Here is a 124,286-nt window from a genome sequence, read left to right as displayed (position 1 = left end):
AAAGGAACGTCTGTTGCTACATCACCAGTAAGCTGATTTATAATATTCTGCCTAATACCGCCAAGGAAAATAATGTCTTTGGCTCCAAATGCTTCTATGAACTTAAAAATAAGGAAGAGCCACACATCACGGTGAAGACAGATGTTGATGAGATGCCAAACCAAAAAAGTAAATATGAACCAGCTTCAGAAGAAGATGACTTTACGAGTACAGAGTCTATGCACAAGAAAATGTTACGGACATTTGGACACCAAGTTAATGCAATTGTCCGGCAATACTTTAAATCTTTCACGAGTTGGAATAATGACACGACCTACGGAGTGTACAGAAAACATACCTAAGTGGTTCCTCGGTGCTAAAGAAATAGATTTATTTCCAGGAAATATCATATGTGTAGAAGAGTACAAAACATACTGGACTCCAGGTCTGTACTAATTGCTGTTTTGCAGGGAACCTGAAGGCTATTCCCACGAATATTTGCAAGCGTACAATAAACTTTTAGAACTAACTCATGCACATTTTCGCGATAATGATCCAGAAAGTGGCTTATATAAAGACGGAGATCATGCAAATAAAACTACATACTCGCCAATCTTTCAGCTAAATAACAGTACATGATGAAGGTTTAAAAAAGCTAAAAAGTGGTCAGGAATTTGAATATGTGTATTGAGAAGACCCAAAATAATTGTTTAAAAGGTTAAGACTTTTACTTGCTTCGTTTAGCGGCCGTGGCAGACATTTTGCTTGATGGGCGGGTACCGTCACACCTGCAAAAGGATCTCAGCAAATCATTCTATAATGCGACAAGGCTCTGATGAAGAAGTTTGGCATCAAACACTACTCTACATTTATTAATGTCAAAGCCTCTTGTTAAAAGGTTTAACAGAACTTTGCGCACTAAAATGTGGCGACAGTTGACGGCTAACGAAAATTACAAGTGGCTGGATATATTGTCGAAACTAAAAAGAGAATACAATTAATTACTCAGTGTATTCTACCACGATAATGAAGCATTAGGACGTAAAAGATAATCACCTCCTTCAAACTGTGTGTTCCAACACGAAGAAGGAAAATACACGAAAGCGTGAAGCCAAGGTCGGTAACATTGTGAGGATCTCCAAGCAGTAAGGCGTCTTCGAGAAAGGTTTCACTGAGAATTGGAGCCCCGAACTTTTCCGTGTGACCCACGTTCGCGAATCTGAGCCTAGGACTTACTACCTTAAAGATTTGGAACACAAGCCGATTCGTGGCGGCTTCTATGTCGAAGAGATTTAGCCTACGATGTATCTCGACATGTATTTGGTGGAGAATCTCAAACGAAGAAATAGACGATCCTATGTCAAGTGGTGGGGCTTCCTACCTCGCTTTAATTCGTGTGTAACAGATGCAGAAATCGAGAACGCTAGTAATTTGTTTGATTTTTGTACTTGAAGATTTTACATAATACATAATTTTTTTACTTTTATTGTTTTTATTTCTCGAACCTGTAATTTATTAGTGATTTTTGTGTCAATATAGGACCAAACTGAGACGATGGAATCAATGATTATTTTAAAAAGTTATTTTTTTTATGAATGTTTGGATTTTTTCCTAATTATTGACTTAACGATTACAGAATTTCAAGATGGCGGTTAAGATGGTAGGGTCTCTGACAATAAATGAATACTTCACTTTAGCGGGTAAAATTGAAATTAATATGGCAGCAGCACCATCTAGCAGACGAAAACAATATGTTGGCAGTAGCCTCTAGCAGATGCAAACAAGATGGCCACCATGACGTCATACTAACTTACGTAATATCCACCTTGACATTAGTGGTGGGAGATCAGTCTGCTAGTGGCTTCCGTGGAGGGAGGATCCCTCGCCATTTGTATTTTGCCCTCATCAGGTTCGAACCAAGGACTCCATGGTGTAAGTATGTTTTTATTATAATTAATCAATGGAATATTTTTATTAATTTTAAAATTTTTTGGTTGAAAAATATGGCAACCATAACAAAATTTGAAACTCTAGAGATTGGGGTGTTAGATGGCCGAAATACTAGAATTCAAAATGGCGAAAAAATGATGGAATATTCTAGAAACTAATATGACGGATCCAAAATGTCTGGAAAACAAAATGGCGGATACAATATGGCCGCCGGGGTCAAGGTCAAGTTCAAATGTTAAGTTCAAAGTCATTCAAGATGGCTGCCGTGGTGTCACAATACAATATGGTGATTGGTGCTTCTCTCATCAGCCAGAAGCTAGAGCTCGGACATTCATTTATATACTAATAAATAAATTTGTAAATCTAGGTACTTTTAAACCATATACTTAGTGATTATACTGAATATTGGTACACATAGTTAAAAACATTTATTTATTGTAGATATTAGTGTTATAAATTGTGTTTATAAACCTTAAGTATATTTTCAAGTATAATTAAACAAGTGAGATTAAGTTCCTGTATGTATAATTTATTTGCATTATTAATTATAAATTATTAGATTCCTATTAAATTAATAATTAATATTAATATTATTAGATGAACATTTAGCATATTTAATTATTTTCATGAATAATTAAATTTTAGCTCTATTATTATTTTACTAATTGAAATAATCAATTGTATACACGTGTTTATATTAATACTGAAGAGTGAGTATTCATTTAAATGTTTTGATTTGATTGAATTTATAATATACCAACGGTATATATAATATCACTCCCGTAATTTTATTTATTTGTTTCTGTTAATTATTTGAATGCAAAAAATTAAAGTTAAATGTTTTACTACGTCAAGAAATTGTAACTTGTAGCGCGCGTTGGAACGTACACACAGCGGGAGTGTGTTGTGAACTCGCCGAGACTGCAAGCAGCGCGCGCCAGGCCGTGTGCGCGGCTCGGGTGTCCCATTGTCCCGCGGGCGGGCGATACGCGGATTCCCCCGGCCCCGCGCCAAGGGGCACGCGCGGCGACGCGGCGGCGGGAAGATGCGCTCAATTAGGGGCAGGAACGCGCGTCATTGTTGCGCCACCGTCCCCGGGGGCAGGCGAGCCAGCGGCGCGACAAGAGACCGGCGAGTCGCGGAGATGGGCGGCCGGGAGTGGGTGCTGACCGCGGTGCTGGCGCTGTCGGCGGCCTCGCGCTGCCGCGCCTTCGACGAGCTGGCCTTCCTCGGCCGGCTGCAGCTGGTGCACGCGGTGAGTGCCTCCGTTCCCTCACCCGTGGTCCGTCCCGGTTCCGACAGTAGACCTATATTATAATAGCTCAATTCTGACCATTTGAAACAAATCACACGCAAAATTAAAGGTAAACTAATGTAGTTTTTCTAAAAAAATAAGAATCAATATTTGCTCCTTTAGTTACACGGCAACACTTCCAGTTCTTCCAACACTTTGGTCGATACGTCCAGAGTAATGGAAGCAATAGCCAGTGCAACTTTTGGCAAATCATTAGTTAGCGGGGGAACGTAGACACGTTCTTTTTATAGAGCCCCAAAGGAAAAAAAAAATCGCATGGCGAACGCGGAGGCCAGCAAAAAAGAGCTGTGTCTTTCAGGGGCGCAACAACTAAATTTCCAAAGGGGGGAGGCAATATACCTTTTTATAAAGAATCATCATTCCCCCCCCCCCCCCTATTGAAGCGGGTGGTCCGGGGGTCCTCCCCCGGGAAAATTTGTATTTCAAGGTGGAAAATGGTGCTATTTAAGCAGTTTTATTATCTAAAAATTGATTACACTGCACTTTCTTTGCCCCCGTTTGCCCCCATTTCAAGGTTTCGGAAGGGGGGGGGGGCAAAACACCCTTGCCCCCCCTGTTGTTGCGCCCCTGGTGTCTTTTCGACCAACGGTCAGGCACTTCGCCGTTCAACCACTCTCGTACATAGAGATTCCGATGGGGAGGGCTGAAATTACAGATTCACTCTTAGCAAACTGCAGAACACAAAACGCTTTACACTCAGGAGTCGCCATTTTGCGTAGGTGGCGCTGCAAATGAGAAAACAACCAAGCAGTTCTCGCGCATGCGCTTATTAAAAACTGTCTGAGTTATTCTCTGATTGCGACCTTCTACCAAAACTCTAAAACACTTACAGTCGATACTATTAAAACTCATAACTGGGACATTATTTTATGGACATACTGTACTTTGTATCTAATACCGAATATGTCATATTTTTATGCATTATCTAAATAATTTCATAATGTAAGCTCATTTAATAAAAGGCTTTTTCCACTAAACAAATTATCTTTATTTAGTAGATTTATGGACTTAAGAGCTCATTCTTGAATCAGTCCTAGCATGAAATGAAACAATGAAATCATGCGGTTTACAGTTATGGGTTAACCATTAGTGTGAATTCATTCATAGATGAATAAAAATCAACTTTTCCCAAAAACCATATAAACCTGAGATTTTTTTCCAGGCTTTTGGGAAAACATAATTTTGCTACGACCTATGTGGGACGAACTGGGCCCAATTAGGTTTTTTCTGAGTTTTATTAATTACTTATATTCACATTAACAATAAATAATTGTACTTAAATCACTTGGCAGTTTAAAATGTTTATTCTCAAGTCACTCAATGTCTGCCAAGTTTGGCAATTCGCACTCCTCACTGGAGCTAGGCTCAACAGTGGTTCGCCCTTTACCTGGTGCCTGTCCACACACACACAGTCTCCTGCCACTCAGTCGCCGCACTCTCACGATCCAGCCAAACTACACGTCGCGCCAGTCTCAACGGTGAATAGGGGGGTCTCTCACCCTCTTCGCCAATGTCGCACTTCCCTTCGCTCGGGATCCGCTCGGAACTCGGCACTCACGCGGCGCTCGCCGCGGAACTCTCGCGGAGGACGGCGTCACTGCTAAGTTCTGTGCCGCCCTTCTCGAAACCGACGAGAGCGGCTGAAGACGGGTCGCGTCTTCCCGGGCCGCCACGACGCCCGAACAGTCCAGAAGTGTGGCGTCAATTCACGCTGCTCCGTGCGGCGCCCAAGGACGCTCAGTGGTAGATAACAGCGCCGAGGCAGGACGATGCGCGGGGAGAGGGTGTAGCGATGAGCCTTGTAATCCGGACAGGCGCGCGTGATGACACGGCGCATGACGCCAGTGGCCTGGTAGGGCCGCCAGCCAGCTCCGAACCTGGTCTCTCGCGTTCGCAACAGTATTTATTGAATTCATGAAGAAATACTAAATATAAAGATTTTTAATACGATGGCTACATTCGAAAGGTTAATCCAAAAATGATTTCATTCTTTCAGTACATTCTCGGACTGTCATAGAACATTTTTGAATCAAAGTCAAAGGATATTCGCGGAATCTAGGTGCGGGTTCATCTTTAACAAGAGCCAGCTGTGAACCTATCAATAGAAACAATCCAAGAGTGTAAATCTCCGTTAAGGCTTTGATAAACTAATACGATATTAAAGTATAAACATATATTTATCTTTATTAAAGACATAGCAATAGGCTCTCTTGAAATGAGATAGATAAAATTATCTGTTCCCATAAAAATATACAATAAATTTCTCTTACTAGAATAGTCAACAAAAACTCATTACAAAATATGGATTATTTGATTTATTTTTGCTCTGTCCTCGTAAATGAAAACAAAAATTAATATAGAAAAGCTCAGGGACTATTGATCAGTTTAGAGATCGAATTCACAAAAATCCAAATTATACTGAAACTATTTACGCCATATATACTGGCTTCTAAAGCCCCCTTTGTCGTATTCGCCTAGTTTCCTTTCAGTCTCAGGTAGCAAGAGGTTAAGTTATAACATAGAAGTTAATAAAATCCGTTAAATAAAGATTTTTGAAGTTATACTTCTTTAGGCGCGTTATAAAAAAATTATGAGAGTGAAATTTTAAGATGCGTGCGCATCACTGTAACACAAAATTAACAGGTTGAACCTGCCCGCTTAAGCGCTCATTAAGTATCGAAAAAAAAATTCCAACAAAATATAAATAGAACCTCTATTAGTCGCGCATGTTGGTACGCTCGTCGCCTCTGATCTCTGTTTTCATATTTATAATATTTATCCACATGCTTATATTTTCTACATTCACAACACGTGTTTTAGTTTCATACAAGTGCGAATTATATATGTGCTAATAAATTATATTCAGAAGTGATTTCAATGGAATATTTTGATTAATATTATGTACTATTCGTAAATATTATTAAAAAAATGGTACTTATATACTTTTTCAAGTTTTCCAATATAATTGAGGTTAACTATCCGTATGTATTATTTATTGATATAAATTAAAATATTATTATTTACTATAATTAATACTAAATATTATTAAATTATTAATGTTAGATATTTATTATTGGTTATTTAATATTTACAAAATAAAGAAATAAATTTAATAAAAAAAATGTGTTAAAAAATAATATCGAAAATCAAATTAAAATATTTATTTTAATATTTATTATTTAATTGAATAAATAATAAATATTTATAAAAATAAATAAACAAATTTAATGAAAACGTTTTGATAAAAATGAAAATTGAATATTAAATTAAGAAAATAATAAATATTTAAACAATGAATAAACTTAAATTAATTTTTAAAAATTTATTATTAAGTTTATTTATTTTCTTTTAAAACATTAAATAATCAATAGTAAATATTTAAAATTAAGAATCTTATATTTAGTACAAATTATGTCATATATATATTTATTATTCTCTAAATTTTATTCATTTAATTTTTCAAATTTAAACTGAACTTTATTGACTGTGTTGACTATCTTTTTCCAGCCCTTTTATTATTTTATTGTAATTAATTATTTGCATGCAATTAACAACTATTTTTTAATGATGCCAAAGAAGTATAACTTCTCACGCGTGTACATAAGTACACGCACCCATTTTTTAAATTAGAAATTATATTTTACAAACAATTAAGAATGGTTTTTAATATAAAATAAATTTATTGATAATGTCCAAAAAATACGGAACATAAACTACAAAATTACCACGTCAAGTCTCGCCGACATCGGGGACATCAGGTATCGATGAGAAACTACGAGATGAGGATCGAGCACTGACGGAATGAATGGGTGGAGAAACGAGAGTACCCGGAGAAAACCAACCGCTCCCGGCAACGTATGCCACGTTTCCTCGGACTGACCACACTGACATCTCAGCCGCCGTAACCGCTCGTACATAAAAAAAGAAACACTTTATAGCATTAAGTAAGAATAAAATCAAATTTTAATTTTTAAATTAATCTCAAAAGAATATAATTTATAGTTGACTTGGTGTCACATACCAGATTTTGTGTTTGTATATAAATGTGTACAAAAAGTAAAATTCCATAAATTGATTTAAGTAACTTAATTTAAATGTAATGAATTGAGAGAAAATATATTTAGAGCCAAAATCAAAAATTAAGAAAAACGAACGTAAAATTATAATCAGAATTATTCATTAGGTTTATATGCTGTTCTGCTTTCGTGATAATATATTTTAAAATAGTAAATAAACTAGTATTTCGTTATTTATGATAATTAATTTGTGTGTGATTGAAGGAGGGAAGAGCAGCAAGGTTTTGAAAACATATAAATATAACGTATTGTTACGACCGCTAGAGACCAGACCGCGGCGCGTGCCAGGTTCGGAGCTGGCTGGCAGCCCTGCATGGCCACAGGCGCAATGCTCGTATCACATGGCCGCCACTCGTGCCTGGCCGGATTACAATGGTCGTTGCTACCCTCCTCCCCCCAACCCCGTTCCTCGCACATCGTCACACCTCGGCGCCGTTATCTATCGCTGAGCGGCCTTTTAGGAATTCACGCGAGCGAGCGACGCTCATCTCGACGCTTCGGGTGTCGGGTTCGGCCAGGGATGACGCGACTCGTCATGGCTGCTCTAGTCTGTCCGAGAAGGGCGCCACACACTACCTAAGCAGAGACGCCAGTCTCGCGATAAAAACTGACGCAGTGTCGAGGGTGCGGCGTGAGTTCGTCGACCGATTTTATGAGGCGACAGAGTCTAGCGAAGGTGAGGACCGGTGAGTGCCGCGGGTGCGGCGAGAGTTTGGCGACAGAGTCCCGCGACGGATCCCGCGGTGAGTTCGGTGACAGGTTTTTGGCGACAGAGTTCCTCAGGGTGTGCCACGTGAGTTCTGTGACGAGTTCCGCGAGGAGTGCGGTACAGCGAGGAGTGCGGACTGTGCAACTTGACAGCCACTGACTTGAGAATAAGCATTTTAAAGTGTGAGTAATTGGTGATTAGTCATTTTAAAGTAAGATTATTTACTAGTGATGTAAATATTAGTAATCAAAAATGTGTAATAAAACTTAATTGGGCTATTCCTTAAGAACCCAGTTCTCCCCACAACATTATTAAATCGTAACATTATTTTAAATTCAGAATAACCATGATGTATTTATTTTCTCTCTAACTGTACATATTATTTATGTACACTAAAGTTTACATTGCATGCATAAAATATAAATGAACGAACTGGATTTATGTGCAGGTATTTCGAAATGGAGCCAGGGCACCCATAGTGACCTACCCCGAAGATAACTTCACAGAAGACAAGTGGGGTACCAAGTGGGGCCATCTAACCCAGGTGAGTACTTTCACACTTGTCAAGTGCCTAGACACTCAGAAATATATCGCCATGCCAGCAAAAATTGCTCCAGCAAGGGACCAGTTTTCTGTAAAATATTATTAATTAATTTGGTCTCGTCACCAGAAGGTTAAAAAAAGGTAACACACTACGAAGTACTGAGATACTGGGAAATAAAAAGCTATGTCCTTTTGAGTAAAACCTTTACCATCACTTGTATGAAGTGATTTCGCTCATCAGTGGAAACCAAAAAAACATTTTTTTTCAGGACAGAAATTGTAATCCAGATACTCTTAAATATAAAAGAGACTTTGAGCATACATTGAATCCCTCTGCCATGGATTTACTGGACCTTCCTTCTTGGGTATAAATAGTGTTTAGTACCTAGCTGACTGCATCGTAAAAACGAAGTTAGAACCTACAGTAACGATTAACAAAAAAAGTTTTTGGTACACTACGTTATTAAAAACATGTATGCGCTTATTTCTCCAGCGCCATTGATAAGTCAATACCGCACCTTTTTTAACTTCTGTCTGTGATGTTCTATCAAGATCCCAAATTCGGATGTATCTGTGATCGCACTAATTCACTCAAACCACTGTTACGAGGATGACTAGTGTGAGTGTTTGTATCTAGAACAGGAGCAATAGTAGGCCTACTACCTTGTGTCTACCTGCGTATGTGAACGTCGACTTCTTGCCACTATGGTACGATGTTGATGGATAGCATGTGTGTTGGTACCTGTACCAGGAGCAGCAGTACTACCAGGTGTCTACCTGCGGACGTGCTTCGCCTCCTTCCTGCCGCTAGGGTACGACGTTGTTGGATGGCGTGTGTGTTGGTACCTGTACTAGGAGCAGCAGTACTACCAGGTGTCTACCTGCGGACGTGCTTCGCCACCTTCCTGCCGCTAGGGTACGACGTTGTTGGATAGCGTGTGTGTTGGTACCTGTACTAGGAGCAGCAGTACTACCAGGTGTCTACCTGCGGACGTGCTTCGTCTCCTTCCTGCCGCTAGGGTACGACGTTGTTGGATAGCGTGTGTGTTGGTACCTGTACCAGGAGCAGCAGTACTACCAGGTGTCTACCTGCGGACGTGCTTCGCCTCCTTCCTGCCGCTAGGGTACGACGTTGTTGGATAGTGTGTGTGTTGGTACCTGTACCAGGAGCAGCAGTACTACCAGGTGTCTACCTGCGGACGTGCTTCGCCACCTTCCTGCCGCTAGGGTACGACGTTGTTGGATAGCGTGTGTGTTGGTACCTGTACCAGGAGCAGCAGTACTACCAGGTGTCTAACTGCGGACGTGCTTCGCCACCTTCCTGCCGCTAGGGTACGACGTTGTTGGATAGCGTGTGTGTTGGTACCTGTACTAGGAGCAGCAGTACTACCAGGTGTCTACCTGCGGACGTGCTTCGCCACCTTCCTGCCGCTAGGGTACGACGTTGTTGGATGGCGTGTGTGTTGGTACCTGTACCAGGAGCAGCAGTACTACCAGGTGTCTACCTGCGGACGTGCTTCGCCACCTTCCTGCCGCTAGGGTACGACGTTGTTGGATAGCGTGTGTGTTAGTACCTGTGCTAGGAGCAGCAGTACTACCAGGTGTCTACCTGCGGACGTGCTTCGCCACCTTCCTGCCGCTAGGGTACGACGTTGTTGGATAGCGTGTGTGTTGGTACCTGTACCAGGAGCAGCAGTACTACCAGGTGTCTACCTGCGGACGTGCTTCGCAGCCTTCCTGCCGCTAGGGTACGACGTTGTTGGATAGCGTGTGTATTGGTACCTGTACCAGGAGCAGCAGTACTACCAGGTGTCTACCTGCGGACGTGCTTCGCCACCTTCCTGCCGCTAGGGTACGACGTTGTTGGATAGCGTGTGTGTTGGTACCTGTACTAGGAGCAGCAGTACTACCAGGTGTCTACCTGCGGACGTGCTTCGCCACCTTCCTGCCGCTAGGGTACGACGTTGTTGGATGGCGTGTGTGTTGGTACCTGTACCAGGAGCAGCAGTACTACCAGGTGTCTACCTGCGGACGTGCTTCGCCACCTTCCTGCCGCTAGGGTACGACGTTGTTGGATAGCGTGTGTGTTGGTACCTGTACCAGGAGCAGCAGTACTACCAGGTGTCTACCTGCGGACGTGCTTCGCAGCCTTCCTGCCGCTAGGGTACGACGTGTATGTTGGTACCTGTATCTGGGTGCCTACCTGAGGAATGCTTTGTCGACATTCTGGCAAGGGTACAACGAGGATGATTGATGTGTGCGTCTGTTGGCAGCTAGGAAGAGAGCAGCAATATGACCTGGGATGCTACCTGCGGAAGCGCTACGCCGACTTCCTGCCGCTGGTGTACAAGGACGACGACGTGCTGGTTCGGAGCTGCGACTCCGACCGCGTGCTCGATAGTGCCTCTCTGGTGATGAGAGGACTGTACACGCCACAGCTGGCGGATGGGGAGTTTATACACGTGTTTTGGCAGAGTGTGCCTGTGCATACGGTGCCCGAGGAGATTGACCTGGTAAAGCCCATTGACTATTTCTTTTAGACATTCGCTTGTGTGAACAATGCGTTTTAACATATACGTATATGTGTGACACTAACACTAACCGACCAAATTAATACTATTATTGTCGACATAGGTTTTGGTAGTTAATTGATGTTATATATTCTCCCTTCACATTGCACATCTATATTTTAAATTTAGTTATTATACATTATGTATTTTTCCTATTAAATATATACTGTGCGACTTGTAATTATTAATTTTAAGGAAAGTGTGTATGTTAAGTCATTAAATGCAAATAATCACACATGCTTTTGTTTGCAACTGTTGATTTTGGCAGTTTTACTGATATTGTTTCTCCATGATCAGTAGACAGGAATCGGTAATTATTTATATAACTTTAAGGAGATGACTCCATTAAAGTTAGCTTAAAAAATTTTAATTTCATAGAAAGTTTAACCAAATCTAAATAAGTAGACAATGAGGACGTTAGAATGTATTCTTAAGGGAAATGAAACTACCCTGAGAAAACCAATCGTATTAACGAGAGTAACAATATGATATTAGAAAATTACTATTTCGATAATCTTTGATCCAATATCTTTTTGAAAAAAATAGTGTCATTAAATAGGAAAATAGTTGCACAATGAATTGTGAGAATGTAAATATGATCATTTAAAAAAAAAGTTAAAGACTTAGTTATTTTAAATACTCCAGAAGTGTAATTTCAACTAGCTGTAGAAACAACTGAAACTAACCTTTTGTGAGTGAGCATTGCACTAATTGTAAAAAATCTTAATGATTGTATTTGACGGATTTTTTTACGAATAGCAGAAAATGCGGATTATATTTAGTGAAAAAATTAACATGTAACTAGACATTCTTTTATATAAACATATCCGTACAAATTGCTATAATATAGATATAAAACTTGGAAATCCAACAAAACCACACTTTACAACCAAGCCACTATGTCCAGACGTGAGACGCAAATACACCTACAGGTTTTTTTAAACTGTTAAAAATTTCTTCTTAAATTTACGAAGGCGGTGGTTACTTTTTATCCAGGGATCCTCGCCAATGTATCGTTATCTTCGTAAATTTATGAGTACTAATTTAATTTACTTTGAACATTAATCCACAAGAATAATCTTGGTTCATAAGCAAAGCAACAAAAACTAGTTTACACTACTGCAGAAACACTTATTTCTTCAACAAGTGTGTTTACCGTTTTTAAACAGAATAACAGAACTCGAGAGTTGAAAAACGAACCAGTCCATACGAAGACTTAGTTATGCGAAATAACGAAGAACCATTCGTTTATTTGAGGTGAATTGTTCGATGAAAAGTCCGTACATTTAATGTGATTTCCGACAGTGTTCTAAGGAGAGTACACGTGGCTGTGTTTCAGTTGCTTCCCAAGTTTGTTTCGCCATGTCCCGCCTTCCAGGCGGAACTGGACAAGCTCAACAAGTCCACGGAGTACCAGAGCTTCAGAAACCTGATGACATACCTGGACGAGTTCTCCAAGAGCATCAGTGGACTTTCCGCCCTCGATCTGCACGACGTCCTCAAGTGCAAGGTACTTGATTGTCATTGCACGTGCTTACTCCTTAATACCTGTCGCTATATCCTAAATAAATTTTTTTGGGCTGTATGATATTAAATGATTTAAGTCCTTATAGCATACGAAGCAAATCAATATAATACTTTTTTTTTTTTACAGTAGTAGGTAATTTTCCTTCCCGCAGACTTCAAAACGTTAGTATTCAGGAACACTGATGCTTGAAACTCATTATTTATGACAACACATTTAAACTAACAGGCTTGCATTCTACACTTAAGTTTGCAATACGGTTATATTTTTTCTTTTCTAAGGCTGTCAAAAATTAGGACGGTGTGCATCTTATCATTATTTTAATTAGTTCTGATGGTTAATTTAAAGAGAAAATAATTTATTCCTTCTCTTTGAGTGCAATATGTTTGCAAATAGTTGCTTCAAGCATTTAATGTAACTAATGAATTATTTTCGTCTCTGGATTTTCTAGCCTGTGACTGGGTGTTGAAAAATAAGAAGGGCATTCGGGAAATATTTCTGTTAATGCGTCATCTCATAATCTTGAATGTCAACGAAGCAATAAAATGTTTTTGTTTCATAATCGTAACATATCGTTTCCTTCAATACGTAGTCTGACTTAAAATGCAAATCGCAGACTTTAAAATAGAGAAAATAATTGTTTAAAAAAACTATTTTATTCGAGCAAGGCCAGTTGTACAATTACAAAATTATTTTGTACTGTTAAGTGTTATAATTTCTTGACAGACGTTAGGCCATTATTAAGATTGCTGGGGTGTCAACTGCGTTTACTTAGCAAATATCATTAGTTAGGAATCAGTGATTATCCTATGCTAAGTAGAATGATCCTCAGTAAAGGTTTTCCTGCTGATAGAAGTCCTTAAGTATGTTATTTTCTGAAGTTTAAATAGTGCTTTATGAAAGTGTTATTATTAAAAAAATATTCTACGAGCAATGTCTGGGAGACGTAAGTTTAAATTAATACAAATCTTTTAAATTTTAACTTTGAGTCACATGATAATGTTGCTGATTAAACGTGATCGTACATTATTAGAATCTGTGAGGAAATAAGTTAAAACTGACAAATTAATGGATCGTTTAAACACGTTCAACATTATGAATTTAATATTTATTAGAAACTTACGTAATCATCGTGTAACATATTTATATAATGGACATCACAAAATGTAAGAATTGAGAAATAGTTGAAAAGATGAACAGTAATTTTTATCGAGTAACATTTTTTGCCAATGGATTATCCAACTGGCCCCACATCGTAAATTTATATTCGTAAGACTAAAATTCTACAATAGGTTGCTTGGCTTCTGTATTATAGCCGCGTCGAAGGCAAACAGTTCAGTCGGCATTGCAGTTGCCATCTTCAGGTAACAGTCTTATAGTACATTAACGTAGTTCATGAATTAAGAAAGTAATTGTCAAATATATATTTTTAATGTAATGAGCTCTGAATAAAAAAAAAATATTACTTTTTTTTTCAGAGTAAGAACGATGTAATTTTTGGAAGCTATTTATACAAACCTGTATTTACGTTGATAAGTTAACAATAAAAAAATAGCGTTATTGCATCATGCTTTATATTTCCTACATACTTATATTTATTAAAAGGCCAACAGACAATATATTATATATTTATTGCTAAAATAAATTTGGCATAACAAGTATGTAATTGGCATTTGGTCTTTATTAGTTTGATTTTTAATTTATTTCTTCACGAATATTTTTTTTCCCCCAGTCTAAACACTATTTTTTTTTCTCAAAGCAATATTTTGTTATTTCTGTAATTATTTATTTTTAAAACATAATAATGATGAACTTAAAACAATGGGAATTAAATAGGTTTATATCATATACTTTAACTTTGAATAATTATTGCAGTATTAATTTTGAATGATTAAAATATTATTTACTGTATGATTTAATTAATTTGTTTAGTTTGGCTAGTAAATGTTTCCGCTTTTATCCTTGTAAACTAATTGAAAAGTAGCGTAGCTTAGTTTCTCGAGAAAAAAAAGGGCTTCTTATGCGCCACAACGAAGCAACCAGTGGAGCAAAAAATGCATAGGTGAAAAATCTCCAGTTTGAAGTAACAGATAATCTTTTTACACAACAGTGAAATGAAAAACGTGCATTTCAAAGCCGACAGAAATTTGGTTTACTATATACGACGATAACAGGATAAATAATGGTATTGATCATAGTCTACGCTAAATCTATAACTATGGCCATTTTCATTTTACAAAAATTAACTCAACTTGGAATAATTTGATGGGCTTGATTTGGCTCGAGGAATTTTTGTTTCAACCATAGTCTCTTCCGTCTTGGGTTTTAGTAAACCCGAATACACGCACTCTAGGTGCATGATCATATTTTCCGTTACAACCCGTAACAAACCAGCGACAGCGTGTTCACTTACCGCTCAGTCAGAAATCACGACGAAAGCTGACACCTGGCAAGCTACAGTCGGAAAGAAACACGTGCGCGTGCTTGGCACGATCCTTGCCGGCCGGGGGAGGCTAGCAGCACTCCTGCTGACGTCACACGCCTCCCTCCGTCCCTGAGTTCAGCCATCAGGCCATGTTTGTCGAGGGGGTGTTGGTCCATTTCGGTGCTCATAAAGGAACTAAGGTCTCGGTTGTGCAAGTAGTTCATGTTGATGCCGGCAGATGACACCTCATTCCACAAACGTGCTATATAGACCTGTGGTCCAATTTAGGGGTTGGGCCAATGTGGGCGACTTTCCCCTGTTAAATAAATAATATATAATATATAATTATGTATAAATTAATTGTGCTGTAAAATCTCTTAAACGTTATAAAACAAAATTTTCATAATTTATGTAAATATTAATTAAAAAATATTTTGAAGTATAACTTCTGGAACGCGTTCATAAGTACACGTAAACGTTTCACTACCTTACACTGCAATTTTTAGTTGTTATTTAAAAGCGACATGTACTCTTCATACAGTGACTCGCCTCTGCTCGCAGCAATACCACGGCGTGCCGCTGCCTGGCTGGAGCCGAGAAGTGTTCCCGGAGCCCTCGTCCAGCAACTACGACTGGCACGTGTTCTTCTCGGTCGGCAGCACCGCTCCCATTCGCAGGATGATCACGGGTTAGTTCTGACCACTTCTTGGGCGCTCTTCGTTGTGGGGAAGTAGCTTTCCCACCTTGACCGCGCTTGCAACTAGGAGTTCATGTGTTAGCACCATTAGCTCCATCACCATCAAGCTTTCCACTTACAACCGTACACACTAGTGAAACCATATAAAAGAGTACCAGGCTTCTTTAAGAGAAGTAAGAAATATACAGTGTACACTCTTTTGGTGAGCTACAGTCACGTGTTCAGATCACTTACATCAAGGCGATCCGTGGTCAATTATTACCTTGACCGCGCTTGCAACTAGGAGGCATCATGTTCATGTGTTAGTACCATTAGCTCCATCACCATCAAGCTTTCCACTTACAACCGTATACACTAGTGAAACCATATAAAAGAGTACCAGGCTACTTTAAGAGAAGTAAGAAATATACAGTGGTGAGCTACAGTCACGTGATCAGATCACTTACTTCAAGGCGATCCGTGGTCAATTCTTAACGGGGATAAAAACGTTTTTTTTTTGCAAGTGGGAAACATGACAGACGTTTCCGTGATTTTGTGAGAATTCTGAAGGCTAGGAAGTTTTTGGGGTACGGTTATTGACGTGGGGGGAAGGGGGGAAGAAACACTCTTTACTTCTCATCATTGCATCCAGTAGTTGTTTCATCTCACAGTTTCTCCAATAGCATAATGTTATGGACCAAATATTTAGAGTCTTGTATGCTTAGCGTCAACGTTCGTTACCGTTCTATTCTGAAATAAAATTGAGAACATCAGCTCATACTGGCTTAGTATTTGCATAAATAAATGTCACAATAAGGAAATGTAAATAATGGCAATTCTGTATGTTTAAAAACAAAACTCCGACATAATTATGTATTTTTAAAATTAATAGTTGTAAAGTGGCACGTGTTTTGACCAAGTTCGTGTTATTTTAGTTACATTGTCGTAGAATAACAAACACGGCATTAACATTCAAGCGTGCAAAATGTCATACGATATTTTTATTACCTCGTAAAAAGCATTACATGCACCCGCCGTAACACATGTTTTCAAAAAATTCATCTGGAAAATAAGCCGTTCAATGTTGATATACGACCTGTCACTGTCACAACCTGTCTCATCATTGTTGTGAGGTTGTGGTTTCGCATTTCGTCCGTCTCCGGAGGTCTCGATGTCCGCGGGACGTAAAATTCACGTTCTGATCTGTGACTTCAGGTCGGCTGGTGGAAGACATACTGGAGCACATGGACATGAAGATAAACGGGAACTCGGAGTCCTGCAAGAAGTTGTACGCGTACAGCGCACACGACTACAACCTGGTGGCTCTTCTGTCGGCGCTGAACGTGTGGGAGGGCAAAGAGCCATGTTTTTCTTCCTGCGTGCTGATCGAGCTGCGGCTCAACAACTACAATGAACACGTCGTCACTGTAAGTTACTCCCCCACTCCTTGTTGCAGTTGTAGTAATGCTCCGGCGCTTGGAGATCCTTCAGGCCCCAGCCTACCCGGACACACATACGGCGTGTACAGCATCAGAAGAGCGGTGTCTGCTTACGAAAAGCATTTAAGAAACGGAGAGGGCGGCTGAGTAGCTCTTTTTCCGTATTTCGTATTTAAACTGCATTTTCAGGAGAGTGGGAATGGCTTCATTGCATGGTTCAAGAATAATAAATTTAAGCGTGAAACACCCAGTATTTTTTTCTTTGAAAGCATTCAAAGGACTTGCACTAAAACTTTATCTTCATTCCTTAGTCATAAAATGTAATGGTCCTCACTCAAATCTCACAGTTGCCCCATGCACGACGAGAAGACTGCGCGCCAGTTCAGAGCTTTGCGCTTAGAGGTGACACCGCGTTATAAGCACCAGCGTGCGTCGCACTTATCATCCCGCCCCACTAACACAAATACATACCTGGCTAGGCCGGCCCCTTGAGCAAGTTGCAGTTTGCATAGAAAATATGAAACAATTTTCTGTATGCAACAGAAATAGATCCCTCAGCATTTTTTCTAATGTTTATGCAGCTCCTGACCAACTTTTTCCACGTCGATCATGGAATCAGTTGTTTCTCTGTTAGCCATTCAGGTTTACGATGTTGAATAATTCATATTTTGCTGAATATCTTGACAAAGATTTGAGCGCACACGTTATAACTAATCCAGATTTGAATATAAAGCATCAAATATAAATAACGAAATTACAATTTAGTTACAACACGTTATCATGTTTTCAACTTTGCAACATTTTATGCATTTTATTTGTTTTAGTATAGATGTCATTATAAAGACAAATGACAAACAAAATCTAAACTATTATACCACAATCATCATTTTGTTGCAGACAAAATTAAATCACATTAAACTTTAATGCTTATTGTTAAAATAAATAATCGTAACAGGTTTTATTTCCTAATACACTATGCACAAAAATATAAAACTGTCTAAAACTACAACTTTGCGTTTTTTCTACTGCATATTTTCTATGATTTTGGCTAGCTCATCGTTTGTGCTATTGTTTTATTTATCATAAATTATTTTTAACAGTACTTAATTACTGAGTTTAAAAAGTAAAACAATGATGATTATAAGGCTAATTCAATTGAATAAACTATACAGACTATGATAAAATATGTAATATTCACAGCTAAATAAAAAATATCTAAAATATTATCCCAAATTATGTAACCTAAATATGTATTAAAATTTCCCCATGCTATGCATGAGTGATTTACAAATGTTTTATTTTAAAGCTAATCTATTTTTGAAGTTATACTTCTTTAGGCGCGTTATGAAAAAATGATGAGAGTGAAATTTTAAGATGCTCGCGCATCACTATAACACAAAATTAACAGGTTGAAGCTGCCCGCTAAACCGCTCATTAAGTCTCGAAAAAAAGCTACCAACAAAATAGAAATAGAACCTCTATTAGTCGCGCATGTTGGCACGCTCGTCGCCTCTGATCACTGTTTTCGTATTTATAATATTTATCCACATGTTTCTAGTTTCTACATTCACAACACGTGTTTTAGTTTCATACAAGTGCGAATTATATATGTGCTAATAAATTATATTTAGTAGTGATATTAATTGAATATTTTGATTAATATTATGTACTATTCGTAAATATTATTAAAAAAATGGTACTTATATACTTTTTCAAGTGTTCCAATATAATTGAGGTTAACTATCCGTATGTATTTTTTATTGATATAAATTAAAATATTATTATTTAGTATATTTAATACTAAATATTGTTAATATATTAATGTTAAATTTTTATTATTGGTTATTTAATATTTACAAAATAAATAAATAAATTCAATAAAATATTTAATAAAAAAATTTTGATAAAAATTACAATCGAACATCAAATTAAAATATTAATTGTTAATATTTATTATTAAATTGAATAAATAATAAATATTTATAAAAATAAATGAACAAATTTAATGAAAACTTTTAGATAAAAATGAAAAGTGATTATTAAATTAAGAAAATAATAAATATTTAAAAAATGAATAAACTTAAATTAAATTTTTGAATTTATTATTAAATTTATTTATTTCTTTTAAAATATTAAATAATCAATAACAAATATTTAAAAATAAGAATCTTAAAATATTTAGTACAAATTATGTCATATTTATTATCCTCTGAATTTTATTTATTTAATTTATCAAATTTAAACTGAACTTTATTGACTGTGTTGACTATCTTTTTCCAGCCCTTTTATTATTTTATTTGTAATTAATTATGTGCATGCAATTTAAAACTATTTTGTTAATGATGCCAAAGAAGTATAACTTCTCACGCGCGTACATAAGTACACGCACCCATTTTCTTTTAAATATCTGTTTATATCATGTCTTGTTTGATTTTAGAGGGGTAGCAGTCATTCCTACTTCAACAGCTATATAGATCCCATAGATGTATCCGTTTTCCACCAGCCAATCAGGAATTGGAGTTGTACATTCGAACAGTTTGACACTTGAACATTTGTACATCTCGAACAGCTGGACTTTCGAACCTTTAGCCACTCAAAAATTTGAACATTTGAATAGTTGGATAATCATACATTTTGTTTTTCACTCGAACAGTGAGTCTTCACTTAAAGGGGGTGGCTGATGGAAGGCGAATATGAGGGATCCAATATTATTGCAGTGTGCCAAAACGTAAGCACTAATTAATTTTCATTGGTTTACTTACAAACTTTATTTGTTGAAATTAAAAAAAAAATACTATTTTATGTTTCCTGATGTATTGTGCTTAGACACTATAAACAGTGACTATAGACATATCAAACTCTATGTCAACTAGAGGGCAGTTTGATCTCATTAGCGGAGACCCCTCAGGGACAATTGCATAACTCAACTTATTTACGTTATGAAGTTTTGTTATAAACAAAAACTATGATAAAAGTTGTGATTTTTGAAACAATGAAGGCTGATCCACTTTCTCGTTATTGTTGACTTGTGTATGTGTGTCTGTTGCATCGGGCGACTAGACGTCAGCGCAGCAGCGCACCAATAGGCAGCCGTCTTTTGAATATGAAATATTTTTAAACTGTCGTAAGTTAAAAACTTTCTTCTATGCTACTATGACAACGACGGAATTGAAAAACGTTGCAGATAATTTGTGGAATACGATTAAATAGTTAGCACCAATCATTATTATGATTCTTAGGGAAAGCAAATGTGTGTTGAGAAAGATAGGTAAATAGGGCAGCACATAACTGTGTTGTGTAAGGGCGTGATACGGCATAAATTGAAGCCGCCGTAAGTCCATATCCCTTCATATATACCCCCATTGACTAAAAGATGGTTACATGACTATTCAACAAATTCATGTGAAACTAACGTAATTAAATACGTGAACTCTCTCTTGTTTGAACACAACAATTTTTAATTTGGTTTTTTAAATACTAATTAAAGTAAAATTAAAGACTGACACTCTAAAACTCAGTGGTCTTGTGAGCAAGATCTTAGGCTCGCAACTGACTTTTATAGCCGGAGCTATTTTACTAAATCAATGACAACTATCCGTGATGGACAGTAAAAACTTAATTAACACATTTTAAAAATTGCGAAGGACTTTTGTAGTCATATGTGAACGTCGTAACTTCCTTTACTTTATCAAGTTATGTTTGACATAGTAATTTTATCTTGTTTAATGTCTTATTGTTCCTGTAAGATTATAAGTAATAATACTGAGATAGCCTATTGTCAAAATACATAACGTATATACCAAGACATGTTACGTATGTATGTGTCCGTACAAAGTGTACTAGTAGTATGTAAATGGGGCTCCTGCGCCTGGGTTCTGGGTGAGGAGTGAGTGTACGGCGGCCATATTGGATTTGTGACGTCACGGCGGCCATCTTGGATGACCTTGACCTTGAACTTTGACCTTGAACTTTGACCTTGAACTTTGACCTTGAACTTGAACTTTGACATTCAAAATTAGCCAAAATTAAGCCAAAAATCACAAAATTTAGCCAAAAAAGCCAAAATGAACCAATATTTCCATTTTTGTTTTGGAAAAAAATCCCGCCAAAAATTCTCAAAAAAGTCCACACTTCAAAAATTAGGATTTCGAAAAATCTCAAAATAATTTTTGCCTTAGAAAGAACACAATGTCCTAAAAGAGTCTTAAGCATCCATGTCTAAAGCCTCTGATAAGCCTCTGACGTCATATAGGATTATTACCGCCATATTATATTATGACGTCACAGTTGCAATTTCCGTTATGGTCGCCATCTTGAAAATCCGTAATTTTTATGTTAGAAAATAGGAAAAAATTATTCAATCGAATTTAATAATACAAATTTAATAAAAAATTATTTTAAAAAAATTATAAAAATGTACCTACTCTTACATCATGGAGCTCGGAGTCCTCGGTTCGAACCCGGCGATGTCAAAAACATAATGGCGACAGGTCCTTTCTCCACGGAGGTCACCAGCCGACTGACCTCCCACCACTTATGTCAAGATATATATATCGTCAGCTAGTATGACGTCATTTCCGCCATCTTGTAAATCTATATTTATGATCCGATTTTAATGAAGAAAGTTTTAAAATTTATATAAAAAAATTTTTAATAAAAAATCTTAGAAAAAACCGTTGAATGTTGAATGTTTCGTTACGACCGCCATCTTGAAAATCCGTTATTTCAATGGTCTCCGTGGAGAAAGGACCTGTCGCCATCTTTTTTTTGACATCGCCGTGTTCGAACCGAGGACTCCGAGCTCTATGATGTAAGTGTACATTTTTTCTAATTTTTTTAAAATAATTGTTTATTAAATTAGTATTATTAAATTCGATTGAATATTTTTTTTATAAATTTTAAAAATTTTCCCGAACTTTTAACATAAAAATTACGGATTTTCAAAATGACGACCATAACGGAAATTGCAACGGTGACGTCATAATACAATATGGCGGTCATAATCCTAGATGACGTCAGATGCTTATCAGAGGCTTTAGACATGGATGCTTAAGCCTCTTTCAGGACATTGTGTTCTTTCTAAGACAAAAATTATTTTGAGGTTTTTGGAAATCCTAATTTTTGAAGTGTGGAATTTTTTGAGAATTTTTGGCGGGAATTTTTCCAAAAAAAATTGAAATTTGGGCTAATTTTGGCGATTTTTGGCTAATTTAGAAGGTTAAAGGTCAAGTTCAAGGTTAAAGTTTAAGGTCAAGGTTATCCAAGATGGCCGCCGTGAGGTCACAATTCCAAGATGGCCGCTGTACACTCACTCCTCACCCAGAACCCAAGCGCAGTAGACCCATTTACATACTACTTGTACTGACCCCTGTGCTATTACTTCAAACAACAGTAGGTATATAAATATCTTTAATTTAATCTGTGTTCAATTATACTTCATTCTTATGTTAAACAAACTGTCAGGTGTTAGTAACCCATGCTATTTTATGTTTTTGAAGTTAAAGTTGACTGCACAAACTTTCCAACTGGATGTGTTTATGTGAAGTGAGAGGGAGAGAAATTAATAGTGCTTTAATCTCACATATGTATATATGTGGTTTATACTCACTGTACTTTCTGCTATTGCCTTTTATAACGAACAGTAGCAAATATCATGACCCGTTACACACCAGTCAAATTATTCTTAAAAAATTGAAACAATACTTTTTTGTATATAATTTATAGTAACAATAAACTAATTAATTTAATATGTACTAATTATTTATGAATTAAAACATTTTTGTTATTAATATTATACTAATTAAGTATACAAAAAAATAATGAACCAAAAACATTTATTCTTATTTTGGGAAATTTTTTTTAGTCAGATATGTATATTTGTAAGAAAACTTTGGAATTGTTAAATAGTTGGTACTAAGTTAACTGGCCTTCACCTTAAAATAGTCAGACTCGTGTTCGAAAAACAAGTTTGTATTTGAAGCAATGTTCCAACAGAACCAAATGAACAAGAAAATAACTACTGAGGTATAAGGTACTTGTGCGCAAAAAAAAATTCCTAAAACTACCTTTGTAGTCGACTTCTATAAACAATAGCCAAAAAATATTGTCTACCACGCGGTCACGGTAGCAGTGGTTAGATCACTTAAAATTGCCCCGCCCCCTCCCCGCCGGCCAACCGAAAATTTACGGTTCGTCACTGATAGAGTTATAAGGTTGAACAGCCCACTAAATGACGCTTAAAAGCAACTGGCAACCGAAAAGAGGGTAGATAATATTTTGTATTGTGTAATGGTTTGTTAAAGAATTATTTCTCAGCATTTATTTCCTTAGACTTTTATCAAAAAATAAACAACCATAGCTAGTTTAGTATTTATTCAGAGTGTACTATGCAATCGATTAATTTAAAACGCCATGAGCGTAAAAGGGAAACTTCGCCGATGAGAGGGATAGAAAATATTTAAGATACTCTAATATAGGAAACACTCGTAAACATGCGTTGAAAATTGTCTTTTATTTACTAATGTCTGTCCATATCTTCAATGGAATCTAAGAATGAGTTAATGCCTTATGATAGCCAATTAATAACACACAACCATATTGGAAATTTCTATACAAATTGTCACAATTCTAACGCCAACACCGAATCCATTCTCAGAGTTTAGAGTGTAGAGCTGTTACGAGTTGCGAATGTACTTAAAAGTAGGCAAAAGTAAGCAAAATTATACCAAATAATACTAACGTAAGCAAAGCTATGAGAAAATATATATCAACGTCTACTGAAGTAATTAAAAATCATGTGTTGCTTCTGCCATCAGTAACCGGTTTATAAAGATGTTTCAATTCAAAACGTTTTTTTTTTTAAACGCCAGGACACCGTCCAATATTCGTTACATACGTTACCTAAGTTATCTTCTTCACTTCCGTTACCCCGTTATTCTGATATTGCCCTTCCGTATGTTAAAAGTTGCAATTCAATAAATTCCGAATATAAATGAAGAAACAATTGCAAGGTGTAAATAAAACAGGCAAACAAATTGCAATCTGATTCTTAATCGACAGATAATCTGGTTTACATAAAACACAAAATATCGCTTTCACAACCTATTTCCTGCACGTTTTGCACGTTTTTGTGTTCTTTAAAACCGAGGACATTTTGCTAGTTTGTTAGGCTCCAATAAGAGTACATGATGTCCGGGTGAAAGAGGACGTCTGGTTACCCTGCTCACTGCCACAGCCCAGTGTTTCAACCCCCTCATTCGTCTTCAGCAGTCTTGATGTCGACGATGCCCCTAGCGCTCCCAGTGGAAGTGTCGCTAAATAACCACACGCATCGAAATTCAGTGTCGTTACTCTTTCCTTGTGTGTCATTTCCTAACAAGCTCATATCACAATCATTGCCACTAATTTCTTACTTCCTGTGCTAACTAGATTCAGACTCAGTGCTACGAAGGCCGATGTCGTGTCTTTATTAATTTCTTGTGCATTTTCATTTCAGTTTTATTTATTTTTATTATTGCACATATTATCTTAATTTAAGCAATCAGGGTTTTTTGTACCAACTTTCCTTACGTTTTTACAGCTTCCGATTGAACTGAAAAATCATGACAATCCGTTACAGTGGAAGAAACAGTAAGGTTCGGCACTCTGTACTGCGTGTGTGTTATCTTGTGCGTTATGTCATGCCGTTACTACCTTATGGAACAAAACTTTGTACCAGTGATATATAAAGAGATTCCCAAACCAAGCTGGTCCCTTGATTCACCGACTCGTTCTGCTCGCAGGTGTCCTACAAGAACAGCACGTCGGAGCCGCCCCAAGTGCTGCAAGTGCCTGGCTGCCGCTCAATCGCCTGCCCTTACCACGAGTTCGTGGCGGCCCTGTCCTCGGAGATGTACGGCGAGAGCGAGTGCTACGGCATGCCCGAAGTTCCGCAACACCCGACCTTCCCGCACCCCAACATAAGATTCGGCCCCTCTCTCTAAGGGACTCGATCGCGTCGTACAACTGACTGTCAGTGCAGAAACGGACTTTGGATAACTCGGGTGGCATTTAAAACGATGCATCAGCTCCAGTCAGATGGGATGGCATCAAGGCCACGTTTCATAGCAAATAACTATATTAATTCCAACGTACTGCGACCTGATCACTGTACACTTACTTAAGTAGCATTTCAGGGTTCAAAGCTTTGAAGAGAAAAACACGAGCAATGAGGTTCCTGATAAAAGTGAACTACAGTCGTGCTACGGTTTCCAGCTCTGGGCTTGTAAAGGATGGGCAGTGAAATAGGTAGATATCGAGTCATACCTGTTGATGTTTTTCGCAAAATACGCACCAAATACTAGAAAATGCTTATTCAGTCACTGTGTGCATCAGCAATCTTGTTTAGAATATTTGAAATTACTAATTGTACATTATGTATTTCCGACAGTACCAAGCGAACTGCGTTTGCATCTAACACTGTACACCTTGGTGACTGCTAATAAATTAGGGAATAAACAGTCAAAACCAGTCATGTGTGGAGTCCGATTAGATTTCATACATTCACACAACAATTTTTTTTTGTAAATTCCAAGATTAAATTAAAACCTTACACATGTAGACATTTGCATCTCTATTAGAAATTAGAGTATCAGATCCACGCCAAACAAAGCACACATTAATGGTAATATGTTTGCTTCCAGATGGAAAGTGCTGATTTCAAGTTATTTTCACTCGCTGATATTTCACCTACATTAACAGGCTGAAATTTTAGGCACCTATTTACACCTGACATGAATTAGTTGTTAGCTTGTGTTTATTTCTATGTTTTAGCTATTCACTTTTAATATTTATGTTATTTTGAGTGGAAAAACAGTTTAAAATGATATCCCGATTAGTTAACTACTGTTTTTATTAATTACTATTTAAGCTATTAAATTAATTGTAACACTTTAAATGTATGTCCACAAATTGATCACTATTTTATTTAGTCCATATTTTAACTACCCACTAAAGTTCTACTCGACAGTGGCCCTTCCTACTGCTCGTATCTTAACGCACACATTGGTCCCAACATACCGCCTCGCACTACTCACTCGTCCGTCGCATCCAACACAATCCAGGATGTTTCGTTCCCTGATGCACAGTCTCCGCACACGAAGTCCGCTGCTCGTTATCCGCTTTCTTTCACCAAGGGGTCACACACCATATCTTCTTCACTGCACTCGCATGCCAGTCTCTCCGTTTATATACCTGCTATGTCCTGCTCTAGAAAGGTCTTGCAGCCCTCCGAAGTTCTGCGTCATCAGAATCCCCTACTTAACACTTGAAGTTGCAAGAACAATGGCATCCTAATTATGCCACTTCATGCAGGCGGGGTCCCGGGAATTGGCTGTACTTTTCATAGCCGTAGAGAGTTCTCCAGCCTGAATAGAAAGTGCTGGGGGAAAATTGGTTAGCAAAGGCGCCGCTGCCTCATCCGCGGGCTAATGGGCAATCTGGCAGGCGCGCCGGGCCTGCTGGCCTGCTTCGTTGAATAGCTTCTAGTATACTCATAATACTGCTCCCTACTTGAGTCTGTTCGCCCCAAACAGGCAGCACATTTCTTTTGGTGTATTCTCTCCATCGGTCAAAATGCACTACTTTCATTCGTCCTCTCTTTCCTGTATGGATGCGGTATACCATATCATTTAGTAGTTTCAACTCTTCATATAGGCCATCAAACTCCGCTTGAGGGTAAGGGCACTTGCTCTTCATTCGTTGTGGGTTGTATAGGAAAACTAAATCGCCTTCCTGAAAACCAGTACACTTAGCTTTCATGTTGTACCTTGATTTCATCCTTTAATTTGCTAATTAAAGTTTTTTAAGGGCCTCATCATGTATGAGTGTTATATGCTCTTCGAGATGATAAACAGTCAGTGGTGCTGGTTGGCTCTTGACATGGATGGCCGAACTTGATGTCACAGGTTAGCTTTAACTCCTGCCAAAACACCATACTTGCAGAATCCAGTCCAGTCGAGTCATAAATGGCTGCCCTATATGCCATCAGGATTAATTGGATGTGTTGATCCCAATGTTGTTGATGGCATGCCACAACCTGGGCAAGGTGCTCTTCTAGGTACCTGTTGAACCTTTCCACCCCATCAGGTTGGGGATGTAAAGCTGTAGTCCTGGTTTTTATTATTTCCAGTAACCAACACACCTCCTAGAATATTGTTGATTCTAATTTGTGGCCTTGTTACCAGTGTGAAGCTCCAACAATACCCCAAATCTGCAGATGAGGTTGTTGACGGGTGCATACACCTCCACCACAGTGGTGTCATCCTGGTTAGGATGAGCAAAAGCCTCTGGATACTTACTGAAGTAATAAATTTCCACCAGAATATAATGATACCATCTCTCGTCCTTGGAAATGGCTTGGCAATGTCAATGGCTACTGTCTCAAATGGGGCTCCAACATTGTAGGGTATCATTTTCCCACAATTACTGTACTGTGGCCCTTCTCTGGTTGAATATGTGTTACATTGTTTACAGCAAGCCTCTAAATCCTGATCGATCCTTAACCAGTAGTAGCACTGACGAATCATGGCCTGATATTATTTACTCTAATATGGCTAACCAAAGCTCATCGTGCATTTTTTCAGCACATTTGGCACTAGACTCTTCTAGAAGAGTAGCTGCATGGTGACCACTTTCCCATGTGGACTCACTTATGACCTTTTCAATAACCCATCTACCAACCTCAAGTAATCCCATTGTGCTAAATAATCTTCACAGCCCTTTGGTTAATGGATATCTCATACCATGGTGGACACTCTATTTCTCTTTCTAACCAGCTTATAATGGGCCCTAGGTCAGAGTTTTCTCGCTTTGCCACTTTTAGTGAGCATGGTCTCATTTATTCTCGTTGTTAACGAAAATAGTACATCGGATGTCTTCGATTCCTTTGTTCTTACCTGCCCTTTTGAAGTGATTGCAGTTTACATTGCATGCTAACCGAGAGAGAGCGCCAGAATTACTGTGAGTTCGGCCTTTCCTGTGTTCGATATGGCTATCATATGCTGTATCAGTTCAATCCCCCTAAAGTGATATCTCTCTGGGTTCTGAAACAGCCACTCTAGTGAAAATGGTTAGTGTATACAAGGATTTTTGTCCATGTGGTACTTGTAAAAACGCGGCAGGCCTAACTGCAACCAGAATTCTCTTCTTATAATGTAATAGGTACATTCGGGCTTAGCTAGACCTTTGATGTAGTACCCGATTACTTATTAGCTTCCATCCTGAACCTGGGAAAGTAAAGCAACAAGCCCATCTTAGCTTGGATCGGTGTTAAGGATATACTTTCCATGCTGATGTGATAGGCAAGTATTTGGCTAGAACACAGTACATTCTTAAGGTTCTGAAAAGCACCCTCACACCCCAAAGTTCACAAAAACTGTCTCGTTTACCTAGTCAGCTGATTAATTGGTCTGGCAATAGCTGAAAATCCGGGTATGAAGCACCTACAGTAGGTACAAAGTCCTAGGATACTCCTTATCTCATATTTATTTTTAGGTTGAGACATCTCCTTGATAGACTAGGTCCTCTGTTGTACTCTGTTCTGCAATACCACATGACCCAGAAATGTTACCTCATGTCGGACCAAACAGCTCTTCTTAGGGCTTAACTTAAGCTGTGCATGTTAAAATCTTCTTGGGATTTTGTAGATGCTCCTTCAGACATGACAATAATGTGTTCCAATACGCCATACATGTTTTTCATGAAAACCAATGCAACACAAGTTCCACAATTCTTTTAAAAGTTCCAGGAGCATTACACAATCAAAACGTGAGCACAGTGAAATGAAACAATCCACTTCCTTAAAGAAAGTTGTCTTTTCCTTGTCCTTTGGATAAAGCTCTAATTGCCAGTAACTATTTTTCAAGTCCACTGTCGAGAACCACTTAGTATCAGTAAGTTTGTCGAAAGTATAATCGATACATGGAAGGGGGTAGCTATTCTTTTTTGTTGATATCAATGAGATTCCAGTAGTCCACACAAAACCTCAGTTTGTCATACATCTTTGATACAGGAACGAATGGGGATGCCCAAGGACATGCTAATGGCTCTATTAATTCACCTTTTACCTTATTTCATCTTGTTATGCTATGGTAGCCTAAGTTGTTTTTTCCGAGGTCAGTATCCCTCAAGGAGAAAACAGGCTGGTTGCTTCTTAGAACAGCAGTAACTCCTTATACTTCTTCAGAGGCAAGGTTACCTGAGACTGCTTGAATAACTGCTCTAGTTCAGGGCTCACTGTAGCAGAGTGTCTTATGAGGTGGAGTAGCTTCACACTGGGTTACTCAACGAACTGGTTCACAGTTAGCTATTAGTTTGCTCTGCTTCAAAACCTTCATTTTTAAATCAAGGCTGGCCACCCTTACTGGCTCAATCTTCGTATCATTGGCTATGTTACAGGTAGACAGGTTTCTCTCCAGAACTAGTGTCACGTCTGGCTCGATGATATATGCAATGTTGCCCCTAGGGTCTCCTTGTATTCGGGCTGCTATTATCTGCACATGATTGGCTGGAATTGAAAACGTTTTAATGACTACTACCTGCATAATGGCACTTGTAATTTATTAGGAGTGAATAATGCTATACCTTACCCTCTGATTCACGATGCCTGGCCTATCATGTCAAAAACAAATTCATATAGATTCATGAGGTCCATTCCCACGATTATCTCATCATTAATATGGCAAGAAGAAATTTTCACAAAAATGTCCAAGTCCCTATATTTTCTTCCAAATTTAGCTGTCCATGCGTAAGTGACATATCTTCATTTTCTGTTTTCAGTTTGTATAGGAGTGGTGTCCTCAGCTTTTTCTTATTAAAAATGTCTGTACAAAATATATGCTGAGGCTTCAGGGTTGACAGTAAGTAAGTACATTCTGTTGTTGACCCATCCATTCAGTAACAGAATGTCATTTCCTCTACCGAAAGTAATGCAGGGAACACCCTAGGGGCTAATGTTTCCCGAAAAGCTGGCATGCACTGCTTCACAACAGCCACTGAAAGTTTCCCTGTTGCTCTTTTTGCTATGAGTTTTTTCTTGCATGTCTGGAAGTTCCACTAAATATGCCCTAGTTCTTACCAGGCGAAGCACTATGTATGACTTCCTGTCCTCAGGAACTGGGAACTCTAAGTACTATTCAGAAGCTTATTTAGAGCCCTGGTGATATCTACTTAGTTGGTGGGGGCATTAGCGTTTTCCTCGTAATATGGTTCTAATAATGTTCTTCTTGCCTTGATGTTGGTGTTCCTGGATGTATCGCGAGCGTATTCTATCTTTAGGGCATGAGCCAGGGCATCGTAACTCTTCTTGTGGCTGACCAAACGAGGGGTTGCTGGACCTCTGAATCCCTGAGTCCATTTATAAATGCAATAGTAGCTATCTGCTGTCGAAACTCTGCAGGAGCATCTGGGTAGTCAAATTGCACAAGCCTCTCAATGTCACCCTCAAAATCCTAAAAGGTTTCTGACCCATCTGTCAGTCACCATACCTTTGTTCTAGGGCTTCAATTAACACTGAATATATCCTCTGGTCTGGACATGGTATGATCTGCATTTGCTCAAGTGGAAATCCTTTCAGGGCCAAGACGAGTGATGTAGCCTTATCTTTCTCGCTCCTGCTATTTACTTCCGCAAATGCCTCCAACTGTCGCCTGTACAATGCTCACAAATATTGGCTATCGTAGGTAGGTGGCTGGAATTAGGATTGGCCGTTGAAAATGACCTATACCTACACATCCCAGGAGATATTCTTCTGGCTTGCAGCAGCTCTGGCTTCTTTAATCATGCAAATTCAGTCCTCGATTACAGCTTCTACATGCTGTTAGGTTGCCTGTTCGAGCTGAATAACCTGTTGTGTGACTTGCTGTTCATTTTCGGCTAGATGTTGCTCTAAGCACCGCACCTTACGTTTGAGTTGAATGCTGGTATCTTTCATCATCTTCATTTCGTCTTGAGCAGCTACTAGTTCACTATGCATATCCTTTTTTTCTTTCTTTATTTCGCCAATTTCACCCTTCACTGCAATTTTTCACTTCTGCTTATTACTCTCCATTTTATTTTTTTTCTATTCTAGCTAAACTTCATTTATTCCTGGCTACTCATTAGTCCACTAATTTCATTCTTAATTTCTTCATGACCACTCATAATTTCAGCCAAGAAAGCAATTTTGTGTCTAAGTTTATGGGCAGTCATCTTCCTTATCTAAACGCACTATCACTGTAACAGTCTCGTAAATTTAACCTAAATGCACTTACTACTCGAAACTAAAACTAAATTTATTACACTCATATCTAACTATAGTTCCTAAAACTAATATTATTCTAGAAAATCCAAATTCTTCTTTTTAATGATATTTTTATTTAATTAACTTAAAAAAACTGAAAACTAAATATATTACTTAGAGCTATCTGTACTTCTAGCGAGTGGGGAAGCAGGTTTCAAAAATTATAGCCCAATTAGTTCTCAACTGTTTTAATCAATAACTAATATTTACAACATTAATTATTTAAAACAACACTTAAAATGTCTGTCCACAAAATAATAATTCTTGATTCAGTCCACAGTTTACTCTCGCCTTACTGAAGCTAAACTCAAAAGTGGCTTTCCCTACTGCTCGTCTCTTACCACTCACCTCTGTCCCAACACATTGCCTAGCACTACTCACCATGGGCATCGCAAGGATATATTTTTTTTGTTGGTGGGGGGGGGGGGGTGTCTTCAATATATTTAGTTGTTGAGGAATATCCATCCCCTGGAAAAAAGCGGGGGTCCGGGGGTCCTCCCCCAGGAAAATTTGGGGTTTGAAGGTGCAAAAAGGTGGTTTTTGGGCATTTTTCTTTCCTAAATATTCTAATTATAATTGGTTGCAATATATTATTTATTTTTAAAAAAAAATATTTTCAGAGAACAATTTTTTAAAAACACAGTTAACATATCTGTATTCGGTATCGGACATGATTTTGTTTTTACACGAAGATCGAATTAAAAAGTGCTCACATTACCACGATTGGACTAAATGCATCATGCGCAAAATATGGGTTATATCACAGAAATAATATTTTTAATATAACTACGAAACTAAATATATTATTGGAGGGGACGAAATTGAAGATTTTATTATTGGGGGGGGGGGGGGGGGACGTGTCCCCCCCCGCCCCCCCCCCCCCCCGGTTGCGACGCCCATGCTACTCACAAGTGCACAACACAAAAAACAGTCCCGTATGTTTCGGTCCCCGATGCACAATCTCGCCACACGAAGCGCCGTCACTCGCCGTCCACTTTCGCTCACCAAAGGTTCACCCTACCTCATCACTTCGCTGCCATTGCAGACCATTCTCTCAGTTAAACCTACCATGTCCTGCTCTGGCTAGGTCTCGCAGCCATCCGAAGCGCCACGTCATCAGATACCCGACTTAACACTTGAAAGTGCGAGGACAATTGCGTTATAGTTATATAATTTTATGCAGGTGGGGCTTTGGGTAAGTGCTGAACACTCCAGAGCCACAGAGAGTTACAAGGGCTGGATGAGAAAGTATTTTTGGGGAGGGATAGGGGTAGCGAAGGCAAGGATGCTAATCGGATTAGGCGTGTAGTGATAATGGACTGCGCCCCACCCGCGGGCTAGTGGGCCATGTAACCGCGGCGCCGGGCTAAGTGGCCTGCCTCGCTGCCTCACCTCTAGCATACTCGTAACAATATTTTAAAAAAAAATTAACTTTGCCAGTCACATTTTATTTGTTTCCAAAACCACTATAGTTAGTTAAAAAAAAAAAAGATTTCTAGATGAACCTACATAATAATGTGTGTACATTTTAAAACATATGTTTTATCAGTTGCGCAATTACTTATAGTTTTTGTTTAAAATCATTTACCAAGGTAGATATTGTACGGCAAAAATAATTGCTCATTATTATCAAAAGTTGTAAATATTAATAAGTTTTATTTGTCTAACTTAAGAAAAAAATATTGTAAATAACATCAGTGTTAACTTATCGAATAGCTATTGTATAGTATGTATTCATGCATGTATTATCATATTCTGCTACCCAGTCCATCCATCTCCATTTTGGATTTCCATGGCTTCCCTAAATCAATCCAAGCGAATGCAAAAATGGTTTTTTAATGTTAAGCCATGATCAATTTATCTACAAATGTGTACTATTTCTGTTGTGTGTTGCCGGTTAACGATCACCTTTTTGAGATATAGTCCAAACAAAAAAACTTTATGGAATAAAATGTTTACTAAATTAGTTGAGGAAAACTCAATTTGGCACATTAATTTTGTTACAATTTTAAAGTTTATTCTTTGTACGAATTATAGAATTATAATAACATGAATAAATATTGTGTGCTACTTCTATAAACATGTTTTATTTTGTCATATCTCCATTATATAAATTAAGTGGAAAATTGATATATATGATTGTTATTTTTAAATACAAAGTATTCAGAATGATATAAAAAATTACAGGGGAAAATTTGGTGATTGTAAGGGAACACGGCAGTAGGACGAAAATCACTAGACCGAAAGGTTTATAAACTTCTGACGTTTTTGTAATTAACCGAGCTGTTCTTGCATTCATTTCTTAGTAACTAAAGTTCTGAAACTGCCAGTGTTAAAGTGCATTGAAAGGGGATAAGAGAAGATGGATGCTGGGTTTGGTTGTAAGGGGTGAGGAGGGGCACAGGAAGAATTTTAATTAAAAAAAAAAACGCACTTACTTTATGGAGCTCGGAGCTCTCGGTTCGAAACCGGTGAAGACAAAATAAAAATGACGAACGATCCTTCCTCCACGGAAGCCACCAGAACACTGACCACCTACCAGTAATTCCAAGGTAGATATTACGTCGGCCAGTATGACGTCATGACAGCTTTCTTGTTTTCGTCTTCTGGAGGTCGCCATCTTGGATCCAACATTGTTTTCGTCTGCTAGAGTGCACTTCCATCATATTAGTTCAATTATTATCTGCTAGAGTGCAGTAATTATTTTTTGACAGGGCACCCGCCATATTGTTGGCCGTGTTTGCTGCCTTCTTGAAAATCTGTATTTTATTAAGCTAGAAATTCTAGGAAATACCAATATTCATACTTATATAAATATTGATTGATTCGATTGATATACGTTCTCGGTTAGATCCCTGGGCTATGCAAAAAATAATTTCACGTAAAAAAATATTTATTCATTAAAATATGACGAAAAATCCTAAAAGAAGCTTAGGTTCCTAGTCTACCAGCCTCCAGTAAGCCGATAATGACATATTGGCCGCCATACTGGAACTACATAACAATTAACCTTGAAATTCAAATTATTCTAAAAATCATCAAAATAAAATCATCTATTAATGTAAGATTGCCTGGATAGATTTCGTCCTTGGTTTGATTCTCGGCCAGTGATAAGAGTAACAAGCTTAAAATAAATTTTAAAAGTGGTTTTCTATTACCATTCGTGGAGTTTATTAATCATTCTCCCTACGAAAAAGGACTCTATACAAGATACCTTTCCGACGAAATAAATACGTTGTCGCTGTGCCTACCATGGAAGTATAATTTTTCGATACTTGGAATACCTTCCTACCAGGACATGTACAAACTCATGCGCATAGGCCAAGCGTCTCCAAACTGAGATGTATTTTTCGACGATACTCGACGAACATTTTAAACAGGCCATGTCCAATGTCAGGTGTGTAGAGCAGGCATCTCCGAACCATGAGGTTTATCATGGCCTGACTTGAGTCTTGTCGATGCTCATTCAAAAAAAGAAGCATACTAATTAAATGAAGCATATTTGCAAGCACATTTAAAAAGGAAGAACATTAAAAAAGGAAGCTGTATTACGAGAACTTCGTCTTAGTTTACAAATCAGATTTCAAGAAATAAAACCATCATTTTGAAATCCCAAATATAGTTAATTTTTTAAATTTGATACAAATTCATATAAAAATAAGTCATTATTGTATGTAGCCAGCTTTCCTCAGTTCTTTGAGTATGAAGGCTACTTCGTTCAGGTGCGAGTAGTTTCCTCCATTAATAGATGCCATCAGTATTATCGGGCTATCGACCGATATGTTATGATCTTCCCATGACGTATAATCAATCTCTTATGATATTGTTATCTTCCTGGAATGTATTTATAAATATTTTTAAGATCACTACCGTCCTAGTGATCATCGTAAGCTTGATAAGAATAAATTATTTTATCACGTCGTTTCCATAATTTTGGGCTCAGGGCTACATCATAGTTTTCGATCTTGCTAGCTTTAGGTGCTTCATCACAGTCCTTGCTTTTGTCACCAGCCTCAGAGTCACTGTCGCCATCATAGAAGTCATCGTATTCACCCAGATTACTGTAAGAATTCGAAATCGTTGACGTCGAAGCTTCTTCTTTGTCTTCAAGCTTCCTTTTTAGAGTCCATCTTTTTTACAAAGTATGGAGGATCTTCCTGAATTCGGCTTGAATGTATTCTCACTTTTATTTTTTAAGGATACTTCCATTGATTTCATTCTTCCATAAATCATCCACGTCCTTCAATGCAAGTTCTTTGTCGAGATCGGAAGAGCTATGAACGTAATCACGTTCAAGACAAGGAAAATTATTGTCGTCTTGCAGCACACTTTTCTTTAGAATAGTAACTCCTTCGTTGTTTTTTTTATCTTGTAAGTGGATTTGGCTTTAAAAGTTTTGCCGTGTCTTTTTTAACTCTCTCTTCGCGTAATCGACTTGCTACACCGAACAAATCTTATCATTTTGAGCAGTGCGGTTTTTAACACAGCCATTGTTCTCGTGTTGTCTAGTATTATTTCTCAGGAAAAACTTCTTGCAGCGGCGTCCTTTAGATACAACTACAGGCAACGAACCAGGATATATATTAGCTATTGCGACTTATACTAATGCCAACTGAGAGTTTTAAATTGGAACATTTACTTAAATAGAATTTTTAATATTTCGTTAGCCAGAGTTAATTAATCCCATACAAGAAACTTGTCGCGATTAGTGCCTATTCTTGCCAACAGATATCGCCACGTGTGTTGCTGAGGTATATATGATTTATTTTTTTATGTGTAATGCGGGATGCTCTCTCACGATCTCAGGAGAAGGACTTCGCTAGACATCAACGAGAAGGAAGTTCGTCTTGCATTATAGTGTTTCTCAGCTTTTAAACGGCACAGTATTGGACTAAGTAATGAACAATGTTTTTTTAATTTCATGTGATTAAAATACTTTAAGTGCAGATTTGGTAACAGGATTCACTAAGTGAAAAAATGAATAAGCTAGCTTGGCTCATTACGAAAAAAATATTAAGTGCAGGGATTATTTTCTCAGAAATAACACGCAACACTCAGGGAAAACTAACAGAGGTCTCGCTAGGAATGACCAGAAGCACTTGGAGAAAACAACAAAATATTATAGTAATAATCAGGAGCTCGCGGAGAAACCAACCAAATTTTAACGGGAATAATTATGAGCACACAGATAAAACCAACAACATATTGACAGGAATGATCAGCGGCACCTAGTGAAAACCAAACAAATATAAAAGGGAATAATCAAGAGCACTCGGAGAAAACTATCTCAAGTTTTGCTAAATCGAGATCAGCAAATAAAAAAAAATCGCACAATAAATTCTGGCTTGTGCTAGAACTATATTCTTGCTAAAGAAAGGGAAGTTCACAAGCTAACATATATTGAGAGCACTATCCTACCATGGTATGTACTTGTTATCTGTAGTGTGGAGAACATGTGTGGTTAATATTGATTTAGGATAACATTCAAATTGAGTAGCTGGCTTATACATTTAATTTAACTTATAATGTTAACATTATAATTAAACTACTTTATGCATTTGAATTAAGTGAATTGAATTTTATTACCATTTGCTATATTAATATTTTAACACCTAAAGGATACCTGAACAAACGAAATTTCATTTTATTTATGACTCTATCGCTCAACCATTGTTAGCTAGACCAAGGTTAAATGCTATTTAAATACTTATATAAAAATCTGTAAACACAATATTACACAAGTATTAAATGTGAATATTCTGATCTAGTCTATTAAAAATAGAATTGATTTGGAATTTTATCAATAAGAAGATGATCGTGACTTTTAAAGTCTTTAGGTAATTCGCTTATGCATAGATCACTTATTCGTTATATTGTTAAATTCTGTGCCAACTTTCAATTATTTAAATAGTTATTACGTTGATAATGTCATATTAACAATTGTTACATCATTTGCAATTTTTTAAAATAACTAGTTTTCGTGAAATTCGTAAGACCTTGTGTTGGCGCTCACTAACGGTAAAGATAGTTTACATTTATGAGTATTTAAAGAGTTACCTTTATCCTACATCTAAGGTAATTGCTTAAGTTTATGCACTTCAGTTGTGGAAAATAATAGGTTTTAAATATTTTTGGCGTAAAGATAATTGGACGCCCTTGCTTGGTTATATTACAGAAAAGTACTTTAGAGAAATTTGTCACTTCGACGTGTGGTAATAGGTAATTATAGGTGATGGCTGGGAATACAAACCAGCTTCCTCAACGCTCAACTCTCCTCATGATAATTATCATAATGTTAATCATCACGAACATCATAATCATAATGATAATGGTAATCATAATCATCAATATGATCATCATCATGATCAACCTCACCTCACTCAAGTTCAAAACAGCAATATAAGAGAAGGGGAAACAAACCAAAGGCGTGAAGGTCAAAGGAATAAGAGAAAATAAAGCTAAGAAAAATGAACCATTAACTCAAATATCTAGTATAGGAACAACTACTAGTGTATTGTGCTCAGAGGACCACGACTAAGACTGGACACAGTGCTCCAGCTGCCATGAGTGGGCTCATGAAGCATGTACATATATGCCTGAATGCGCATATGTCTACATATGTGGTCGATACAGGCTGTTTGGAAAATGTCCGGTGCTTGGGTTTCGAAGTTCAGTGCGTCCGACACTATGTGTCATTTGCAGTGATTGCATTTTTTTAATCAAAGATTAACTTAAGTTTTTTTATGTTTATGCATAAATTGCATTTTTGTTTGTTAACTTTGTTTTTAAAAATTTGGAAACTTAACTAATTCATAAATAAACTTATTTTTCTTGAAGTAGTAGTTATTATTCTGATAAACATATGTGTCCGCCACTAGGGGACTACTCCTTAATACCTTAACTCTTCTAAGCAGTTGGTAACTCATCATCATCATCATCATCATCATCATCATCATCATCAACTACTGTCATATTATTGATGGTTTGTTACTTAATCTTTGTAAGTTATCAAGCGACTAGTGATTGGTATAAATATCTCTTCATTTACTATTGCACGAGAAAGTCTGGCTCTTCTAGTTCGTAAACATTTTGTCCTGACTGAAAATAGATCCAACGCCCTTTTATTATTTTATTCATTTGTAGTCACTGTAACAATTCCTTTGGTACATGAATCAGTCATGTTATAGCTTTTTTAAAAGATATGTTTTCGTTACCAAATGCGGAAGTAAAGCATTCAGGCTAGATTGAAAGGCCCTCAATTCGTCACATCTTTGCACTTCAGATACTTCGATCATGTCACGATTTCGAAAATCCGAAGTCTCCGTGGTTGATCGATGGCCAACAGGTACTCTTTAACAAGTTTTATGCAATTTATACTTTTTGACCAAGTATGAGAGTGCATGTACAAATGTTGGAATCTTTGGCTTTGAGAACAATGTGTACTTCGTTTTCATTACCCGGAGCATGACTGCTACAACCCTACTTCGAAATTGTATGACTCATTTTTGACGATAGACTATCGAAACCGCGGTGGGACCTGCCATTATATAGAGACCACGCGTTAGATATCACGAGAAATCCGTGCCTGTTATTCCAGAAAAATGAAGACGTGTCTGTAAATTCTTAAAATGACATTTTGTTGTCTACGTGCTCGCAAGAAAAAGCAGTCTATTTTTTGTGTCTTCCCATAGAAAAAAATACTTCTGCTACTTTTGAACTAGTTCTTGATTCAAAATGCAACGTCGTCATCAAGGGGGAAAAAAAACGTAACTGGCCCCAGCTTCGCTACGAGGTACAATATCTGCATTTTCAGCAAATGAAAAATACTCCAGGACTTCCATTGATCGTATAATCGTAGCCAAGCGCTGGTACTTGGGCTGTTGCAGTGATATGGAATACATATACATGTTCTTTAACCAAATACCGTTTTGTTCCTCCTGTAAACTCAGTAAAACCCATGTTTTGTCACATTTTGACGGACCTGCGATTATACATCGTGCAGAAGAAGGAAATTGTTCACCATATCATGATTCACGCTTACTGGCTTCAACATCCTGCGTAATGCGCACGGGCAAAAATAATTTATTCTTCATGACACATGGTACTGACGAAATTATATCAATGCATACACATTTATACATGTAACTCAGCAGAGCATAATGTCTCCAAGAGGTTAAGTCCAAAAAATACATGAGTGCAAGAAACGTAATCTCACTGATAAATGACCCGCATTTAGAGCTGCACATTGCTGGATATAGATTCTGCGGAATTAAACTAAACAAACGACTAGATCGCGGCGACGTGGGCATTAATTCTTTAAATGAAACGTGCAAACCACTCGACATCGCACATTTCCTAGGGAAGGATAAGGAATATAGGCACCGAGCAGATAAGATACTGGCGCAAGAAGCCAAAGCTGTAAGCAAATCACGTCAGCTAATCTAGCTAATGGAGTTCCCATGTTACTTTAATTCGAGGGTAGCAGATGCAGCAATCGAAAAACGCTAAATGACCAATATTTGTGTTTGTGTTACATCTAGGAGAGTAAAATTTCAATCAATAATTTTTTTTTAAAGAGTTGCGTTTTTTTTAATTTCTTGTATCACACATGGTATTGATCAAATTACCGTGAATCTTTTACTGTAAAAAATAAAGTAATCATTAAATGTGGTCCTATATAATGAAATAAATTAGTATAACAAGTCTTTTTGAACCTAAATTACTTTTTCACGCCTACACGGACCCAAAACAGGATTTTAATAGATCAAATAAATAAATGTTTAAAATAGTAAAATTTTAAACGTTTTTATAACTTATTAGGTGAAAATCACGAAAATTTAAAATGGCAACCAAGATGGTCGATCGGAAAGGGAATAGGATAAAGTTGGGTAGGAATAAGAGAATGGGGAAATATTGCTTGGGGAAAAGGTCTTTTAAGAATTGCAGAAAAAAAAATTGAAGGGTGCTGGTTGAAGTGGGAAGAAGGAGTTTATGTATCTACATATATTCCTTATTGAAGTTGGTGGGTGTCAGTCTGCCTGGAGGAAGGACGTAATATTTTTACATTGCACTCGGCGGGTTCGACTTCAATGTCGATTAAACAAGAGATTTAAAATGAAAATTATATGAAAATTCTCTTTAATATATTTATTACACATTTTTTATTTTTAATAATATTTAATTGTTTATAAACTTTTTTGCATTTAAGATAGTAGACATTAAGTCATCTAATATGATGGAATTTTCTTTAATTCAAATTGCTAGCATTTCCTAGAATGCAATATGGTGACTAGGGTGAAGGTCAGAATTCAAGGTTATAGTCATACAAGATGGCGGCCATGGCATCATGATCCTATATGACGCCTAGCTCCTCGGCTTCTCACCATGTTCCCTGCCGTAGGATATACTATTATATAGTACTTATTTTAATAACTATTTTCTAAAGAACTAATGTTCTTTATGGGGCAGAATGTAGGTATCATATAATTTAATACAATTGATTGGCTCAATCTAGTTCCCGATTCATAAAAAGGTCTTCAATAATGAAGTAGGATAATTATTGTGATTGCATTCTGTTTACAAAGTACTTACAATAGTGCAAACTTCTATTTAAGCAATATTTTACTCGAGTCAACTATAGTTTTTGAATAGAGACATGATTCATGAAGTTCTCCTAATAGATAGTGACTAAACGCTATTTGGCATTTCATCATACAATCAGTTCCCGTTCAGGTATAAACAGTCGCAATTGTTTTGTCATAGGAGGCCTATTTTTTCGTTTGTGCTGTCGTCATTGTGTTGCCCATAATACCTGTTTATTTTCATAGTTGTGTTTGTTCACTTTGTCGTCCAGAGCTGTGGCCTGCCTGCATTTACGGATCTTGCTGAATCTGTCTCGTCGTTGTTAGCCCACTATGATCGGCTGTGCTGTTATTTTTTCATGACTAAAGTCCTTCTGCGGAATCCTCTATGCTGTATTTATATTTAAAGTTTAATGTACTCATCTGTGCTGTCGTTGTACTGTCCATTATACGTGTTAAGTTTCATCGTTGGATTCATCCAGGGACGTCGGAACAGGGGGGGCAGCAGGGGCGAGTCGCCCCCGTACTGTTATGCATGGGGGGACGAGAGTAGCATTTCGCCCCCCTCCTTTTCCCAGAATAAATGTTTGGTCCTAGCAGTATTTTTCTCAACCAGTAGTTACAAACTTTGCATTGGTGATCACATTGATTAGAAAATCAAATTTATGATTGTCAATATACTGTAAAATGATTATAAATTCCTAGATGGTATTTTATTCAAATTGTATTACATCTACTGTCAGAGTAGTATTTAATACATACTACGTCATCAAATTCTTGGAATGGTATATTTAATATTTTGGTTCGGAAACTCATTAAATAGCACAATGTTGCATCTAAAATTCCAAATTTTTCCGGGGGAGGGCTCTAGGACTGAGGTAAGTGTGATACATCTTTTCGCCCCCCCACTCATGAAAACGTTCCGACGTCCCTGGATTCATCTGTTCGCTGTGTTGTCAGGTTTGTTTGTATGAGTATTTACTGTCCTAGTTAAAATCTTTGTTAAAAATGCTTCGTATTTTTTGGCCTATTATATTCGCATGTGCAGTTATTTTTTCATGAATAAATTCCTTCGGAATTTCCTGTCCATCTGATATTTTAAGTTTGACATCAGCTGGTTCAGGCTTATTCTCTCTGGTTTACGTTTCCTTTTTTTATTATTTTTCTGTTTGAGTGCCATGAGATATTGAGGTGGGATACTATTTAGTTTGAGCTGATAACTTCTTTATTAGTTCCAGGTAATGTTTGTGTTTAGGCCTTCACAATGAAAAATTCACGTTTGGAATTAATTATTACTGACTTTTAGTTCGCCTGAGACCGTTAGTTGTCCATAATTAAAGTCATAGTAAACAATAAGCCAGTACTGCCTTGTGCTAATTTCCCTATATCTGTATCGCGGATGTTATTAGAAACAGCAGATAGCAAAATAAAATATATATATATATACGTTGATATGATATTTTATTCATTTCGCTTGTTTTTGATAGTAAGAGTATATTCCCAATACAAATTTAGGCCATTTGCATAGTCTTGGCTTGAAGCAAATGATTGTATTACTCCTTTGGTTTAACTTGCAAAGTGTCTGCTTAAGTTTTGCTTATCTGACTCTGCAAGCAACCATTAATGTTTTGTCACACAATATGTGCAAAGAATTTTTGTATTAGCACAGTATTATCAGTAGGTAAAATTTAACTGAACATTTTTATATGAAACTATGTATTGTCTTTACATAGAAGTTTTTTACTCTTTGATATTCTAAGACTTAAGACTATGCAAAGGTTTTTTGGAAGCGTGTAGCTTCCGTTACATTCCGTTGTGTATATTTTAATGTATGGAATCTTTGTTGTGCTTTTATAATTTTCACGAGGTGTGCGACATATATTGGACACTGCTGGTCTTCTGTACGTAACCATTTGATAGAAAAAAAATATTAAGTAGGAAACCACTGCAAATGAGATTTTTCCAAAATTTCACGCAGATCTATATTTATTTTGATTTTAATAAAATAATAATTTCGTTGAATTGCATGAATAAAAACATACAAGCAGTAGAGAAGCACACGAAACACCATCATCGGCTCTGTTCGCAAGATAGAGAACTGAACGGGCATGTGTCATTTTGCCTAAAGGCGTTTTGCCTAATTTTAGGCAAAACGCCGTTAGGAAAATCGCTGTTAGGCAAAACGCCGTTTGGCAAAACGAGGTTTTGTCATCATAGTAACATTTTAGGCAAAACGCCGTTAGGCAAAACGCCGTTAGGCAAATCGCCGTTAGGCAAAAGCCGTTTGGGAAATCGGAGTTAGGCAAAACGCCGTTAGGCAAATCGCCGTTAGTCAAAACGCCGTTAGGCAAATCGCCTTTAGGCAAATCGCCGTTAGGCAAATCGCCGTTAGGCAATTCGCCGTTAGGCAAAACGCCTTTAGGCGAAATGACTTTAGGCAAATCGCCGTAACGAATTCATGTATAGGCAAAACGCCTTTAGGCAAATCGCCTGTTACTCCACTTGCGGACAGGCACGCCGCTCCTCTCTTCCCTTGCCCCCCCCCCCCTCCCCCACGGTTTCCTTATAGTTTCGCCAATATGACACTGACCCGACCGTACCCTGGCACAATCGTACCCAGTCTACCCTACTTGTTGTTCATGAAAATATTCATTGACAGCTTTAGGGATTGAACTCATGACCCTCACCACATAAGCGTGATCCATTGGCATGGGGGCAATCGAAGACCTTGTAGATTAAAAAAATAATAGCAAAAATTATGTGTTAATTCAAGAACTGGTGACGTAAGTTTTGTATTCTACTTGATTATTATTGTGAAAGAAAATGTACAACCTAGCACTTAACTTTAATTTATATTTATTGAAAACTTTAGTTAATGGTAACTTCTGATTAAATTAGCATCCATTTGTGCATTAAGGTTTAAATTCAAGTAGCACGGAGACCAGAAACGCTAAAATTCAAGATATAAGTAAGGTATAAACTGTAGCTTATTAACATTAACTGATTATCGATTTATTTCGGGTCTACCGTAACTCTAAAGGGCTCGTTTATATTCAAGCCTTTCTTAGGATGTTCAATTGAAAGAAAAATAAATAAATTTATTTCACTCAAACGTATCCTGCATAATATAACCGTATGCTGTCAGCATGTCGAATTTGCATTAGATGCCAGAACAAAGCTTCGTTACGGATATGACAGTAAATATCATAAAGAAGTTTCCTTGTTCAGATATTACTGTCGGAGAAATATTAGTGTGCAGTGTTATCCATCTAACCCATATCACAACTTCCTATCCGGGACGTGCCAAATACTTAATTACCCTATTCACGACTTAAAGACCGCTGTGATCCCTGTTCTGATCTATTAATCAGGTGATAAAAAATTAGGAATATTTCCATAATCACGACTTTGTTCTTCGATAAGGAAGTATAATGCAATTAGTTCTGGTCCGATTGAAGACATACATAACGAGGGGGAAGTGCTGTGACAGCAGTCGCAAAGATGGAGGGAAACTGGTTGGTTCTCGTGGTTCTGGTGCTGTCTACAGTCACGTGTTCTTTGGGAGAGGATGAGTTCGCATGTCACGGCAAGTTGCTGCTGTCTCATGTGGTGAGTGTGCTCTGCCATGCAGTAGGCAGATGCATTAACTAAGTGCTATTTGATAATACATGCTAAGTAAATATTTATAGAGTATCTCGATGTCCCCAGCAATGGCCAACCACAGATGTGTCATCTCACATAGTACGCCTCACTCAATGCAATGGGTAATATTCTTCAGATCGATCGACCGAATACCATTGTGAATTTCACCTTCATCATTAAAATCATCGTCATCGTCATCTTCAAGTACTGTCCGCTACGGCGATCATTAAAATGAAACAATATAAAAATGTAATATCTCTTTTAAAAAAACCACAATAATTCATGAAACAAGGCCACACAGTGAACAGGAACACTCACTTCTCCAGATGGTAGTAAAATATTAACATCATATTTATAGCAGTATCATTATGAAACTGAACGAAAAGAGTGATACGCAAAAATGTTATTAGCGAATTTGGCTTTATTTAACTGAGAATATTTTTTTTTTCCAAATAATATCTTACCATGATAAATGAACTGACATATCGAAGAAAAAAAATGTTGCGGGCCCTACAAATGTTCGTCAAGCTTAATGGAAGAATTATTTCTTTTGTGTTAAGCTTCTGCCCTAAAAGTTATCAGTGGTTCCTTTTGACAATTTTTTTAATATGAAGTTATCATTTAAGGTACACGACCGTACTTAGAAACCGGAGGGCCGGTGTGTCTTCACGACCAACTGTTTATTGGTGAGCCTTTGGTGGAAGGGGAGGGATAACGGCTTGTCATCCAGCCGATTACAGGCTCTGTTCGTGACCACTAGGCTGTCTGCCTACGTGCCAGTAGGGATTGGGATGCTCGATGGCCACTGGAAAAAATCGCTGAGCTGACACTGTGTTTCTTCGTGCAGTTGTGCCGGTACGCGGCCAAGTCGCCTGCTTCTCTTTTGCCCTCCGACTGCTCAAAGGAACTATTCGGGGTCAAGCCGAACGAGATAACACAGGTGAGTCCATCCACACTCTCTCCAGTTGCCGCGAGGGTAGTATTTATAGTCTGGCTCATGTTACTTGTCTCGAATTGGACATTTCTCAAAACCAGTGCCAGTGGTTTACGTATACTTCTGGCAAACAATGTCCTTGTGGTTGTCATTGTTCGTTAACAAACATCATGCGTTTCTCTGCAAGTGTGCATTTGGAAAATGGCTATACTTTTACTCATTACAGTAAAAGTAATGACTTTTCAAAGAAAAATTTCGCCTAAAATAAACGAAGAGTTCTTAGTAATTTCACATAGCCGTATCTTCGTATAAACTACTCCGTAAATAAACATATGAGTTCTGTTTTTTTAGTTATAAACAGGGTAAACACACATACTTGGAAGAAATGAGAGTTTTACAGGTATGTAAAATAATGTAAAAAAAACATTGATTATAATTTTGCTAATTAAAAAATCACTATTAATATTTAAAAAAATATACATTTTTTTTCTCCAGTTTCCGCTTAGTAGTTTAAAGTGCAGCATAACTGGTCGTTATTATCAATGTTGGATCAAGCTACTGTCATATATATATTTTCAAAGTAGGAAAACGTATTTGTTGCTTTATTTAGCTCAAATGGAGGAATTGAAGCCGAGTCCACACGGGAAAATGTAGAGCTGTGAGCTGGACTGAGCCGTGTTCTCGGAGTGCGGACACAAGCTGAGGTGCGCGCTGACTGACGACTGGTCACTTCCCCGAGCCGCAGGGCTGTGGTGACGTGTTGGTGACGTGTTGTGTTGCTGGCAGCTGGGCAGGGACCAGGCGTGGGAGGTGGGCGCCAGCCTCAAGGACCACTTCGCCGGCTTCTTGCCCGACGTCTACAGCAGCGAGGACGTGAAGCTCCGGACCAGCGACGAGGACTTCACGCACATCTCCCTCGCGGCAGTCATGAAGGGGATCTTCGGACCCACGGCGCCGGCAAAGGAGCTGAAGGTGTACTACCAGCACGTGCCCGGGTACACGCAGCCCTTGGACATCGACCTGGTGAGTGGGGCGCGAGCCGTGTGCAGAGTACAGCAGAGTGCGGGTGCAACACCTATGTGGTCCCGACACTGAACGTAAACACTTGTGATGCGAATCTCTAAAAATGAAACAAACTCAACCGTTCGTAAACTGGCAATGTAAGAACTCGTTCACCCTATGAAATACGCTTAGTTAGGCTGGGAGCACATAAAATAAAGACGTACCTAGACTTAACCTTGATATATATATATATATATATATATATATATATATATATATACACACATACATACTACAGAACGCCTTATAGTCCTATCGAGAGACGTAGAAACCAGGCCGAAAGTTTCTCTTCGTCAGTTTCAGATGAATAGTGTGTAAATGACATATTTGAGCCGATGGAGTACAAAAACTATATTTTTTTTAAGGGAGGGGGAAACAAACCTAAACTCTGCGCCGGGCCACAAAATGTCTGTGGGCGGCCCACAGACATTTAATGGAAAACAAATTTTTATTGCAGATTATGTCTTAAAGTTCGTTTCCATAAAATCATAACATCGTTACTCACTCGATTTTGTTTCCAAGGCATCACGAGAATTTTATAAAACGCTAAGTACAAATCTTTAGTTGAGCCAGACAAACTTAAGCAAGAATGTACCTGTTGCTGTTTGAAGAAGTATCACACTTAAAGAAATTAGTTATAAGCTTCTTTTTGCTGGGCACACGCATATGGAGGAGGATGATAAACATATAATTAAAGGAACGGTAACTGTACACTCTTGTAATTTGTGACTTAAACCCATTTGGTTTTGAGGTTGATTGGAAATGGTGTAGGTATCACACGATATTTTCTGAATATATCTAAAGTCATGAACAAAAAAAAATTGAATTAAACTTAACGTAACAAACGAAAACCCTGTGCGAGTAATGGCTTAAACATGATACAATTAATACTTATCAGGAATATAAAGTTCGTAATTAACACTTTGAAGCACTGAGCATGAAGTAATGTATATCACTTTACGTAGCCTTTTTTTCGATGTTCGATAACACTAAAATTATCAAGCTTACAAATTTACTGCAAATAATATTCACATGATCCTAGAAGTTAATTATAATTTTCCAGTACATAAAAACACCGCATATATAACCTTAGAATATCTTGCGTTAAATAATTTAACATTAAAAATAAATCACAAATATATTTAAATGTTTCCTCTCGGAAAAACTGAAATTACTCTAAAGTGACAAAAATAATAAATAATAGGGCATTAAAGAAAGAATTGATTTTCCACCGTTAAAAGAATAGCTTAAGCATTTCAATGTAGGCGCAAGCTCTAGCAGCGTAAATATGGTAAAACAAAATTAGTCAGCCCGTTTATCACCAGAACTGCAATAAGCATATCATTTTCTACCTAATACTTAAAACAGTATGCATTTCCTGGTTTAAAATGTAGTAAATGATCAGCAAAGTTTTATTTCAAACATATTAAACTTAAGAGGACTTTAATGGCTATTAGCTATGAAATGATACAGATGATAATTTGGTTGCAATATGATTACTAAAGTAAAAACTAACACAACATGACGTTGAATGTACACAATTTTATTAATTATATTTAAAATATTTATGTAATGTTTTATTCTGTGAACAAAAATTCTGTATTCGCAGCAGATTAGGGAATTAAGAATATGTACAAGGGTAGTTTGATGTCGATTTAAACATTATTTGAAAAATATTTTGTAGTAAACTTGTTTTTGAACATTCAGACTTATTTCTTATTTTACCTCTTTAGCAGCCATTAAATAAAAAATAATTTAATAGTGATATCTTGGTGTAAGAAGTGTCAAATATTCAGGTAAGTAGTTTTAACACCAAACTGTTGGGAAAGTGGAGAGGGCAGATATGAAATCAGGTACGTGAAAAGAAAAACATGAAAATTGTTAAGACAGAAAAGCTAGGTAATTAGTTAACAAAATATGAGCTTAACTAGATATAAAATTTTATTGAAAGTAATTATACTCAATCTGGTTCAAGAATAAATTAATTGTGAACAGACATAATTAACACATCTGTTTTCTTATAAAAATATAGGAAGTTGTAATGAGATAATTATTATCTGGTTCATTTTATTATGATTTCACCTAAAGTTACTAAATCAGTTTGGAACTTAACATTTATATTGTGAAGCTTTGAAATGTTGAGAAAATGTTATTTTGTCTGCGCAGAGTTTAGATTCTTTGGAGAATATTTATTTCAAACGTGAGTATTTCCTTTTCTCGTAGGTTTATTCTCTTGGGATGCACAGGTTACTTATGTTGACACTAAAATAATCAAAGGAATAAATGCTGACTTGAAAAACAGTGGATTTAGGAACATGCACCGAGAGAAAAAGTTCTTTATATTATTCAATACGGATGTATTGTAAATTGTTGAACTGGTCCCAAAGAGGTAAGCTCCAAGATAGGGACCACGTCTTAATATTCCAGTGAGACGGAGCTTTCCTCTCACGCACTGCAGACAATGCCTCTAGGGGGTTTCCAAAATGCGCCTGGTCGTGTCGCAGCTGCTGCCGATGGTCCGATCGCCATGCCCAGGCTTCCGGGCGGAGCTGGACCGGATCACCAACTCCACGGAGTACCAGAAATTCATGCACCAAATGGCCTACCTCGAGGAGTTCTCCAGAAGCGTTAGCGGACTCTCCGCCATAGAACTCTACGACAACCTCGAGTCCAAGGTTTGCACATTTATGTTATTATGGATACAGAAAAAAGAAAAAAAAAGAATTAATTTAAGTGTTCCTATAAAACTGTGTTCAATTTAAATTAATTACTCTAAAATCTCTTGGAATATCAAAGGATTAATAACTTCGTAAAATCGCACTATTTTAATTTTGTAATATATACCACTTATTATAAAAAAGCGATTTACAAAAACGCAGATACATGCAACAACAAGTGGACCGCCGGTATGAAAGATTTATTATCAAAACGCGATGAATGTTGGTAAATAAAACAAATAACAACAAATGAAGTGCAAAAATAATAACAAATGAAGAGCAAACGAGCATGTGTGGGTCCACTTTGTGTCAAAAATGTACTAGCAGGTTTGATTGAGTTGCTGTCTGAAGAATGTAAGAAAGGCTATGTATACAAATAGGAATACACATAAAGTGACCATATGGCAGACATATTTCTAAACCCTTAACATTAGATGAAATTCAGGAAATGGAAAATGACGAAGGTGTAGAATGGTATGTTAACCTATACTTGTCAATTTTTGGAACGTTTAAATTTCCATATATAAAATTCTAGTTTTTTTCTGCGCCAGATATAGAAAACACATATTAAAATATTTAAATTTTGATGTGATTACCAACCAATAAATACATATAAATGCTGGGAACAAATTTATATAGGATGAAGATTTTAAAAGTCATAAAGAGCAATCAATATTGACACATAAAGTAAAGCATCTGCAGCGATGGATATAGTTTCCTCTACTTTGTGTTCGCAAACTTGATGCCTTAAATAATAACATAAATAATAATAGGGTTTGTAGCTCTGTCAATGTCAGTAATATTGTATGTATCCAGCTACCCGATATTCTTTATCGTTTGTTTTATAAGTTGCATAGAAATATTTAATATATTATATGGTCATGTAGTTTATAGAGTCTTGGAATCACTTTATTTACATATAAATCGGAGCTGCTGGTACTCTAGCCTTATTCTGTGCATATTGATACGGAACATTATTTTATTTTGTAAATTTATTGTAAGTTAACAAGCGACCGGTATATCAGAAGTTAACAGTGTAATCGCCAGTAGAGTGAACTATCGTTGTGCAAAATGACAGATTTAAGGTTGGTATATTTGAAGCTATATCGTGTGACGATAAACTTGTGTTTGAATCTAGCTCATCTGCTGTTGATTGAACTTCAGAGGTTCTCAGCCAATTTAGAGTCCAAGGTAATGGAAAGGCAGAATATTTAGCGAACAAGGGTACAAAACTACACATTTATCCAAGCCGACAATCCTACCAGACAGACAAATCTAACATCATAGCCATAAAATATTGTGTATTAAATCCATGCCGTAAACTATTGCCAGAAAGTTTTGGGTACGGTTAGTCCAGAAACCAATCTATCAAAAACTCCCAAGAGTGGGAGTTGCCTCCTTTAGGACTACATCCTACCACGACTATAATGCTGACCACCTAAATAGAATTATAATTTATCCAACCTCCGAGTTACCTCTGTGTGGACTCCACAGAATAGATGCTGCCAACATTCCACAATATCTTATTCTAGCCCATGCCCGTTATAAGGCTACTATGGAGTTTCCCACGTCTACTGATCAGCGCGTCACCTAATTGGCTAACATGACGAGGATGGGTGTTGGCTTAAAGAAGATTTCTTTTTCTACAAAATAAATTAATAAATGGCCCTGAACTACTAAAACAGTATAAGAATTTAATAAGTTGATAATAATACACGAATGATTATTCAAATATTCTGCTAATCTGTACACTCTTCATTTATTATGAACGTTGTCATAGAGTTCGTTATTCTTTACTATTAGGAATGTTGAGTCATTAACATAATTTTAAAATGATTTAAGTAAATTTTTAATAAAAATAATTTTGTAGGAAACTTATATATTTAAAAATATGTTAACTGTTGTAGTTTTCTATTTGTTTTGTTTGAGGTTTACCGGACGTTTGTAAGTTACTGTGAGACTTAAAAGTTAAAGGATTTATTTTTTAAAAATATTTTTTTTTTAAAAATTACTCGTAATTTTTTCCTGTCGTGCTCTTAAAATGGAAACACTAAAGCTCTAGTGGAACAAAGACAATAACTCCTGAGAGTCATGAAACAGGGGCTGGTTGAAATCATCCCTGTTTGCCTTGCTGTCAGGAGCGACGGTCTGGTAACGAGTGACGTGTACCGACTCATAACTCCCGCCTCTACAGTCTGTTGGAAGCATGTCTGCTCCTGCCTGCAGGCCTACCACGGCTTGCCGCTGCCTGACTTGTGTCACAAGGTGTTCCCTGCCTTGACCAGTTACGTCGCCGGGAGCCTGTACTTCAATGTCGCCAGCACCGAGCGACTGCGCAGGATGTACCACGGTGAGTATCATTAGTAACTTTGTTTTCCTTTGCCTTACAAATCAATCCATGCCCTTAATCTTGATCACGTCTATACTCCCAGGGTGTATCTAGTTTTGCAGCCAAAATGACATTTGATTTCGAATGCATTTATTACAGGTTCGTTATCTACTTGTCATTTCTATACATGATTAGTATGTTTTATTTGTAGAATTCTAAGAAATACCATCTATTGTAGCCGTTACCATTGTGGGACTTCCGGAAAGTTTTTATATAGTTTTTTGTTTCATGGTCCATAGACCCCAAAAAGACTGTCAATTCAAAAATGTATATATATATATATATATATATATATATATATATATATATACACACGTACAAATCACAAATTTTTGCCGTAATTTTTCAAAAAATCACTTACAAACTGATAGGTACATAAAATCTAGACGAGGAAAATTTCGGTCGAGTTCGTTAATGGGCAATATCCGACCAAAGGAATAGAAATGGAAAAGTTTATTGAAAAAAAGAAAAATCACTGTAATTCTCATAATATGGAAAACGTAATATAACTTGTGGGAGAAATACCAAAATCTTTTGTCTGAATAAATTTTTTATATGACCAACCAAAACTACAAGTGGTTGAAAAAACAAGAGTTGGAGGACAAAAAAAATCATCTCCCTTCGTAGGTACAACATCGAATTAATATGGATTGTTTGTTAATCTTACAATTATCATCTCAAACTTTTGTATAAAACAATTTTTGATTAGACGAACCATTGCTGCAAGGGGTTGAAAAATAGAAGGGTAAAATTTAAAAAATCATAACTTTTTTAGTAGAAAGACTATCAAATCCGTTCAAATGGTTTGTAAATATTAAAATTTCTGTATATATATTTTATCTGAAACAATTTTTGATTAGACTAGCCATTGTTGCAGTAGGTGAAATAAACAAGGGTGGAAGGAGAAAACCAAATCATAACTCCTTTCGTAGGCACACCATCAAATAAGTTCGAATTGTTTGTAAATTTTATAATTTTTATTTAAATCATTGTTCCAAAACAATTTTTTAATAGACAAACCATTACTGCAAGGTGTTGAAAAATAGAGGGTATAATTTAATAAAAATCCATAACTCTCTAGGTAGACACAGTATCAAATCCGTTCAAATTGTTTGGAAATCTTATAATTTTTATCTAAAACTTTTGTCTGAAACAATTTTTGATAATACAAAACATTACTGCATGGGTTGAAAATCTTTTGATGTTAATAAGAAAATAAATAAATATTTCCTACCAAGTACTATATCAAATTAATGTTCAATTTTGTTTAACTTTTTAAATATTGCTGAAAACTTTTGTCCAAAGTAAATTTTATATAACAAACCATTACTGGAAGGGGAGAAAATAACAAGAGTATAAAAACTACAAGTCATTACTTTTTTAATATAAATATTATCAAATCCGTTAAAATGTATGGTAAAACTCCTGAACTTTATCTAAAACCATTGGCTAAAACAATATTTGATGAAGCGAACTATTAGCGTAAAAAATATGTTGAAATTTAAAAATATTAAAACTTCCTTGGTATTAAATTCGTCACAATTAGTTTTCAACCATCTTAATATTACCTTGAACCTTTGTCCAAAAAACCTTTTTATATGACCACGTATTAGTGCAAGAGATGAAAAATAGGGTTTAAAAGTAAAAAAAAATAATTCCATAACTACCTTAGTAGGCATAATATGAAATTCGTTAAGACATTGAAAATATTGAGTTAAAAAATTGAGTTAAAAACGTTCCAAATATTTTCGCTGCATGGAATATGAGAATATGTTTAATCGATCTTTTATGAATATATACGAACATACATAATGTTATGTACATTAATTTCTTCAAATGGTCAAGAAGTTTATAGAAGTTCAAAACCATTTACAGAAGAAATAGGTACTTCAAAATCTGCCTACACTTATAGGCAATGCCGAAAGGGAATTTTTTATTGGAGTGATTGTCTAAGCTGATGTGACAAATGTTTCAAATTTTTAAGTGCATTATGTTCAAGTGTGAATTTTATACAAAAGCAGCTTCCGTTGGTGGTATCACTAGATAAAAATAATTTTTTTTTTAAATCTTCAGAGACATTGAGACTTATATAAGTAATAGAAATAATATTTAAAGTGGTTAAACATTTATTAAAGGCAATAAAAGTTTCATAACATAGGCACACTGATTCTTTCTTATGCTAAAATTATCATAACATTTTTATGGCAATTGTGTGTGTTACTAAACTATATTTATATTATATCAGATCATAATTATTTCCCAGAAATATGTAATAAAATCAGCATTATATTATTATAAGTTATATGCTTAAATATTGATTTATATTATTTACTAAATATTCAATACAAATTTCATATAATATATTTAAAATAAGCCATTGCTGCTTAATGGGGATTGCCATAGAAATGTATCTCATGAATTGACAAAACATGAATAGCTGAAATTGTGGAAAAGAAACCAGTTTCAGCTCATGTAAATTGTTACTTTATAATACAGCACAAGATATTTCCGTAAAATGAATTAGGTTGGACAAAATTACAGCACAGACGAACTCAATAGGTTGACAACGGCGAGACAGCTATTATAAGAAGAGGAAATACAGCAAAACCTACTGTGTTCGACAGTGTGGTATTTTTTTCTGATTAAATTCTTTCCACGGAATCCTCTGCGTTATTTAGGTATGTAATATTTGTGCATAGGCTGTTATAAGCTTGTTCTCTGTGTGTTTATACAATCCTGAGATCTCATAACAAAGAAAATCTATCAACTTGTTGAAACAAAAGTGAGACCCGCTAGCGAGTCTCTTTGGTTTAAACAGCAAAATTATTGGTAGTAAAATAGTAGGTTAAAAACCCCTGCAGTGTTAAGGAATTTTTTGTTAATACATTTTTGGACAGTGCGTTATTCAGTTTTAAACTCGATATAAAATATTAATGTCTCGAAACAAATTGTACAAATTATAGGCTTGAAAGTTAATGTAATTTAACTGATGTAGTAAAATGAATGAACAGAGCTTTTATTTTCCTAAATTTACAAGTGCACTAATATCAAGCAAGTAGATCATAGACCACTCAATAAGAGAGAGTGCAATTATTGATTTAAAGCATTTTATGGACATACGTCATTGCTAGTTTTTACTGTATGTCTTAGAGAAACCAGTATAATGATCAAGAAAGATGAATATACAAACACACAGGAAGCAAGCCAAAAATCAGCTGATGTCCATAGTTAAACTCATAGAAAAACCTAGAATTTCGTGGAAGGATTAAGAGGGGAAACCAGCATTAGAGTATTTCCATAATTTTTTTAAAAATCAGTCTTTCCCCATGCAAGAATATTCGAAGAACGTTATCCAGTTACTATCAACTATTGTAATCATAACCCTCCAAACGAAAGCATAACAAATGGAATCACGAAATAAATGGGTTGATGTAGTAGGGAACTAGGTAATGATGTCCAAGAGCTCAGGTAACGAAATTAAGTTACAATGTAGTAACTTCTGAACGTGGGCGCAGGTCGCTACATGCAAGACGTGGCGGGACACATGGTCAAGAAGATAAAGGGAACTCTGAAGCCTGACAGGAAGGTGTTCGTGTACGGCGGCCACGCTGCAAATGTGTTGGCACATTTGGCAGCGATGGAAGTGTGGGATGGCCAAATACCGTCCTACTCGGCGTGCGTGAATGTCGAGCTGCGACTCAAACACAAGAATGAATACGTTGTCACGGTAAGTTACTGACATTATGCTTCAGGACTGTGTAGTAACGGTTAAATGGTCAAACATCAAGTAAAGATTTAGTCAAAAACTTTTTGACCTAATTTTTGCTCTTCATTTAAGATTTTTTTTTAAAATTTAATATACCTTCATACATCATACGAGCGTATCATATCATTTAAAGCTAAAAAATTCTGCTCTTATAACTTAATATGTATTTGACTGTTTTGGCTGTATTTTGTAAATATTATAAAGCCATTCATTCTTACTGCCATGTGTTACATGGTACACCTGATCGTGCAAACATGTAACATTTCTGAATCAAAACATAATGTGTTCTTAATCATATTTATTGATGCTCAAAGTTGAAGTCTCAAAAATACAAAAATAACCAAAATAAAGTATCAGGGGGAATGCTAATCATCAACTGGAGTGACACTTAATTTGTATATATATATTATTTTAAATTATTAAAATATAATTCAAGAATTAATAAAATTTTTGCTGCTTAGTAAATAAACGCTGTCAACGTGTAGACAACGAATACAAATTGCATCATAATACAATTTGTGGAATTTATTATTTATTTTTGGACATTGCCAATTTTGACCATTATCTATAAATACATTAAATCATTATTCTGTATAGGTAGTTAACTATCTTTCTAATCTCCAACGAATTCTGACGCACAATACTCACAGAAAGCTTTTCCTGTATTAAAAATTGACATTAAATTTTTAGAAATCTTTTATTTGAAAGGTTATTATTCCAAATTTATAACTGCCCTATCACTATCTGTAGGTATTTTCTACACACGTTTGTGACACAGTTTATTATAGTACCTCATAAAAAGAGTCCATATTTATGTTGCAAATTCAGATAAGTTGTTAGTAAATAGTTGTAATAAAATACGTGTTAAAACTTCAGTTGCAGCTGGTTTGTACAATGTCATTTTCTTCAATAATTGTAAACAAAATATGGATTTTTGAAGTAAGAACTTCTATAGGAAGGTTTGGATAGGGAGTAAATTCATGTAAGTCGTCATCGACATGGTCACGTGACGTGTTAACGATAACTCTATATCTGTTCCTATTAGTGTTCAAATTGTGTTTTTGTTCAATTATTATTTTAAATCTTAAGTATACTATTACTGTGCAGTAAAAAGTAAGTATAAAATATATTAATATTCTCATATAGATATATAGTTTGAATAACGAGGAAAACGGAGTCTTTGTAGCAATATAACCTAAAAATTATGAACATCATTATTTATTTTTTATAACCTACAATTACTATGCAATGCATATTTTATAGTAATTAAGGAGTTATTTTACTAACGCAATAAAAAAATTTGTTGTGTAATAATATTTTTTCCGTAAAAATTGCAAAAAAGTCTCTGATTTTTATCAAAAAATATTTTATTATGTTACACAATTATATTGTACAAAGTTAGTAATTCTTATTCCAAATTAAATTTGTATTATCTTGATTCTATTATTAATATTGATATAAATACTTTGATTTACAAGTTTTGATTTAAGATCAAACAATTAATTAGATATCCAAAAATAACAACTGTTTGTTTATATTTTTTAAGTTTTCACTTCTGTCGGCAGTCCTCATGACATGCTTTTGAAATTTTGAAGTGATAACGTCTTATAAAACGATGAACGCCGGCTGCACGCACGAAAAAATTGTCACGTTTCGCCTGAGCCGAGCGTGCAAAGAACCAGCCAACCACCGTGCGAGAAAATCTTCCATAATATCAAACATGTTGAGGCGGGCTAATTGTTCGAGATTATATTTAAACAAATTATTTAAATCAAATTTTCAAAAAACTGTAAATACCTAATATTTGAAAATTAAAAAAGTATACAATTTTTCATCAATGTTTTCTTATGACGTTATAACGTAAAATTATCGTCCGTAAACTGACTTTACAGACAAACCCCCCCCCCCCTTTTTATTTCAGAGAAGGTATATAAAATGGTCTGAAACGAGTGAATCTGTAGCGAGTGTCAGCAGTGGCGTAGCAAGCGGGTGGCAGTAATGGCCCCCGCCAGGGGCGCCGGAGCAGGAGGGGGCGCCGCCGCGACGGTTTCCCGGTTACTGAACCCTCCCCCCCCCACTCTCTTTTAATCCAAGAGGGGGCGCCATTTCCAATTCCGGCCAGTCACCTCAGCTGCGTCACCGAGTGTCAGTAGTGTCAGTAGTGTCAGTAGTGTCAGTAGTGTCAGTAGTGTCAGCGGTGTCAGTAGTGTCAGTAGTGTCAGTAGTGTCAGTAGTGTCAGTAGTGTCAGTAGTGTCAGTAGTGTCAGTGGTGTCAGTAGTGTCAGCGGTGTCAGTAGTGTCAGTAGTGTCAGTAGTGTCAGTAGTGTCAGTAGTGTCAGTAGTGTCAGTAGTGTCAGTAGTGTCAGTAGTGTCAGTAGTGTCAGTAGTGTCAGCGGTGTCAGTAGTGTCAGTAGTGTCAGTAGTGTCAGTAGTGTCAGTAGTGTCAGTAGTGTCAGCGGTGTCAGTAGTGTCAGTAGTGTCAGTAGTGTCAGTAGTGTCAGTAGTGTCAGTAGTGTCAGTAGTGTCAGTAGTGTCAGTAGTGTCAGTAGTGTCAGTAGTGTCAGTAGTGTCAGTAGTGTCAGTAGTGTCAGTAGTGTCAGTAGTGTCAGTAGTGTCAGTAGTGTCAGTAGTGTCAGTAGTGTCAGTAGTGTCAGTAGTGTCAGTAGTGTCAGTAGTGTCAGTAGTGTCAGTAGTGTCAGTAGTGTCAGTAGTGTCAGTAGTGTCAGTAGTGTCAGTAGTGTCAGTAGTGTCAGTAGTGTCAGTAGTGTCAGTGGTGTCAGTAGTGTCAGCGGTGTCAGTAGTGTCAGTAGTGTCAGTAGTGTCAGTAGTGTCAGTAGTGTCAGTAGTGTCAGTAGTGTCAGTAGTGTCAGTAGTGTCAGTAGTGTCAGTAGTGTCAGTAGTGTCAGCGGTGTCAGTAGTGTCAGTAGTGTCAGTAGTGTCAGTAGTGTCAGTAGTGTCAGTAGTGTCAGTAGTGTCAGTAGTGTCAGCGGTGTCAGTAGTGTCAGTAGTGTCAGTAGTGTCAGTAGTGTCAGTAGTGTCAGTAGTGTCAGTAGTGTCAGCGGTGTCAGTAGTGTCAGTAGTGTCAGTAGTGTCAGCGGTGTCAGTAGTGTCAGTAGTGTCAGTAGTGTCAGTAGTGTCAGTAGTGTCAGTAGTGTCAGTAGTGTCAGTAGTGTCAGCGGTGTCAGTAGTGTCAGTAGTGTCAGTAGTGTCAGTAGTGTCAGTAGTGTCAGTAGTGTCAGTAGTGTCAGTAGTGTCAGTAGTGTCAGTAGTGTCAGTAGTGTCAGTAGTGTCAGTAGTGTCAGTAGTGTCAGTAGTGTCAGTAGTGTCAGCGGTGTCAGTAGTGTCAGTAGTGTCAGTAGTGTCAGTAGTGTCAGTAGTGTCAGTAGTGTCAGTAGTGTCAGTAGTGTCAGTAGTGTCAGTAGTGTCAGTAGTGTCAGTAGTGTCAGTAGTGTCAGTAGTGTCAGTAGTGTCAGCGGTGTCAGTAGTGTCAGTAGTGTCAGTAGTGTCAGTAGTGTCAGTAGTGTCAGTAGTGTCAGTAGTGTCAGCAGTGACAGTAGCGGTTGTGCGGGCTTGCAGGTGTCGTACAGGAACGACACGAGCCAGCCGGCCCGCCTGCTGAAGCTGCCCAAGTGCAGCTGCGTCGCCTGCCCCTTGGACGAGTTCCTCCAGGCCACTGACGCGGAGGTCCTCAACATGCACGAGTGCCTGGGCCAGCCGCTGCCGCCCACGCCGCCCGGAGTCCCGCCGCCGGGGACCCGACTCCTGCCTCTCCTGCCCGAGTTCGTAAGTGCCGCATTCCCGCCGCCGCCCACGTCCGCCGACACCCTCGTTCGCCTTGCATCCCCGCTCTTGTACGAGGCATCCCGGCTCTCGGTAGGAGTGATTTCGCGAAACGAACAGAAGCCACACTGAGAGAAACGTGTAACCCGTGGTGCTGCCATCTGTGGCGGACGGCGCGAACCTAAGCTCACGAGGACAACGGTAAACTTTCTAGTATTAACCGTTTACTGAATTTTTTTTCAAACAAAATTCGCAGTATTTTTTAAAATAAGATTTATTGTTTAAAATCAGTTTGTTTCAGGTCCCTTTTTTTTTTCGGAGCAGTTTCGTTATGTGGTTAAAGCTTTCGCTCGGCAAATCGAACGACTCGATAGTCGACGTAACTGATTCGGCAGCGAATTTTCTAACGGCGGGTGCAGAAACTACGCGAGATTCGCGTTAAAAAAAAATAGTTTAAAAACACAATTTTCGTATCATTATCACGTTCGGCATTATTTAAAAAATAACATTTCTACGTTAAATTATCTGCTCGAGTTTCGTATTATAAGTGTATTTGTTAAATTAAAACTTATGAATTTGATCGTTAACTAGGTTAGATGTTACTGAAAGACTCGTTCACACTTTTTTCAATGTAATAGTGTATTTTACGAGGTGAATATTCCTGGAAAGTTGCCCACTAGCAAATTAAGATAAACCTTTAAGATTCTTGTCACGAGTTGTAAGGACAAAAAAAAAAAACACCTGATAAACAATAACATAATCACCTAAGAGTCCATACATTCGTAAGAAACTCCGGTAAGAACCGTCACCTTTGTTTCATTTACACGTCTCGTTTCAGGAATGTCTCGTTTCAAAACAATAAAAATTACTGATTAAACCACTGACTGTAATAATTCTTTCACGTTCTTAGCTATAGCCGCAATGGCCTAACACCCGTGAACTCTCTGCAGTCGAAAATTAATATCATCTGGCCTCCAGTCCAGGGGCCAGAAACACTGTCACGCGACCACTGACTCTCCAAGTTGGTCTTCAAGTAGCTCTGTCTCAATGGCTAGGGATGAATCTGCCCAGAGGCACACTCCCGTGCAAGTTATAATGTTAAAAGGGATCAGGCTTCTCCATCTCACAATTTCAAATATTTTGACATCACTTGCAATAAAGCTTCCTTGCAGAATATATTTTTCTTTTTTTAATTTTTGGTTTGATATGATATAGGACTTAGCTTTGGCTACTTGTTGAAGTCAGCACTTGTGAACTGGTGTGGTTATCATGATAGTTGTAGTCGCCCCGTGAAAAAAAAGTTATTTCCTCGCGGCGCTTACAGACTGGAGCCTGTTAGTAAATGTATAGTTGAACAATTTATTTAAGTTCTGGGATATATGATTCGTGTCTTTACATGCCAAAAAAATAGGATAAACAGTTTAAAATTAGAATTACAGCAAAAATATAGAAAAATCCAAGGTGGCGGGGACTCAAACAGTGCTAGTGCCATGTTATAACCTTTTATGTTTTACCGTGGCTTGTGGATACTCCAAAGTCAGTTAACATGCACTTTTGTGTGCCGCAGGAAATAGTGTTCTAGTCTGTGATCACCTGATTAGAAGTTTAGAACAGTAACGCAGTGTCCTAAAAGGCGTGAAGATGTTTGTGAAAGTGCCATGCAACCAAGCATTGCACTGCACCATTTAAGCCCGCTGATAGGCATGACGACTAAAAAAGGAAAAAAATATAATTCGGCCTTCAGATTTAAAACAGGGTGGTTGACAAAAAAGAAGTCAAATATATACATATTTCCTGGCCATTATCCACCAAACAACAAGATAGTTATGCATTTGCCGTTAAAAATTTCTTGACTTTACATTCGGACTAAAATTACATTGAAATAAAATATCTCTAGCCTCTAAATCGTCTATTTCTGTTTATGTTTAGTTTTCTGGATGGCTCCCATCTTAGACTCGCTGTGTTGCGGGCGACCGTCACTGCAGTCGATGACGTCACTCGTCTTCGGTCCCCCAATTGGACTGTCTTAGGCATGGCGAGGTCGTGGCGTGGCGGCCGGCTCTTTTCCTTGCGGGTAGTCCCTGTCTCTCTCTCTCTCTCTCTCTCTCTCTCTCTCTCTCTCTCTCGGTGATGTGCAGCAAGCAACGAGTGTTTGTGGACACTCGGTCCTCCAGTTAAGTACGTGGACCTTGACGGCTGAACCACCGTCGCTGGACCGCTGGAGGCGGACAGTTTCCAGCCGGCGCGAGCCTGTTCTCGGCAGTCCCCGCGGCTCTTCTTATCACTCCAGCCCGCCTGAACCACAGAACAAGGAGGGAAATAAAGAAGTGCGACTCTCACAGTGGAAACTGAAACCATGTTTCACGCGACATGTGTCGCTATCTGTTGGGCGGGCTCATAACTACCTGCAAATAAAAAAAATCGGAATTGAGATTCTCATACAAAGTTTTTTTTAGTTAATACGTTTTTTTTGGTTGTATTAAGTTATCTCCTCTGCGGCGCAAAACTAATTTAATCGATGCGAAAATACTTAATGCTGTGTAATAAATAAAGGAGTAGGTGGTGCAAAAACTCATTGTATTACACACCACAAAATTAGTGGCTACCTAAATAGAGTGAATTTTCACTGGTTTGTTTGCCTGATAATAGCTTATACATTACTTCTAATAAATTAATGTAGTTATGTCAGCAATATATTATGAAAACTACTATCTAGCGGACGGGCCCATAACTACTTCAAAAAACTATGTCTCAGTCTCGGTAATTAGAGTTTCTCCCCCATGGCCTGAACTGCAAGCCGGTGCACCGTGCCCCGACCCCCGTGCGCATGCGCCGTGGCCGTCAGCCACTGGCCTGACGTCACCCCGCCGGCGCGGTCCAACTTTCAAACGGCGCGGCGGTGTCCGATTTACATTTACCAATAGGTAGTGCAGTTTAAATGCCGAAGCATCCGGGTTGGCGCAGCTACTGTGTTAGATTTTTATATAAAGACCACCATATTGCACTCACGTAACACTAAGCAGACATTAAAAAAAAAAAAAAATTACAAACGAATTATGCACCGTACTTAAGTTATTGAGTTTAAGGGGAAATCGTCTGTAACACAATGTTTTTTTTTTCTTTTCCGCAGGTGATTCCGGTGACCAATGATTTGCATTCTTACCCCAGGTGCGTATAAGGAGAACTTTGATATGAGATTGTAATTAAGAATATAATTGTTTTTTTATCATAATATTTGACTAATATATTGCATGTCCTGTTATTTATAATATCACAAAAATACATGTGAAGTAACTATAGGGAGGGCTGTTGTAACTACCTGCAATATTTATTTATCTCAGACATAAACGAAGCTTATTTTAAGCTTAACTTTATATGATGTTACACTACATAAAGTTGATATGTATTTTCTACTGAGTTAATATTTATATCTGACACAACAAGATACGAGATTAACGTTACTTTAAATGGCGCAGTGTAAGTGTAATAGAAATGTTTAAACAAACAACGAAATTGTCCAGTGGTTCTCAACAATTATTTTAAGATTTCTTTGCTAATCGAAAATTATTATTTTACATTTTATGTACCCTAGCACTATTTGTACGAATAGCAATTGAAACTGAGAACTTAGAAAATATTTTGTTTATTTACTATTAATAATTGTTACTAAATTATTTTCCAGAATTTTTTAGAAAATCTATGTAATTTCAGAGTATGCAAGAAATTAAATAACATTTGGAATTGAAATAAATCAAAAATAGTAAAATGTTGCTGATATTTCCTGTCAGTAATAATTCATTTGATAAATTTTCTGAGAATGATTAACCTCTTCAAATATTTTAAGTTTTCTTTAATTTGCTATTCCAACATTATATAATGTATAATGTATATTGTATATAATGTATAATATATAATGTATTTTTCTATATATTTCTATTTCATGTGGTTTGTATTAAATTTCTTTTCTAATCACATGAACATTTTTTATTTCTGAATTTTTCTATGTAAAAATGTGTTTTATAACATTTTTGTTCTCGTAATTTTTATGTTCTGCACGAATTCAAATCCTTTCCTTGATACGTACCTTAATTTCCTGCGGTGTTAGCTGATCCAGAAGTAGACATTGTGCTGAAGATTATCAGTGAAAGCGACATCATTAGTTGAGTGCGAGCTGGACTTACGCACCAGGACTGCATATTAGACACGAAGGTTTAATTTTAGATTATTGTTAATCCTACAAAATTTTCATTTAGAAGTATTCTTAGAACTTAATTGTTTCAATATACAGTAGAACCTTGATTAACCGGGGTAATTGGGGGGAGGGGAGGAAGTTGTCAGCCAGATAAGCGAAAAAAATTTCGTAAGTAATTTATACAAAACAAATGTAAATGTATTACTGACACTAATTCTTAATTTTAAAAATATTAATGCATTAAATTATTTGTAATGACCTAAAAGTAACCGTTTCAATGGAAATTATGAATTATATTTACAATTTTATATCCATAAGTACGTGCAATTTATTTCTCCGGGTGTTTGAGGTACGATATCGTCTTCATTGTTATCCGAATCTATTTCCCCTAATGAATTACTCTTCGCGGGCTTGGTTCCCCTCCTCCCCTCAAAAATGTTAAATTTTTAATTAAGAAACATGTTAACCGAATTCCTGGTTAATCGAGTCACGGATAATCGAGGATATACTTAGAATACTATATGTGGTATTGTGGTAGCCGTTTTGAAGGGTGTGGTGTAGTTTTCATCCTAATTTGTACTGTGGAACTCGGTGTCATATTATCTCTAGTGCTATGCAAATGAATAATACTCCTAGTCTCATCGCCATGGTAAGGTGGAGTTTTAAAATTTTGTTATAAGATTTTAACTAAACAATAATTCAAAGAAAGTTTTATGTCTACTCTAAGCATAGGCAACATCCATATTCCTATTTCTATCGCTATTGCTGCTCGTGTCGCCATGTATATTCGTAATGGTGTTTTAATGGTTATTTAAAAATAAAGACATATTATGGCATACCATGTGCCGTATTCTTTATACAATATATTGGCTACTTATATTTCAACATTCATTAATTTCTGATCATTAGCAAATAAGTGATTGAGAAAAAACTTCCAGATTTTTAAGCAGTATTCAAATGACAGATATATAAATATTTTTCTTAGTTTGTAAATATAATCATCATTATATTATTCTGGCGATTATCCATCTGCTAATAACGCTTACGTGTGCTAGGTACTCTAAACAATGTTCACTTTGGTTTCTGCATATGATGAAAACTTTGACGGAATACATGTTAACCCTACATTTACCGTCAGAAAGTCGTTGGCTGTCAATGCAACACGTTATTAGTATTCTGATTGCTGTAAAAACTATCTACATATAAGGCTATCAAGAAGCTGCTGTTAAAGAGCTATGTCATCTCTTGGTTTCGGATGAATATTGAAGACTGTCAAAATGTTCAAACATCGGATACTTCTTATCCCACCCAAAAAGAATCTATTTAGATTACACAAGTTCTGGGCTTGACAGTTTAAACCGATTGTCAAGAAACTATCTTAAATAAGAATCGTAATGGCATGTATTGTGTTCAAGAGTTCTCTTTGGATTGCTTATTGAGGTTTTAAGGTGACATGAAAAGTGGCCCATACTTACCGATGGGCCAGATGGTTGACCCCGGTGGCCATCTTGGATCCCCCATCTTGGGTTCCGCCATTTGGAATTTCACATCCACCATTTTGTTTTCTAGAACCATCCGCCATTTTAATTATGATGCCACCGTTGTAATTTTTATTACGGCTACCATTTAAAAATCTGTAATTTTTATGCTAGAAAATCGGGAATTTTTTTTAATTCACAAAAAAATAATTAATAAAATTTTAATTAAAATTCTGAAATCTTGAACTAAGACATCAACTTTGCATATTTTTTTATGGTAGCCATCTTGGAATATATAAACTTTGCACATTTCGTTACGCCTGCCATCCAAAATTTTGACAGTTCGAAGACTTTGTCTTTACTGCTTGAAATATGATATATTAGCTATCGATGAAGAAGGTCTTGAGGTTTGGAGATATCTGGGCTATAAGTCTGATATTGTTCATGACCTGGTCTCGTGGTACGAAGATGCTTGGTCTATACAATAGCATTGTATACTCTCCTCCCCCTTCCCCCTTTTACCATAACAAATAACAAACCATGCTATCACAAATTTCCTTTATCTGCCACCTAGAAGTTTGCGAAGAACGCCTTCATTGTCATACCTTTCAGGCTGGGATTGGCCAGACATTTCTCGTGGTGTAAGGGTAAGCCCAGTGCCACCACAGGTGGCCAATGCGTGATAGCGATGTTAGACCGCAGATTGAGTAGGCAATTGGAAATGCTACAGTATCTCAAAGACAACCGGTAACGAGTGCCGCCCGCCAGTTACTGTGATGGAAGAAAGGAGCCCGATCGCTGGTCGAAAATAGGAAATCGTACCTCTCGCACGCTGAACAGACCTTCTTGAGAAATAATATCTTCTCACAACAATAATATCAGTGTGCAAATCTTGCACACGAGGTTGTCGTATAGGACTGTGGCAGCAAGTCTGCTGAAGCTCTTGGAGTACTCCTCCAGGTAAGCCATCCGGTTCGTGAAGTTTTGGTACTCCATCGAGTAGTTTAGATGGTCCAGCTCTGTCTGTAGGGCAGGGCAGGACGAGCGAGTTATCGGCAACATCTGCAAAACGATCAGACACAATCATGATACACATTCTAGACTCACACTCTACATTACCGTGGAGGAAATAGGGGAATTTCCCTGCATTACTTGGAGCTCTACTATTATAATTATAAGTGCACTAATCTAATAGTTCGATGACACAACTTAATAGTATTTTTTATATATAGTAATTAACTCATGCACTATTCTACAAAAAAGTCAAACACAACATTCATTTTAACAATTCAGTATGGACTTAGACGCCATACCCAAGAAATAACTAAAAATATTAGCTCATTATTAAGTCCTAAACTAATTCGAACGTTTTGAGTGAAAAACGTTTTTAGTATGTCTGAAAAAATTCACTAAACATGGTTAAGTGAAAACAAGATAGGCCTATATTTACTACTTAAAAAAACTTAGCTTATCAAAGAAAATTTAAAACCCAAGGCCTAATATGTAAGACTCAAAACGAAAACAATTCAATCTTTTCGCTGCGAACCTTTAGCAAATATTCACAGTTTCTACTTGAGTTTTATTAATCTAATAACAAGCTGACTTTTATTTAATTAATTTTGATGAGCAAAGCCTTAAAACATATACACATTAATTTTAATTATTTTTATGGATGTTTGCCTTGCTGATTTAAACTGTATGTCACAGCGCATATCATACATTACTGTATGTCTCAAACAAACAGTAAAAACCAGCAATGTCCATAAAAATGTTTTAAATCAATTTTCTCCATTGCAAGAATCATTCAATGAACGTGAACAAATTAATTGGATAGTGTACATGTCTACAAAGTCGTGTATGTAATCATGCTTAAAATTTACAGTATACTTAACTTTATGAATAAAAAAGTACACCGAGCTGAACTTCACCACTTTCCTAACCAAAATGGATTCATAAATTAGAGAAAACAAATTGACTGCGTATAGGTTAAATATATTGAAAAATTGTTTATTTTTCTGGGGCGTTACCAGATTTTTAACTATGCTAGTTAAAATTTTGATAATAGTAGTGGGATCGCACACTCCATTTTTTTATGTTTTCGTCATTAATACTTGTTAAGGGCTATTTCTATAAAATTAAAACTATACCTAGATTAAATTGATTTTTCCTGTCAAATATATTTTCTGTTATATAATGGGTTTAAAAAGGCGCGCAAATATTTTTAATTGCAATCACTTGCATTAAATAACACATAGTAAATATCCGTGGAAAATATTTGTAATAGAAAAACAAATGTAAAGTAGGTATAGTGTTAAGTTTACAGAAATAGCCTTTAACTAGTAGAAATGATGAAAAAATATACAAATGTGTGCGTGGAGTCACGTGCGACAGAAGTGAAACTTCTTGCTTATTAGATATAGATATAGATAAATTATAAGTATTTTTCACTGAACAAGAGATAAAAATTGAGAAAAGTAAAGATGCGGATATGATCTCAAATGAATATATGAATGATACTTATTAAGTTAATTTCACATTTCAAGAAATATTTTCCATACGAATAAATAAATAGTAAATACTTTAAATAAAATACAAGATATGTGGTAGCGTCAATCATTAGCCGTTACGAAAACAGAGGAGCAGACAAACACAAGCAGCGTTACGGGAATTCCGTAGCATCACTGCTGTGTCATTTCTACCTCTCCCCTATCCCCTCCTCTTCCGGCCGTTACAACTAGCATTTATAGCATGTCCGCTACGTACCAATCCCCCCTCCTTTGCCGTCTTCCCATTCGACCGGCAGCGCATGCGTCGGAGGGGCGTTGCCGCTGCTGCATTCTCCTCCTCTGCCGGTTCCCCAACCACATACCTAACTATTCCCCTCATGCGATCAGAATTTTTGAAACGCTCGAAAAATGTAGCCCCCTTAGCAAATAAGTGTCACTTCAGAAAAATTAACCATGGCATGTGAGACCTCACCTTAAGGGTGGATATCTACATTCAGTATTCTATATCTAAGATTTTGTTAATTTATACTTTTCAATATTTTCAATATTTTTTTTATCTCCGAGCCAGAGAAGTAAAAGGAAAATTGTACGTACATTTAAAGTTCCATAATATGAATACTGTAAAATACATTGACATTAACAGTTATATTGAATATAAATGACTGGTCAGCAGTGTATATTTTAATTCATTCTATTTAAGAGAAATGCGTTAAGCGATGATTTGGTTGTTGCAATGCGACGATATTGACGTAGCGTGTGACTTCATCCACGTCACAGCTGTGCAGTTTTAACGATAAATGTGTTAGCCTCCTTTAGTATAAAGCAAGCGCGAATATATGTTTGGTGAAAGTTTTTTAAAAATAGTTTTAAGCTAGTGAATTTTTGGGCTACTATTTGGTAAAGGACATAAACGAGCAATACGTACGGTATTATCTCGTGCGTACAATCATGCATGCAGCTTTTTGGGATAAATAAATTTTATACAGTTTTTAATGATTTAATGCAGTTTTTTGGACATACGCCATTGCAGTTTTGCACTGTTTGTCATGAAAAAAACCTTAAAATTAAAATAAATAAAATATGACGATAAAAAATTCACAGAATACAAGATTTAATAGGCTGATACCGGAAAAACAGAACCAACTATGAAACTAAACAAGTATCATGAACAACACAACGAAGATAGCACGGACAAAAATGTTCAACATATAAATATCATACAGCACAAGAATTCCGTTGAAGGAACTTAGTCATAGAAAAAAGTAATATAACAACACATATGAAACACAGTGGACTAACAACGAAGAGACAGATTAAATGAAGGCAGACAACAAACCAGGATTGTGCCTGATGACGGGAACAGATGTCAGTTCCCGAAACGTCGCAACTGTTCTCATTGGAAATATTCTCTTATAGTAAGTGCTCTCGTCGTTGTGTTGTCCGTTGTACTTGTTTATCTTCATAGCTGTGTTTATATGTTTACGGCATTGTCCAGGTTTGCCACGCCCGATTCACGCCTATGGTGGAAACTGAAACAATGTTTTACACTACATGTGAAGCTATATGTTGTGTGGGCCCATAACTACTAACAATATAATCTGGGCGGAAATTTCAAGTGTTAGCTTTATAACGACAATTTAACAACTGGAAGACTGTTTGCTTACTGTGCTAAAAAAAAAACACTTAAAACTGGTTTGTAATAAAAAAAAAGGATGCATTTCTTCTCAAAATCAATGTAGCTATGTAATTAATATATTATAAAAGCTACTATCTAGCGGGGTGGGCCCAAAACAACTTCGAAAACTAGGTCTCAGTTTCCGAAATTAGAGTTTCTCCCCCGTGGTCGAAATGTTGAAAGAAGTAACGTTCAACTGTTGTTACTGACTCAAACTTGTTAAAATGAAAAACGCATATATATATATATATATATATTTGGCTGTGTTTTCGCCATCTCCATGCATGCTGGTGGTAGCAGTTCCAACAGTTCCAGGAACACCTGTCGGCAACAAAGTGAACCTCGAACGTATGGCACGCGCAGGAGCGAAAACAAAATTTCATTTCGCCGAAGGGAAAAGGAGGTCGGGGAATAGAACCTTATTTTTCTGCTCTTTCTTTCAATTTTTATTCTCCTGTTTGTGGAAATTAAAGAATTTATAGGATTTTGATGGAGAGGGGAAATATCGCAATTTTAAAATTCGATGAATGATTTAAGAAAATAATATTTTACATCAGATTCCCTCTTAAGAAGGTGATGGTGGAGTTTATATTAATTATCTTAATTTAAAAAAAATAAAGGGCTACTATAAAGTTATTTTGAAATTGTATTTCCGAGGTGATAATAAGTGATAAATTTGGACTTATTAGGGAATCAAGTAACACAGAATCTACTAAAGCGGGAGAGGTGTAATTTAACTTTAAAATAATGACGAGCTGGTATTTTGCTTTTCAATTCCAACCCTGGGGGAACAGGTGGAATCGGGGAATCTTACTGAGTTATGTTCTACGAACCCTTTAATACGCAATAATTATATTATTTTAAGTATCTAAATTTAAAATAAAGATTTTAGAGATTCCCTATTACGTAATAACTTCCTAATAAAACGAGGCAAAGAAAATGTTCAAACGTTATTAAGTATTTGCATTACAGATAATCTAATAAAAACTAAATTTTAAAGCTGGTTGAAACTACACTAAAAATAATAGTCTTTAACCATTTTTCAAAATTATCATTCTAATAGAGTCAACTGCAGGTAAACTTGATTTAAACAAGGTTAAAATATAATATTAAAATCGTAAACTAATTTAATATATATGCATTATTAATAGGTTTTTATATTACCACTCTTAAAATGCAAATATGTCTGATAAAAATGAATCATTATATCAACATGGCATTATATCGATTGTATTGCTTTACTTAAGAATGTTTGGAATTGTTCAGATATATTTATTAAAAATGATGATTAGCTCTACCATGAAATTTACGCGTGTAAGTCTGCGGATGATTAGATAGTTTTAATCTTATCCTATACTGTTGGACGGAAAAATCTGTGACGAGATCGTATCCAAGTTCAAATTTCGTCCGAATGTGCGTCCTTTTCGTTAAATGTGCTTTGGAATGTGCTTCAATTGTCTCGAACGTGTTTCCTTTTCTTGAATGTGCTGACAAATATGCTTCGTTTTCTTGAATGTGCTTCCTTTTTTTGACGAATGTGCTTCCAATTTACGTCCTTTTCGTTGTGTACTCTCTCTTGTACTGTAACTGTGTGTATACTATACTATTCTGTGTAGATATGTAACCCAGATTGTGTATGTACAGTATTATACGTTGTTATTTCACTTGTCTTCTGTAAGGTTATTCTCTCTGGAAATTATGTTACTATGATTATTATTATTGGGCGCCTTGTTTTCCTCCTTAGGTATCAATACTGACTTACTGATGATGTCTTATAGTGATAATATTACGAGACCCAGGAGATAACTTCCAGAAGATGGATGCAACTGACATAAGTTTGACATAAACACAATTAAAACTGAGAACAAATGAGAATATTGTATAGTGTATGAATGTTGGGGGAAATATATAAAGTAAATATGTGAAGCTGCAATACAAAGATATTAAAGTTTTGGGGCACAAGACACAAAACACATTTAATATAATATTAACACTGAAATGACACATACATATACCCTTACACTGTACTAATATTAAATATACACAAGAACACACTCATAAATGCAAATAGCTTTGTATTGACGGAAGTTAAAATAAAAAAAATTGGTTGTCTGTAAAGTCGGTTTACGGACGATAGTTTAACGTGACAACGTCATAACAAAACATTGATGAAATGATTGATCCAGAAGAAAAAGAAATATCATATTCGTCCTGAGACTGAGCCGTAATAGGTTTTTGCAACCAAACCATTTAGGCATTAAAAATATTATATTCTTTGAGGAAGAATTTCTTTTTTTTAAATTTTTCTATCTTTTGTATGATAAAATCTACCTCTGCATACTTTTATTAATAAAATTGAATCATTTTTATTGAATTATCACTATTTTGTATGGATACAAAGGATTGAAATGAAATGTACAATTTAATTATTAAATTTACTTTTATTTGCATTCATTATTCAAATATATTTATTACTTTTGAAATGTTACGTGCGCCGTATTTATTTTTACAAGTACAAAAAAAATTTCGCACCTGCCGGGATTCGAACCGACAACCTTACAATTCGCTCACCCACGAGGCCATAATCGATAATTATTAGTTTCAGATGTTATATATGCATTTAAAAAATTTTGTTCACTTTAGGGGAATAATATTATTTCGTTTTTATAACTCGATTTTATAACAAATACGCATCCCAAATACACCAAACTTATTTATAATGTGTTACAATATTTTTTAAAACATTTTGCAAAAGATCCCGGTTTTAATTTGAATTATTATGTGTAACTGTAAAACAACATTGTTGGTTCAAAACGTAATTGAATATTTAACATTACTTTTAAATAACTGTACCGATTGTGCTGAAAATCGGTGGACAATCGTTAAATGACATAATATTAACAATTCAAACGACGAAAATATGATTGAAAAGTCAAATCGATGGTCGTTCCAATCGAGTGGAAGAGAGATGCCACGCATGCGTAGGCCCTACAATGAGCATGAAGAGAGATGCCACGCATGCGTACAATGAGCAAATAGGACACATCCGTAGTGGGACATCCGTAGTGGGACACTTTTTCGTGCGTGCAGCCGGCGATCATCGATTTATTAGACGTTGTCACGTCAAAAATATATGGATATTATTTGGTGTGATTAAGGCAGACCTGGTGATATATAACTGGATCAAACTGTCTGAATTTATGGTGAGATAGATTATTCAAAAGTTCGTTGCTTGTATTATAATGAAAAAATAGTCCGGAAACGATTTACTCAGCTTTAAATGTTTAATGTTTTAGTTTATGCAGTTGTATCTCAAATGAACTCTTAAAATGTATACCGCGGCTAGATAGTTCAGTGGGAGCAACGATCACTAGATACGCAGACCACTGGTCTATTATTCCAGCTAAATTATTTCCTTAAAACAAATGTTAATTAGCCAATGCTATAATAGAATTAATTACTATTATTTTGACATGTAGCACAGCTCGTGATTCAAACAAAATCTCCATCGAAGTTACTAAATAGTTGTGTGGCATTATGAATATAATCGTAGCTAAAATGTCGATGGATTAAGCTTCCTTCTAATTGTGGGAATAATTAATTACCACGTAGATATTTCCTGCCACATTTACTCACGGCACGCCCCGGCATCGTGTAGAATCTGATGCACTATTATTTATCACCACATGTGATAAATCAGTTAAATAATATAAAAATTTCTACACATCGGCATCGGGCTAAGCCTTATGAAGGATGCCTCAGACATTTCTTTTTTTCTATTTTCTAATTTCTCCCTGTTGTATAAAAGTCTTATTGTTAGCTTTAAAATCAGATTGCTGATTGGCTGCTATAAAAACATAACAGGAGGCCTTCGTACACATGTACGAAGCAAGATACAGGTAAGTGAGAAAAATAAATAAATAAATAATAAATTACAATTAAATACCAAAATAACATAAAACAATTTCAAATAAATTCAGTTCATGATAGATTGCAAATTAAGTGCTGTAAATAATGTAATGTCTGTTGTTGACGAAATTATAAATCAGAGTTTTTATTGTTCGTGGTATAGATTATAGACACTTATTCAACAATATAATATTATTCTGACATTACAATAATAAAATATTAAAATATAACAATTCATTTGACAATAATAAATAAACAAAATCTAAACGAAAACTGTTATTATCGTACAGTTGATTGTAGATCGTCAAGTCTGTAGTCAGATCATGATTGGTCTCGTGGTTCGGAGACGCCTGGTCTATATGTTTGCCAACTTACATTGCCTGTTTAAAATGTTCGCCGAGTATCCAAAAATTAGATCTCTTGGCTACTAACTGTATGTGCCTGACCTAAAACTGGATGTGTCTGACCATAAACTGGTCGTATTTAGCCACCTACTGGACGCGTCTGGTTAATCGAATGTCATGTGGAAATGCCCTGAAAACACATGTAAAGTCATGTAAGGACTAGCTTCACCTTCGAAGAAGACTGTATGAATAAAGAATTGCGGTAAGTTACTTGTTTTTGTTTTTGTAGTAGAGTAGAAATTATGTAATATATTTTTATTTATAATTTGTGGTTTTTCTTGAAACTTTTATTTTATTGATCATTTTAAATAAATTATCTTTTTTGCGTCAGTCAAGGATCTAACCGAGGATCGATATCGATCGAATCAATCATTATATTAATTGCAAATTTTTTTTATGATTTTTGGAATTTTAACCGAATTACTAGCATTAAAATTATGGATTTTCAAGATGGCAGCCAAGACGGCTGACAAGCTGGCGGATGTCAAGATAATAAATAATACTGCACTCTAACGGGTAAAAATTAAACTAATATGATGTTAGCACACTCTAGCAGACGTAAACAATATGTCGGATATAAAATGGCGGCCTCCCGCAGACGAAAAAAAGTCCATCATGACGTCATACTGGCTGACGTAATATCTACCTTGGTATTAGTGGTGGGAGGTCATTCTGCGGTGGCTTGTGTGAAGAAAGGTTCCATCGCTATTTTTATTCGAATTATTTTGTGGATTTAAACCGAGGACTTCAAGCTCTGTAAGTAGGCTGTGTGTTTATAAATTTAATATTGTATTAAAATGTATTAGGGTAGACCGGGGGAAATCGGGTCACGGGGTAAACCGGGTCATCGTAACAAGATCTGTTGTCTTGTGGCGAAAGAATGAACTGGAGTCTACGGAACCTACCAAAGAGTGCTGTTATCTGTCTATACAACCGTCCACTACAAGGCGAACATCGTCTGTAACAACATTCTGGTAGTCTGTGCGACATGAACCCGAACCTGTGTAGTCCTTAAGTGGAAAATTCTTAACAATGTAAGTTTTATTCTGTTTCAAATAAGCCTTTACGTTCGCATTTCGAAATAGTATTGTAGTTTAAGTAATGGAGTACGAAAATATGTACCCAATTAACATTCTTCTGCATTACTGAAGCTCTATATGTTTGACAGAATTTATTATATTTTTCTTTTTTTTTAAGTGCGAAATGGGGTAACTCGGGTCGCTGCCGTTGGGGTAAAACGAGTCACTGCATACAGTAGGGAAATCGGGTCGCTTCATATATTTGCTATATATTGTGAAGCACTTTATTCTTCTTTCTCAATTTTTAAGTTAAGACCTATTCTAAATAAGTGGAAAAAATGAATTTAAGGCACATTACTTCAACTTTAGTTAAAATATGTAAGTACTTTTAATAATATTGAAGTTTAGGACATGTTAAAATAATGAAAATATTATCCATGTAAATATAGAATTACGAGTTCACTGCCAAAGATGTAAGTGGAAGGAGCACCACAGAAGAAGTGAGATGCCTGTTACCAACACCGGAAAAATTAACACCAAAGAGAATAGGTGAACGAAAAACTGTTGCTTCTCTAAGGCTACTGTCAAAATAGAATCGCATATTGTTGGAATCCAGGAAATTGAAAAGCAAGAAGCAGGTGTTAAATTAAGTTCAAAGCAAAGCTAAATTGAACCTCTGAAGACGAAGAAGCGAACAAAAACTAAAAACACATCCGAGTTGGAAATTTTGGAAGAAGGCCAGGATGATGAGGAAGATGTTCTCTGCAACATGTGCAAAATTGCATACAAAGACATCAGAAGCTGCACTGCTGGAGACTGGATTCAGTGCCAGTCTTGCAAAATGTGGTACCATGAGCGCTGTGTCAATGCTTTTCAGTGTAAACAGTTTTTATGCGGAATGTGTCTGTCAAAACAGTAAAGAAAATCTGTTGATCCGATTTGCCCCACTTGTGATCCGATTTACCCCACTTCTGTCCAAATCGGGTCAAAACATTTCATTTTCCTTTGATCAAGTTTAATGTCAATTCGTAAGGAAGATTGGCTAAGGTTTGTATGTAAATATGTACATAAATGTATGACTGATATTACTGTAGATTATTTTATAGTAAATTAATATTGGTTTTATACTTATTCAGGAATTTCAAAAAATTGACCCGATTTCCCCCGGTCTACCCTATTTAATTTTTTTATGAATTTATAAATTGTTCCCAATTTTCTAGATAATAATTACAGATTTTCAAGATAGCGATCATTATGTCATAATTTCAAAATGATGAAATTGCTTTTCTAAAATTTTATTAATTAATTTTTTTTAATTTTAATTTTTACCGAATTTTTAGCTTAAAAATTATTTTCAATATGGCGGCTGTAACGATAATTGCAACGATTACGACACAATTTATAAAGGCGGCCATGACAACCTTGTTTATGTCATGACCTCGGAGGCTTAGGGCCGGTTATTTTTAGGAGTATTAAACAACTTTTAGGAATTTTCGTTTCTTGTTAGATAAAAATATTTGGAAGCATTTCAAATTTCAAATGTATGATTTTCTTTTTTTTTTCTATTTAAAAAAATATTTTTTTTTTAATTTTTAGAATTTTAAATTTTGTTTAGCTGTATTAAAAAAAACTTGAAATTTGAGGGAATTTTGTTAATTTTTTGGCATTTTTTTGGCACATTTTAAATGTCAAAGGTTAAGGTAGAGGTCGTACAAAATGGCCACCGTGACGTTAGAATCCAAAATGGCGGACATCGGCACCATCTCCATGCACCATGTACCAGGCGCATGAAATACTAATTTATACTACTTACTTTAGTATCCAATTAAACTTATAACTTTTTCAGCCAATATATTCTAATAACCTTAAATTTCTTGTCAACCGTATTCCAAAATCATCTTACTTATAAATTAAGTTAATTCGGATTTAAAGTAAGAATGCAGTGGGCTAGGTTTTGGTACAATCCTCGATACAATTTTTTGTTGTTGTTGGGAATTATTGAATGTTCAATGCTCATTAATTTAGAGTTTTTAATTGAATGCCAAATTTTTAACTAATGTCAATTATAAAATTAGGGTCTTAAGAGGAAATTTAAAATAGAATCGTTTTTCTCATGTCTTTCTGGATGCGATGCAAATTTCTGTAAAGATTTTGAGCTATGCCATATATAAAAGGTCACAGTAAGTTATGCAATAGAAAATAAATGTTTGCCAAACATAAAAGAAAATAAGTACTTCTGAAAACTTATACATTGGAAGGTCATAGCTATGGAACTCCACAACTTCAACTTTGCTATCGATTCGTATCAAAGTTGAAAAGTCAAAGCCCATAGAAACCAACACCTACTTCTAACATATACTAGGTCGGTTTAATGCAATATTTAAATGTAGGCTACTCTGAATATTAAGATTTGAGTATAGGGTAGTAAATTGCTTCCGTATTCTAGGGCGCCAATCAACCTTCATAAACTGTATATCACTGACCTGTCCAGCCAAATCTACCATGAAATCTAAATATTAACGTTGTCATAGGGCCTATCTATATTTTTAACAACTATCTGGCCAGGTTTCATTACAACCATATGAATACAAATTCCTGCATCATATTCGATCAGCAATATCTTAATACATAAATGCTTATTTACATAACCTTTTAAGATAATACTAATACCTATAAGATTTGATATTCCGATTTCCATCGGTGGAGATCAGCCAGTTTCAGTTAGTGATACAAGTGAGTAGGTTTATAGATATATATCATATAATTAAGTCAAACAATATTATTCTGACTAAGCTCAGTGTGAGTGAAGTGAGTGCAAAAATCTCTTTCTCTTTAGGGTACTCTAATAGGCTTTTAGTTAGTACAGAAATGAACAGAAAATTGATACTAAAATTGACTAAACAAAGCATTCAACAAGGCAATTTAAGTTAGTTCAAGACAAGTAAATATTAAATCATATGAGAAGGAATAATATCAATATTTGGATATGGAATTTGGAATATCACAAAATTACATAAACACTTTCAAAGTAAACCTTTACATGCACAATACATTAAGTTGAGTACATACCGTTCGATGATACATAAAATTGGACAATAAATTAATCAAAGGACATATCGACGATTTAGTACGATGCTGTTCAAACGTCACGTACACGAAGATGCGTTGTACTCGAAGCTGAGTTCAAACAGCTCACAGCACGATGGAAGAAAGTGGACTCTGCAGCAGCAGTCCTCGTCGGGTGTGTTCTTACCATTGTAGACTTGTTCCAGAAGATCGCGGCGACTCCTCTTCAAACACAATTGTAGTACCATCTCTTGTAGAATGCAGTTATATTGGTGTAGTTCAAAGTTTATCAGCTCCTTCTCGAAGTTCTACGTCGAATTTGAATTAAAAGTCTTTGTAGCTCAACTCCTTAAAACATAGTTAGTTGACTAACTTCAACATATCTTGAGTTCCAGCTAGTTTCATATATAACATCGTAGCAAATTATAATTGTATTTCACAATTTATTGACGTGAATTCATATTTAATTACGTAGTCAGCACTTTAGAATAATACTTTATTTCATTACCTCAATGTCTTATTAACAGTAATTCATTTTCCTTACACTTCTGATATCATAAAACGTTCTAACATTAATAAAATTTTCTTACAATAATAAATTCCAATCAACAGATTGTCTTTTTCCATTTACATCATAAATTCAAAGCACTATTGCATAGAGCAATTAATATAAATGTTATTTTACAAAGAATTATCATTTATGGTTGGGAGAAACAAAATAAAATATTCAATTATGTGAAATGTAATATCACATAGCTTTGAAAATTATCTTCTTGATAAAGCACAGACAGCAAAATAAGTGGGAGACCACAAAATAAAAATTTATAAAATAGTTAATGAGATTCTTCAGCAGTAGAAAACGGGCATTGATTACAATACTATAAGAGTTGGCCCATTAAAAATCTTTCTGACATATTACTACCACAAATTTATTTTGTTTTTCTAACTATTTACTTAATTTACGATCTTAAAAGTGCGTTTTATTCACATTGTAATTTTCTGCGTATGGTACTTTAACATATATTTTCTTAGTATACCATACGTTTAAGATACGCGGAAGCATAGCCCATTAATTTAATATCCGCCACTGTTGATAATTAACAACTCTTCACTGCATGATTTGAGGCGTGCTGAAATTAGGTTACCTTCCTAATTCCCCCGTCCCTAATCGTGTGTCGTCCGCGTGATAAGGAAGGCATTCGAGGCCCGCAGCACGCGCAAGTTAAACAATGGACAGCAGTATAATGTAATGTAATATAATGATGGCAGAAGGAAATTTGCGATAACATCCTCTCGATACCGTAAAGATTAAAAAAAAAATTTTTCCGTTGTGATAGGACGGTCCGTACATAACGGGAGGCGGACGGGGAAGTGAGACATTCGCAGAGATGACAGACAAGAAGCTTGTTCTGGCTGTGCTGGCCCTCTCTGCGGCCACGCGCTGTCTGGCGCTGGATTCCCTCGCTTGCTACGGCGAGCTGCAGCAGAGCCACGTGGTGAGTCTTATGTGTAATAGAACAAGAACTAAGTAGATACCACAAACGGAGCTAAAAACATTTAAAATTAATATTTCAATTTCCGTTAGTAACAGTCACGAAAAATTTTAAAATTTCTTTTTAATTATATATTTTAAATTTATAACTATATTTAATTTGAAAGATATTTTTAATACAGCTGCCAGTCGTTAGGTAAACGTGGTATTATATTGATAATTTTGTATTTGTAATCAACGATGATTGTTATGATTGAGGCCAACCAAAACAACAAAGAACAACTAAAGAAAAAGTCAATCGTATTTCCGGAGGAATATGGATCAAAACTTCTGGAGGGATGGTATGGATGCAACTGCCCTCAACTAGTACAATATATGAAGGCTGAATTGTTGTCATGACACATTTATGTCAATATACTTTGACATACAGAAGTGTTATTTGTGAGAAGAATTTTACAAGATATTCAGTCTATTGTTTCTAAACAGATGTTTTTAAAAAAAAAAAGAACTTTTTATTTAAAGTTTTTTTTAAATATTTTGCATGTAAAATAATGATGATGGCATTATTGCAAAAATAGCATTCCAGATTTGATCTTGTGTGTGTTATGTACTTTGTACTATTATTTATAAATGACCTGCATGGAGCCACGACATTCGTGGTGCCAGATGATTAGATCTCAGGAAACCGTCGTCCCAGATTACGGAAGAATAAATGAAAAGGAGAAACAAACTTTTCGTGAGAAAAGTAGCAATATATATACTCTTTACATTACACATTCCTTTATGTGGTAATTTGTAGGAAATCATCTAACCCAATATTTGAAAATAATAATCTTAGCGTTAAATGTTCCTAGAACCGAGGAACTGCAAACTACAGCGTCTAATTTTAAGTTAAAAAGAAGCCTGTAGGAATTAGCCCAGTGATCAAGAGTAATGTCCTTACAAACTGCATCTAGAGTAATTGTAAACTATTGCTGAGGAATGATTTTAAAGAGGAGAGATAGGAAAGATGCCACATTGGTTTCAACGGCGTTACTGGTCCATAACATTTTTTCTGCACTTTTATTTCCAAAATTTTGCTTCATTATAGCATAGGATTAAATATAATGGAGACTAAAGTCAACAGTGAGATGCTGCTACAAATATTTTCCCTGTAAAATTATTGGCGTTTAGTATTTAATTCATTTCCGGGAGTGATGAAAACTACAATATTATACTGTCATTATACACTAAGTAAATCTCTCGATATAAATCTGCTTTAAAAAGCTAAACTTTAAATGATAAAATATATTATTATTATTATAGCAGAAAGAGTGTTAAAACCAAAATAGCATTTCCCCCCCCCCCCCCTTCTGTTCCTATACATACCTCTTAAGGCCTGCCCACTTTAGTCCACAAAAGTTAGCAATGAGGTTTCTCAAGAGACATGAAGAGAACAGAGTCGTGTCCTCGGTTGCAGTTGTTCCGGACCGGGGCGAGGTCGCCTCTAGGAAACTACTCTGGCGACCCGTTCCCGGCAGAGATGTGGGGCGGCGTCTGGGGCGCGCTGACTCCCGTGAGTACCACACGCAGCACACAGCAGACTGATCAGCCGAGTCGCGGCTGCATTCCAGCGCGGACCTCATGTCTGGCATGTGTGAACACTCGTTATTGTGCAGTCATTGGGAAAGGTGAAGGCTGAAAATCTTTGTCGCGAGAGGGCTAAATTCACCAAGGAAACACTGTTTTCGTATTGTTCACCAATCCCCATATGTTTTCTTTTTTTGCTTTTATGTTATTTGAGAATAACTTCTAATCAGTACCGACGTTGTTGGCGAATATATTCTGAAGTCAGGTATGTTGGTAAAGGAATCAGCTATTGATAAAGATACTGAAAAATCTTTTGAACGTTGTAACCGCGAATAAAAGTTTTAGACGCGTCTGCTGGCAACAAAAGACTATAATATCACTAACGATACCATAAAATTTCCAGATTGTTTTCACTGTTGTGACAATTTTTGTTCAGTTTGACGCAATGGCCATAGCTTATAATGACATGTGTACTCAGTAAAACTGTGCTCCCTTTCATCAGTGATATATCGTTGAGGTTGGGAGACAAGACACCATCATAGATTCAAGATGGACATTTTATGCGATTGTGCCATGTCTTACAAACCAAACACGCATATATATATATATATATATATATATATATATATATGATCCCATAGTCTACTGTAAGGAATCTACTCAATAAAATTCTTAGCACTGTCTGACTGACAGACAACGCAAAGCTTAAAATGGCGAGTCTAGAAGCATGATATTTTGCGTAGGAGTTCCTTATATAACGTGGGTGAACAGTAAAAAAGAATTTTCTTTGAATAAATTCCCTGATGGGGTTAAATATGAGAGAAATGTTTGTATGGAAATGTGTCATTTTTGGAGTTAGAAATGTGGTAAAAGTTGTCAAATACGTACTTTCGGGCAAACGGCTAGTCATCCTGTAAATGGCTTGGAGTGGCATGGCTTATTGTAAAAGAACCATTGCCTGGAGTGATTTCTGGGGAAACCAATGGATGACCGGGATCAGAATGACCCCTTGGGTCGAGTTTCTCGCCGACGACCCACACTCACGGTGACCGTCCTTGCTCTTCCCGCAGACGGGCCAGGAGGACATGTGGAATCTGGGGAGCTACCTGCGGATGCGCTACGACCAGTTCCTCTCGCCGAAGTACGACAGCGGCGAGTTGCTGGCCCGGGCCTACGAGCAGGACCGCGACATACTCAGCGCCACCTACGTCGCGAAGGGCTTGTACCCGGCCAACACGTCGCCCGGCCAGTTCCTGCACGTGTTCTGGCAGGACGTGCCCGTTCACACGGTGGCCAAGGAGATCGACCTGGTGAGTGGACAGCTTCGTCCGTGAGCCAACCGCACGCATTCAAAAACTTGGCTACTCAACTACTTCATGGTTTATGGATTGTGGTCACATCCTGTAAATGATAGTATCAATACAGTAAATGGCTATAGATTAAGTGATATCTGGACTTACTTGTTTTACAATACATAATCATAAACGATCACCAAAGAATTAGCCACAGTAAAGTTTGCTCTAAGTATGAAAGCAGATGCTTCCTGATTGGCCAGACTATCTTACAAACAGGACATATCTCAGGGTCCTATCACAGTTGAGCAGCGATCGACTCCCATGGGAGAGAAACTATCATTCCCGAGACTGGGACATAGTTTATAAAAAATTTTTGGGCCCACCCACTAGACGGTAGCTTTCATAATATATTACTAATGTAGTTACAATGATTGTGCGAGGTAATACATAATATATTATCAGGCAAAAAAATTAGTGAAAATTAATTCACTTAATTTTGGTAGCCACATATTTTGTGGTGTGGCATACCAGGAATGCTGCATCTCCCACTCATTTGTGTAAAACATTTTTTATTAAAAAAAGTATTATGTGTTTGTTGCACGGTTTAATATCTTATACTTAACATTTAGTAGTCCAGTAGTTAAATTATAATTTTAAAGATAATACTTTGGACATGAAATTCCCGCCGGAGTCTTTATTTTTGCTAGTAGTTAGGAGTCCACCCAAAATGTAGCGTCACATGTCATGCAAAACACTATTGTAGTTTCCACTGTAAGAACATTATTTATACATCGCCCTTTTTTGTTCTATGAGTTGGCCTACTGTGCCAGAACACCAAGCTCCAGTGGTTAATCACCCTTTAAAATGGCTGCAACAAAGCACGATAAAACGCAACCCAGAAGCCAAGAAGACCTTAGTGACTCTGGCATACGATATTTTTTCCTTAACATGTAACGTAAGTTAGTTCACAATATGAGAAATTCCCATACAAGTAGAAGATACTTTCTCTAAATTTTATATTTTCCGGGAAAAAAAAACTCACATTCGTATACACGGAGTTTGGAGTTGTCGGGTGATGGCTTCTGTTGTAGTTGAAGTAGTTTTTCACCTCCCCACAGCCATATTGCAAAAACTTAAATATTGAGTAAATGGTGCTTGACAAAGCCTTATGAATAGAGACCTGCAAAATTCGCGGATTCATTTCGTGATATGCTACAATTCAAATAATTATACCTTAGCGCTGCTTCTGCAATTGGTTCACTGTTAATCTGGAGTAATGAGGGCCAATTAGAGACCCTCGCTCAAAGAAGTGTCGAATCACAGACACTTGGTCGAGACGACTCACAAGTCAGCAGCCAATGAACAGGGGGCATTTGCCCGAGTGTGTAGAGTGTAGTATAGTCTATCCTGGAGGTCATTGAATCCGCGAATGTTGCAGGTCTCTACTTATGAATAAGAATTCTCGTCGCTAAGCATAGTTAATTTATAAAATACAGTCTTTGAAACAGTATGTTTGGCATCCCATTTCCTTTCCAAAATATCAACACTACACTTGGCCCAAATTTTTAATTGTCCCGCAAACATGGAGCAGAGCATCAGTTGGACTAAAAGCAGTTTCAAGCAGTATTCTCCAGTACCAGCTCACTTAAATTCAAACAACAAAATATTTATTATTTCATCACTTCTATGTAATTTTTTAACCACATATAAGAATGTTTATACAGCTATGTAAAAACATTTAGAAAATCTACTATAAATAAACAATTAATTGTTCGACATCACGCAGATACACCGAACACGAAGAGACTAAAGATAAATCACATTTTCAGGACAATTCCGTCTTGGGCTAATTTTTCGAAAAAATTACAATTTCCCCGTGTAAATTTTTTATACCTGTAGCTCCTGCGCAAAAATTAATGAAACCACACTTGACATTTTTGGCATGCAATCAGTCCAATTATCGTTTTTGTAATTTTTTTTAATAATACAGAAGCCGATCCACAGAAACCACATTAAGTATTTTATTCTTGTTCGATCAACATTATAACTTAACTGCTGCAACAAATTTTTTACGCTTGTTAATATAATAATTTTCACATTTCTGAGTAACCCATCGTGATGCTTAGTTTCACCTTAGTTTATGTGGAAAAATGTTCTTTGGAAGTGAAGTATCTTGAGGGAAGTTTTCAGGAAAGTTTCTTTTTGGATTTTCTTGTTTTGGTGGCTAATTTTTTCTTCTTCATCTGGAGTCCAGGAAAAATAATAAATATAATATAATTTTCCCGCATTTAATGCAATTTTTTTAAAAATTAAATGAATCCTTGAAAGTGGAGATTGCAGTTCTACAGTACTTTTATACTCTCCGAAAACTCATTACTTTACTAAAGAAAAAAAATCGCCTGTAACTTAGTACAGTGATATAAGTGAAACTTCTTTGGCATTTGAAACCAATCTTTACGGGGCGCTTCATGTATAAAAATTATTCTGAGATCACGCGTTTTAGCCCTTAAGACACTCCTAAAAATACAATTTAACAACTTAATGCGGAATCAAAACTAACCATCCGCCCTCAGCGCATTCGTACATAGTTTTCGTAAACAGGCCCCACTCGAATATCTTGGGAAGCTTTCATATCGCGTGGTTTCTTCTGAAGGTCTTCACACAGTATGTGTGCCCGGGAAGGGGGGAGGGGTGCCTTAAGTATTAGATGTATGGCCACCCTCTAATCGTAAGGCAATTTTACCATAGTATTTTATAGATTTATAACTTATATTGTACGTTCAGGAACTTTGCCCAAAAAATTATGTAGTGAATTATAAATAATCTCAAGGTAAGCCGTGAATATGACGATATTTTTTTCGCTTTCAGTGGGTAACATCGTCCTATGGTACCTTTATTTCCGCTTAAACTTTCAAACAAAAAGTTTTTAAAAGCCATGGACGTGATGCCAGGGCCGTCTGCTAGCAGCCATATTTGGATTGGAAGAAGTTGCGTGGTCTGTAATATGTACCAGGGAGTTTTGCCCCTCTTTTGTACGAAAAGTTTTTATTGCCAAGAAATGAAGTGGGGTAGATGGTAGTTTTCCACATGCTGAAAACACTATATATACATATGTACACATATACAGACACAACATATAACGAAAAGCAGCCGAGAAACAGCAATGCAGGGGACCCAGCGTTTAATGGAGAAATTAAGCCTTGAAAAACTTATGCATTTGTGTAACAGTTTAATAAAACGTTATGAAACGTTACGCATAGTATATGACATGGTGATGTAAGGGGCCTTGCATGTTTAAAATTTCATGAATATTAAAATAACTTTTAATGGAAGAACAAATAAAATACTAGTCTTGAAGAAACAGTATTTAAGATGAGCATTATCAAACGTTCCAGTTAACGCCTGGGTTCGGGGTATGGCGGACCATTCACTTCAGTAAGTTTTGATCGCGCTCATTGCTTCCGCGCTCGTTGCCAAATCAATGTTTATTCTAATCAAACAAAGTTTGCAGGCAGTATTAAAAGGACAACGATGGGATGGGGCACCGTTGCTTGATGTCCTGTTTTGGCGCTTGGATGCGAACTGTCAAACTGTGAAGGAGGTCAGCACGGGAACATTGCCGGTCACTTTCTTGGTTCATCGACGGTCACATTACCAGCTAGTTGGCCCGTCCTGCAGACCATGGAACCACCATCGGGCGACCGTCGTCGTCCTCTGTGGCTGTCGGGCGCACGACGTCTCGCGACCCTCGCCGGATCCTCGGGCGAAACACTTCTTTGCGCCTTTCAATCATTTTGGGTGACTAGTTTTTAAGACTAGACGTAGTCGTCACCGCCGGTACAGCAAAGCCACCCGACCATCTCCGTTCAGTGCCGCGACCGTTAAAGTTTTGACCACTCGTTGGTTCGTCAGGCCAACCGACTCACTCACTCGACTCACGAGCTCCCCGATGTTTGTTCGTCGCGTAACTCGCTCCCGTGTAACCGAACTTCAGGACACCGCTACCCCGAGTTTCCTCGCGCACGTCAACTTCCCTCAGTCGCGAACTGTCCAAAGTCTCGTCCACCACTCCGCCATCTTAACTCGCTCTGCGACGTCACACGTTTCTCCTACTGACGACGACAGCGCTTATTCCTCTCGTGCGTCGCTTCGAGGAACTGACAACCACACTACCACCGAACTCAACCAGGCTAACTATACTAGCACCGCAACTATTACAAATTTTAATAAAATAATGTATCTGGTATATATTAAATAAGACTATGTTAATTAAATGAGACTATATGCAACAAATAATACATCAAATAAAAATTATTAATGCCTGACAGACTCGAGGCCCCGTTTCAGAAATTTCAACTGTGAGTTTTAATGAGATGAATGATTGATACCATTCACACAAAATGGTTTTCAGTTGTGCAACCTATGGCTGTACAGACAGTTTTTAAAAAGGATAGTTTAATCTAAACTTTCACAAATACGTACATATAGTAGAGGTGGGTTGGGACAGCAATTTTCGGTATCAGTCCCAACCTGATACTGATACAGTAATGTACCTAGGTACAAGTCTCTGATACTTCTGTATCAGACGGTCCCAGGAGGCAACAAAGCTCCGCGTCCGCAGACCGTGCGACCGGAAGGAGAATCTGATACATTATTTATCACGCCTGGTAATTCTCTTCCTCTGATACTCTCATGCCCGCCTGATACAACCGGTATCAATCAGTTCAACATTCACTGCAGTTAGTCCTGGCCGTGTATCACCATGTTGCGGGCTGTCATGCTTTGTAGTTAGTATCTTTATAGTGAAATAAGGAATGGATAAGTGCACGAAAAAGACTTCATTTGTGTGGAATTTTTTCACGGAAAATAATGAGTTTGCTAACATTTGAAAAAACATTGATATAGTATGCTCACTAATGTAGGTACCTATCTGTTTTTTTATTTTTTATTTTTGATAAAATCGTGAATTTTTAATGTATAAAAACACTAGTTACTAATTGTTATCGAAAAAAAAAGTCCATATGTTGATTACATCTGTTATTAGTGTCAACTGAGAATTTATTTGCATTTTCATAGCTGTTAGGTGCACAAATATAAATATTATATCTTGTATTAATGTACTTTTTAATATTAAAATTTCATTAGTTTTATTATTGAACGAGACGGTGCACGCACTGCGCACTGAGCGTACTTTGAAGTAGGATAATAAACAAAACGACTTGTAACCAGGGCTGCCACTCTGATATTCATGAAAAACCTAGATAACCTACAGAAAAACCCAGACACATGGGTAAAAAACCCAGATGCGTCTAAAATGCTATCGTTGAAAATGTTTGCGTACTAATTCAAAAATATAAACATAACTGGTTTTAATATAAAACAATTAATTACCTTACAAGACTGAAAACGGTTAAATACAACCAATACAAGAAAATTACACTGCAGCAAAATAGCTGTATAAGTAATTCTTGGACCAGCACATAAAAATAAAAAACCTACAAATATATACATGACAAAACAAACACCATCACTGCATTCTTTAAACCGGTAATTGTTTTTATAAAACTGCATCATGTACGTTAGTCTTTATTCAGAGTCTGATTCTACAAGATTGGTTTGAAGGTTAATTGTTGCATTGGTTTTGTGTTCTGCAAGCCTCTTTGAAGAATGTGTCTAATTTAATATTCGACTTAGCTTCTTGAAAACTAGTTTTGTGTTTATATGTATTTTTGTGTGTGAAACACACAGACTTGTTTGCATTTATCAAACAGATATTGCAACAGATACAGTAGCTACTACCTTTATTATTGTTTTAGGTATAAAAATAATTAAAATTATAAAAAACCTAGAATTGTTGGAATTCATTATTTAAAAACCCAGAAACCCAAACACCATTGGAAAAACCCAGATCTGGGTGGAAAAACCCATGAGTGGCAGCCCTGCTTATAACAATATCGCTTTGCGCCTCTCCTTCAAGGCTTCAACGCCTTACCCTGCGCTTCCTCCCCTACATTCTTTCCCTTCTTTATCCCTTATTCGTCGTTCCTGCTCCCTCCCCTTTCACAAGCTCCGCCCAAGTGACCGTCATCTGCGATCGGGTACTGCGCTCATTGGCCGTGGTGTTGTTCCAGGTGAATTCTGAACTGATACTAAAGTTTCTGATACTTTTCAAGTGTACTCGTTTGCCGTTCCTGATACAGGCGCGTATCAGTGCCAAAGTATCAGGTTGATACTTTTCGACCCACCTCTAACATATAGCAGCACACCTTTAATCAAATGTGTTTTATTCATAAAATGCTCTAAAATGGCCTTTTTGAATTTCTGTATGCCATTAAACAAAATTAGCTTAACACAATGTTTCGCTTGCTCAATAATGGTGTCTTAGCACAGCACCCTGAATTCAATGGTTTGTTTAGCCAATTTCTGCCTGGGCAGATCCCCCATACTCTACTCCTTGTAAGATATCAACTATTATTCGTTTAACAACTAAGCGCTATTTGTGCATCGAAATGAACAAGGAAGTTTTTTTAGGAAAGTTTTACATGCGCGGGTAGTAAAAAATTTGAATTTTTTTTAGAATTATAAAGAAAAAAAACTCGTATGTGATTGGTAATGGTACACTAAATAAACGAATATGGGGTTTGGAAAAAGCTTTCTTCAGTTTCCAAACACATTTCACGATTGCGATAATCTTGCGAGAGTTTTGTCAAGATACTTAACGTATTTAATTTTTTCTATAGATCGTGTTAAATTTACTGCATGATATTCATATTTCTCGCTAAAAATGAGCTTACCAACCTTGTTATGGTACATATATTATAGACTTTTGTGCTGAGGGCTCGAGTCCTACTAGGGAATTTTTAGAATGACCCATTTTGAAGGTCATTCTCTACTTAGTATTCGGGCAAAAGACAATGAAATTGACGAACTCTAAAATTAATTAAATGTTTAGGTACTATCGTTTATTGGCCGTAAATGTCGCTTCGGGGAAGTCATCCACCAGACTGATTGATTGACATCAACATGAGCGGCAGAAATATGAGTTTTCTCCATTGTGGCAATGACGTGTTTTAGCTGTGTGCTGACAGTGAGCCAGGGACAGTCGTAGAGAACTCGCTGATGGGCTTACAGCTTCTCCCGGATGGCCGGTCTCCCTGCCCCGCCTTCCAGGCGGAGTTGGACAGAGTCAACCGTTCCGCCGAGTACCAGGCCTTCAAGCGCGAGGCGGCCGGCTTGGAGAAGTACGTCGCGAGATTAAGTGGGGGGAAAGCCCCTGATTATATCTACGACATCTTCGCGACCAAGGTATGCTATGGGGACATTGCAACAGTATCTCATTCTGCTGTCAAACTTTAACCTTTTTTTGGACACAGAAAAAAAAAGGAGACAGAAAAATATTTCAGTTAATTTAATATAAGCTACCCTTCAAACAACATTTTATATGTCAATTTTTGATACTTATGCAGCTAGAGTACTGTTTTCTGGATGCTTTATGAATCTTTAAAATTCCATGCAAAAATTATGTAACTAATTCAATTGTGAGAGACTTTACAAACTAAAGCAGCGAAGTGTAAAACCAATTAAGTATTTCTAAAAATTTGAACTTTTTTTTTAAAACTTTGAATACGAAAAAATCTCATCGTATAAAAAATAACTACAGTATTCTCATTGACATGTAACACTACCAAGTATAACCAAATATTCTGGAAAGTTTGTACCAAACTATTATTGATAAATACAAACTAAAAGATTTTTGATAGTGTCTTACAGCAAGCAAAATAAGTGGTTGCAGAGCGAATATATCTTATGTACAGCTGCGAAAATTTAAGCTCAGCCTATCACCTCCGCCTCAAAGAGTGTTCTGTTTCTTGTTTTTTTCCCCACAGCTCTTTCATGGTTTGCCTATGCCCGTCTGGGCTGCAGACATCTTTCCTGATCGTCTGAGAATATACAGTGCTGCTAACCTGTTCTTCCACGTGGCCTGCACACCAGCGCTTCGCAGGATGTACGTGGGTAAGTCACACACACACACGCACGCCATTCTCCTTCAATAACTAGCTAATCATAAAACAACAAAAAAACCTTTAACTTTTTTGCTTTCTCTGCATATGGCCGACCGTTTTTATGGAAGAATGAACCGATGAGAAAAGTTTTACCATATGAGTATGTGATCACAGCAAATCCAGTTGAAACATCTCGGAATTCAGAAATTTGACTTCAATAATTTATGCTCGCGCCAGTACTTTTTACCTTGTAACTGGTGTACGTCTGCGATAAAACCCACTTCCTCATTTGACAGGGCCGTGTAGGACGCATATGCTTCCACACAAAATACCTCGATTCGACAGTAGACACGTGTTTGAAAGATACTTAATCAGTCAAGGAAAACCAAAGATGCTAACGTATTATTACACAGGTAATCTTGAAATCTTATTCGCGAAAAATACATGCCTCTATTGATAGTTAATGGCTTTTGCCCTATTGTGCATAGTGATATGGAGTAATTACTGTAGGTCAATGAACACAGTCTGTATCAATAATCTACCAGGCTTCGTTCTACTATTGATGAATGACATTTATGTTTATCCCTTCCCTCCCCCTGTGTGTGTGTCGCAGGTAAGCTGATACAGAAGATGATAACGGGCATGGAAGGGCAGATAAAGTGCTACCCGGACCACCAAACGAAGGTGTTCCTGTACGGCGGCCACGGCAGCACCATCGTGGCGCTGCTTTCTGCAATGGACGTGTGGCGCGGGGATATGCCAAACTTCTCAGCCTGCGTGATGGTCGAGTTGCGGCGCAACAAGAACCACCACTACGTCGTCACGGTACATTGTGTGACTGCTGTGTCCCCCGCAGTTGTCGTCTCCCGTTCTCTGAACGATCCTTCCACAAGGGTATATTGATACAAAATAATTTTATGGACACACTTTCATTGCTGTTTTAAACTGGTCATCACAGAAAATTCTCCAGAGCGGAAAAGATCATGAATACATACAAACGGTTTCGACATTTACCGTCTACTGTGTTCATTCATGCTTTAGTCGGGTTGTCCAGATTATCTGTTTCGTTCGTCCGTGAATCACTGTGTTTGTTGTTCCAGTTTACTGTTCTTGTTGCAACTGTATTGCCATTGTAAATCCACTGTGTTCACCTGTGCTGAGTGATTTTCCTACAACATTCCTTCCGCGAAATTCACTGTGTTGCCTAGGCATGTAACAATGACACCGGTTGATATTCTCATATTCCCGCGTGTTTGTTTGTTCATATTGGTGGTTCATTCTTGAAAATTTTCAAAGACAACGAGTATAAACGTGCAATAGCATATATATAATATATAATATATATATAATGACATTTCAGTGTGCTCATTGGTCAAGATCGAAGTTAAAGGCTTTTCATTCCTTTGGCTAGTTTGCCCACGAATAGGTCATAACTTCTTCTCCTTGTTTATTATACTAGCCTAGGTTCGTCCAGGGCGTGTCAAACACAATTGTGATAATATAATTTATATGAAGCAGATGTATAGTGGGATCCAAATATATTTTAAGCTGGGATCCATAATTAGAGGAAACACATTGGTCACAAGCGACCGACAGAGCCAAACAGTAAGCCAATCCCTACAGGACCAAATAGTGCTGATTTAGCACGGCACAGTAAACTGTTATAAAAATATTAGTCTTCAAATTGACCTTTCTGCGTGAATTTACATAAGAACGTGTATATAACTCGGCAAAAAAATCACACACAATATATATTTTTTAATCTCTTTGACTGTGCTCCAATAATACCTTTTGATTTCCCTACTTCTCTTTTCGTCTTGCTTACCTCTCAGGCTCATCATCCCCGAACTGACAGCTCTCGAGATGTTCGACCCGCACTATTTGAATGTTTCAAGTCCACTTAAGGGCCGAATGAATCCGCGGTATACTCGTGCTTCTTAGGCCGGCGTAACACTATGCAGTTGAACTGGACCGATGGCCAGTTTCTCCCTAGTGATTTATTCGACACGGAATTGTTTACATGTTAAATTTTTGTTAAATTTAGTTGCCGCATTCTTGAAGAGATCTGCATTGTGGATTCTAAGAACAGCGCTCGAAAGACCATTCAGCCAATCCTGTTGCGGTACTTTGAGCCACTGCAGTAGAAACACATATTTATTAGTAGAGAACGGAAAAATTCGCGGATTCCTTTTGAGACAGGCTGGAATCCAAACTCGTTTAGCTTAATGCTGCGTCAGTGATTGGACCGCAATTTACCTGAAGGACTCTGAGCCAATGGCAAACACTCAACAAAAGAAGTATGGAATCATAAGAATCGCAGTAAACAGGTGTCCCGAGTCGATAGCCAATGACCAGGTGATAGATGCCCGAGTACATATAGAATCGTGAAGTCTATCCTAGTGGTCATTGAAACCGCGAATTTTTCCAGTCTCTATTTATTAGACATCTCCGCATTGTGCACGTGGGTGCGCTCCTCCTCACGTGTGACTGCGTCGTCCCGCAGGTGTCCTACAAGAACGACACGACGCAGCCGGCGCAGGTGCTGCACTTGCCGGGCTGCAGCTCCGTCGCCTGCCCCTTCCCCGAGTTCGCCGCGCTGCTGGCGTCGCAGATGTTCGACCCCGTCGAGTGCGCCGGCAGCCCGCCGCCGCCGCCGCCGCCTTGCGTCCACTGCGGAGGAAGCCTCCCGCCGCCTTGCGCCCACTGCGCAGGAAGCCTCCCGCCTCCCCAGCTCGTGAGTGGCCCCCGGACGCCCCAGCTGTTCCGCGCGAGGCTGCCAGGGAACAGGAGAATAAGTCCATTCTGACTTTCTTCTCATTTCTATCGTGAAATTACTACTTTTCCCATTATGTTTACTCTTGACTACTACCTTTCAATATATATACTGTATAGAAATCGCCAGCCCAGGTTAAAATTTATAATACGGTTTGAGGTTGTTGGTTAATTCACCACTGCAATCGCCACCATCTCTAGGGCATCGACTTGTGGTGGTCCCTAGCGGACAAGTGTCGAACTCTTCAAACGCCCCTTCCCCACCCTCCCTCAAACATGCGTTGTCCTCCACCCACCCTATACCCCACCTCTCATCCCTACAGTTTTGTGACGCACAAACTCCCGTTGAACGACCTTGAGCTGCAGTGAATGTTGGATGGGGGATGCGGGGGAATGACAGCGGGCGACAGTGTTGCGCTCTAACTTGTAAATAACAACCTAAGACGATACAGGGCGTTACGGCAGCGCCCTGCAGCGGTGAAGTTCCCAAGCTGCTCATCATACGCTCCTGAAAAACGTAGAGTAAATCCTATCCACTCGCGACTTCTATACAGTATATATATTCAAGGCTACTACTACTAAGAACACGAGAGAGTAGTCTGTTTCTATTGGCAGACGACAGGCTTATTCTTGTTATGGTCTTTTTTCTTTGTGACACCTAAACTCGTTCCCTAGCAGCCCAGCGTTATGAAATGGAACCTGCTATTCACTGTTTTACGAGTCAGACGCCTGAATAATCAGCGGTCACGCATCTTCTAATTTTTTTCAGATAAAACTTTTATTTGCAGCTGGTAGGTTGTTTTGAGGCAATGACTCAGCAGAGAGTAATAAAATGTTAAACTATCTGGGGAAGGGTGCTCAGTGATGCAGAGAAGGCGTGATAGGGGGTAATAGGGGATAGAGTAGAGAGCCAGCTAGGCAACTGTACTAATCTTTGCAGTTATTTTTCACCATATTTTTTTACAGTTTTAAACCTGGAGTGTGAAACTTCTTTCCCTACTTTTGTGTTTAGTTTTATCATTTAAGAAAATTAAGAAAATTATTAAAAATTTTTTGCTTTATGGTTTAATCAAGCTGTTAAAATGTGCGAATTGTTGAAAAAACTGTAAATTTCGCTTGATTTATTTCGTTCCTAAAGACACGAACTGTTCTTAGTGCTCGGTGGTGGTGCGCGCGAGATCGCCCTGCTCATGTGGGGGAATGAGGTGTATGGTTCGATTCCAGTCCACGGCTTGACATGTGTACATTTACGAGCATCTAGCCCGCACTTCATTGGATCTTGGCCCATGTTTTTTTTTAAGTGAAACTTTGTTATAGCCAGTAGACTAATAATAGAATTAACAGAGTAACGGAAGTGAGTAGGAAATGGAGTTAATATTCGTAAAGTTATTGCTCAATGGCTCAGGATTTAAAAAAAAAAGAGTTTTGAATAGAAAAATCTTCATGGCCAGTCACAGATAGCAGCAGCGCAATACTTTTGTAAATGATTACATATTTTCTAATTTTTTGCATTTTTTTCTATACTTTCGCATATTTTTGCAGGCTTTTGCATTACTTTGATATACTATTGCATTCTTTCGCAACTCCAGACTTCCGATTCTAAGATAGGATCTAGTGCTAGAATTAGAATTGTGACAAATCTTTTTACGAATTTTCAATAGGGTTATCATATTTTAGTTATTTTAAACCCACCAATTGGTTCTTGATTCCATTGAAGTCATTGGCAAACACTAGTAAATGAAGGTCTATTTTCAATTAATGATTATTTGTTTTTCAAATATGATAATCTCCCTAAAAATTCATATTCCTCTTGTTTGTGAATTTTCACTTCTAATGCGTGTTGCAGCCACGTAACTTTTTTTTTAAAGAATGTTTTGCCTGTTAGGGACCGTCCATTAATCACGTGAGGCTCGAAAAGGGGGGGGGGGGGTCGGAAAAATCACGAAATATCACAAGGGGGGAGGAGGGGTGTAGAGAGATATCACGTGTATTTATTTTTTCGCGCGATTTCTACCAAACCGAAAAGCGACGCGTGACCTTGACTCGCCGTAGCCAGGCAACATTATACCCGCCCGGCTCGGCTTGCCAGTCGCCAGTAAGACTGTGATTTTGGCGCCGAATATACATGCTGTGCTTAATTTTCCAGAATTAAATTAGATTATACCTATATTTAAAGATAACATTCTGAAATTTTTCAAAAATATTTTGTACCGAAAAAATACACGTGATTTGTTGGGTTGGGGGGGGGGGGGGGTAGTCTAAAACCTCACCACAAATCACTAGGGGGGAGGGGGGGTTAAAAATTTGCTAAAAAAACATCACGTGATTAATGGACGACCCCTTACCACTAGGGAGATACTGCCACACGCATAAGAAGCTCTTCCATCCTATATGTGCAAAGCACTGACTGGTTTTGCAGGTACCTTTCAACAATTCTAACATTACGACAATGCCAGTCTGTTAAATATTGTTAAAAAAAAAAATTGCCATCCAGAATCTTTGTAAAACTTTAAAAATTCTTGCTAATTTTATGAACTCATGCACATAGTGTCACGATAGTTATAGCAACATATTTACTGTGTATACAAATTTCAAATTTTTTTATTTATTTTGTTGGTTTTCAAAACCATAAACAGTTCAGTATGTTTCGCAAATAAGAATGCAACATAAATTGTTAAGAGGCCATCCAAGTTAATGGAATCAAATTTTATGTCATTAACTGCGAGTAATTAAACTTAAAAAACAATATAATCACTTTATACTACATTTTAGTTCTTGTCTGATAGAACCTTGACTTTTAAAGCCAGTCAGTAACCAATGAGGAAACTAATATTTTTCGCCTTCTGTTTCGCAGAGAACTCTACCGCCTTTCTGATCCAAGAGAGAGTGTATAGCTGCATGTTAAATTATGTCATAACTGTTGATTTCAGTTATTAAAACTTAGTTGTTTGTATGCGATATGAATAGTCAGTTATGGAAGTTTGTCTTATTTTTTCAGCTCAATCCAATGGCTGTACACACTACTCCTATCTGGAGCAACGCGTGAGTTGTCAACGATACCTACAGCTGAATTTAATGACGACTGACGTAAACGGAGAGAAGAAATATTCGTCTACACGTGTTAACAAGATAATTTACCTAATGATAATGTAGTATGTGTTACTTTTATATACATATTATTTATTTTTATAATTTTTGTATTTTCGGAAAATTGTTGGAAATATCAAATAAATCATTAAAAATATTACGACACGCACATAATCCCAAACTGGATTTTATATTTACATGCCATACCACAACTATACACTTAACACAGAATTAATTCTTGCAAAAGTAAAATAATATTAAGATCATTAACAAATTACTTAAAATAAATTAATTCCACGAAAAAATTTGGTAAAGTGTCATTTAATTTTTTAAGTGATGCTATAAAGTGACGAAGATTATGTTAATGGAAATAAAAAATAATAAACATTCAATAACTGTTGAACAATAAGTTCATTTTAGGAGCAATAATTTTTACTATGACACTTGGCAAAGCTACGTTTTAATTGTTTTTAGAATCAATTCAAAGTTCATAACTATTTCTAGAATTAAAATTATATTGCTTTGAAATTAATATATTTAAATTAACAGTTTTATAAATTAAATTCATTTAAATAAATGCAAATTATAGTGATTAGTCATTTATGTAATCTGTTATTATTGGTTATTTTAAAAGACAGATGAATTTTGATATTTCTCTATTTATTTATAATATTTTTATTGTAATATTTTTTATATGAATGTTTTTTTTACAATAGTTAAGTTTTGATATTCAATATTTTCTTTAATTTCGGTGACAAGTAAACGACGGCCTTGTTAAATATGAATAAAAAAAACTTAATTTGGACCCAAAAATTTACGAAAGGAATGTTATAAAACCACAAGGTTAAATGTACGACAGTTATACTCATGTGACCAATAAAAGAAACAAAGAACAATCTCCGTCAGAGGATGGTACAACCTGCTGAGGAGATATAAGTTATGATCATGAATATGTTTAAAAATGTGTCAAAGAACATTCCGCCACTTAAGGTAGGAGGCTCCTGCAATTGGTTAGTTCCTGTATGAAAGGAGACAAGATAAACAGTAATTCAAATATTTATTTAAGTAGAAACAAATTATAAATGAATGAATAAATTCGTAGTTTACCTAAACATGCAAAATGCAACAAGATGCATGTATCGACTAGAATGTAAACAACATACGTAACTCAAAACAAAATTTAATGAAATATGAACAAAGATCCATAAAACATTGAGGTAGACACGTATACGTTAAGTAGAAAATAAGGTATTTAAAAATGTGCCGCGGAGGAACCGATCATGGGCTTGGTAGCGACGTAACAAACAAAGAAACAAGTAAACTAAATTTTGGTCGTGGCGGACCAAAAGGAATTTAAATATGGAGAGTTACGAAACAAGTTTCATACTAAGCCACTTAGAAAGACAAACAAGCGCACAACTCCAAAGAAATATACTTACACGCCCATGACTGATTCTGACACCAACACTAAGTATCTGCTCAAGAGAACTAAACGAACAAGAAGGATTTTAAAGCTGATATGACCTTATATAAACTAAAAAAAATTATATCTCAGCGAAAGTAGAACTACAGGTGAAGGAGTGAGGCAAAGACACTACCAAAAGAAAGGGAGGGATCGGGGAGAAAGGGGAAGCTAGAAGCAAGGGGGGAAGTGACACTCGGAACTAAATGACGGGAAAAAATCGAGGATAGCCGTAGCACGGAAAATACGGAAGAAATGCAGTTCACTGCAAATAAAAATAAGTATAGTATTGTTATTGTTTGAATATATTTTAATAAGTTATGAATATTTTTATATATGTAACAATATATTGTAATAATAAAAGTTAACTTCATGCAAAACGTGTACTCAACAAACCTTGAAGTAGTAACAACACACCCACTGGAGAAAGAATTTTTTTTTTAACCGACGAGCACAGTGCTTTCCAGCTAAATTAAACGTTGTGGAACAAATTAATTCCAGCTAAATTAAACGTTGTCAACATCTGCACAAAACTCAACATACCTGCCTTATAGTCATACCAACTGACAACATTGTAGATATGTTTTCGTTCAATGCCGCGTCGACTATGTTTGCACATATGCGGTAACTATACTATTTTAGTGAACACTCATTGTAATATCAATGATATAAAAATTATAACTTAATAGTGAAGTCCTTTTAATGTTTAACAAGGGAATAATTAATGCCGGTTGATTTAATGAAAAAACAATATTTTTACCTTCAACCTTTTAGGCATAATTTAATTTGATCGTCCTCATACTTTTCGATGAATTATAAAACATACACATTTGAGGTCAGAGATAATAGGGGAAGATATCTTCTCAGTATTTGGTGCTGTAAAATAATGGGATAAAAGAAGAAAATAAATGTGATTGAACCGAAATTCGAAATCCTGTCCTATCAAGGGTGCGTCTAATTTTTAAACTTTTTATGTTAATATTTGTCTCGTTGATATTTTTTCATCACCAACGAGCCAACAATCCCTTCAATAGGCATGGGTATAGGTATTAAAGAGGTCCCATCCAGTGTGCCTGCTCGCCCTTAATGTTCCCAATAAAGGCCGACCAAGAACAGTGGGTTCAAAAATGACCCGATCCTTGGGACGGTCTGTAAGATTTCGAGTATCTGCACCCTGCATGACTGGACCGTCCCTCAGATGCAAGCGAGATGGAATGCTCTAAACGAGACCTTGCCAGAGGGGGTGATTCATCTAGTTCCCATCTCCTGCCACAGAGCCTGCCAGTCAGGGGGATTTCTCGCTGTCTGGAGGCTGGGTTTAGCCATTAGAGTGTTAAATATCCTCTAAAAGCACACCCACAACCTCCAAGAGCCACTCTAATGCCTCCCAGATCTACTCTAGAACATCTCAGAAGCTATAAGAGCCATAATTAAGAACTAAAGAGCTCATTTTGAGCCGTTAGAGCCACTCTAGAGCCTCTAAGAGATTCTCAGAGAAAACTTATAGTCTTGAAGAGCCACTCTAGAGTCACTAAAAGCCATTAAGATCCTTTAAAATATACTCTAGACACCCCGAAGGCCTCTAAGAACCAATCCAGAGCCTATAAGGTCATCTAAGAATACCTCTGGAGCCTACAAAAGTCACTCTAAAGCCTTTAAAAGTCTCATAAAGCCAACAATTGCCACTCTAGTTCCTCTAAGACCATCTAAGGGCCTTCAAACCCCAATTTATTTCGCAAATTTTATTGATTCAGATTTTTTTGATTAATTAAGACATAGCTGTTTTACATCCGATGCCTTATCTGGGATTCGAAACCAGAAACAATCACAAAATTAAAAAGTTAAGGCGGAAGATAGGAACCTAAAGAAGCTATCTTGGTTTCGATCAGTTTCTAGACTATAAAAATTTTCTTTCTTTTGCTGTTCAAAATTTGATATCTTTAAAGCATATAATATAATAACAGTAAAAACCTCAATTTAAACAATGACTGGCTTCTATAAATAATTTATCAGAAATAAATTGCGTTTAACAATATTTGGTTTTGGAAATGACTACAACTGTTATAATACTGTTAATGGATGATAAAGTATGGGCACTTAAAACTTTCAAATGCTTTAAATTAACGGAACCCAATTTCACTATCAAACGATAAACTAATATTATTGCACAAAAACATAACGTATTTTGGCACCTTTCTCTTTCCCTTAACGACCCTGAACATTTCACCAAGCTGCACCTGCTACAACACATATTTTTCGACGGTTGTGTTGGTAAGCAAGCCGTTCACTGTCGGGTTCAGAACTGTTCCACTCCGCAGATGCCTCGCGCGGTCCAGAAGCCATGCCTAGTCCCTCGGCACTGCTTCTGTGCACCTGGAGGCTCTTCAACCGCCAGCCCCAGGACAGTAACATTTTATTTTATATTTACTTTTTGAAGGGCTGAACTTCCAGAAAAAAAAATATATAAGCATACATTTCGCATAATTAGCTGAAAAAGTTGGATTTTTAACGTTTTTTTTTGCGGCATGGATAAGGGGAATGAAATAGAATATAAAACTGAAACTTGTTAGGTTTTAAGTCAACTTTACTGGCTGCTATACGGTTTAATTTCTTTCACAATTTTTTTTTATCTGGCCTCTGAAAAAATGTTAAAAATTCAAATTTGTCAGCTAATAATGCAAAAAGTATGCAATCTATATTTATTTTTTTCCATTTTGTTGAAGTTAGACCATTCAAAAAGTTTACAAGTTTAACAGCTTTAAACGTAAAAATATAATAATTACCTGTAACGGGACATACAATCTTAAGAATTATTTTCCTTAGACATGAGAAGTTTTCTCACTCTGGCGTTTCAATGAACGCTCCGGACGTCCCTATGTTTTAATCGGCCAATCAACGCCACAGCCACGCGGGTTTTCCGCGCATGGACGCTTCCATTTGGGATTTGAAAAAAAAAGGGGGGGGGGGGAAGTTTCTAGCCTATATGTCGTGGGTGTCTTAATCTCCCAAGAGGCCACAGCTGTCGCCGCGAACATCAGTTGCTATTTCCGGCCGGCACGGCGTTCTGCCCCCCCCCCCCCCCCCCCCCCCTTTTCACCCTAAAATCTTCCATCCGTAGGCGTGTCTATTTCCGTTACACTTCACGATAGCCGCTGCTAATGTGTACGAGAATTATGGTGCACACAATAGGGACGTGTGGTGTATCTTTCTTGATCTCGACATTCATCGCATTTATTTTCCTCCTTTGTTTTGAATTGAACTCTACGTTTTGTCAAAGCTGGTCATTGGAGACAAAAGATAAGATTACTTCTCTAATCGGGGATCTTGAGGAAGGATACAGCAATGGCTAGAGGCACGGCAGTTAATTTGGCGGATTCATTTGGCCGCAAACTAGGATGTGAACCTTCACACTCTCACGACGTGTTATTGACTGGACAGCAGTTATTATGATACGCCCCTCTGCGACCGTAAGCCAACGATGCCCAGCTGGGAGACAAGTCAGCCGATCAGGTAGTGCCAACTTAGAAGATTGAAATAAGGTTCTCATTATAACTCATCCTATGGAAAAGCAAAAGTTGGCAGAGCGAACGCAGGGCTTTGAATTTTAGCCTGACGCCAGACAAATTCGCGAAATTTACGGGCCTCTAGCGAATAAAGTAATACCACCATTTGCCTGGAGTCTGGAGATATTTCAGGGAACTGTTGAAAGTCTGTCAGGGTGGTCGTACCAGCTATCTCACCACTGTGCACACATCGCTCCGTTGCAACCCATTTTGAGATAACCATTCGGCATTCTTCGGTGCGGCACATTCTGTAATCCGGCACCGATCGAGATAATCATTGAATTTTTTTTGGGTGGATTCCTCTTTTATAGCCGATTATATATAACATTTGTACAATATTACATCCATGTAAATACAGTGTATATTATTTATTACCGTTAAAGCTATACTGCTTTTCAATAATCCAAAACGTGCCGGAATAAATTTTTTTGTATCTTCTTTATTAGATAATATAAAATAAATTTGTATCTGTTTTATTCAAGCATATCCGACGTTATTTTTTCTGCAGTGCTGCAAGCCAGTAAACAACAGTCATTAAAATTAATCGTTTTACAATACGACAAGTTGCGATGAATTATTGATAATAGTCTATAACAATGGCACCAAAATTACGTTCGTAATCGGGTCAGCCATATTCAGGGAAACAGTTGTAGTTATTTTTTTTGTTGAATTACAGAATTCCCAGGGATTCGCGGTGACTGTTCGTTGGGTAGATTTCAACAAAAAATAACTATTGTAGTAGTTACCGTTGTGCGACTTCCGGGAAAAAAAGTTAACATAGTTTTTCGTTTAATGTTCCGTAGTTATCAAAACCATAATCAAATAAAACATATATATAACTCACTCTTTAAGGACACGATAACGGCCGTAATTTTGCACAAACCACTTCCAAACTCAAAAATAAAATTTAGAATTAAAAAATCTCCACCCAGTTTGTTAATGGAGAAAAAAAATAGGTAGAAAAAGCGAAGGTTATATGAAAAACAGACAGATCAATGTAACTCCCTTAATTTGACAATTCTCATCCATTTGAAGTTACTATATCTCTTGGAGATATGGCAAAGCATTATTTCAATTAAAAATTTCTAATAATAGTAACTATAACTGTAAGGGATGAATAGGTATAACTGGAGGTACAAGACAAAAACATTTATAACATATTTAGTAGGCGTACCGTCAATCCCGTTCAGAATTAAGTGTAAACCCTATAAAACATATTAATTAAAACTTTTTTTCTCAAACCATTGTTGATAAAGTGAACCATTGCTGCAAAAGGCTGAAAAAGCAAAAGTTTTAATAAAATATGTAATTTTATTACCGTACAGGCTTGCACTATCAAGTATTCTTGTAATTTGTAAAATTTCTAAATATTATCTACAACTTACGTCTAAAATAATTTTTTTAAATTACCAACCATTAAAATGGGTGAAAAATTCAGATCTTGATTGACGAAAATAAATTTAGGATGCCTTATAAGAGTAAAAATTTGATAAACGTAAAATTTATTTTCATCTTATTAATTTTATCTAAAACGTTTCTCTGGATTGATTTTTAATACACCAAAAATTGCTGCAAACAGTAAAAAAAAAGTGGTTGAATGACAAATAATCATTACACCCTTAGTAGGTACACAATTAAATCTTTTACAGTTTTCTATCAATTTTTTAAATATTATTAACATATTTTGTTAGAAAGAAGTTTGATAAAATGAATTATTAATTCCAAGGGTTCTAAAACAGGGATTGAAAATTAAAAAAAATGATGGCGTGTACTTATGTACGCGCGTTAAGTTATCCGTACTTACTTGGCATAATAAAAGCATAACGTTAATTTAGCATGCAAATAATTAATATAAAAATATTTAATGGTCTGAAGTAATATTATAAATACGGTTAGTAAAATGTAAATGCCTTAAAATAAATTAAATATATAATCGGCATAAAATATTAAAGTAAAGACAAGTATTTAAATTAGTAAAATAATGAACTACACCTTAATTCAAAATGAAAATAAATAATAATATTAAATGTTTATTACAATTGTATAATTTCAATTATTTATTTAAAAGTAATATAATAATCAATATTCATAATTATAGACCTGAAAATTTCGCGAAATCACCTTGCGATAAGTTGGAATCCAAATACGGTCTATTTTTTCCTGCTTCAGTGATTGGGCCACAGTTTATCTGAAGGACTCTGGCCCAATGATAAACCTTAAACAAAAGAAGTATCGAATCACGAGAATCCCAGTTAACAGGTGTCGAGTCAGTAACCAATGAGCATGTGTAATTTTTCCAGGTGCATAGAGGATCAAAGAGTATATCTTACAGGTAAATGAAATCGTGGATTATTTCGGTCTCTACTTATAATTAGAGACCCAACAAATTCGCGGGTTCAATGACCTCCAGGACAGATTCCAATATCCTCTACACACTCGGGCAAATGCCAACTGTTCATTGGCTGCTGACTTGTGAGTCGTCTCGACTGGTTGGCCTGTGATTCGACACTTCTATGAGTGAGAGTCTCTAATTGGCCCTCAGTCCTCCAGATTAACAGAGAACCAATGACAGAAGCAGCACTAAGGTATAATTATTTGAATTTTAGCATAACACGAAATGAACCCAAGAATTTTACGGGTCTCTACTTATAATGCAAATAAATTATACATACAGAAATATAACCTCACCTAATATTCACAATAAATAAATATTTTAAATTATATGTAGCAGTATTCAGTATCAATTACTAAGTAAAAGGTTTAACAGTACATATATAATTTTTATTTATGTGAAGTATTTTTTTTATCTTGTACACATTTAGTTCATTGAGCCCACGCATCGTAAAAATTTACTCTCATAATGTTTACCATAACGCGCCTAAAGAAGCATAACTAAAAAAAATTAATACTTCCATACCATATACAGTATCTAATATTAGTTTTTAATTATTTTAAACCTTCTAAATAATAAAAAAATTAAAAAAATATATTTGGCTAACGATTCTACAAGGGTGAAACCCCAAAAGTTAGCCTATATATATATATAGTATGTTTATATATAGGTACAATATAAATTGTAATAATTTATTGCAATAATCGTAAACATTATCTCAAACATTTGGCTGAAACAGTTACTGATGAGACGAACTATTACAGAAAAAAGTTTGAAAAAAAAAAACAGGAATTGATAAAAATAAATTCATTAAAGTATTTTTAGTTTACTATCATATTCGTTCAAACTTATTGTAAATATAAAAAATTATCTTAAACCTTGGTTTAAAATTAATTTTTTGTACTACCATTTATTTATTAAAATGATGGAAAATAGTTCTTGAAGGTCAACAAATTAATAATTTATTTTGGAGGGTGAGTACAAAATTCTTTCTGTTTTTCAATGCTGATTGTATTGAATTAAAAGCATTCGAAATATTTTTGCTGCATGGAATATGAGAAAATATTTATTAGATTACTAGCAAACCCGGCGAACTCCGTTTCGCCACCAGATAGCTTCGTTTTATGTAACATTTCGTTTGGTGATTAAAAGATGAAGAAATTTTTTTTTTTGTTTTATATTTGAAAAGGAAAATTTTTATTTCATTTCACAACAGTAATGAATTCATTTTGATAACAAAAATGAAGTTTTATGTAGTTGAACTTCTCTAAGTAAATGAAAGTGAATCCAAAGTAAATACTGAATCGAAGCGTTATACGTGTCCGCAAATTATCCGTTTCATTGAAGTGCTCTTTGGTAAACCACATTTTTTTGTTTTTTGGTCTGACGTTACACAAACAAAGCGGATGGTTTCCCAACTCGTGAACACGCAACGTATAACTGCCCATGTGAAAAACAATGATTTTCTAAATTTATTCCGCAAACACTAAGCGATTGGCCTTTCGACTTGTTAATTGTCATTGCGAACGCAAGGCGAACTGGAAATTGCAATCGTTTGAAGTCAAACGGAAGATCAGTCGGAATTGGAATGCCAAGCGATTGTATGATGCCAATGATCTTCGTGTGCTCACGCGTTGTCTCAATCGGGCATTTTCTCTTATTATATTTTGTCTTTCTTCGCTTAAGTTCTGTGAATACACTTGTTGCTGGCTTGCATGTCTTGTGCGGCGGCCGATGTTGGCACGTCGTCCTCTAGGCATTTTGGGCTATGGACAGAGTGGTGAATTTAACCTCAAATGCACGATCCACATAATTTACACAGTTCAACTTACGACCTTAAAGACAAATGCCTGCTGTTGAAATTGAATAAAAATTTGCACAATATACGTTATATGTTTTTTTTTACTTTTTTTTCACAATTTCACAGTAAACACAATACCGGTTTGTCACATGAAATTAACTGAGCAGAGAACAATGATTAGTTGATTTGATGGTTTCCAATTGAAATATTAGGAAACGAATAACTTTTTTTTTTTTTTTCACAATTTCACAGTAAACATAATACAGGTTTGTCACATGAAATTAACTGAGCAGAGAACAATGAGTAGTTGATTTGATGGTTTCCAATTGAAATGTTAGGAAACGAATAACTTATTTTTTTTCTTTTTTTTTCCACAATTTCACAGTATACACAATACCGGTTTGTCACATGAAATTAACTGAGCAGAGAACAATGAGTAGTTGATTTGATGGTTTCCAATTGAAATGTTAGGAAACGAATAACTTTTTTTTTCTTTTTTTCACAATTTCACAGTGAACACAATACCGGTTTGTCACATGAAATTAACTGAGCAGAGAACAATGAGTAGCTGTCAAACAATGTATCACGCACCGGCGCCATCTACTTAAAATGTTGGTTTGTCCTGAATTTTTCCTGAATTTTCTTTGCTATAAACCTCACGGAGCCCGAGACCTTTCCAACGACTGCAAAACCGTGGAAATCGGTTCGTGCGTTCTGGAGTTATAGCGTCAGGAAGGAAAACCCGACTTATTTTTATATAGTAGATGTTGAAATAATGGAGTGCATGTCGAATATATATGTTCTAAAAATGTTCTAAAATTTTTCAGAAAATTATAGAAGTTTTCAGAACATTCCATAAGAAAAATTTCTTTCGAAATATACCTACAAGTGTAATCTGTGCCGAAGGATTCCATTTTTTTTAAATTTCTGGTCATTAACAGCACACATATTAATACGGCCATATATTTTTCACAAAATGATAAAGAGACATACTGTGTGGTTAAACACTGTAGCATCTTCTGTATTTCGTGATTGGTTGAGTTTACTTCTTAACACATGTCCACTGTCCACACAGAAATCACGGCAATTCTTGAGCAAATGCGCGGGAGCAAATGCGTCGTGAATGGACCGGACAAAAAGGGGCAATCTGTGTCTTCCATTGAACTTCCTTTGCAGACGGCCGTCAAACACAATGAAGGAAAACAGCTGAAGCAGGCATACCTTAATGCAATCTAGTAAGCGTTTGGAATGTCTTATTCACTAAAAATTATTTCTTCCTACTTATTAATAAGTAGTGACCAGAAAAATTCACGGAAAATTTTGCGATAGGCTAGAATTAAAAAAAGGTTGACTTTTTTCAGCTTCAGTGATTGGGCCATAGTTTATCTGAAGGAGTGTGAGCCAATGAAAGACCTTCAACAAAAGAAGTATCGAATCACGAACATCTCAGCTAACAGGTGTCGCGAGTCAGTATCCAATGAGCATGCCTAAATTTTCCCGAGTGCATGGAGGAACACGGTGTCCATCTTGTAGGTCATTGAAATCGCTAAAATTTTCCGGTCCCTACGTACCAACGGTTTGGCGCGAGTGTTTCGGCGCGGCGGCGCGGTAATTACGGCACGTCGCAGACGGCGCTTGGCTGCTACCGTGGCACCCGACGCGGCGGTCTCGCAGTCCACCGCGGAGACCTCGTAGGGCTGCTGGGACCTCCGTCGAGCGTCGTGTCTGCGCGCGTGTCTGTGTCCACGTGTGTGCGAGGGCGCGCGACGTCCGACGAACAGCGTTCCTGTTCGGGCCGCGTCCTAGTTCGAGTACACGGCTTTCAGCTCTCGACCACGCGTGCTCCAATTCTCCTTGCGGTGTAGGTACCAGAGGAATTCGGTCGTGTGCAACTGTTTTGGCTTCCACAAACTATATCAGCCAGTCAAGCACTATAAGCAGAGACCGGGAAAAATTCGCGATTTCAATGACCTGTAGGATAGATTACATTATCCTCTGTGCACTTGGGCAAACTACGTCTGCTCATTGGCTACTGATTAGTGACGCCTGTTAACCGGGATGCTCATGGTTCGATACTTCTTTTGTTCAAGGGGTTTCATTGGCCCCGAGTCCTTCGGATAAACTTTGGCCCAATCATTGAAGCAGCAAAAAGTCAAACGTATTTGGATTCTAGCTTATCGCGAAATGAATACGCGATTTTTTTTTTAATTCTCTACCTATAAGTAGAGAGTCAAATATTTCACGGATTCATTTCATGGAAGTCTAAAATTCACTACACTCAGATTATGCTTTCTTATCGGTTGATTCCTTACTGTTGACTGGCCCACAGTCGTGGAGGGGGGTGGCCAAACAATTCTGATCCAATCAGCAAAGAAATATATATTTGTACTTTACCTTCCGAGCAAATTAATCCGCAAGTTTTCCATGTCTCTACAAATAAGTTTTTCTCTTTTCAAGAAATAAATTTTATTCCAACAAAATTGAAGTAAGCTACTTGAATATCCTCTCTTGGTTTAGCAAGTTGTGGTCAGTACATAAGTTTGTGCAGTTTATTTGTTTCAATGTTTCTTATGAACATGTTTAAATATTGTATTTACTTGGCTTGTGGGTTGAGCCGCTATGAGGGCGAAGGTATTGACCGATGTTTCTGCCGAAATTGCAGCCGCCATCATTAGCGTATCATCCCACCATGATTATGGCTACTAGAATTTCAAACTTTGCCCCCGTCGCAGCTAACTCTCACAGGCCAAGAAACTTTATAGAATTACTGTGAAAGGAAGTTATATTCATTGTTTTTAAATCTATTTATTTAATTAATTTTGTTAATCCCAGCATAATTTAGAGTGAAATTAATTATTCAATAAAGTATAACCTACAAAACGCTTTTCAAGTTGTGCTATGTTTCTTCGCCTGGTCGTACGCGAGAAGTGCACAGATTCGGTAACTCCCGTACCTGACATACTTCACTCCAGCTCGGACGCCCTCTCCCGGAGACGAGCACATACAAGTACTTACTTCAGGCTAACTCGGACACGGCCTTAGTCTACCGCCCTGCTCGAGGGTCCAATAGCGACTCTCTGCTGTGTTGCCTTGTCCTTGTAGGTTCGTCCCGACCTACATATTTGAGTAGCTCAGGAAACGCACCTTTACTCTGGTGATCGTCACGTCTTAATAGCTAGAGACAAGATTATACGGTGGATAGAAATAAAACCGAAACAACAGCGAAATTAAGTCACTGCACCTCTAAAACACTGAAATGGAAATCAAAACATCGCGAAACACCGAAATAGAAGCCAATGAAACCTGATAAAACAGAAATACTGCAACATTCAAATATAGAAATCATTTCATGAAACTTTGATTTAGTTTTCATTTAAAAACCTAAAATTTTATGTACTTAGTAAAAAAATAATTATTTAGTTTCTATATATGGATTTTTAAAGTAAATAAAAGCAGTCTATAGCTGGTACCTTACATACATGGGTAAAGGCCTACAGAGAAACATAAAACGAAATATAGGATATATAAGTATAATTATTTCGGCCTTTTAACATCCCATACTGATTTTTTATTGCATATTTTATTTGAAGTTTTTTTTTGAACTTACTCTCATTAGTATATCTAGTAGTTTTTAATGTAAATATTTTTAATGTCTGACCACAACTTGTTGAAGCAATTGATAAATTTAATTGTGCTTGATATATACTTATTACTAAGTCTGTTTGATTTTTAATGACGATAAGACAAAATCCGCTATTTTGGATAATAAAGTTAACTTTTTTATAACACCATAAAATTTGGCTTTACTTATAGCTTGTGGTGCTTCGTGTAAAACTTGCAAATTTGAAAAAATAAAATAATTTAATAAAAATATATGTTTAGACCCGTTACAATTACTTGTTTTTTGTTTATTTAGCAACGCATGATATGTTTTTAATCGTTGGTATTCATATCTTCATTATTTCAGTAGCCTGTGTTTACCCAGTCTCCCAACACCAAGCACGTTGATTGACACATTTATGTTTGTTGTAATAGAAATCTTGCTAAAAAATTTTCATGTTCTAAAAAATTAACATTTTTATTTAAAAATAAACACTTAAAATTTGTTTTAAAATGTCCGATATGTATCCATGAATATTTTATTATGCATCCTACGGAATTATTTACTAAAAATTAAATAAAAAGTAAATTATTTGTGTATTTAACTATGTTGTAAGATTAAAATTTTAAGTAGTGAGCAATGCTATCCAATAAAAGTAACTGACATTTTGAATACAATAAAAATAGGTACTTACAAATGCCTATAAAAGGTTACTTCATCGCTAAATATTTACTCGCTTAAAATTTTAATGGTTCAAATATATTGAATAAGGGGTCACTGATAGTTGCATTCATAAATGTGTCTCTAAATTAATCACATAATCCTAATTCTGTCTTGTTGCGCATGCAGTGCTATACACGCAGGTCTAACCATCCGGGTAGATAACCTTGTAAACTATATTGCAAAATAATATGTACTATCCACCTTCAGCAGTTTTGCAGTAGGCTTTAGACACTTTGAGAAGCTAGGCTCATCTTTGACAGGTTTACAAGTGATTAAATATAAGTTCATTTGATGTGACATCTCTTTCAAACCTTTCTTTATCTCGCGCGCTTGGTTTTACAACTCAGTATTAAGGACCAAAATACAAAAACCATTCCTACACAACATGTGACGATTAAGCTTGTCGGCTTCGGTTCCGTTCACCAACACTTATATTATTTTTTTATTTATTAATGCCGTGATTCTATCCTTGATTATTTTGCAATTATGCTATATATAAAATTATATATAGCTATATATATAGCATAATTGAAAAATAATCAAGGACAGAATCACGGCATTAAAAATCAAAAATAATAAAATTGTTGTAGGAAGCGTTCGACTTGTGAGAGCAAAATGCTCTCAAATAATTCACGTATTACCAGTGATGCTTTATCTCAGGCACTAGTGGAAGGGATAAGTCTTCTGGTATGGCGGGCCTCACTTCTGTCGTAGGTCTGTAATTTTTTTTCCTTGCAAAAACAACCGATATCAAGTAATTTGGATGTAGAGCGCTCATTTAGGATGTTGTAAAGCCACATTATCCAATAAAACAATTTTAACAAGCATGTTTATGCTTGTGTAAATGCACGTGAAGAATATATATAGGCACATAAAAGTACACGAATACGTTAGAAAAAAATAGCATTTTAGTAAATATACAAATTTATTCACATGGAATCACGCATTCATAAACATAATATTGCTATGTCAGCACCATTTTATTTTAATTACTGAAGAGAAGGCCTCTAACCTGTTTAATTTGAGTTGAAGCGGTTAGGCCACATTGATGTTAGTTCTCTCAACAAGAGAGGCCCATTTAAACTGAGTGTATCTGTTGTTACAAGTTTATTATTGATGGAATTTTTTTCATAGCGGATAGGGTTATCTGTTACGGAACCATAAAAAAAGAACTTTTGTTTAAATGCTAACTGCTGGTCTCAAACTTCAAATGCGATTATGTCTTTCAGTCTTGGTTTATGACGAAATGACTAACCCATTGCCCTAGCTATACCCATCGGTAGTGTCAAATGGTTCCTGAGTTTTGAGTCAAGTGTTTTGAGTGAGCATCTTCGTGAACGATGCCATATATATTAATAATTATAGTCATGAAATCAAAGCTGTAAAGATTACCTGAAGCGTTATAAGTATTAACATGGGCATTGTGTCGCACTTTACAAGCCTAGCTTGATTTCACAGTTGACTGTTCCAGATAAAAAAAAAAACAATTAAATCACTATCAGTTTCAAATGGAGGGATGCAAATTAAAATTGGCCCTATCGGTTCAACAGTTTTTCGGCGATAGTAACTTTCTATCGTATTGCATTAAAAATTAATTTTTGTTAAGGCAGGGAGTACATAATAAGATTGATTTTTTTTGTGACATCTAAATGGTTTATATTTGTATTCATGTGCATAAATACCGGAAAGGGGGGCAGGGATCTTGTTACCCCTTTAACTAAAACGGTCCTCACTAAAGGGGCCCGCTTACGTTTGCAAAATCATTACTGTGTAACGAGAATAATAAACGAAGGACTAATCCCGAGATATCGTACAGATATTTGTCTTTGCTTGTAGTCTCTCTTAACCTTTTTTTTCCCGAATGCTAATCGCTAATGACTTCATGAGTGAAACTGTACCTCGCAGCCAACCACTATTTGCTTCAGGACTTTTATTAAATACTCTACTATGCTGTGTAACGAAGCCAAAATTCCACTAATGGAAAGCTTGAAATAGTTTTAGCTCGGAAACTTGAACAGCTGCCGACTTGTGGTGCCTCTCCTTCCCTCTCGGGACGAGCGTCGCTGTGGGTTTCAAGCACGCCGTGCGGGCAGGTGCTGAAGCTGCGGAAGACAGCGGGTGCTGAAGACAGCGGCTCGCTCGCGTGGACTGTGGACCGCGGACTGTGGACTGTGGACCGCGCCGCCATGTGGCGGGTGCTGCTGCTCGCCCTGCTGGGGTGCGCGCGGGACAGCGCCTGCTCGGAGGGTAAGTGAAGGGAGTGTATTGCTACACCGAGGGGAAGCCCGCGGGAAATACGTCCAGCCCCACTCGCTATTATTTAATGTTCCACTTTTCAAAACACAAAATTAAAAAAAAATCTTAGTATATAAATATTAATAATATATATTATATTATATTATTGGTAGAGACCTGCAAAATTCGCGGATTCATTCGGTGATAGGCTAGAATTCAAACACATATACCTCTTAGATAATTTTGCTATTGGCCTACTGTTCATCTTGGCGAATCTCAACCAATTATAAACCCTCAAGCAAAGAAGTATCAAATCACAGACAAACCAGTTGAGACGACTTACAAGTCAACAACCAATGAACGTGCGTTATTTGCCCAGTGTACAGGAGAATGTGCAGTCTATCCTGGAGGCCATCGAAACCGCGAATTTTGCAGGTCTCTAATTATTGGTGTTAGAATAATATACATATCGAAATTGGTGTAACATATTTATGTTTTTATTTATTCAATACATTATTCATTCAATACATTTAATTATATTGGAAAACATAAAGTTACAAGTCACCTTTACATGAAATCATAATTACGAAGACAAAAAATTAAAATTTAAAGTAAGACATTAATTAGAAAATGGAGATAAACATTTGAAACAAAATGTATGAAGGGCTACGTAACAATGCAACTTACTTTTAAAGGTAAACGTGAGATGTGCGTATCGCAATGCTTGTACGGTTTGCTACCAGGGTAAACTCTAGTTTAAAAAAAAAAAATCTGTAAACTCAAGAGGGACTGCCCTGGTTCCCAAACCACGGGGATTTTGCCCCCCCCCCCCCCCCAAAAAAAAATATTCCTTTTATAGCCCTCCCTTCCACCACTCTCCCACCCCTCGACATTCCGTCTCGTAGGCCTTAGGCAAGTCACGCTTCCGTGACCTTGTTCAGTAAATATTGTTTTCCACAGAATATAATGTTCAACTGCATGTTAAAAAAGTTAGTACAAAAGAAAAGTTGACCATGTCACGAGCTTCAGAGGTTTCATTTAGTCGTTAGGAAAAGGTACATACGGACTAACCTAAGTCAGGGAAGTTGAAGAAGCAATCGGCCATTTGGCCATCGGCTAGGAACAGTCCCAGCATTTGTCTGTTGTGATTCCGATAAACCACAAATGAAAAAATATCACGCAGGTCGTCCGAAATCCAAAATATCATTCAGGTAGTCCGAAATATAATGCAGGTAGTCCAAAATATCATGTAGGTAGACCAAAATATCATGCAGGTAGTCCAAAATATCATACAGATAGTCCAAAATATCATGCAGGTAGTCTAACATATCATGAAGGTATTGTCGTCCAACATTTGAGTCCAGTATGAGGCCAGTTCCACACGAGCAATCACCTCTATTCACCACTTTAAGAATTATTTGTTACCAAGATGGGGTCGACCTGCATATAAAAAAGTCCAAATTCCAAGTCCAAAGTTCCAGGGTTTTCATTATATTAAAAACATATCTTGAGTAACTGTGGTTTTATGATTTTTATTAAAACATTTCTGTTTTTAACGGAAAAAAAACTTTTTCAATATATATCATATAGATAAAAAACATAGCTGAGTAAATAGGTGTCTATGTACAATATAAATACACTCATTATTAAATCGCAATACCATAAATTATTTGTAATACATATAAATCATAACATATAAATTCCACCTACGAATCACACAACTGTGTGATCAGGTAGTAAAAATATAGGTTGTAATTTGAGAGCAGAAATTTATTACATAATTATGAAATTATTAATTTAATACTTTAGGATTAAAAGTTATGCAAATATAATATTTTAAAATATGTGAAAGAATACATTCTCCAAACGTGGAATGAAACGTTTGTGTTGAAAGGTAAATAAAAAAAAAGTGAGCGGGTCTTTCAGTACGCACAAGTGATTTGTAAACATATAACTTCGGTAACGAGCAAATTCACGTGATCTCATGATATTCATGTTGTAAATAAACTAATAATATTAACTGATTCATCATTATTATAATATATTATTAGATGATACTATTATATTTAACTACTTTTTTTTTTTAGTGATGAGGTTATAACTTCGTCAAAGGTTGCACTTGAGCTTTACGCGCAGACAATCTGCCGCTGTGCTACTGAGATAATTATAACTTTAAAATGAGAATAGATATATATACCATAATTGTAATGCCCGTTTTCTTACGTATTTTAAAACTTTTAATTTCTTTTTACTATGACTAATTTTTATTACCAAATATTTTCCAAGGTAGTTTCGCTAACATAAAATTTGACTTGGCACAACAATACAATAAAGATGTTCCCTAATGTTTACGAAAGTGACAATAAACGTGTTTATGTTTCTACACGTGTGACCACCATCTTAGTTGTACATTTCCGTTCATCGACTTCCATTCCGTTTTCACGAAATTACTCCTACCAAATGCCGTACTCCAAGAGCTAAGATGTTTCAACATCAAACACTGTAAAAAATATATATTGTAAGTGTAAGCATATATTTCTCAAAATAAAACAGCACTTATTTGCATTACGAGCACAAAATACACCAAAATAAATAATCTTTCTACTATCAAGCTTTAAAATGATAATAAATTAATTGATGAACAATCATCATAAAACAGAATATTATTTACGCTTATAGATTCTACCAAGAACTTAATTTCAACATCATATCATCAATCATTGGTGTACTACTGACATTTAACCGAAAATATCTACACAATACACAGCCTTCATACACAACCTTTGCTTACTCTTTCTTTCTCTCTCAATTACTGCGTTTTTATATTATCATCTTGTCGGTCTGACACTCATGTCTGCTTTCTCTGCCTGCAAACTCATAACATCGAGTGTACATACACTGAGAACCACCTCTATCCCCTCCTTCCCTTCTAATACCCCTTGTATGCATCAAAAGATATACAATATCCAAGATTCCTACAGGTAAACAATTTTCTCTACAAAATTTTCTCAAAAATGGATCGTGACGAAAGTAATGCCTGATGCATAACCGTGGCTTACAAAAAGTTGTGTCTAATTACTATTAATAATGCCCGGATTCTAAAACTACATATTTTGAAGCAACTTACACATTTACGGAAACACAGAGTCTAACACGTGCCAAAACTTCTCGTTCATTATGAGTAGAGACCAGAAAAATTCGCGGATTCATTTTGTGTTATGCTAAAATTAAAATAATTATTCCTTTGTCAGGATTATTTTATTGGATTACTCTGGGAAAGTTAGAGACTCTCAATAAAATAATTAGCTAATCAGATGTTACCAAGATAAGACGCCTCACGAGTCAGCAGCTGACGTTTGCCCAAGTATGCAGAGGATCGTGGAGTCTATTCTGGAGGTCATTGAACCCGCGGGGTCTTTTCCCAGTCCCTAACTGTGCGGTGTTTCACAGACTCACGCAGGTGGTCGCAGTGGTATCACCGCGGCCATCTTGCTGCCGCGGGCTCGATGACTTCGGCGGACCGGTCGTCGCAGGAGGTGGCACGTGGGTGAGGTGGCGTGTCTCGTAGCCGGAGGGCAGCGCGCGGCTGTGCCCGCCGGGTCAGGGGTCAACCCGAGCCCGAGCCGTGCCTTTCACCGCCCCGGACCACGTCCACCTATGCTCCCCCTCCTCCCCCTACCATGCACACTCCCCGTCGCCGGCAAAGTTGCAGACGTAACAACCGCCTGTCGCTCACACGAGCTCGCCTGTCTTATGAGCTGCTCGCTCGAATGGACGTCACGCCAGTGGCAGACTTACACTTTTATTTTTTTTTAATGAATCATAACTATTCATGTGAGTTTGCAGACATTTGTAAAATTGTACATTTACATGAAAACAACTGTATCACAACAAAATAGTGTTCGCTATCATACTAGGTTCCGAATCTTACCCGGGCATTCATGCTGTGTGTTGTCCAAGTAGCTACAATAGTTGAAGTTATTCGCAAACATTTCTCTGAATAAAACCAAAAATGGTTAAACATAAATGTTGGTTCCGGAATTTTTAAGAGTGGGGCCTTGTATGTGACTATATATAAGGAATGGTGTCAAGGCAGAGGGTCAAACACAGAAAAATCCTGATAGCGACTGGCGCCACCTGGGCGCATATACGGCGTGGAGAGTTGCAGGAAAAACTATGTGATTTTGAAAACTGTTCGTGATACCTTACAATAGCTTACAATAAGCATACAATAAGCATAAATAATATGCTGAAGGTGGATGAGTAGTTCTTGATGCGTATTTTTTTATATACTGTATTTTTGAAATAATGAAGGGTTAAAACACATCTGTTCAGAATAACATTTAGGCGTTAAACATTTGGCACAGATAATTGAAAGCACTAAGGAAACTTGCTTTATACTATTATCTTCACGTCTACGCCAAATAATGTGAAGGTCACTGCTGAAATTTCATAGTTGTCCTATGCACGACGAGCAGACTGCGCGCCAGTCCACAGGATTCATCTTAGAGGCGATACCGCGCTAGAAGCACCAGCGAGCGTCGCACTTATCATCACGTCTTACCAACAGGAGAATGCACCTGAATAGGCGGGCACGTTACTAGAGTAGTTAATAAGGAAATATTCTGAACCAGGGTGACGTTGAGGTGGAATCGTTTAGCAGCCGGGCTTTACTCGTCATACAAACTGTGCACCTTCAACCACGACGTGTAATGACACTGTCTCTCGTGTGTACGTGTGCATGCAGAAACGTCAACAGCGCCAAAGATCTCGCCGTGATCACGTGGGGGCAAAGTATTCGAGTCTTCCTTCACAGCCACACGAAACATTTTTAACGATTTGGTGGCCATGAATGCGTTACTACATGGACACCACATGATGCCACTTTTCGTCCACCTGATGGTCCGAGAGTAGTATGTTTTGGTATGTCCGTCGCCAGGCTTTAAGGCTGTGGAGCCGATGAGCCAACCACCATCTTGGATTGTGACGTCACGGCGGCCATCTTGGATGACCTTGACCTTGACCTTTTACATTCAACATTTGCCAAAATTAGCCCAAAAAAGCCCAAATTTGCCAAAAATTCCAGTATTTTAGAAAAAATTTCCGCCTAAAATTCAAAGAATTTAATAAATCAAAAATTAGGATTTCGAAAAACCTCAAAAGTCTTTTTGCCTTAGAAAGAACTCAAAATCCTAAAAGCGGCTTAAACGTCCTAAGAGTGAGGTCATGACCTTGAAAATTAGGATGCCATGGCAGCCATTTTGAATTATGACGTCACCGTTGCAATTTCCGTTACGGCCGCCATCTTGAAAATCTTTAGTAATTATCAGATTTAAATATAAAACAATATAAAAAAATCCAACTAATAAAGTTTTAGTAAAAATATTAAAAAAACATACATTTACGACATGGAGCTCTGAAACCTCGGTTCGAACCCAGTGAGGGCAAAAAAATAAAAATGACGACCGATCCTTCCCTCATGGTGGCTGCTGGCAGACTGACACCCCTACCACTTATGTCAAAGTGTATATATACATATATATATATATATATATATATATATAGTCAGATAGTATGACGTCATGTCCGTCATATTGAAAACCGTAATTTTAATGCTAGAAAATACGTGAAAAATTTTAAAAATTAATAAACAATTTATTAATTAAATTTTAATAAAAATATTTAAAAACTTCGTTGCACTTATCATTACGGCCGCAATTTTTATGGTAGAAATTTGGAAAAAATTCAAAAATTATAAAGAAATTTTAATAATCACATTAAATTAAAATACTATTTAAAAACGTACTTACGCCTTGAAGTCCTTGGTTCGAACCTGGTAAGAGCAAAAATAAAAAAAAAATGTCGATAGATCCTTCTTCCATGGAAGCCACCTGTCGACTGGCCTCCCACCACCAATACCAAGGTATATATCATCAGCTGGTATGACGCCGTGCTCGTCATCTTGTTTTCGTCTGCTAAAGGCCACCATCTTGTTTTCAGCTGTTAGAGTGCGCTGATGCCATGTTAGTGTAATTTTTACCCACTAGAGTGCAGTAATCATTCATTATTACAGAGGCTTCCACCATCTTGTCATTTAGGTGCCATCTTGAAATTCTGTAATGACTTCGCTAGAAATTCGGAAAAAAATCCAAAATTCACAAAAAAAATTTGCATTTAATATACTAATTGATCCAAGCAGTCCCAATCTTCGGTTCGATCTCTGGAGGAAGCTAAAAATAAATTTAATTAAATTACCAGAAAAGTGTCAGGTTCGAGGAATAAAACAAACACAGCAAGTTCTTTTACAAACGTAATATTTATTTCCTAATTTCTAGTCTACTTCAGGAACACTTACAAAAGCTAGCAATCTTATAAACATTTAGCCCTGCATAGGCGTGAAATGCCTAATTCTTAGCTCCAATCAGTTTATACTAGACAGAGACCAACCAGAACCTTTACAGACATAGTCATCCTCTTCTTGACAGAGTTTCTGGATACCGTGTTTAACAATTTGCTTCACATCGTCAGAACTGTAAATTACTGCAGCCGATGTCTTGAATGCACACTTCTTCACTTTGTCATCGAACAGATAGCCGGAATACACAGCGGTAGGTTTAGCCGCCGCGGAAGAAACACACAGTACGACACTTTCCTTACCGTGTATACAATAAGGGATACCCCTTCAAACACCGTCTTCCCGACAGGTTTACAAGATTCTCGTGGCTGGTTGCTTTCCCCACCTTGTGAGGTGTCGAGTCGACCACAATGTGATTTATTGCTAACGAGGCACCGCATGAGCAATGTTCCGACCATAACCTACTTAGAGAATATGCCGGCCTGCGAAGGGGGGTTAGTGAGAGTCGCTTATTTTCACTCAAACACCCGGAGAAGTGAGAAGAGTATAGCCAGAAACACGGAAATTTCGATGATTCGTTTCCTCGAAATATATACTGCAAACATGTATACCTCTCTATTGTACCAGTCAACTACCAGCTCACAGTAGAGTGACCTAATCACATCGACACATTCAAAAGAATGGATGGTCCTACAGTTAATAGAAACCAGAAACATTATCGATTTAAATGACATATAGGATATACTCCATGCTACTCTATGCACTCGGGAAAACTACATCTGCTCATTGGTTACTGACTCGTGACACCTGTTAACTGGGATGCTCGTGATTGGATTTTTTTTTGTTGTTGAGGGTTTTGTCATTTTGTCCAGAAACATTCGTATAAACCGTGGCCCAATCACTGAAGCAGTAAAAAAACAAACTTTTTTGGATTCTAGCTTATCGCAAATTTTTCAAGTCTCTAACAGTAAGGAATTAGTGAATAGGAAAGCATATGCCGGTAGAGTACCTATACATAAATATGTGAATTTAAAACTGCCGTGAATCTGCAAAATTTCCTTATAACTCTACCACCGTGGTCCTAATACAAAAGTATTACCAGTTAAAACAAACTATTTGCAAGAGACCGAGATAGAAACATAGCACTAAGTACTTGCGTTAGGGATCTTCAATCTTAAGCAGAGTACACCTTATAAGTAAAGACCGGCAAAATTCACGTATTCATTCGGTGATAGGCTAGAATTCAAACACATAAACCACTTAGAGAATTTTGCTATTTGCTTACTGTTCATCTGGACGAATCTCAACCAGTTATAAACCCTCAACCAAAGAAGGATCGAATCACAAGCAAACCAGCTGAGTCGACTTACAAGTCGGCAGCCAATGAACTTGCGTTATTTGCCCGAGTGTACAGAGGTATGTGCAGTCTATCCTGAAGGCCATCGAAACCGCGAATTCTGCAGGTCTCTACGTTATAAGCTTCTTTCACGTACGTATGTTTGTGCGTATTTAAGGAAAACTACAAAATACGGGAAGTATCGCGAAAGTGGGACGGCGCCCTGTTGGGAAACCGACGGTGAAGAGGCTGAGAATTGGGGCATTGTTGCGTCGCGAGCGGACAGCAAACAGCCCCGTGTCTCGCTCGACAATGGCCTGCGCGGCCGGGAGACAGGCGCGAGTGGACAAGTGGCAAGCGTTCCCGCGTTATTGCGATGTCGTCGCTCCCAGCGGAGGACGACACGTCACCAAGCCCTGGTGACAAAAGGAGTCTTGGGAACGTTACCCAGCCAGAGGTACCGCCTACACCAAGCTTTTGTGCGTTCGTAACATTATGAACACTTTCGAAATCCTGTGTGGCCAAAGTATGACCAAATAGTCTTGAGACTATCATCGGACAGCTCCAAGACTTTGGTGCTAAAACCAGGCGTTCTTTGCGCGTCAGTCCGATAGATAGCAGATACTATGCCCAGAATTAACAAGGTTTATGTTTAACACATATGGTACCAACGTTATGATAACCAAATAACGTTCTCTTCTCTTATAAAAACAGTTTTTTTTTTTAAATTATTATAGAGATTAATAGGGAATAATAAACGTCAAGTGCTTCGAATTTCATATGTTTGACATATATAAAATTTAATAATTTATGTATAAAATATTTTTGTAGTCACGCCTCTTGCCGTCACACTCTCGCCTGTGTTGTTAGTTTTATATGTTTGCTGCGTTGTCCAGGTTTTCTGTCTGCCTGCATTTAATCTGTCTTGTCTTTGTAAGCCCACTGTGTTTGTCTGTGTTGTTGTATTAAGTTTTCCATAACTACATTCCTTCAACGGCATTTTCGTGCTGCATGATATTTACATGTTGAACATGTTTTGTCCGTGCTGTCGTCGTTGTGTTGTGCACACTACTTGTTTAGTTTCATCGTCGGTTTCATTTGTCTGACATCAGCTGATTCAGTCTGGTTTTCTGTGAATTTTTAACTTCATATTTGTATAATTTTTTTTACTTTAGGAATTTTCCCATGAAAAACAGTGCAAAACTGCAATGGCGTAAGTCCAAACAACTACATTCAAACTTAATCTACTATGCCACTTATAATGTATTGCTAAATAATTCAGCACGCAGCTAACGATGCACCTTGAAGCTGAATGTTATCCTTATTTTTTGATAATTTTAAGGTAAATTTAAAAGTTTCCTTTGAGCGTATGTGTGTATTATAGTATTGTGCAGTTAACAATAATACACATAATGAAATAATGAAGAATAGCAAATCAATACGGCAGAGAATAAAGTTTACCTTGCATGCAAACTAATCCACGAAATTCCCGTGTCTCTACATATAAAAAAATAAACGCTCATCGCAGTGATGCACTGTAATTTATTTTGTAAATGGAAAGGAAATATTCATTTAAAATTTAAGATATTTGTACAATCATTCATTTACATGAAAACGAATGTATCACTTCAAAAAAGTGTTCGCATTAATTCTGGGTTCTTGCCCGGGTATTTATGATTTGTGTCGTCCCAGTACCTCCAATAGTTACTTGTAAACCGTTCCTTGAATAGCTTTCCAATAGGATCTGCGCACATTAACGAGAACAAAATCAAGTCAAATTTTTGAGTATTTGATTACATATACGGTTTAGTAAGATTACAATTGAATGAAACAAAAAAAAAATAAGAAAAATTATGCACTAAATTGTGTAAGAAATACTCAGTATTATTTCGATAAACGTATTTCATATAGTCAAAAATAAGCACAGCCGTGTGTTGTACAAACTATTTCCTGGCAGCTGGTTTCAAAAGGAATCGAGTACGGAAAAAAATTTTCCCGTGTGTTGGCGCGTGCCAGCGACGTGTCGCAACAGAGCCCGTGCAAGCAGAGCACGGCTCCCACGGAGCTGGGCGGAGGGCGAGGGGCGGGCTATCAGGGAAGGACCCGCGGGAAGGCCGCGCAGGAGGAAGAGCAGACGTCGACGGGCGAGAGAGGCGCCCGGCAGTCGTCCGCCCGCCTCTTGCGCAACGGCCCCGCGGGGCCCGAGATGGACGCGGCGGAGGCCCCTGAGGCGTTGCGCGGCCCCGGGTGAAAGGGAGGGTCCTCCTCCCCCCGTGGGAACCTCCGGCCCGTCTCGGGTTGCACGCCCGCGACCTCAGCCATCCACATCCGGTCAGCCGCCGGCGGAGCCGATTGTTCCATCGATTCTTCTCGAGCACCACAATCTCGTCGAGACCGATGCTTAGGTGCAGGAATTTTTCGCGAAAATAATTTTAATGGTCATTACAGCGTACTGTTTGATGTTAACAGTGACTGTCTGCAACAAAATTGATTTCACTTTAGAAGACATTGGCGTTCATTATTGGTAGAGACCTGAAAAATTCGCGGGTTCATTACGTGCTATGCTAAAATTCAAATAATTATACCTTGGTGCTGTTTCTGCCATTGGTCCACTGTTAATCTGGAGGACTGAGGGCCAATTAGAGACCCTCACTCATAGAAGTGTCGAATCACAGGCCACCCAGTCGAGACGACTCACAAGTCAGCAGCCAATGAACAGTTGGCATTTGCCGGAGTGTGTAAAGGATATTGGAGTCTATCCTAAAGGTCATTGAACCCGCGAATTTTTCCGGTCTCTAATTATTAGTAGAGACCCGAAAAATTCGTGGAATCGTTTCGCGATAGGCTGTAATCCCTATACGTTTGCCTTTTGCTGCTTCAGTGATTAGGCCACTGCTTATCTGAAGGACTCTGGGCCCATGAAAAACCTTCAGAAAATAGTTTTCACGAGTCTGTAGCCAATGAGCAGATGCAAATTTCCCGAATGCATGGAGGATCATGGAGTATAGCCTATAGGACATAGAAATCGCGAATTTTTTTCCAGTTTTTTTACGACTGTTTTATCGATTCTTCTTGGACTATAATCTTGACGATACCGATGCCTAGGGCAAGTATTTTTTTTGGAAAAAATCTTAATGCTCATTAGATTTTAATAAGTGTAATGCCTGGAGTTAACAGTGAATGTCTCCTACAAAATAGATTTTCCTTTGGAAGACAGAGGCGTTTACTAGTGGATTCCCTACTGGGAATGTAAACTGTAATAGTTCTGAAAAAATACACTAGTTAATGATGCTTTAAAATACATTTAAGCTTGAACCTCTGTTTTAACCAAGGCAAAATGAAAACACTAAACAATTTATAAATATATTTACGGCATAAAATAATTGAAACCAGTATGTAGGGGCATGTATTTGTTTTAGAATAAATTTTAAACACTCACAAAACTGCAATAAGGTATGCCCACACAAGCGGTTTCTTCCATGTGATTGGCGAACGTCTGCAAAGAAGCCATTTGCTTTATTTGGCCGAGCCATTCAAGACGCGTTTACTTCCGCACAGAATTACTGTGATTTGTGTGTTCGACACTTAACACGTACCTAAAATAAACTTACCAATCACGAAACACAGGCGATGTAACATTGTATCAACATACAGCTAGCACGAAAACATTTCTTGTAAAATACAAGGCCTTACGCGAATCCGTTACACACAATTACTAATCACCTTGAATTTGCGGACTTTTCAACTAAAGATTAAAACAAATTTAACTAACTGTTCTTTGACGTTATGAATAACTGTATTTTTATTTATAAAAAACACGGTTCAATGTGTTTGGTGTGTTCTGTACAATGTAAATAGGGTGAGCATTAACATGCATTCATAACAAGTTTTCGGAAGTCAACTCCGTGACTGTAAACTTCCACAATATGCATCCGTGAATTTACGAAGGTCCGTGAAAAGTTCATAACCATTATTCTTAGTAAATTTAAGGCAAAAAATTGTAACAGTTGATAAACGGTGCACACAATGACAAAGCTCAAAGATATTTGGAGAATAATTGGCCACGGCTTTTATGTATGAGACCATTTCAGTATTTGCTTGGAGTGGTTTCAGGAATACTTGAAAAACCTATCTCATGATGACGCAACTGGGATTCGAACCGCGAATCCCCTTGGAATTCGAGTCACGTGTGTTACCACTGCGCCAATTCGGTTAATCCGTGGGAGACCACACTGCAGTTGTTCTTTCAAGGATGAGTCCAGAGACAAGATGAGATGAGTTCCACCTCGAACTCCTTCCTTGGATGGATTTTTAAGTAAACACTATTAAATATAGTTTTAGTGTATTCCAGATAATAGGAACGTTTTAGAATCCTAAATAAGTAGGAACTGGAAAAATTCCCGGTTTCAACGACCTCTGGGATAGACTCCGTAATATTCTATGCATACTCGTAAAAATGCCACCGGCTCATTGGCTACTGGTTTGTGATACGTATTAACTGGGAAGCTTGTGATTCTATACTTCTTTTGTTGAAGGTTTTTAATTGGCTGAGAGTTCCTCAGGTCAACTGTGGTCCAGTCACAGAAGTAATATCAAGATAAACTTTTTTGAATTCTAGCATGCTACTAAATTAATTCGCGAATTTTTCCTGTCTTTATTGCTAAGTATTTCATCTTAGTTACCTAGTAAGAGTTCTTTAGTGACGTCATTGACGAGAAGGTAAGAATTAAATACCTTTGTTAGGTGTATACTATGGAAAATTGTTATTCTCATAAGTAGAATCAATGTTACCCAGTTAACAACTTTCATTTTCAGAGTATCTCATAAAGCTTCTTTAAGAACACTGATTTTAGACACCCAAACGAATTGAATCATAGTCAGGGGAATTTATTTTTCGCGAAAACATTTTCAGATAACTATTTTTTATTTTCAATTATGATAGCATCGTCTATGTT

At 36.9% G+C, this 124,286-nt stretch overlaps 3 protein-coding genes across 3 annotated transcripts; all 3 read left to right on the top strand.

Annotated features, from left to right (window-relative positions):
* Positions 1–3,048: 3,048 nt before the first annotated feature.
* LOC134530824 (lysosomal acid phosphatase-like) lies at positions 3,049–33,592 on the top strand. The gene is made up of 7 exons (XM_063366068.1): positions 3,049–3,184; positions 8,478–8,573; positions 10,846–11,085; positions 12,482–12,652; positions 15,654–15,780; positions 16,984–17,195; positions 24,989–33,592. Exons 1-7 carry the CDS (start codon positions 3,074–3,076, stop codon positions 25,187–25,189), a joined length of 1,158 nt encoding a protein of 385 aa, XP_063222138.1. The 5' UTR covers positions 3,049–3,073; the 3' UTR covers positions 25,190–33,592.
* Positions 33,593–44,578: 10,986 nt separating this feature from the next.
* Positions 44,579–62,730, top strand: LOC134530822 (venom acid phosphatase Acph-1-like). The gene is made up of 8 exons (XM_063366067.1): positions 44,579–44,714; positions 45,595–45,687; positions 46,468–46,704; positions 49,248–49,418; positions 51,687–51,810; positions 55,365–55,576; positions 59,192–59,398; positions 62,526–62,730. Exons 1-8 carry the CDS (start codon positions 44,607–44,609, stop codon positions 62,571–62,573), a joined length of 1,200 nt encoding a protein of 399 aa, XP_063222137.1. The 5' UTR covers positions 44,579–44,606; the 3' UTR covers positions 62,574–62,730.
* Positions 62,731–73,092: 10,362 nt separating this feature from the next.
* On the top strand, positions 73,093–96,147 carry LOC134530821 (testicular acid phosphatase homolog). The gene is made up of 9 exons (XM_063366066.1): positions 73,093–73,146; positions 78,983–79,141; positions 80,597–80,692; positions 81,777–82,016; positions 89,133–89,306; positions 89,888–90,014; positions 90,618–90,829; positions 92,508–92,738; positions 95,775–96,147. Exons 2-9 carry the CDS (start codon positions 79,034–79,036, stop codon positions 95,820–95,822), a joined length of 1,236 nt encoding a protein of 411 aa, XP_063222136.1. The 5' UTR covers positions 73,093–73,146; positions 78,983–79,033; the 3' UTR covers positions 95,823–96,147.
* The last annotated feature ends 28,139 nt before the right edge of the window (positions 96,148–124,286 follow it).

The sequence above is a fragment of the Bacillus rossius genome, chromosome 3, assembly GCF_032445375.1.
Source record: "Bacillus rossius redtenbacheri isolate Brsri chromosome 3, Brsri_v3, whole genome shotgun sequence".
NCBI classification, from domain to species: Eukaryota; Metazoa; Arthropoda; class Insecta; order Phasmatodea; family Bacillidae; genus Bacillus; species Bacillus rossius.
Note: the sequence above shows the minus strand (reverse complement) of the source record. Positions and strands in the feature narration are given on the sequence as shown.

Bases quoted from the DNA above. Each gene is read 5' to 3' on its own strand.
- LOC134530824 (XM_063366068.1), top strand. From the start codon at position 3,074: ATGGGCGGCCGGGAGTGGGTGCTGACCGCGGTGCTGGCGCTGTCGGCG. The intron at 3,185-8,477 runs GTGAGTGCCTCC...ATTTATGTGCAG, and splicing joins GGCTGCAGCTGGTGCACGCG to GTATTTCGAAATGGAGCCAG. The intron at 8,574-10,845 runs GTGAGTACTTTC...GTCTGTTGGCAG, and splicing joins AGTGGGGCCATCTAACCCAG to CTAGGAAGAGAGCAGCAATA.
- LOC134530822 (XM_063366067.1), top strand. From the start codon at position 44,607: ATGGAGGGAAACTGGTTGGTTCTCGTGGTTCTGGTGCTGTCTACAGTC. The intron at 44,715-45,594 runs GTGAGTGTGCTC...TTCTTCGTGCAG, and splicing joins AGTTGCTGCTGTCTCATGTG to TTGTGCCGGTACGCGGCCAA. The intron at 59,399-62,525 runs GTAAGTGCCGCA...TCTTTTCCGCAG, and splicing joins TGCCTCTCCTGCCCGAGTTC to GTGATTCCGGTGACCAATGA.
- LOC134530821 (XM_063366066.1), top strand. From the start codon at position 79,034: ATGACAGACAAGAAGCTTGTTCTGGCTGTGCTGGCCCTCTCTGCGGCC. The intron at 80,693-81,776 runs GTGAGTACCACA...CTCTTCCCGCAG, and splicing joins TCTGGGGCGCGCTGACTCCC to ACGGGCCAGGAGGACATGTG. The intron at 90,830-92,507 runs GTACATTGTGTG...GTCGTCCCGCAG, and splicing joins ACCACCACTACGTCGTCACG to GTGTCCTACAAGAACGACAC.